Genomic DNA, 119,830 nt, shown 5'->3' on the forward strand with positions numbered 1-119,830 from the left:
TAAGTCAGAGCTTTCACCCCAATTGAGCGAGAAGCCGGAAGAGTGGTAGAGCAAAGGTCTGGTGCTCCTTCATCACTTCCAGGTAGTGGCTGCATCTTGTGGAAGAGAAACTATGGGCTCTACTTCAAAGATCCAAATTCTTAAATTGTAGGGATTCTGCAAGCTGAAATTTTAAATGGCTGGTGCTGACAAGTGGGGGAGGCTCAAAGGGAATCTAGGAGATAAAGACTCTTTGCATGCAGCTCTGTTACTGCTTCTGCTCCATATGCCCTCAGTCACTTTTTAAAGGCAGAAATCCAGCCTATTTTAATTTCAGTTCTAGTGAGAAGATCTTTGGGAACAATTTCTTCCAGAATTTGTTACTACTAGCTTAGCAAACCCATGGCCATTGTTATTGGCAGCGACCAGAGAAATGTTCAGTACTTTTGCAACTATTTTTCAGTTTTAAACAATGGTTTTAAATAATGTTGTATTATACACCGACAGCTGTATACTCAGAATTTTTTATAAGATGCCTAGCCCACGCCTGAGCAAGTGGCCAGTCTGATGCGTAGCAGGAAATCCATTATGTCTGATGAGTTTAAACAAATGTGGTCCAAACTGCCTTTGCATCCATGTATTGGTCTCATGTTATCCAATTATAAAAACCCATAACTAAGTACTTTGAATCCAATGTTTGCAGACCCTCATCATCATAGCTAAAGTTAACAGAACTCTGACCATGAGACATTTATTCAACAAATATTGATTGCCTGCCTGTTACACATCAAGCCCTTGACTTGCCATAGTTATTCCTCCCAAACTTGTGAAAGAATGCCACTGTTACTATCTCAGTTTGATAGAGGAGGGAACTGAGGTTTAGCAGGGCAGCATGACTTGCTCCCAAGACCACACAGGTGGTAGTGACAGCCAAACTGGAGCCCAAGGCTGTCTCATGACAGAGCCATCCTTTTAATTCCTTGATTCAGGCTCTCACTCACCGAACTGTTCTGTGTCCTGTTCCAATTCAGACAGTGTTCATTTAAAATCAACAACATTAATCCCTGCCGCCCAAAAAATAATTTTTTAATAATTCTAAGTGTGGGAGAACCCATAATCTTCCAAAGTCTAACTTCAATTTAATGCAACATAAGTAACAATCAAAATTAAAGTCAACATAGTTGAAAAACCCCTGTAAATCATTATCTTAACTAATTATAGCAAACAGGTGATCACCTGTTAAATACATCTTTTTTGTTTATCAACAAATATTGAGTATAGTGTGGACACATCAAAAACTGTGAAAGTAGACAGAGGATAGTGGTGATGAACTTAACACCCGCTAAATCAGTCAGCCACAGATCTTTGAAAATTTGACCATGATGAATAGAAAAGATTCTAACTTGGCTGAGAAAAGCAGAAATTTGGAGGAAGTAATGGGTCAAAGCTACATGTCTGGAAAGAATCCAGTTAACAAGCCCTTCAGAGTAGGAACTGGCAATAGAGTTTGGCTTGTGAAATACAGGGTGCTAATTAAAGTACTGAGCTGCCTCATTTCCACCCAAGGTGACCAGTCTTTCAGAGACTGGAAACAAAGCAGTTCAGAGAGACCATAGGTTCACCCACAGGGATCAATGGCCCCCTCTGCTGGGAAGTTCAGGAACAGGACTGCTCCCTTAAGTACCAGGCAGGAAAACATTTTTGGCCTCCACATGGATCACTCATTACATCATCTTGCCTTTTTGGTAAACAATAATGTCCATCTTTTTGGGTCCTTGAATCAGGCCCCCGGTATTTCTGCTTCAGTAGACCTTTGCTTTTAAAATTGCAGAGAGGTCAGAACCTGCAGCGTTAGAAGCCTTGTCCTGGAAGCTACCATCCGAATTAACCTTGTTGGTAAACTATGTGTTGAAAACTACACGCGCAATGAGAGTCAGTCTTATCTGGCTTTCCCAACTTGGACTAAGGTAAATTACCCAATTGGCTTGGGCAATCTGCCCTTCAGAAAGACTACAGAACTCTTTCATTCCTAAAATTCCAACAAAAATAATGAGCAGAAGCAACCTGAACGTAGGGAGCTGTCTGGTGGTCTAATCTCACAGACCCCAGAATATCACTCCCTGTGGTCGGTAGAATAATGGCCCCCAAAGATGGCCATGTCCTAACCCCCGGAACCTGAGAATATGTGACCTCACATGACAAGAGAGACTTTGCAGGTGTGACTGACGTAAGGATCTTGGGATGGGAAGATGATCCTGGATTATCCGAGTGGGCTGAACATCATCATAACTTATAAGAGGGAGGCAGGAGAGTTGAGATTCAGAGACAGAGATGTGACAATTCCAGCAGATGCAGGGCCACAGGGCAAGGAATGTGAGCAGCTTCTTGGAACTGGAAAAGGAAAGGGATTCTGCCCCAGAGCCTCCAAAAGGAACAGAGCCCTGCCGACTCAACTTTGGACTTCTGATCTCCAGAACTCTCAGATAATAAGTTTGTGTTGTTTTAAGCCAGCAAGTTTGCAGTAATTTGTTACAGTAGCCATAGGAAATTAACATACTTCCCCAACAATAAAATACTCTAACACCCAAACAGCTGATGCAACAAATTTCATAATTAAACCATTGTAATTGAAATGTAAATACCCTTAGGAAGAATAATAGCTTTTTAGTCTTCCGCTTTTTAGATACACCAGTTATCACATACTTTTCTGAGAGCAGGTTTGGAAGAGAAAGAGCTCAGGGATTAAATGAGGCCCGAGAAGCTCCTGTAGAGGAGGAAATGGTGTCTAGAGAAAAGAATGGGGGAGATGTCACTGTAAACATTTTCTATTTCACGATTTTGCCTGGCCCTTACCTCGGTCATGAGTCTGCATTCTGCATGCGCTCTGCTCTGTTCCATGAAGCAATTCATCGCCCCCTGATGCTCAACGTAATGACCTGGCTTGTTCCCACCTCACGGCTGGCTTCTGTCTTTGCTGTCCCCTCTACTTTGAATGCTTTTCCCCAGACCTTTGCACAACAGGCAGCCTCCATTGTCACTTGGAGTGGCTTTTGCCAACTACTCTGTCCAACCTAGTCACTTCCCCCACTCCTCTCCCTGACACATTCCCTTGGTTTATTTCCTTTGTTGCAAGAAATCACTATCTGACATTATCCTATTTGGTTTCTTGTTTATTGTCTGTCTCTATAGCAAGACTATAATCTCTGTGGCAGAAAGGACCTTGCCTGTCTCGGTCATCAGTCTATCTCCAGGACATAGAATCATGCCTGGCACATAAATACCATTGAATGTATCAAATGAGTGAACTAGTTATGTGACATCTCAGCTCCCAAATGTCACCTTTTCAGTTTAGCCTTCCCTGACCACCTTGTCCAAATTGTCACCCATTTCCAGTCCTCCTCATCAGCCTCCCCTGCATGATTTTTCTCCATAGCACTTATTACTATCTAATACATTTAATAACTTACCTACTTTTTAAAATTGTTTGTCTCCCTGGGTCCGGCCCAGTGGTGCAGCGGTTAAGTTCGCACGTTCTACTTTGGCAGCCCGGGGTTTGGCGGTTCGGATCCCGGATGCGGACATGGCACTGCTTGGCAAGCCATGCTGTGGTAGGCGTCCCACATATAAAGTAGAGGAAGATGGGCACAGATGTTAGCTCAGGGCCAGGCTTCCTCAGCAAAAAGAGGACTATTGGCAGCAGATCTTAGCTCAGGGCTAATCTTCCTCAAAAAACAAAAATTTAAAAAATTGTCTCCCCCATTAGACTGGAAATACTCCAAAGGTAGGGATTTTTGTCTGCTTTGTTCTCTGCCGTGTCCTCAGGCTTAGAATACACACAGTCGGAACTCACTAAATATCAGGTGAATGAATAGATGTTGTAGAGGGAGAAGAATTCTCATAAAAGTCCAGATTTGGGAATTCTCTTGAAAATGTGGAAAATCGCACAGCGTTAGACCCCTTTTCCCACACTAGTCAGTGGAGCTGAGGAGAGGCTACCCGGCTTAGACAGAAGGTGGGCTTTCCCCCTGGCCACATTCCCCACTACTTCCCACAGCCTCTGTTATGGAGGCTGTCAGCTGTGAAAATCATCCCCCCCTGTTTACTTCAGAGTGGAGAAATATTTCTGTGCCTTTGACTCTGTCGAAAGTGAAGGAAATGAAAGCTAGACTGACAGGCCCGGCTGTCCATCCTCTCTTGCATTACAGTCTTCAGAAATCCCAAGACATTTGCAATTCCTTAAACATGCCACACTGTGGAGTCCCTTTGGCTCTTTGCATATAGGAGACCCTTCTCTGGAATGCTTTTCCCTCCTGCTCTACCTGGAAAGCGTCTCATCCTGACACTGGGAATGGGACACTGAAGAATCAGGAGCTGAGGATGTAGAGGTGGGAAGGAGCAAGATCATGTGGCGCCATCTTTCTCTACATTAAGGAGTTTCTAGGACTTTCTTCTGCCAGTGACGGGAAACAACCGAAGAGTTACAAGTTTGTTTTAGAGGCAGAAAGATCCTCTGCCACATAGCCTGTGAAAGGTTAATATTATACATTTCTCTGTAATACAGAGGACATTATATTTCTGCCATCTGAAGGCGGTCTGTGTTTAGAGCATTTGTGGTCTGATGTGGAAACGAACATTCCAACATCAAGCCAGGTCAACTCAACTCAAGTGCTGAACAATTGTAATAATTAAGGGGCCCACTAGGGGCTGATCTCACACAACATTTCTATACCTAAAACCTGCATATTGTTTACTTTCCCATTTCTAACCATTGACTTTTCTCCAAACCAATATCTCAGGCCCTAAAGTCCTTGAAAATTTTTCTCTAATTTGTCTCCAGTATCTAATAGCACCAAAGACTGTCCATTCTTCCTTGGAAGTTGATGCACGTAGGACTGCTGGGCAGTCCTCAAGGTCAGCTCAAGGTCACCATTGAGCCTAAAGTTTTGTGCCCTTTGGTAGGTCAGGCAGACAGGATAAGTCAGTCAGCTACAAAGCATGATTTTTCCTTAATTGAAAGCATTTTCACAGTATCTATGATGAAGAATAAAATCACATTTTGAGTGAATGGGATTTATGAATTCCAGAGATGCTATTCAATTTTATTTTTTAAAAGAGGTTGGACTTGTTGGAAAAATAAATAAAGAGGTCAAAGGGATGAGGTTACGAAAGACTATGGAAGTGAGGAGGAGTCTGGAGAGTTCCTCTCATTTTTTTCCTCATTACTTCATCAAATTAATTTAAGTATGTGGACAAGAGATAGAATAAAAACTTTGAATGCTAGATTTCTTTCTTTTTTTCTTTTATTTGAAAAATGTGGGGCGAGGGTAGTCCTAGGAACATGAAAATTATCTGCTTTTTATTTTTTTTTTGCTGGAAAAGATTGGCCTTGAGCTAACATCTGTTGCCAATCTTCCTCTTTTTTTTTTCCTCCCCAAAACCCCAGTACATAGTTGTATATTCTAATCATAGGTCCTTCTAGTTCTTCTATGTAAGTTGCTGCCACAACATGGCTACTGACAGACAAGTAGTATGGTTCTGTCATGGGAGACTGAACCTGGGCCACCAAAGATGAGCATGCTGAACTTTCATCACCAGGCCATCAGGGCTGGCCTCTGAGAAATGTTTTAAACTACCAATGTCCAGGCCTCACACCAAATCATTCTATCAGAATGCTTCAGCTGGAGCCCAGGTCCTGCATATTTTTAAAATATCCCCAGGAGATTCAATGCACAGCAAGTGCTGACAACCACTTATCAGGCCTCCTTGGACCCCAGGGTCTCAATAAGCATTTGTTGAAATGAATTTGTAAGATGAGGAGCTTGAACAAAGCTGACTTCTAACATCCATGCTAACTGTACCACTCAATAATTCCATGGCCAACTATAATAAATTTTTTGCCTATGCAAAATGACTCCCCCAATCTATGCTTTTCACACAAGAAATAAGCAGGCATCTATTCAATCTTCATGTAGACCAAGGAAATAATTCCCCCACTCCTTTATAACTGTTGGGAGAATCCATAATTACTAATATGGAGATTATCTGAGTTTGTGTTCCAGATACAGTGTTGGTCCATCTCAGATCTTTTTAGCTTCTTTGGATGTATTGAAAGAGTGGCTTAAAACTTGGCTTAAATGAAATATTTTTGCTTCCTTCTACATTATGTCATTCAAACTTTACACCTTTGGCAACATGTAATCTCTTGTCGAACAGGAAATAGGAGTTTGGCTGCTAGTGTAAACTGTGATCAGGGATTAAAGTCAAGTGTAGTAGGACTGTTTCATGACCTCTATAAATGAGATCTGAGTAAGAGATAGAATATTTCTTGGCTACAACTACAGTGATCCCAGGAAAACGTCAATCAGCTATTTCATGGCCCAGGTCTGTGTAAACACTTGTTCTCTCGCTTTACAGAAATGTGAAATTCTCTTTCTTTTAGACTTGTGAAGATTTGGTTAAATGTCATTAGTGACCATATCTTTTTAGAATTTGTACAGCCTTAATGCATAGTAATTTCTTTTTGTTTTCTCTCTTTTTTTCTGTTAAGGGATATAGAAAGCCAACAGAACCATGTAACCAACTGAATCAGGTCCTTGGTAAAAGGTAGGGCCAGGAAAGCAAAAGTCAGAAAAAAGCGAATCAAAAAGCCAGCATCATCCATTTGCTTTTGAGAAGATAAGGCAAAGAGAAAGTCAAGATTCACCTTTTGAGATAAAAATAGGATGTTTGAGTCTGAGAAAGACAGTAGTCTGGAAAGCCAGGCTTTGTTAAGAAAGGCTCTTCTGAATTATTTTAGCTCTCACTGGCATATCTTGAGGATAAACAGGAGGAAGATGAAAGCTTCCATGTGGAGCATTTGCTGAATAGAAACCGTTGCCCCAATGAGATGACTGTGTTTAAATGGAAAGAGACCAAAGTATCCTAATCGGTAGGTTTAAGACCCCCCGTTCTCTCCCACTACCCAAGGGATGAGAGTGTGAGGACAATTAGGTCCACATCCAAATAAAGCAGCTACAATTGTCTTTGTCTATATGAATAGTCATGTATGAACATTTTCAATGCCAAAACAACTGCCAGCTTTAATCCAAGCTAAGGCTTATTTTCTGCACATCAGAGGTGAGGAGCAAGACTGAGCTGGAGGGACAGTCCCTCACTATGTGCCTTCTAAGAGAGCATCAGTGTCCACACATCAGGATCCTAGGGGAGCAAACACAGCAGGGCGTGTCAAGGAGGGGAAGCAAGGCAGGTTCCACTGGCCACTGAGAAAGAGGAAGAACTGAGAAGACTCCAACTGCGACTTACCAGGGGAACTGAATCCTTCGAAGGATAAAGTTCCTGTGGGATTCTTTGAGGCAGATAACCCTGACTTGAGCTACAAAGAATGTAGGGGACAAGATTGTTTCACGGATTTCATCAATGAAATTAACATGAAAGATGGTAATTTAACCCCAAAATGTGAAAGAAACACAAAGCAATCAACATTTTGGGCTAAGGAAAACCTCTCGCTCTGTAAATAAGGGAAGAGGATCATAAAACTGGACACCTGGATCCCACCACCTCCAGATCCTTGCAGCCCAACGAGATTTTAGCAACTGACTTTGTCTTGCCGCCGGCCAATGATTTCTCATTCTACAGAAGGATTAATTTAACAAAAGGATACAAAATGTGTATTAACAAAAATGTGCTAGGTAGTTTCTATATACAAGGTACTATGCTAAGTATTTGGGGATACAGAGGTCAATAAAGCATGATCCTTACCCTTAAATGATTTACAATCTAGTAGGGTTGAAAATACTTGATCCGATGGAACATAAAGTAGAATACAATGATGGGTACAAGACGATCACAGGTCTAGTGGAAGGAAGTGACTGTTCTGATTAAGGATTCTAGAAGCAGTCACAGAGGAGGTGCCTTTTTTACTGAGCTTTAATGCTTGAATAGATCCTAATGGATTGGAAGGGAAGGTGTTTTGGTTGGCAGGGGAGGGACTGGGAGATGCCATGGAAGCCAAGACACAATAAAATAAAAAGGATTAAGTGATGTTCTTGCTAGACTCTGATGTCAGTGATTTAGTGACCAGAAAGCTCCACCTGAGAGATGACTCGTCCTTTTTTAGCTCTTCAATGTTTTATGATGTATTAATATATCATGATCATAATATGGATCTTTGTATTTAAAATCCTAATGAGCAAATAGACCTAGTTTATAACCTGTCGTATTTTACATATAACTCCCCCCCCCACCTCAATTCCTGATATGATCCAACACCAAGTCAAGGAAAGAAATGTGGACTGGCTTAAATATTTAAAGAGACTGAGGTCACTTGTAGTTTCTTGCCAAGTCTACGGCCACCGGATTCTAGAAAAATAAGGAGCTGATTGTTCATTTTATAAGTAAACCACAAAGTTAAAGATTCACCACATATTGCATTAAAAACCCATAGCTGGCACAAGGTGACACCATGTATTTATTTCTGATATGAGAAACTAGACACACCTGTTATTAACAAATAATGACATGATACTGTGAAAGAACACCTGGAAAAACATACCAGGGCTGCCTAGTCACGTCATTTCCTCACACTGGTAATTATTGCTGGGCTTCTCACTGAGACACTTCAGAATTCTCTAGGCCAGTAGTTCTCAAGTGGGGGGCAACTTTGTCCCCGGGGTACATTTGGCAACGTCTGGAGACATTTTTGGTTGTCACAATTGGAGAAGCATCTAGCGGCATCTAGTTACTGGCATCTAGTGTGTAGAGGCCAGGAATGCCATCCTAAAATGCAGAGGATAGCCCCACATACACAAAAAAAGAATCACCTGGCCCAAATTGTCAATAGTGCGGAGGTTGAGAACTTTCCTCTAGACTACAAACCACTTGGAGTGAAAATGAGTACTCTAAAAGCATTCACCCCCAGATTTCTGACCCCAAATCTTAAGTCAGATCTGCAGATTTTTGGTACAATATCATACAGGAAGTCACATCCACCCTAATTATGCAGTTGTCAGGTAAAGAGTAGTAGCCTGAATTCAAATCCTCGTTTGACTATTTACCGAGTGACCACTGGCTTTTAACCACTTTGTGCCTTGGGTTCCCCATCTGTAAAATGGGGAAAATAATAGTAACCATCTCGCAAAGTTGATGTGATGTCTAAGTAAACAAATGGAAAGTGCTTACAACAGGGTCTGGCCCATGGCACTAAACAAATGCAAACTTTTGCGTTATTATTGTTACTTGGCACAAAGAGAAATTTAAAGATTTGCATTTATCTAGACCAATTGGCAAAAGTTCAGTCATTTCAATAATAATTCAATTATTTCCAAGTATTATCTAAATTACTATTTGCTCAAGATGTTTTTTTTTAGTTGTCACCCTTCACACTCTTTATAAACTTTTTGTGTCCTTCATAGGTTTATTGTCTTCATTGTATTTTCCTAATACACATGAAATAATGCATGCTATCAAAGCAAAGTTTTCCTGTTCCACATAAAATCCTCTCATGCACTCCATTGGTGGGCATGCCACAATGAGACAGCCAACCCCTTTCTAGTGGACTTTTGTCATTCATTTGTCTGCTCAATGTTTAAGCATCTCATGCATCTTGCTGGGAGGCAGAGCCCATCTCCAGTCAAAGAAGCAATAATTGCCAAATATTTTTTTTCTCAGCTACCTTTGCAGCTAAGGCATGAGCATGAGCCCTCAGCTTCATCAGTCAGACTTCCCCATGCCTGAGTCTGAATCAGCAGCTGGTGACCAGAAGACGAAGGTACTGTGTCAATCATCTCAGTCCCAAAAAGATGAGCTCCCATGGCTATGGGGGCATCCAGTCCCAGGAAGCTGAGGTGGCAGAGATTTTCTCAGTGGTCCAAGATTACCCAGCACTGAGTGAATTCCCAGAATTGCAAACTCAAATGCTAGACGTTGGCAAGGATGGGAATGAGTAGCACGAGCCAGATCAGAGGGAGAGGGGACTGTGCAAACCCAAGCGCTCGTGCTTCATCGAACGCGTACATCAGCTGCTCAGTTCCAGTCATTTGTTTTCATGTGGGGATATAAACCCTTACTACCAGGGCTGACTTTTCAAGAGAAACAGGAATTCTGAGTGTTATGTAAAATTGATGGGCAACCAATGAAAACAACAAACAAACAAGCGAACCGTCGTGTGGGGCAACATTGATGGGCACATGTCTACGAGCCGGCTTCAATCTTCAGCCACCTATATGCCACCTAAATCCTCTCCCCTCTCACCCGCTCCTCAGTGGAAGGTTTAATTGAGAGAGAAGTCAAAGCAGCCTCTCTCTACCCCTGTAATATTAGTAAGACTTCAAGACTGCCCACATTTTTTACTAGCCTTCCGAGTAGAAGCCTTCTTCCCTGAATACAACATGGTTCCATGTCTCTGTACTTTTGCTCAGGTTGTTTCATCTTCCTTTATCAACCCCACTTTGTCCGACTATATCCTACTTTTCCTTCTAAACCCTTCTCAAGGTTCACCTCCTTCTGGAAGCCTTTCCTAATTTCCTCTCCCTCTCCTTCATTCTCTACTCATTCACCTTAAGTTAGGTACCCCATACCACCCACGGATAATATTCCAAACACTTAAAAAACAATCTCTTAGCCTCAGTTCTCTAGCAAAGAGATGGATAAAGCTTACGTGCTAACACTTTATCAGGGGGTACAATCCCAGGCCAGCAAGCTTGAGGGGGAAACAGTACGAGGCAGGAAAGAACAAAAAGCACACGTAAGATACTATGTTCCTGCGCAGGCCACAGCAGCTCAAGAAAACACAGTTAGTGGCTTACCCCTGGGGGACACCTCTCAAGAGGCAGTATGAAATGACTACCCCTCAAAACAGTTATTTGGGGAGATGAAGGGTGAGGAAACTGTTGGCTCTTTCTGGTCTTCAATGCCGCATTGGTCAAAATCTGAGCCATGAGATAGTGACTCCCAGATACTGAATGAGTGTCCAGGTGCACACAGGCCTAGGAGCAGGGCTGCCTCCACAAGAATACCTTCCACATCATAGGAAATGATGCTTATCTGTCTTTTCACCAATGATGCAATCAATGACACCAATACCGCCTTTATCACTTATATCTTTAGCATTTGCATAGTGCTCATCACAGAGTAGGGAGGGAGGTGAGTTTGGTTTAGTTCAGCAGACATTTATAAAACATTTAGGGTTGTCAAGTGGAATGAAACACAGGGGTGGGTGTTAATAACCTTAAATATCAAACCCATCTTTCAACTCAATATTGTAACTTTAGTAAATCTTTGTGTATTAGACTGCGTTCTCCAGAGAAACAGAATCAATGGGATAAATATATATACATACATACATATATATATACATTTATTCTATGAATTACATATATATATTTGTTATATGAATTGGCTCACACAGTCATGGAGGCCAACATGTCTCACCATCTGCCATCTGCAAGCTGGAGAATCAGGAAAGCAGGGGTGTCATTCAGTCCAAGTCTGAAGGAGTCTTGAGAACCAGAAGCTCCAATGTGCAAGGGCAGGAGAAGATGGATGTCCCAGCTCAAGAGGAGAGAGCAGGAAGTGGCCCTTCCTTCGCCTTTTTTGTGCTAGTTGGGCCCTCAACAGATTGAATGATGCTCCCCTACATCCATGAGGCCGGATCTTTTTGGCTCAAGTCTACTGAATCAAGTGCTAATCTCTTCTGGGATTACCTTCACAGACTCACCCAGAGATAATGTTTTACCAGCTATCTGGGCATCCCTTAGCCCAGTCAAGGGGACACATGAAATTAACCGGCACAATCACCACACCAAGAGACACTGGCTTCTGGCCTCCCTCTCCATTCCAATCCCCTCCAGCTTCTCAGGCATCTGGATTCCCTTCAGGTGCCATAGGACAATCTTATCTTGGGTGGGTTGCTGTAGACAAAATTCTACCAAATTAAAATTCTGCAGTGTGTATAATATCTATTACTAGTCACCTGAGGTTTTACTCTTGTTGATGTTGAGTGATGTTCACATGCCAGTACAATGCACTTGATTTTTCTACAAGAAGGTCTTGTGTATCTTTTCAATCAAATAAAAATGTTCCTTTTAATGGTCTTTATTGCACTAATTAGTTTTAAACATTTGCCCCAATAAGATGTCCCTTCACTCCCGGAATTCCCCCTTATGACACTGAAACAACAAATAAATATTTTTATATAGAAGAGGAATCCTCATCCATATGAGATTTTTATATTTGCTAGGGGGGAAAAATGCCTTTTTCAATTCTTTCCGCTGTTCGTTTTGTGCATTCATGTAGCACATAATTATTTTGTCTGTGTGTTTGTTTGTTTTCTCAGCTACCTATTAAACATTTTCTGTGTATATAGCATCTGGCTAGATATCTTCATTCCCTGATAATTTAAAAGGCTTCATGTTTTCTAGCCACTGAACATGTACCCCAAAAGTAAAATCAAAATTTCAACCTGCACTTCTCAGGGACCTGATGAACATAAGAGTGGGATTAAAAGGGGGATTTTAAAAAATGAGTTATGGAAAATAAAACAATTCTCTGTATCTAAATTACTAATTAAATTCCTAGTAATGCTTGATTCCATTTGTTACTTTAAGAATTCTATCTCTAAAAGTAGTCTCCACTATCAGGAAAGGTTAGGAAGCCTTGGATATCAGTTAAAAAGAGATGTGTACCCTTCATTTCACCCTTTGGCAACTGCGTTTCCTAGGGCAAAATGGTCAGCAAGTGATTTATGAACTTCCTGTTCATAATAGCTCATATTAACTATCTGTTTAATCACAGATTAAATCACTATGCATGACTTATATTACCATTTTCTACAGCCTTTCTTTAAAGAGAGTTCTGGAATATTCGTGAGATCTGAAATGCAGGCTGGAAAAAGATTTTTATGGAACTGGATTAGTCTACCTTTTGCCATGTGTAGATCATCAAATAAAGCTTATCTGACTCCTGAGGGGAGCCCACACATGCTGTGGTCCTTGAGAGAGCAAAGGGCCTCAGAGCAAATAACTTTCAACATGTACCTTCTTTCTAGAAAGCTCAGGTCTTGAAGTCAGCCAACAACATAGAACCAGAATCTGGGGGCGTTCAAAAGTCGAGGAGCTCTTATCGTAGGCATCTTAGGTCATGGTGTACCCTTATAAAGCAAAATTTAATTTATAACATGGAACAGGCTTTAAGATGCCATGAAAAGCAGTAAGCGTCTGGAAACGCGGATCTTGCATCTTGCTACTGACCCTGCTTTGCCTAAAATAATAAGATGAATAGTCAGAAATAAAAAGATTCTTTTGCACATTATCGCAGGCAATGCCAACAAATTAGCAAATTTCAGAACAAAAAAACATTGTTTTTTATTGATGTTAATGCACTTTAGTAGGAAATGGGTAGATAAATGGTCCTAGTTGGAGTCTTAGATTCAAAAGAGTCTTACAAGGCACTGGTCTAACCTCCTCACTTCAGAGTTATAAAAATGGAAGCCCGTAAAGAGAAAGCAACTTACTTGTGGTCACCAGCTAATTGCAGAGAAGCAGGATATCATGGACGGCTTGCCAGCAAGATGGCCAAGGAAACTTATATGTCCTTGGAGTGACCTTTTGAGCAGCCACCCACCGTACCTCATCCCCACCAGGCCGATTCTGATTCTAACCAAAGCTCTTTATACAAATTAAATTAAATTTACTAATTTAAAATATTTAAATTCATTAAATAAAGATTTATTTATTATTAACTAGTAATAAAAAATAAAACTACCTGAGAAAAGATTGCTTCTGTTCAGGTGATATGTGTATTCCTGAAAACCTATAAGGTTAATTTTTACAAATAAAATATACTTTAGACACTTTGCTCGCTTCGTATTACTCTCAGGTGTATTCAGCATAGTTAACCACTTTCCTTCTTAAAACGTCCTCTTGCCTTTCTAGACACCGCGTTCTTCCAATTTTCCTCTGAACTTACTTGCTACCCTACGGTCTCCTTTGTGTCTCTTCCTCTGCCTTTATCCAGTAGGTGAGCATTGGCACATCTAAGGCTTGGTCCTGGGTCCTCTTCTTTTCTCTCCGCTTCTCTTCTCCATCAATAATCTCCACCCAGCTTATGACTTACATGTATGCCGATGATTCCCAAAGGTATCTTAACCCAGGCGTCATTCATACCCAGCTGCCAGTTTGACATCTCCACCTGGGTGTCTAGTAAACATCTCACGCTTACATGGTCAAAGCCAAATATCTGATCCCCCTGCCCTGAGATCTCTTCCCCCATCCCAGTCTTCCTCCCCTCGGTTAGCGGCACCACCTTCGACACAGGGGCTTGAGGCTCAGATCTGGGAGAGACATCTTCGATTTTCCTTTTCATTCCATCCCCACATTCAACCCAGCAGCAAGTCCTCTTGGTTCCACTCCCAAATCTGTGCCCATTTCGAGACCCACCTATGCATCCAAACCACCCGCATCTCTCACCTGCTCCCCTGCAAAAGCGTCTTAACCTGTCCCTTTTCTTCAGCTCTGCCCCCTGAAATCCATCACGCACACACAGCCAAGGCAATCTCTCAAACAGTAACTCAGATCCTGCCTCTCTCTTCTCTAAAATTCTTTACTGGTTTTGTAATTCTCTACAAATGAGCTCCAAATCCCTGACCATAGCCTGGAAGGCCCCCTCCTTCCACAGCCCCCTCTTACCCGCCCCCCACGGTTGGCCTCCCCACTTGCTCACCTTCATATCACCCTACTCATTTCTGTCACAGCATCACACTTTTCACAATCTGTAATTATGTTGCTTTTGTCTTTATCTTCTTCTTTATGTTTCCCCCCAAAAGAATGCAAGCTCCGCCAGGACCCAAACTTGGTCTTGTCACCACCAATCCCCAGTGACTAGCAGAGTGCCTAGCACATAGTGGACACTCAATAAATTATCTGTTTAATTCTTTTAATTCATTAAGTAAGTAGTGGAGTCGAATGCGCTAACAAGTCTTCTTTGAAAGAATGCTAATGGGGAATAATTTAAGAATTACAGAATCACTCGCACAAACACACTTGTTCCCTTTTCGATGAGTAGGTCAGAATCTCTCTTCCTAACTTGCATTGGTTTAAAGTGAAAAAACCTGTGTACACACACACACACACACACACACACACACACATTCTTCAGCCAAATTATCCATTTACTCAAGGAGTATTTGCAGGAATTAAAGTTCTGCTCAAGAAATTTTTATATCCCTTGGAAGTTGTCGTAACAAAATCTAGCCTATGACCGACAGCTCTCTAAAGAATTCATTGCTCTCAGTCACCCAGCAAAAACATGTTGTAAGTCAGGCGTCATACAAGGCTCCAGACGTAGGAAGGTGAAGAGGAGGTAGTCCCCGCCCTTGGGAAGTCCTGTTCCGGGGTGAGAACGGTGTCAGCAGGGAAACAAATGAAAAAACCAACACAGCGGGGTGAGGGCTGAGCTGGGGGGCAGCCTGCACCCCACAATGCTACATACTCATTTCTTGAGCTGCTAATTCCACCCTCTCCTCCCGTCCTCATGATCTCTCTCCCTTTTCCCTCTTCTCTCTATTGTCTTACTTCCTGTTTGCTGCTCCTTCTGCTCTTCTGTATTGGACATCTCTTGTTTTAGCCAGCCTACCATCCACTCCCCCTTCTGTCATTAGGAGCACCCTAATTTTCTCTGGGTAACCACTCCTTCCCCACACTCAGGCCACTTGGTTTGCGTGGTGCTGGCTCCTCTTTCAGCTCTAGCCATGACGTGAAACCCAGTCCTCACAACGTCCCACCAGCTATGGTGGCCAGTTCAGAGATGAGCGTGAGTCCCAGTCTGGGCCAGAGAATCAGACCAGGACATGGGTTCAAACTTAAGGGAACAGAACACTCTCATTTTCTTTTCCCCAGTTTTGGAATTGTGAGGATGAAAATGTGGATCTGCTGGCATCCATCTTGCCTTTGAGAGGGGAGAAAGCAGAACTGAGAAACGGCAAGACACAGTGGATCCTGGGAATATATTTTTTGAGTAGCTGGATCCAGCTATGCCTGAAGCCGACTGTTTTTTCTAATTATGTGAGCCAATAAATTCCTTATTTGCTTAAGTTATTGTGAGTCAGACTTTTCATTACTTGCAATCAAAAAAGTCACAATATACCTTCTTAAATCCAAATTTTAAGGTTAGGATCCAAGTCCAATTGCAGTATTTTAGGTCTGGAGGTAAATGTAGAGATGAAAACTAACTCTTACAGTGGCATAGCAGAAACCTAAGAACTGTAGAGTGTGATTCTGATATGACTATATTCCTAAGCTGTACCAGAGACCAGCCTAAAATGCAGGCCTTTGCTCTCCCAGTGCTATGAGTTGCTTTTTTGCCACAAAATGCTATATGAAGTCAAGGTGTTTTTCTTATATGGATGTTTTATTTTCTCAACTAGAGCAGAGGCACTTGACAAGACAGAGGTGGGAGCTGTGTTCTAGATTTTTCATACACCTTGTAGCCTAGTATATGTCTTACATGTGGCAAATATGCAATAAGTACTTGCTAACCAGTGAGTGAAGAAGGCATTTTGTTCTGTGAGATTTTCATTTTACGCTTGCAAGATGAAATGTGTTACTTTCAGGGGTTTTACTACTGGAAAAGGATAAGAATGTAGAAATATAGCTATTTTCAGCAACTATAATCATTTCCTGCAGACTTCAGTCTTCTTGTCTTAGTCAAGCAACAATTTTTATGAAGTAGCCATTGCATGCAAACACTGTGGGGATTTGCCAAACAATAGGTTTGTCTCGGCTCTTGGGAATTTATTAACTAATGTAGAGGGGAAAAAAACTATAAACAAACATGACAAAATACTAACATTTTTGCTTTTGTTTATGTGGAGGAAAATATCAGTCCAAAAATCAACAATAATTTTTGGGTTCTATCTAAATTACAGTAAATAAGTTAAACACTATTAATTTTCCCTGCAGAAATAGATATTAGGCAAGAGTTCAACTTGATAGTTATATTTAGAAAATCAGTATCTATGTGCTTTTGTTATTTTGAGTACTGTGTGGCTACAGAATAATCTGAAATACTGGTGGTCTTGCTATCGTGTAATATGAGATTTTCCCCAAGTATTTCTGAAACCAGGAGCCAACTTTCTTTTTTTTTTTTTTCTTTGAGGAAGATCAGCCCTGAGCTAACTGCTGCCAATCCTCCTCTTTTTGCTGAGGAAGGCTGGCCCTGAGCCCATCTTCCTCTAGTTTATATGTGGGACGCCTGCCACAGCATGGCGTGCTAAGTGGTGCCATGGCCGAACTCAGGGCGAACCCGGGGCCACCGAAGCAGAACGTGCTCACTTAACCATCGCGCCACCGGGCAGGCCCAGGAGCCAACTTTCTTTAACTATACTCAGTTGGTTGTCTGTTTGCAAAAGTAGTTAGATAATGCGTTACTAAGCCTCCCTTCCCCCCCACCCCCCCCGTAGATAACGTCTCTGACACTTGGGTCACCACAGTAATGGGTACTTAAGTTTCCCAGGAACTAAGAGTTGACCCCTTGTCCAGTTCAGGCAGATTGAGACCTCTGACTCATCAACTGGGCCTACATGAATGACCAATAGGTGACCCTTTGAAGTCAGAAGGCCGAAAACTCTACCCCCAGATCATGCTAATGCCGCTATTTTGTGAGCATGCGTCCTATGAAGAGCCATGAAGCTTGGTTACACTTGGGCAGATCATCAATTACTTCACTTCTCCTTATCTCTTATCTTATCTCCTTATCTCTAATCATCAATTCACATACTTCAGAACACACTGTCTCACTATCCCATAAATATCTTAATCCTCATTTTCAAGGAAGTAGACTTGAAATTTGTTCTCCCTCTCCTTGCTTGGCTGCCTTGTGAATAAACCCTTTCTCTGCTGCAAATTCTTTGTCTTGGTGATTGGCATGCCATACAGTGGGCAAAATGAACCTGGTTCAGTAACAATTGGAAATGTTATTAAATATACATTATGCAACATAATGTGTTTGCTGTGAGAATCATGGCAACTGATAAGGGGTTTTTGTTTCTTGGTCTTTTTACCTTTTTTTTTTTATTGAGTTCTCAACAGTTAACATCAATGTGAGATTTCAGTAGTACGTTATTTCTTGTCTGTCACCACGTAAGTACTCCACTTCACCCACTGTGCCCCCCTGCACCCCCCTTCCCCTGGTAACCACTGAACTGTCTTCTTTGTCCAAGTACTTGTTTATATTCCACATATGAGTGAAATCATCTGGTGTTTGTCTTTCTCAGACTCGCTTATTTCGCTTAACATAATTCCCTCTAGGTCCTTCCATTTTATTGCAAATGGGATGAATTTGTCTTTTTTACAGCTGAATAGTATTCCATTGTATATATATGTATACACCACATCTTCTTTATTCAATCATCAGTCAATGGGCACTTGGACTGTTTCCACATCTTGGCTATTGTGAACAGTGCTGCAAGGAACATAGGGCTACATATGTTACTTTGGATTGTTGATTTCAAGTTGTTTGGGTAGATATCCAGCAGTGGGATAGCTGGGTCATATGGTATTTCTGTTTTTAGTTTTTTGAGGAATCTCCATACTGTTTTCCACAGTGGCTGCCCAGTTTGCATTCCCACCAGTAGTGTATGAGGGTTCCCTTCTCTCCACACCCTCTCCAACATTTGTAATTTTTAGTCTTAGCGATTATAACCATTTTAAGAGGCGTAAGGTGATATCTTAGTGTAGCTTTGATTTGCATTTTCCTGATGATTAGTGATGTTGAACATCTTTTCATGTGTTTATTGGCCATCTGTATATCTTCTTTGGAAAAATGTCTGTTTATCTCCTCTGCCCACTTTTTGATCGGATTGTTTGCTTTCTTATTGTTCAGCTGTGTGAGTTCCTTATATATTATGGAGATAAACTCCTTGTCAGATATGTGATTTGCAAATATCTTCTCCCACTTGGTGGGTTGTCTGTTCGTTTTGATCCTAGTTTCTTTTGCCTTGCAGAAGCTCTGTAGTCTGATGAAGTCTCACTTGTTTATTTTTTCTTTTGTTTCCCTTGTCTGAGAGGACATGGTATTTGAAAAGATCCTTTTTAGTTCAGTGTCAAAGAGTGTACTACCTATATTATCTTCCAGAAGTTTTATAGTTTCAGGACATATCTTCAAGTCTTTGATGCATTTTGAGTTTATTTTTGTATAGATAGTGGTCTACCTTCATTATTTTGCATGTAGCTATCCAGTTTTCCCAACACCATTTATTGAAGAGACCATCTTTTCTCCATTACATGTTCTTGGTACCTTTGTCGAAGATCAGTTGCCTGTAGTTTCTTGGTTTTTTAGCTGTTGCATTAGTTTCCTAGGGCCGCTATAATGAAGTACCACAAATCGGGTGGCTTAGAAAAACAGAAATTTATTGTCTTGCAGTTCTGAGGGCTGGAAGTCCAAAATAAAGGCACTGGCAGCACTGTTCTCCCTCTGAAATCTGCAGAGGAGGATCGTTCCCTGCCCTTTCCTGGTGTCTGGTGGTGGCCATCAGTCCTTCATGTTTCTTGGCTTGCAGCCAAATCACCCTAATCTCTGCCTCTGTCATCACCCGGCCTTCTCCAGTGTGTCTGTGTCTTCACATGGCATCTTCCTCTTCTTATAAGAGCACCAGTTATAATGGGTTCAGGCCCACCTTATTGACCTCATCTTAACTTGGTCACATCTGCAAAGACCCTATTTCCGAATAAACTCGCATTCACAGGTCCTGAGGGTTAAGACCTCAATGCATCTTTCGCTGGGGGTGGGGAGGGCAGGGAGAAGAGGTTACAATTTAACTCATGACAGATGTACAAGTACCATTTTTAAGAAGTGTTAGAAACTTAACTTTGGTGAGCCGTACAGAAGGAAAGACTGTCTTCGGCAATACTGGTTTACGACTGTTATTGAAACTCATAAGGTTCAAAGGAAATTAGAACTTTGCTGGCATCAGCACTTTGAGAACCACCAAAATCCAAGAGATGCAAATGAATAGGCCGGGTCTAGTAAAGGAAGATATTACTTTATTGTACAGCAGCACCTGTAATAATTCAGAATCACTAAATATTTACAATGATACAGGAAAAAAAAAATCCAAACCCCTCCCATCACTTTTCTCGTGCCCTCTCTCCGCCCATCTGCTCTTCTCATTCTTCTTTCCCAGGCAGTTCTTCTCCACTCTGGGCCTCCAACCAGGACAGCCTCCAGAAATGGCCTGGGGTCATAGGAATTCTCCTTCCTCCCCATCCCCCACCCCTACCCCACTGTTGCTTGTAATTACTGGTCACCTTCCTACATACCCATCCCACTGGGGCAGGAGAACATGAGGAGATGACACTCGGAACAGTTCTGTTTCAGTCAAATCCAAACTCGACTGCGGGCAAATTTAAATAATCAAGAGGTGGCTATAGTAGTAGTGACCTAGAAAAATCAAAAGGTGTGTCAGCTTCTTACTTGGCCTCTAAGCTTTCTATCTTTCCCCTCACTGAAGCCATAAACTCTATCTCTTCTTTATGCATTTCCTGTGCTCAGGAACTCAGCACCCATGAGCAAAACTTATCTCCACGTCAGCATTGTACACCAAATTGCCCCGTTCCTCCTGAACTTTGAGCTTCAACAGCCTGGGGTGGGGTGCGAGATGTCACTGAGCAAGAATTCTAGGAGGGGTGAGTGACACAGTGGTGACACAGAGAGGACTTGCCTCTGAGAAGCCTGGGGCTGGAAAAATGAGGCAGTGGACTATAGAACACTAAATTAGATACCAAAGACAAAAAGAATAGTGAGTGGTCAAAGCATTGGTTGTTAACTTATAATTTTTTGTCTTCTCCCCCCATTCCACTGTCAATTCCAAGAGTTTTGCCTGGTTTGCCACAGCATCGCCAGCACCCGGCATCCTGCCTGGTGCATAAGAAACTCCAGTCTCTCTGGCCGTCTTTCATTTCCTCTAATTTGCAAAGCTCTTTCCTATTTCTGAGTCTTAGCACAAGACAAGACCTTCTGGTCTGGAACACTTTCTCTTCTCTCTTTTTTTTCTCATCCTTTGGTCCACTGCTTAAATGTTAGCTCCTTGAAGAGCCCCATCTCTATTTAAAGTACCTACACACACACACACAGGTTAGCCTCTGTTACAGCATCCTGTTTATTTTCTTCACAGCCGGTACAACAATTTGTAATTTCCTTTTTTTTCCTCTAAAGATTGGCATCTGAGCTAACAACTTTTGCCAATCTTCTTTTTTTTTTTCTTTCTCCTCAAAGTTCCCCAGCACATAGTTGTATATTCTAGTTGTGAGTGCCTCTGGTTGTGCTATGTGGGACACTGCCTCAGCGTGGGCTAATGAGCAATGCCATGTCCGCGCCCCGGATCCGAACCTGTGACAGCCTGGGCCGCCAAAGCAGAAGCACGTGAACTTAAACCACTCGGCCATGGGGCCGGCCCCAATTGTTTGTTTCTTGTATAGCTCTGACACTTGACTGTAAGTTCTAGGAAGAGAAAATTCGTATCCGTCTGGTTCACTGTTGTAGTTCCAGCAATAGCACATCCAAGGCACTCAACAGATAAAGGTCAAAAGAAGAAAAGAATGAATATGGACAATCAGGATGTAACAGACCTATCAGAATTTTAATACTATGTTGTATGGGAACTTAGCATAAAATAACGACACTGTCTTAGACCAGAAGATAAAAGATGAATTATTTAATAACTATTTAGGATCGACTGAATAACCAAAACTAAAGGTGAATTCATCCCTTCCTTACTCCATATCAAAATCAATTCCAAATGGAGCAAAGCGCTAAGACTTAAAGAATGAAGTCACTAAAAGAACTTGAAGAAGATGTACAAGAAGTTTTAATCCTCTAAATGCAGAGACTTTTTCTAAGCAAGCCGAAGAAAACAAGATTGATATATTTGAATACATAAAAACAAACACTTTCTTCACACTCACATACGTACTCAAAACATAAACAGAGACAGAGGACACATAACAAATCCCGAAAAAATAATTATTATACTTGACAAAAGCCTAGATTTTATTATAAATAAAGTGTTGTTACATATAAATAATGAAAAGACTAATAACTCAAAATAAAAATAAAGGACATAAACGAGCAGATCACAGAAAAATTCATACAAATGCCTTTTGAGGAACAGGATATATAATTTTAAGAATATGAAAAGAAAGGAATGTAAGTTAAACAGTAAGATGACCATTTTTCATCTTCGAAATGGGCAGAAATGAAAAACTGTCATAATGTTTAGTGTTGGCCAGTATGTGGGGAATGAGCACTGGCATTTTATTGTAGAGAGGTACACATCCTGTCTTCTGAAAGTCAGCCTCATGGGCCAGCTGGTCTTTGAGAGTGGCTCAGCAATCTTATGCCTGTACAGAGGACAAGTTGGCAACATCTATCGGAATTTTAAATGCATATAATCTGGCCAGCAATTGTACTCTAAGATTTTATTCTATGGATAAACATGCGCACATACGCAAAGATGCCTAAACGAAAATATTCATGCAAAAGACGAAGACAACTTAAATGACGTGGAATAGTGGACTGATGAAATAAGGTGTGGTTCATACCTATAGTAGACTGCCCTGCAGCCACTGAAGAAGAAAAAGAAAATTTATAATAGACTACCATGTGGCCACTGAAAAAGAACTTGGCCACAAAGCGCCAATGTCACGTAACTCTCTAGAATATTAAGCATATGAGGCATGGAACAGAATGCATTGTACAAACCCGTTTCTTGAGGAAAAAAACAGACCAAAGAGAAATAAATAGACAGACAGAGAGAGAGAGAAATAGAGAAATAGCAGATGTGGCTATCTATGCATACCGTTTCTGGAAGGACTTAGAAGAAACCACCGGTGGGAAGGGCTCACTTTTCATGGCAACTTTTCATATTATCAGAAAAAAATGTACATCTGCACGTATTATTTTTTAACTTAAAAACTAGTTACATTATAAAAGTGTTAGCATAACTCGATGTAGCCTTCAAAAAGACTCACTGTAGTGATGATAGTGATGTTCATAAAATAGTAAGATTTTTCAGTCTTGTTTGGGTAATGCTTTTTTTTAAGGTTAAAAATTTCAAATGAACACTACCCTCCCCCCCGCCCCCGGAAAAAAATAACTCTTTCAATAATCTAGAAGTGAGGCAGTTTCAACCCTTTAGTTGTGAATAAGACATTCATCTCTAAAAGCCTATGCTTGATTTATTAATAAATATTTTATTTTTAAAAGATGGCCTACCAAGGCAACTTGGGCAGAGGAAACTCATTTGTAGCTAACGCCACTCCCTACCCATCCCTAACAATGTATTCAAATTCAATACCAAAAGTTACTTATTAAACTCAAGAGCTATTATGCCCTGGGAAAAACCATTATAAACTTAGCCTGTAGGAGAACTGATCTCTTAATGAAACACACAACTGTCTCAGAAAAAAACGAAAATGGGCAATCGTCACGTAAGTATTTATTGCCGTTGGGCATGAAACAGAGCTTTAATTTTGGTTAGCACATGGAGAAATTTAAACTATGAAATCATGATTGATACTATTATACTTTATCATTATGGTTACCCCTTGTTGTTGATTTTCACAACAGCATACTATGCTTTTTAAATGCATTTGGAATATCCTTTTTCTCCATTAGTCAAAAATCTCACCGGAAGGGCTAAAGTGTTTAAAACAAAGTGGTAAACACTGCCTTGCCGGAAGCCAGTGGTTAGTATATATTTGTGGAATGTATGACTAATGCCGTTAGTTGTAGCAAAGTTGCACAAAACTTCATTGACTATGCCTATCAGAGTCGCGTAGGAAATAGGTTCTTGTTGCAAATAACAGTAGACCAAGGCAAAAATACTTCTCCCAGTCCTTATAACTTGGATTGAAAGGAGAAAATATTCCGGTATTATTTCTAAACAGCACCAAACATCCAGATATTTGCAATATCCATGGAATGGACTTAATATTTTACTTTTCTTCTGAAATGCCTAGTGTGAATAGTGTTTCCATGAACTATTAATGCCTAAAACACTGCCATTTGGAATCAACTATGCCCAAGGCAGTTCAGAGTTAAATCTTGATTTTTTTTACATTGAAAAATGTATATCTAAAGCTGTTGCAGTAAGAATTTTAATGAGATTTTGTTACACCTATTACAGTTTCCTACAGCATGAATGATTCATCGTGTGTACACTAGGTGTGAAGAGAATAAAACTTTAAAATTTTCTAAACTATAGCTTTTCTTATAAGGTTTTTTCCTTTGCTCTAAACTATATAGCTTTTCTTATAAGGTTTTTTCCTTTGCTCTAAACTAAACTCATACTCCGATGGTTGCAAACCTACAAATATCTTCTTTGGAGAGGCATTATTTTTAAAATCATCTGTAAATAATATTTTCATACTAGCCAAGACTATGAGCCTTCCATTCAGTGTATCTTTCAGAGAAACTGAAACCTGCTTTTCAAATAGTTCTGATAGATGCAGAGGGTTTGGGGAACGATGGTGGGCCCCTGAATTAGGAGTTTAGGGATAGACATTTTTATCCCTTGAAAGTCAACCTCTTGGGGCTGCTGGATTTTGTGAGCGGTTTAGGATTTTTACGTATTTCTTTTTTGAATCCTCAGAGCCAGTCTTACTCCCTCTCAGAAGGCAGTCAACAGTTGGCCAAAGGGGACACCCAACCCTCGGCAGTCTTGCAGCCTCTCAGCCACCCATCAGGGCATGGACAGCCAGAGGCCCAACAGCCTGTAAGCACTTTATTTTCCCTCCAAATCCTAAGTACGGCCGGGCTTTCTCATGGGCCCAGCATTCCTTGCCAATGACTTGTCAAGTTGGCTCCTCCACGATCCTCCAGTCAGAAAATATCATCAGGCATCATCTCCAAACAGAGAAGTGTCTCGCTGGAAAATGTTTGTTACAGTATTTGCAGCTAAGGAGAAAATGTAACCTAGAAGCTCAGCTTACAGTTGCAACAGTATCCCCTTCACAGAGCCCTAGAGTAGAGGGCATGATGCTAAAATGTGCCACTATGACATTTTAGAAAATACTAATGGAATTTAACATGTGCGCAAAGAATGAATATGTTCAAAGACTGTGCTTCGAAATAAGTAAATGCAAAACCTTTTTAAAGGACAAAAAATGGTCCCAGTAATGACTTAAAGTATTTGCATTAGAAAATGACTTGAATATGTAAAAACTTAAAACTACAATGTCTGCAGTTTTAAACCAGCTTCACAACCAAAACAAATTTACAAATACGTTATGATGTGCAAAAGTATGTTACTGATTTAGTGTAATCGACCATGCTAGTTTGCTGAGATTAAGTGGCCGAACTCAATGTAAAAATGGTCCTGATTGCGATAATGTGGTTTCTTTTGAGTTGCAGCATATCTACACTATGAGGTGATGTGTGACTTTTAGATTCTCCTATCACGTTTGTCTATCCAAATTACCGAGAAACTTTTGTTTGTAAGATTCTCTATAATACAGTTGGAACTTCTCTTGGCTAAGATGCATGATTTTGATATCAAATCTCCCTCTGTTCACTGTTCTTTTATCATTAGCCTGCAACAATTAAAGTACAGCTATTTGGCATATACACAATCATAAATAGAAACACAAATGCAGGCATTGAAATCACGTGCTAGCCCTTGGTCATCCTGTTGGTCCAATATGCTTTTTATTAGTTTTTAAGTTATTAGCATTAAGTACACTATTTAAAAAGCTTACTAGGAAAGTTTTGCATCCCCAAGAACATGTCCACAGACCAAGGTCCACAGATAACTGTTTGACAAACATTGCTCTAAAGCCAATAGAATATTGGCCAAGAAAGTGCACTTTCCAAGGTACCGTGACATGCAATTCTAGCCAATTCTGAAAACTGAAAATTGCTTTTTTCCTTTGTGCTTTCTTCCAATCCTTTTGCCGTCGTTAATGAGTTTTTTGAACTGAAGGCACAGTGTTTGCGACTAACCTATTCAGAGCAGGAATAACTGATACTGAGTTATTATCGTTTGCTAAATCACACAGTGTTCAAAGAGTTTGCTTAGCCTGGAGGACATGTCCTTGGGCTCAATGAGTTTGTGCATAGACAGAAAAATAAGATCCACAGAAAAACCTGCTTAGGTTTAGTCAGACGACTCTTCTATTCTATTGTATGAGTTGTTTTCAAGAGAATCACCATCTAAAGGAAAACAGGGTATTGAGATAAACAGAGAGATGACTTTGCTATAAGAGTGTGTCTGGTGGGTACGGGCAGATTAATAGAAAAGGAGCGAGATTTAGGGGAGCCTTGGTTGAAATAATCACAACTCAAGAGGACCAATGCTTTCTGGAAAATTATTTTCAAGGCTAACGAACAGGCACTAGAAAGGGCTACCGCCTTGCTATTCAAAGCATGGACCCTGGACTAGAAGCAGCTTCCACGCTGCCTGGGTGCCAGCTAGCAATGCAGAACCCCGGGCCCCCCCAGGCCTACTGAGTCAGATCTGCATTTTAACAACACCCTCGAGTGAATCTTGTGCATTCAAGTCTGAGAAGCACTGGACTGGGGAACAAGTTCTCAAACTTGGCTGCACGTGGAAATCACCTCGGGAGTTCTAAAAACCACTGATGCCTGAGTCCCACCCCCAGAGAGTCTGAACTAATTGGTCTGTGGTTGGCCGGGGCATTGAGGGTTGTAAATGCTCCCCAGGTGATGCTAATGTGCGGCAGAGTTTGAGAAACGCTGAACTGGAGCATACCACTGTCCTTACGAGAACAGATCAGCACACTGCTGATGAAAGCAGGTGTCACTGTGAGTGCCCGTAAGTGAAGAGCAACTCGTGAATGTGGGAGCATCTGCTCAGCGATCTGCCACGGTGTTTGTGAACATGCCACGTTTACAACTTGCTTGTGCCAATATTGAGCCAACATAAATATTGTCTAAAATGGAAGCCAGTTTGGGTTGTGTAGCAGGTGGACACCAGGTGAGCTCAAGTAAAGGTGGATTGGGAACACCTGGGAGCTGCACAACAGGTGGGGAGTAGGTCCAGATTCCTGAGAAGAGAAGGGAGGCTCTGGAGGCAGATAAAAATGTGACTGGGAGTTTGGGATACAAGTGAGTATGGTTTGAAGCTATAGTGTGCATTGACCTGTAATTCCAAACCGCAAAGAATCATAGGGAACCCTGCACAGAAACCAGCCTCGACCACGCAGTCATACCTCTCCCATCAGGAAATCTTTGATCCCAGAAAGTGAATCCTCCAGAACATCACCGTGAGTATAAGAGGAAACAAAAAGGGGCTCTGGTATCAAGACAGCATGCACCAAAGATACCTTCTTTATTCGAAGACAAGTCTCCCATGCGACGTCTAGCTTACATTTTAGACACAATTAGACAATCTTGGCTTTCTTGTCTATAGCAGATAAAAAGCAATCATTTTAAAGAGGTGGAAAAAAGGCTGCCAAGGACAAATACACAGACAGAAGGAAGAACGTGCAAACTGAAAAACTGACACAGGAACTCTGAAGCTGTAGGGACCTGGGGCCACTTGTTGTAGGGGGTGGAATCCGGGGCATCCTAGGGCACGCTGGCATGTCTGCTCTACCACACAATGACAAGAACCAAAACCGCCCGTAATGCTGGGCATACCTGGAGATTTAAAGGGGGCCCTCCGAAATGATGATAATAACTGATGTTTTTCAAGTGCTTGCCAGCCTGTGAGGTGTTCTGAGGACATGGGCTGTGGTCCATCAAGTTTGAGTCTTTCATTCTACCCAGCAGACCATGTACATGTTGTATCATGTAGTCCTCACAATGATTCTGTGAGGGAGATGCCACCATGATGATTCCCCTTTTAAATATGGGGCAAGTGAAGCAAGACGGGGTTAGGTAATTTGTCCAAGGTTGTTCCTCTAGTAAGAGGTGGAGCATGGGTTTGGACTCATGTACAAGTTCTTCACACTACGCCTTGGACTCCATAAAGGCTCATATACCAACCAGAAGCTGACCCAGTGGGACTTCTAAAACTATTGAAGTGGGTCATCCCCTCATCATCTCCTCTTTACCCCCATCCCTGAGCTCCCTCCATCTCCCTCTACCCATCCCATCAAGCTGGATCACATGCTCTTCCTTAGTGCTTCCGTTATACTCTGTGGGTAACACCATCACTCTTCTCCCATGTGGCTTTAGAACTGTTGATACACCTGCCCCACACTGGACTGATGGCTCCCTGGGGGTAGGACTGCGTCTTGTTCATCTTTGCATCCCCATTACTAACACAGTACCTAGCACATACAAATGTTCAGTAGAAGTTTGATGGAGTCACCCATTTACTACATTCTCTAAATGAGCCTTAAACCAATGTTCTGCTCAGTTGGAGCCCATATCCTACGTCCAGTCACAACCCCAGACCAATGAGTGAGTGAGGTTCTGGCATCTGTATTTTCAAAAACTCCCCAAGTGAGTCTAAGATATTCAAAGTTGAGAACCATGCATCTAAATTCATGCATTCTTCTGGTGCAATGGTTCCCAAAGCTGGTCCCAGATCGGCATTATTGGATAACCTAGGATCTCGTTAGGAATGCAAATTCTCAGGCCCCAGATCTGCTAATCAGAACCTCTGGGGGTAGGCCCAGCAATGTATAGCCAAACAAGCCCTCCAGGTGGTTCTGACGTTTGCTCAAGTTTGAGAAGCAATGTTGAAGCCAAAAGCCTTTCACGGGCCGAGGTTAGAGCTGTGCCCCAGCTTTGGCTATGAACCACTCCCGCCATGCAGCCTGCAGAGCCGGCCTGAGATTGGCATTTAAAGCCTACTTAGCTCCACACCCTCCTCCCCGGGCCTCTCACACCACTCCCCACCCAGAAAACTGCCCTATTCTGCCCTGTCCTCCACCCCACCCCAGGCTGTGCTCTCTCCCACATCTCATCCCAGAACCACAGAGTGAAAAGGCCACTGAGGAGAGGCCCTCTGCCAGCACAGAGGAAGGGGCCACTCTCCTTCCTTTTGGTCGGTTCAACATATTCTTTCACAGAAACTACCATGAGCCAGGTACTCTTTGAGGCTCTGTAGACAAAAGGAGGAATAAGATAAAAGACCACAGTCCATGCCCTCAAAATAGCCCACATTCTAGCGAGGGAGGCAAATGAATAAATAATTATAATGATGTGTGATGATGCACTAATAGAAATGTGTCCACTGGAACAAAGTTCAAAAATTGGACAGACAAGGAAGCCATCAGACAAAGAGAAGAGGATTCTTAAAGTGGAGAAGGGCATTCCTTGCAATGTAGGAGCATATGCAAAGAGGCCCAAGAATGCCTGTGCTCCGGCTAGAGCTCCAGTCTCGCCAAAGCACTGAGTACATCGTCCAGCAATCGCCTATGTAGCTGCCATCCTCTGCCCCGAGGCTAGGAGCTTCTGCAGGGCAGACACTGTGGCTTACTCTTGGCTGTGTCTCTGTGGCTTGACACATAGCAGGTGCTCCATACATATTTTTGATAGAAAGATAAATGAACAGGGAGCAGTGACAGGAGACAAACTAGACAGGTGCACAGGATGAGACCCAAAGGCCCTTGTGTGCTCTGCGAAGTGTATTGGTTTCCTGGGGCTGCTGTGCAAAGTACCACAAACTGCATGGCTTAAAATAATGAGAATTTATTCTCTCAAAGTTCTGGAGTCCATGAGTTTGAAATCAAGGTGTTAGCAAAGCCACATTCCCTCTGAAGTCTCTAGGGAACAATCTTTTCCTGCCTCTTTCAGCTTCTGGTGGCCCAGGCATGGCATTCCTTGACTCGTGGCAGGATAACCCCAATCTCTGCCTCTATCTTCACGTGGCCTTCTGCTCTGTGTGTGTCCCTGTTTTCTCTTCTTTTTATAATGGACCCCAGTCCTTGGATTTAGGACCCACTCTAAACTCAGGAAGATCTCATCTTGAGATCCTCAACTAATTACATCTGTAAAGACTCTATTTCCAAATAAAGTCAGATTCAGAGGTTCTGATTAGATGTGAATTTTGAGGGGACACTGTTCAACCCATTACATCAAGGAAATTGGATCTTATTGCCTTACGCCAGTAATGGTTTTTCACCTTTGCACATCAGATTCCTTTGGAAGCCTTGTTTAAACAGAGAGCTGGGCCTTCCTCCCAGAGGGTCTGATTCAGTTGACGCTCTATGGTGGGGACCGAGAATTTGCATTTCTTACATGTTTCCTGGTGATGCTGATGCTGCTGGTCCAGGGACCACACTTTGGGAATCAGTACCTTAGGCCGTAGAGAAGCCCTAATCGATCTCAGATGAGGGAGTGACAAGGTGAGAGCTGCACTGTGGATACATCTTGCTGGAAGCTGGTGGAGAGAGGTTTGGAGAGAGACACGACCAAAGGCAAGTAAAGCACTTGAGAGGCAGCGGTCCTGGAGAAAGTGACCAGCACCTGCCCCCAATTAAGACAGTGACAATGGAATTGAAGAGACGAGGACAGACTGGAGGGTCAAATCCATATAACTTGCTAACTGACTGGACATGGGAGGGGAGGGAAACAGAAGACGACTGAGTGACTTCCAGGTACCCGGCTTATGTACCCAGGTGGATGGTGGTACACCTTGGGGATAAGGCAAGGTGGAGGTTTGCAAGGTGAGAGGATGAGTTTGGTTTTGGGATCTACTGAGGTTGAGGTATCCGTGGTACACCTGGGTATAATGCCTAGCAGGTAGCTGGATCTGAAACTCAAGAGAGATATCTGGGCTTAAGGTAATCGGAAAGGCATGGATTCATAGTTGTTTGGTTTGTTTTTAAGCTAGCATGTGTGTGGTTATGAGAAGCAGATAACCGGGCTAACAGTGGCTTGAATAACAAAGGCATTTAATTGTTAACCCTAACAGGACGTCTAGAAGGAAGGGATTCCAGTGTTTGTTCAGCAATTCAGTCATGTCATTAAGGACCTAGGCTATGTCTGCCATTCCATTCTGCCACCCTTGATGTCCTGGCAACGTCTCCCCTCATGGGTGCAAGATAATGGTCATTGTTCAAGTTAATGATCTCACTTGATAGGGTCATGAGCAGGAAGGAAAGAGACAGGGAAAAAGTGCCTTTCTTCTCCTGTACCACTCCCCCATCAGTGAGGAAACATTTTTGGAAAGCCCCCAAGTGGTCATCCCTTCCCCTCTCATTGGCCAGAATTGGTCAAAAGCCCATCCCTTGACCCATCACTGGCAAAGGGGAAGAGGATAGTGAGCAATTATGACTCATCCCTGGGGCTGGGGAAATCTTATCAGCTAGTGCTCTCTCTCCCACTCTCTTCTCCTTTCTCTGTGTTGGCCTCATTCTCTCCTACTGAAAATGAATTTTTTCTTTTCAACAATATGGGAGGCAAAAGGAGTCGTGAGAGGGAGGCATGGCCACAGATAGTTCCTGCACCACAAAGGGTTCCATGACCTCATATAGCTCCAGATTAACCATCTCAAGGAAAAAGAGCTTCTTTCTCTAAGCATCTATATGTAAAATGTCAGGGAAAAATTCTAATTGGCTTGGATCAGGTACCTATTCTTGGACTATCACTCGGGCCAAGGTTGGCCTTACCCATCCTTCGGGGTGGTGAACATTGCTTTATCATTATTGTATTCTTGTAACTATTATTTTTATTAATATTACTACTACTGTTGCTGCTATTGGATGGATTGAAATAGAAAGAAAATGAAGACTTGAAGATAAGGTAGAAAGGCAGTAAAATGATTCACCCTTCCTGTGATGGGGGTCTGGATGCTTGTGGTAGGAATGAAAAGGAAGATAAAAATGTTAAAAATAATTTTAAGGAAATAAGTAATAGGTTTGGATCCAAAGCATATTTAAACTTGCCTATCAAGGAAAAGAATAACATTCATTGTCTTGATTCTGACTGAGACAGAAATTTGCCCAAAGCAAATCCAGCTATTTCACCTTGTTTCCTTTTTAGCAAATCAGAACTTGTTCACATGCTGTTGGTTATGACCTTTACACAGCATCTCTTGATGCTGTAAGGGCCCAGCTCAGCCCCCAATATTTTTTCTTTTCAATTTCATCTGCCCGCTTAGTATTGACTCTTAACCATCCCAGAGTACACTAGCTTCTTTTTTTACCTTCAAGCAACGAATCCCATGTTTATAGTCTCATGGAACTGGCAAAAAAAAAAAAAAATAATAATAACCCAAAAAACTAGCCTTTAGCAATAGAAGAAAGAAATGGATAATTCTTTTCTAATGAGAAAAGTGCTTCATTTTTCATAACTCTTGAAGGCATATTTCTTTCACGGTTGAGAAATAGCCATCATCTCCCTACAACCACCTCATTCTCCAGGTTTACTTTTATTGATGCAACACAGCAGTAATTGAATATCTGGAGGCTTAGCACTCTTCAGAGGGCTCAAACTCCCAAAACAATCTGGGGACAACTTCAAAGCAGACAGTCATTTTCCCCAGGACACAAAATCTTGTTTCCAGACAATGCATGTTAGTCTGCCTCTAGTAGAACAGTACAAAAGGGCCCTATGAATGAGTCAACTGAGGCTGCCAGTTGAGGCTCCTGCCAGTTGAGGCTGTGAGCCTATAATTGTGACGGACACAATGAAGCAGGGGGCAATGACAGGCTTCTCACTTTGGACCGACTTTAACTCAAACTCTTCCTCCTGGTTACCTGATCCCAGGATTCAGCTTTCAGATCTGGTATCTGGGTTACTTTGAAATAAAATTAAAGAAAAAATGACACCATGGTCCACTTTTAATCTTCCCTTTTTTGTAACCACAGTAATTCGTTCTTTGTGACTGGGGACCTGACTTCATAGTCCGTACCTATGTGCCATTTACCACCAGAAGCTCAACCTTTTCAACACCTTTTAAAGTAACGTGTTGACAGAATTGTTACAACCATTAGGCCTGAGTTGTAGACCTTAACACATTAGATCTTGGCACCATTGACATTTGAGGCCAGATAATTCTTCATTGTGGGGAGCTGTTCTGTACTTTCTAGGATGTTTAGCAGAATCCCTGACCTCTGCATCTAAATATCAGTAGTGTTCCCCTATTTGTGACAACCAAAAATTTCTCTAGACATTGCCAACTGTCCCCAGGGAGGCAAAATCACTCCTGGTTGGTTGAGAACCTCTTCACTAGACAGAGACCTTAGATGGGAAAGCAAGGCTATGGGGCAGGAGATGTTCCCATATTGTCTTTTTCTGGCTGAATTTCCACCAGCAACCATGCATTCCTGGCCCTCTGGTCCAGGCATTACCTTATACTGATTGCTTCTCTTATCACAGGGTAAAAGCCAACTCAACTTGAAGATTGACCCTTGTCCTCCTGTTGGTAACAACAGCAGCTGAGAGGCTGTAGTTTCCCCCAAAAAGGCTGTGAGCCCATTAGTGACTTCTGATGGCCAGGGTGAGAAGGGCTTCTTTGCAGAAACACCCAGTAAAGAGGCTGCTGAGCTTTTGGTTTTCCTACCTAGATGAGCAGTGCTCACCTGGAATGACATTGACTGAAATAATCATGAGTCCATTTGCTCACCTCTCCTCTGTTTGGGTGTGGCTCCCAAAAGGGCTGCCGCATTCATTCTCTCTACACCAGAGCTCAGTGTATGGCAGGCTAGTCACATTGTTTGCACTTCTGAGTATTTTGTGAGCACCTTCAGGAACAATGGTGCCCACCAATTTAGGGAACTAGATGTTGAAGAGTCTTAAGGTCATGACATCGAACCTGCAGTGGGTTCACTTACTCGTTGTGCAGCAAGCCAATCTCTGACATTGAGTGTAGTGGAAGAAAGTAGGACTTTATTATTGCAAAGTGCTGAGCAAGGAGAATGGGAAGCTAATGCTGAAATCCCAACCCCCCCCAAAAAGCTACAAGCAAGAGTTTTTATTTGGGATTTTAGGTAGGGTAGGGGGAGTATGCAGCCTTGCTGGCCGGTGTTTTCCCACCAGCCTGCATTTGGCCTTAAGAGGCTGCTTGCAGAGAGAGGGGAGTACTAAGACAGGATGATTGCAAGTGGACATCCTTGGCTGTCTTGCCTTCGTGATTCGTGGTAGATTCTGAGATCAGGGAGCTGAGAAGTTGAGGTCTGGGAAGCCTCATCTTTCTGACATCCTCTAGACAACAGTTTCCCCATGGTAGAGTTCAAGGACACGTGATTAGCTAAAACTGTAATGTGAGCCCAGCAGCAGGCCACCTGGGCTTCAACAATTTGTAACTTCCATTTGGTTGTAAAGCTCAGGGAGTCAAAGGTTGAAGAGACAGATATTTACATTTGAGTGTAACTAAAGAAGCAGGGAACAGGGATGAATGTTTTTGGTTTTAACCCCATATGTGCTGGGTTCAATGTAGGGGAACCGATATCAGGGCTGACGTTAACTAAGAGCCAGTAACAGTCAGATCTCCTTAAGGTGAGGTCCCAACCTGGTAGTTACCTTTGATAGGCAAATATCACATCGACATGTATAACCCAAAGAGCACAGCCTAAGAAAGCTTGTTTTTCTGGAAAATGACCTAATTATAACAGTCTTCATTAAAAGGTATTCTTAAAACGGCAACAGACAGTCCCAAATTTAGGAGGAAGGTCATTTTTTTTTTCTTATTATTCTCCTCAAAGCCCCCCAGTACATAGCTGTATATTCTAGTTGTAGGTCCTTCTGGTTGTAGCATGTGGGATGCCACCTCAGCATAGCTTGATGAGCGGTGCCATGTCTGTGCCCAGGATCCGAACCAGCAAAACCCTGGGCCACCAAAGCAGAACGTGCAATTTAACCACTCGGCCACGGGGCCGGCCCCAGGGGGTCATTTTTTTAATCTAAAAAGTTTCACTCATTTTTCAGAACACACAGCATATATAAGTAAATCATATTGAGAGCTGATCCAAGTGGATGTTTTTTCTATTTTCAGCCTTATTTGCCAAATAATACAAATATTCTTACCCATTTAGAGTGATGGCCAAATACTTAATTGCCATATATGTCACTTTAAAACTGCATCTCTGAAAGGATGGATCAGTAGGAACAGCTCTGTGCATTGTCAGCACCTTTCTATAGTTGAGCAGAACTCAGGCTTCCTAACACACTTGACTAGCTATCTGGTCTACCTCCTTGATTAACAGACTAAAAGAGCTTCAAGTGGGAGGAGGATCTAAGAACAGAAGGATCAGCTTTGCTATTAGTCAGTGTGACCATGGAGAATCCTAATTAAAATGGGAGAATACCTAGAGTACATGGCGAAATATCAAATATTCTTGTGACATTGAAACTGTGCTTAAATATACCCAAAAGAGTACACTGCAATACATATATTTTCTAATCAGTAGTTTTACTTTTTGCTTGAACAAGCATTTAAGTGGATTTTGATTTAAAACCAAAAAAAGCAAGACTTTTTGTCAAATTTATTGATCTAAGGAAACCATGCCCAAGAAACAATCAACTTAATGAAACAATATACCACTAATTGCCCAAGATTTACGTTTAAAGATGTGAATGGCCCCTCTGTTGTGTTTCAAATTGCCCATCAATGAAACATGTCTGTGGAAATGTCACCAGGATATTTTCTAGCTCTGAATTTATGAACTTTAAGAGTATAATATTTTGCATTCATACTAACTGGTTCCAAAGCACAAATGAGTAACCAGTTCGAGGTAAAAGAACATTGCCCTGAGAGAAAGGAGTCCAGGTTTTTCCATAAGCAAGTAAGTTACTCTGGGCAGATGGCTTAACAACCAGGCCCCAGGTTATCTGTAAAGTGAGGGGACTGGATACATTCAGGGTTTCCCAAACTTCAGACTTAAGTACGAACTTTGTGAATGTTGCCAGATATATGGGTCACCTGTTCTAATGGTCTATTAACCACTTTCTTTAAGTCCACTCATCTTTTTGACACAAATAAATTTATCTTAAAAAGAAATTCTGTTAATACCATAAATGAGAAACCAACATCAGTTGACATAAATGGAGATAACTAAAAGAAAGCAAAAAGATTTTATCAAACTCTAACTAAATACTATTGCCAGCTGGAGGCTCAGATATTGAGATATTCTGGTTTTTGATAAAAAGTCCTATTTGCGTGAAATAGGGAAGAGGTTGGCAAAGTAACTTTCCGAGGCTTTGTGGGCCACTCAACCTCTGTTGCAACTACTCAATTCTGCCATTGTAGTGTGAAAGCAGCCATTGACCAAATGTGTATGAGTGGGTTGGCTAGGTTTCAATGAAACTTTATTTATAAAAAGAGGTGATGGGCTGGGTTTGGCTCACCCAAAGTCTGTAGTTTGCCAATCCTTGAGTTGGAAGAGTGGGAAAGACATACTATCACCAAGAAAAGACTGACTCAATCAGAACTGAGAGAGAATTTAAAAAGAAATTCCTTTCCCAGTAGGAAGTTTAATGGGCTTTAATACCTTCAGTTTTCATGTCGCCCATTTTTAAAAACCCTGGGTTGAATTTCTACCCTAAGAATCTATGATAAATCTCTTCCCTCTATCTTTTGCTCCTTGGATAAAGTCTAGGATTTCTTATTTGTATAAACCCTCAGTACGTTTTTAAGTTGTCTTTCTCGTTTGTCAGAATGCCAACGGGAAAGTTTCTAATTTTTGTCTGACCAATGATTCTCAACTCTGGCTGCACATTAGAATTATCTGGAGAGTTTTAAAAATACGTGTAACTAGTATATACCTATATCTCAGAGATTCTGATTTCATAGGACCAGGATGGGACTCAGTCATTTGTGTATTTTAAAACATCTCCAATGATTCTGAGGCGCATCCAGGGTTGAAAAGCTACTAATCTATGTTTTGCCCAGGTTATCTTCCTCAGAGTCTTCCCTCATAGGTCTTATTTCTAAGAGCCCCAAACTCAATTCAGCTCAGGCTGTTCCATGCCTGAAAGTCTTAGGTCTTTACTTTCATGAAAATGCCTCCTGGCTGCAGAGAAGAGTTACTCCATCAATGCAAATGAGCTTCATTAATACGTAAATATTTACCAAATTCCTGTCATGTGCCTGGCACTGTGATACGTGCTGGGGATATGACAATGAATATGACATGGTTCTTGACCCCAAGAGGTTTAGAGTCTAGGGAGAAAGATAGACTAGTGAATAAGTATAGTAATATATCTTAAGGGGATCTGATAGAAGTCTCTAGAGTGGAATATTAGCACAAAGGAGAAAGTGGTGCGCTACAAAATGTCTCACAACCACCCTCTGGGAGAAAACAAAACCCGGTTTGTGGCATTTTCCAATTTCCATGGTATAAATACTTCCACTATGGCTGATTTCAAGCATGATTACCAGCATGATCCCACTGAACACAGAGTTGGGAAAAGTTACACACAATTGGTTCTTGCAAGCTTGCAAAGTCAGCTCCAGCTAGCGTGACCAACCGTCCTGCTTTACCTGGAACTGTGTCAGTTTTAGCACTGAAAGTCTCACATCTTAGGAAACCCTCAGTCTTGGGCATTCAAGTAGTTCTTTGCCTTGGCTCCAGCACGCCACTGGCAGAAAGTCCTCAATTCTTTCCAAGAGGGCCAGAAAGTTCCAGAGATGAGATGAGGCTTGCCAGTGGGATCAATGGTGGGCAATCAGGTGTTTAAAAGATGGAGGGGCATGAAGCCCTGTGCTATCCATCTTCTTGGGCCCACAGAGGACTCGGGTGGTCCAGTGAGGAATCCTCTCGGAGCAGCCCTCTCTTCCTCCCCTACCTCACACTGAGGAGCCACTTGCTAATGAGACAAATCCGCAGTCATTTTGCATAGATTCTGTCAGGTAGGGAGCAGTGACATTTTACCTATGAAAATGTTTGACAGTTTTTCAGCCCGGAAAGCAGTCACCCAAAGAAGTAAACATATCATATCAGAAGCCTTAACCATCCTGCTGGCTTCATGCCTTTTCAGTCTGCAAAATGCCTCTGCTAAAATTCAACCACCTGGCACACTGCGGTCCTTTAGCTATGACCCCTCCACTGCTCTAAGAGCAAGATGTTTTAGGAAACGGGCAACTGGAAGGTTTGGGGTGAGATGGGGAGAAGAGGAGGCAGAGGAGAAAGCAGCTTAACAGTTGGAGAAGGGCAGAAAGGCCAATTCCTCCCCAGCCAGCTCTGGATCACCATAATGAAACCTTCCTGCCCAGTACTCCCACGGTATCTTTTTCTCCAGCCTTCTTGAGATATAATTGACGTATAACATTATGTAAGTTTAAGGTATCTAGTGTGTTGATTTGATATGCTTATATATTACAAAATGATTACCACCATAGCTTTAGCTAACACCTCTATTATGACACCTAATTACCATTTCTTTTTTGTGGTGAGAACATTTAAAATCTACTTTCTTAGCAACTCTCAAGTACACAACACAGTATTATTAACTACAATCACTATGCTATACATTAGATCCCCAGAACTTACTCATCTTATGGTTGGACGTTTGTAATCTTTGACCAATATCTCCCCTTTGCCCTCAGCCCCTGGTAACCACCATTCTAGTCTGTTTCTATTAGTTCAGCTTTTTTAGATTCCACATATAAGTGACATCATACAGTATTTGTCTTTCTCTGACATTTCACTTAGCGTAATGCCCTCAAGGTCCATCCATGTAGTAGCAAATGGCAGGGTACCTTTCTTTCTCATGGCTGAATAATATTTCATTGTGTATGTATATGCGCTACATCTTCTTTATCCGTTCATCTGTTGATGGGCACTTAGGTTGTTTCCATATCTTCGCTGTCGTGAATAACGCTGCAATGAATCACGTTGTCTTATTTCGTCTTCCAGAGATTCTGCTGGGTAGGGCAGGTATTAGTCCCAGTTTACAGATGAGAAGCAAAAAATATGATTCCATTTGACACAGAAGGCATATTGGGAGCAGAATTTGACAATACGTCTCTCCTGCACACACATTTTGCCCCCAGGGAGAGGCTGTCCATTTTGCCTTGCAAATCATGGTAACTGGCCTTTATTTTTCATTTCACTTCCTATTGTCTCATTGTCAAGAACATTTATTGATCCCACAGCTACGCCAGGGGTCGTTGGCTTTCCCAGTCAGCAGACAAGTTGCATGTCTCAACTGGTGTTTCTATAAAAGACGAGCATTCTAACAGTTGGACTGAGCTTTTGCACCATTAAATTAAAAAGAATTTTTTGACAAGGACAAAAAAATCAGTTAATAAGAAGTCAACAGTAGAGTTTCTGGATCCAGACTGTGTAGGCTTGAATTCCATCACTTACTAGCTGTGTGACCTTGGGCAAGTTATTAACCTCTCTATATTTTGGTTTTCTCATCTGTAAAGTAGGAGGTAATAATACCTATCCATAGGGTTGCTGTGAGGATTAAGTGAGTTATTATATATAAATTGTTTGGGCCAGTGCCTGGCACATAGTAAGTGCTTTACATTTTGCTGTTATTTTCAATGTTAAGTGGTTCTCCCATCAATTTCTCTTAAACTCTTAGCTCCTGCTACTACTTATCTATAAGTACAAATTGGTTTCTGATTTAGGACATAATTATGTAATCCGTTATTTTAAAGGTGCCACTCAAAGCACCAAGGCAGGGTGCTCTCACTCAATACTTAATAGGAATCAGAATGGAAGGAAGTAATAAAAATAACACTGAGTACTCAGCACGTGCAGAGCATTCTGCCAATCACTTTTGACACATATCCTTATAACAACCCACTAGAGGTAGGTCCTATTATTACCATTTTCAAGATGGGAAAACAGAGACTTAGAAAGAATGAGAGAAAAAGAGCATCATGCCAGGTTCAAGGGTAGATATCTCGGAGGGGGGGTGACCTGTGTGACCACAAAGAAGTATCTTTCCCAAATTGGACCTCAGTTTCCCCAAGTATATAGTGTTCTTAAAATCTCTACAAGGCAAGTTTAACCCAAATCGCCAGCATTGACTCCAGGTACCATTAACTAGCAGTGGCGATCATCATTGCTTATGCCGAGGAGTATTCAGGGGTGTCTGTGTTCTCCCCAGCACAACCTTCACCTGCCTCCGTTTCGCTCCTGCTTTTTAACTTTCTCAGCCTCCTCCTGATTTCATTCCAGCTCAAACAGCAAGCAGCCCTCTTTAGATCAGTGTTGCATGAGCCCTCTGCCCTCTGCCCCCGTGCTTCCTCAGAGTCCTCCTGTCTCAGAGGCTGGATACCAAGCAACCACTGTCAAATATTTACAGAGCAGACTGCAGCAAGCCAGGGCTTCCGGGGAACTGCACTGGAGAGAGCAAACAATCAAAATGCCATTCCCATTACATTTTGATAATACTCCAGGGTTTACAAATGACCCTTAGATCCTGATGTCTCTGAGCATCCTACCTCCTACGTGCCATCAACCAAGTGCTTGCTGTAATCCGGCATGCACCACCGCATCCCAAACACAATTGCACCCAAACCTCACACTACCCATGAGCAGGTGCACTCTGCTTTAAAGATGAGACAACAAAGACTCAGAGAGATGGGTCAGCTTGCCCAGGATCGTTCCACCAATAACAACAAAGCATAATTGAACACAGTAGGTCCAACTCTCAAGGCCACACTATATCATTGTCTTATTTAGATCGATCGTGTTGTTCTGCAGAGATACAAAAACGGGTCATAGTAAGCACACGTGTACACAGACCCAGAAAGCATCATGCTATCGTCTCTCCCTGGACTGTCCTACCCCACCTCCACCCCTCCTCTTTTTTTTTTTTGCTTGCCCAACTCCCACTCATCTTTCAAAAATCAGCACAAATGTCAACTTCTCCATAAAAATTCTTCTTTCTCTTCTCAGCTATTTGCACCTAATATGCTTACCATGTCATAATGCAATTGTTGTTTATCTACGTCCACGTTTATTTCCCTGGGGACAAGGACTGTGCTTCGTAGATCACTCAGTCCCACTCATCTGGAGTAGTGCTTGCCACACAACGGATTGTCACTACTTGTCTATTGAAGGAAGGAGGGAGGAAAAAGGGAGAAGGAAGGAGAAAAAAAAACAAAGGAAGAGGAAAAAGAGAAGGGAGGAGAGGAAGCAGGGAGGGAGGGAGGAACCGTTCAGAGGAGAGTCTAATTTGCCTGCTGCATATTGCTTTTTAATTAATTCACATGTCTCTCATGAGACAGTCTATTTTTATTTTTTACTCTTGATGCTATCCAAACAGAAGCTCAGCTCACCAGGACTGACGAGGAAGAGTGTACTCAAATACGAGTGTACTTAAGGCTGGGTCCTGGGAAATCCTGGTCACTGTATAACACAGAGCAACCAATTTGCAAACCACATCCCTCAGCTAACATTTCACAAACTCCATCCCCAGAGTTTGTTGCAAGCTGGGGGAAAATTTTCTTTAAATGCTCGCTTTTCGATCCTAAGAGTTAAGATTTCCTTGAATTGCTCCGGGACAGAAGCCTTTGGTCAAGGGTCTGTTCCTCCATTCCGGCCCTTCTGTTTGGAGGTAACAGAACTTGATACAAGAGACCACATTCCTCCTGGGTAGTCGACGTGCTAAAGCTGGCACGCCCCTGAGTCATTTCACAGAGTGTTTTCAGCATTCTTTCTGCCCAAGTGACACTGCTTCCTAGGCTCATAGCATCCCAGTTTAGTTTTTATGCTTCTTCCCTCCAGAAAAAGGGATCATTTATTTCCTTGTATACACAGAGGAACATAGAGACACAGAGAAGTGACAGGCAGATGCAGTAGAAGGAAGAAAAACCAAGACTGAGAAGTCAGCTTATTCACGCACCAGGCAATGCCTTTTGCAGAACTAATTTTGTAGAATTAATTAATAGCATTTGCTTCCATTTTGAGCCTGACGTACTGGCATGATGGCAGGCACTTCACCCGGACTGTATTTCTTTGAGATCCTCACACACCATGAGGGGGGAATTATCGCACTTGCCAAATGAGACAATTAACAATGTGTGGTGTTGGAGCGTCACCCCAGGACTACACAGCCTGAATTTTCAACCAGCCTACTCCCCTGTGTGAAATACATGCCTGGAACGCCAGATCCGAGCTGCAGGTGATCCGTGAAAAATTGACCCTTGCAGTGCCGTTTACAAGATGAAAACTCCTCAGGCAGAAAAGGGTTTTGAAATATTCTAGAAAGTTCTTTGCTGGTCTGCCTTCCACAAATATTAATTGTTTGCATTTATTAAGCACATGATTTCTGCTAGGCTTTGTTTTAGATGCTTTGTGTGAATGACTTCATTTAAATTCTCACAAGAAATCTGTGAGGTAGGCTCTGTGATTATCTGCATTTTGCCGTGAGGAAACCACAGCCCAGAGAGGTTGCCAGACTTGCCCAAGACCGCACAAGCAATAAGCAGTTGTTTCCAGTCTAACTGGACAGCCACGTTAACTTGACTAAGATCCTCAGTGGCCACCTCTTATGAACATGATGTTGTTTGGGGCATTGTGAGGTATCTCGATATACACCACACAATCTCAAGATACATACGTCTTCCAAATTTATCAAATCAAAATATGCAGAATTGAAAATGTAAATATCACTATAAGACAAATAGGCAAGACATGGCCTAAAGAAGCAGAGGGAGGATTGCATTTCTGTGGCTCCCCTCCATGTCTAGCACTTAAAATGTTACCTCACTTAAGCCTCAAACCTTGCAAGGCAGACACTGCCCCCATTTTACAGATGAGGAAATGGGGGCTTCCAGGTAAATGGCCCAAGTTCACACGGCTGCTAAGGGGCAGAACCACATTCAAACTGGGATTCATGTGGGCTCAAAGCCGAGACTTCTGTAATCATTTTTATTAACATCCAACACCTCACCTTTTTTATGTGTCTCCTGAGTGTCAGTGCAAATACTGTTAAAAAACAAACAAATCAGAGGGCCGGCCCCGTGGCATCATGGTTAAGATTGTGCACTCTGCTACAGCAGCCCGGGGTTCACAGGTTCTGATCCCGGGCACGGACCTATGCACCACCCATCAAGCCATGCTGTGGTTGTGACCCACATACAAAATAGAGGAAGATTGGCACAGGTGTTAGTTCAGGGCCAATCTTCCTCACCAAACCAAACCAACAAAGGAATGTTGCCCTGACTCCATTACACATTGTAGTTGAGAGCACGTGGAATATCCATGTATTCGCCTAAACCCCCACAAACATGTTTGTCCCCATGCTGGAGCCCCCTGTGCCTCCATTTTGTGTCTGACTCGCATTCCTACAGACCTGCTTTATGTGGAAGTTCTACTCCATGGCCTCAGGTTTCAAAAACGAAGTCTGATTGGCAAACAGGCCTGAGCTCCCAAAGTCAGCTGCCTGGTCCGCTCACAATGAACAATGGATATGGAATGTCCACTCCGTATACATTCCGGAGAAATTCATTACCCAGCTCATCAGAACAAGCCAAGGACACCCCTTGCATCAACACTGGGTGTCACTGATGAATACATCCATTGTGGAGGCAGTCCCAGACATGCAGAGGGGAAAATTCCAAACAGACCATTTTCTTTTTCCTTTTTTTTAAAAATCACATCACATCACGTGATTCCTTCTCTCCGACATCAAATATCCTGCTGTTACAAGGAGCAAGACCAAATTCTCTTCAGATTGGGAAAGATAACTAACATGGCTAAGAGAAGTTCCTAGAAAGAACCAGGGGACAGTGAATTCCACCTGCCCTGCTGACGGTTGTACATCTGATAGAGATTTTACACCACATTATTTGTTAAGGAAAAAAGAAAAACATTTTCTCAATATCATCTTTAGTCCTAACTTGTGGTCAACACTCTCCCACTGCACTCCCCAAACATCACTGTTAATTTTGGACCAAGCGACACTTATTTACTCATTTTTCAGCTTTGGATAAACAAATTGGACATGTTCAGAGGGTTCTTTTCCCATCCCTCTGCTCCTATAACTCTGTGATGTTAGTGTCGTGGAACAACTTTACCAAAACAGTAAGGGGAGGAGGGGCAGGAATGTCACCTCATACCTGACAGAGTCAGACATGAGGTTCTAGCCATGGTTCTGACCCACGCGTTGCCTGGCCAGGCAATCTTAATCAAGTCTCCACATGGCTTCTGCAAGCCCTGGCAGCAGCTTTGTGCCAATGAGGAGAAAGCGTCCCTCTGGGGAGAAGCAGCCCCGTCAGCCTGGCAGCACAGGGCTTGGCAAGTGTAACCCCAGCTGGACTCCAGCCCCCACCGCCCCTTGACCAGGGACCTCAGGCAGAGCCTAAGCTGCCTAGCCGTTCCCAGAGCCCTGGGTCTCTCTTTCACAGTTGTGAAGTGGGATAGATCATTAGTGTTCCACCAAATTCTCTGCACTAATGAGACTAAAATGACATACAGAGCAGTTTAAGAATCAGCCCATTAATAGGAGATTCTGCTGCTCTGGTTCACTTCCTGAGCCCTCCATAATACTTCTCATGAAAAGCAAAGACTCCATTTACTCTCTGAGATTGCTACTTCCCACACTCAGAGAACCACCCCTTCCAGACTTGGATCAAAGAGCAGGGTGGGCTTCAGAAGTGTGCAGCCTGGGCTGTTGCACAGGGCCCCACGCTCAGAAAGGCCTCCCACTTGGTTTCACACTCTGACGTCACCATCTTGAAATTCTTAATCATTTCTGAACAAGGAGCCCTACATTTTTCTTTTGCACTGAGGCCTGCAAATTACGTCGCTGGTCCTGCCAACGAGCCTTCAGAGGCACCGGATGGCTTTCTTACACTACATAAAAGACTTGGAAAGGAAAATGGGATATGTCATCCCTCTGCTGGACAGGAAAGCCTCGGTCACAATTAGAGTGTGAGGCAGGATGGTGCACTGGACCTGAGAGCATGGGCTTTAGGAGGCAACTTGAGCTGGGTGCAACCCTGCATCCTGCAAGACCTCCCACAAATTCCCTAAAAGGAGACTATTAATGCCTGCTCCTCCCTGTTAATAACGAAGAAAGGGCAGTAAATGAAGAGATTGTCTGGCACGTCACAGGTGCTCAACAAATGTAAGCCCCCCTCCCAGCTTGTTTCAGGGATAAATGTCAAGATGTGCAAGGCACATTCCAAAAGGCAGAGGGCGATAGGTGGCCTTTAGCTCTAGGATCACATGATTCTCCATTAACCAAGGCTTAGAAGCCAGCCTTCCTCCAGTCCATGGATATTAGAATACTTTTAGTTGCAAGGGCAGAAAACTAATTCATATTAACTAGAGAAAGTGGGAGTTTGTTAGTTATTGAAACTGGGAAGTGCAAGGATACAGGCATTGCTGTATCTGAGGATTTATACAATATTATTCAGTTTCTCTCTCTCTCTCCATACTTCCACTCTTTCTGTCTCCACTTTGCTTCATTCTGGACTCATGCTCCTTTCGTGTGGTGGATAGGATGGCTGCCAACAGCCTGAGACTCACACTCTCTCAGCTTAGCAAGCCCGTTAGGGAGAGACACGTATCCCTGTCAATATCTACATATCAACCAACGGAAAGATTCTAATCCATCCTGCTTGGATTATATCCCCACACTTGAACCAGCCATGATTGCCAGGGTGACGGGGTTTGTGCCCACCTGAGGGTAAGACCGTGGGGCTCAAGCTTCATGATTGACAGTCCCAATGAGAGCACATGACATGAGGGGAGGAGAAGTTCCCCAAAGGAATAGCGATGCCAGACCAATAAATGCAACATGTCCTCTGTGCCTGACGTGGTCCCTATTCATTCCCAGTGGGTGTCAAAGGAACTGAAGGGAGGGAGAGGGGAATCGGGCGGTGTAGGCAGTAGCGCTTAAAGCGGCCTTCACTGAAGGATGGAAAGAAAGAGACACACGTCATCAAAGAGCATCTCTGTGAGGAAAGGCAAAGATCTGAGAAAACACAGGGTGTATTCAAGGCTACTAATTACATAACTGCAATTAACCTCACATCGTTAAATTTTTAATAGTGGTGGACAAATTAGTGCATGTATTATGCCAATGACTGAAGTCCGGGAAATGTTAGCTTAGTATATACATAGGTCTTTCTTTCGCCAAGGAGCAGTCAAAATCAGTACTGTGCTATTGATGGTCCATATGGTATCTCTGACAAACTAAATTTTATGTCTTTCATTGTGTGGATGGCAAAGCCTTAGCACTGGTCACTTGATCTCTAGTGAGATCCTAGAACCCTCAGCTTCTGGCTGGCAACACCTATTCCCTAGATATACTGTGTCTCATGGTAAAAAAAAAAAAAAAAAAAAAAGGGAAAACCAGCACTCTTGGACAGTGACCCACTCTATCACTCTCTGTTTCAGAGACAGACACACAAAAGTGGGGCTGATGTGAAAATCGCTCATCCCAGAATTGGCCGGCTGATTGTCCTTGAGAACAGAGGGGACCATTCTCTGTGGTTCTCCAGGGCCAGCAGGCTTCAAGGAGTACCAGCCATCTCTTTGGGGCCAGAGGTTCCCCAGCTGATTGCCACATGCACCCACGTGCAAAGTGGCAGCTGGGCCCTCAATGGGATGACTGCTTGGTCTTCCAGTTAGCTACCAATTTCAGCCAGAGATAATTTAAGAATGTCTATATTGTCCACTTACCTTTTCAATTATTTTCTCCAGGCCAAAGTGAAAAGTCCTCAGGGTTTCGATGTGGATCAAGATGTCAAAAAGCTGAACAAAGCCTGCAAAGGAATGGGTATGAAAGATATTTTGTTTGCTAATTTACTTTCGAAGTTGATTAAACTTGACCTCACATCCAGCTTTCTCATGATCTTAGGAAGATGACCTCCCACTCACCTTGTATATTTCAAGCTAATCCAACTTGATCGCTTCTAAGCTTCTCTTTATAAAAGGCCCCAAAGTTATAATCAGATCCTATTACTTTTTAGGATTCAATATAATAGTTAGAAATTGGATATTGTGACATTTAATTTGATGTTGACGTGGGAGAAACTTCCCAAGAAGAGTAGTTCATGCAATCCTAATGTCATCTGTACCCCTCTGATCCCTTTCGTGGGAGGTGGTAGACAATCAGGTCTGACGAGAGCTGGATTAGGCCCGGGGAGCTACACCTAGAAACAGATCAAGTGAACTTACAACTGTGGCCAAGGTCAAGAATCAGCGGTCAAAACTAGAAAAGCTGTTTATGTCCAGGCCTAAGGGTAAGTGCATGGCCAAGAGTCGGGGACTAAGCAAGAAATCAGGAGGGTAAACCCAGGAACATGGCAGGATGACAGCGAGAGCATCTAGGACTAAGGCCGTGAGGAGACACTCTGGGACCCAAGGAAGTTGCTGATGAAACAAGGTTCTAGTCCCAGGAGCCTGGAAGAAGGTGGAATCCAAAGCACAGACAGGAGTTACCTTGAGCAGGAGGGGGGAGAGAAGGAGGTGAAACTGAGAGCAGGAATAGATATATTCATGGGTGTTGTGAGGGGAGAAAGTGGAGGGTGTTCATGCCTGGTAATCTGATGACATTGCTCAGCGAGTGGGAGGCAAGATTATCTGCTAAAGAGATGGACATGACAGAGGAATATGGGGCTTGAGCGATAATTTGGAGTATTTCTTGAGTAGAAAGGAAGGGAGAGGTGAAATCAGCAGTAAAAGCCTGCTGATTATGCTGAGGGCCCCATTGAATAGGAGGAGGAGATTTTTACTTAGAAGTAAATTAGTGGAGATTTGCTTTCCTAGGAATGGGTGTTGTGGTAGAATAAATATGGCCGTAAATTCTTTGTGTGATTCCAGAGGAAAGAACTGGGATCTGTGGTGGAAGATCTTAGAAGACATATGTTGCTTCAATACAGGAAGTATCCAGCTATAGAATAGTCTGCCTTGCTCAAGAAATGTTGGAGAAGTCCCAAGGGAGTTGCGGCTGGGGAAGATCTGGTGGGGAAGTGGTAGAAGGGCTTGCTACATATTAAGCGTTCTTGAATAAATCACAGAGGGAGAAAAACAGAGGGAGCTAGAAATGAACAATGACACCTAGGTTGCTTGGTTCGGCGTCATCAGAGGAGAAAGCACAGGGCTTCCAAGAGCAGAGAAGAGCTGCTCATATCCTGACCTGGCTAACATGTATTTGGACAACAGCTGTTGGAGATGGCTTTGCCTGCCAGCGGCAGGATGTTTACAGTTCTGAGTTTTGTTGAGAGGCTGAGCCAGCCTCACAGGTGCTTCTCTGCTGCTTCTCCAGTGAGGTCCTGACACCTGGATGGGAGTTGGAGACAGGAGCTGAAGTGGGTGTGGGAATGGTTCAGCTGTGCTTAATGATAAATCCCTTCATTCTTTAGTCACCAAGTGAGTTCAATTCAATAAGCCCAGATGGAGCTCTTACTATATGCCAAAGTCACAGTGTTCTTGTCTCCCTTTTGGATGTGGCCACAAGGTGGGACCACTATTGTGCTGGTAACTGTTGGAGAGCACCTTCTATGTGCCGCATGCTAATCTGGGTACTGCACGCACATTATCTATGTAGTCCTCCGAACACCCCTGTAATGCTGGGTTATTATAATGACTTAACAGACAAGAATGCTGAGGCTCAAAGGTTAAATATCTTGCCGGAAGCTGAAGAGTTGTGAAATCAGGGTGGGGAGATTGGAAACTAGGGCCGTCTTGGAAAGCCATGATTTGGTTGAAGGTCTAGAATTCCAAACTCTATTAATATGTGCAAACAAAGAAAATAGTATCATCAGCAAAATTTGTCTGCAAGACCACGCACCCATCTTAGTGGTATACTAGCCCTCCCAGGGCTGGATTTAAATGTCCAGGGCTATGCTGTCCAATGGCCACAAAGATGAGCCACATATGTAATTTTAAATTTTTGAGAAGCCAAATTTTAAAAGTAAAAAAAATCAGGTGAAATGAGTTTTAATAATAAACTTTATTTAGTTAACTCAATACTGTATTGAAAATATTTCAGCAACCAATATAAAAATTCTTAATGAGATATTTTACATCCCTTTTTTTTCCACATTAAGTCTTTGAAATCTGGTATGTTTTCTACATGTACAGAACATTTCAACTTGGACCAGCCACACTTCAAGTCCTCAGTAGCCACATGTGGTGAGTGGCTACTGTATTGGACAGAGGGGTCTAGAGACCCTACACATTCAAAAGATTATGTGCACTCCCTACCCACTCATCCACCTATGTAATTTGAAATAATAAGAATGCTATACCATAAAATAGTATTTTATTTTTCTAAATAACACAAAACTTCCAGATCTCTTTACTGTTTCTTTGGTGCCCCTGCTTTCCTGGGTCCTAAGCACATGCTTGGTCTGGGTCTTGGTTGACCCAGAGCAGCCCTCTCCCCTCTCCCTGATGCTGAGGCTCTTTGTCAGGCCTTCCTCTTGGGGCTCTCTGCCCCTCTGCTGTCCTCGTCCCAGCTCCCAGGCACCTCACCACCAGCCTCTGCCCAGAGCTGCCACTTGTTGGGCCACCCCGGCAAGGCCCTTCTGAACAGAATGTCTTCTTCTTGACCGTGTATGGACCCCAACATCCATTATCCTCTCTGAAATGTAAAAGGATGCTTGTCATTCTCCCTCACAGAATCACAGAAACAGTCTCTCAGAGGGAAAAGCTGCCATGGAGAGTATCTAGTCCATAATATCTCAGATTTTAATGTGCATTTGAGTCTTCAGGGGAGCTTGTTGATATGCAGATTCCGATCCTGTAGTTCTGAGCGGATTCTGAGATTTTGCGTTTTCAAGAAGTTCCCAGGTGATGCTGATGCTGCAGGTCCTGGGACCACACTTGGGGGAGCAAGGTCCAGTTCCTCTGAGATCCATGGGGGTCAAGCAATGCTGCTCAAGTCACATAGGAGCAGAATCAGGCCTGGAACTCAGAGCTTGTGACCCTGAGCCCAGGGCTCTTTCCACTTGCGAGGTATGGGAAAGAACTTCGGACCAGGGCTCTTTCCACTTGCGAGGTATGGGAAAACTTCGGACCTGGGCTCTTTCCACTTGCGAGGTATGGGAAAGAACTTCGGACCTGGGCTCTTTCCACTTGCGAGGTACGGGAAAGAACTTCGGACCTGGGCTCTTTCCACTTGCGAGGTACGGGAAAGAACTTCGGACCTGGGCTCTTTCCACTTGCGAGGTATGGGAAAGAACTTCGCACCTGGGTTTGAGCCCCCGCTCTGCCGCTGAGTTTCTCAGTTTTCTCACCTGCAAAATTGGATTAATCATGTCTCCTCACGTGGAGGCAATCAGAATAAAGGAGGCAGCACCTCTCTATATGCTAATCTCCTCCTTCTGAGCGATATGCTCAGATCCAAATCCCACACCATGCCAATTAGATCCATGTGAGCAGCGGAGTAAGGCGACCCTTGAGTTGCCTTTGTTCTCCATCACTGAGGGTGTACCAGGTTGAACAGTGGCCCCCTCCAAAGATAGGCCCACCCAGAGCCTGTGAATGTGAACTCATTTGGAAAAAGAGTCTTTGCAGATGTAATTAAGTTAAGGATCTTGAGAAAAGATCATCTTGGATTACCTGAGTGGGCCCTAAATCCATTGACAAGCGTCCTTAAAAGACACAGAAGAGAAGAGGACACACAGGGAGAAGGCCATGTGAAGACGGAGGCAGAGTTTGGAGTGACGCAGCCACAAACTGAAGGACACCAACGACTGGCAGAAGTTGGAAGAGGCAAGGAACAGATTCCATCCTAGACACTCTGGGGGAGCGTGGTCCCACGGACACCACGATTTCAGGCTTCTGGCCCCCAGAACTGTGAGGGAATAAATTGCTGTCGTTTTAAGCCACGAACTTTGTGGTAATTCCTACAGCAGCCTCAGGAAACTAATACAGAGGGCAAGTGAAAAGCAATGACCCTCCCAGGCAGGCAGGATTCCCCGCATCGTTACTTCATCTATCTTCCCCTCACCCCCATTTCCGAAGGACACTGAGGGCCTGGGAAGCCTTGTGGTGTGAGTGGGAAAGACTGGCCCTCAGGCATCAGAGATGGGGCTGCGGCCCCTGGGCTCCAGGGAGCCAAGGCTGTGGCCACAATTTGGAGCCTGGGGAAAGCTGAGCCCTGCCTCCAGCACACTGGGGGGGCCACTCACGGGCACATGGGCTCCTGGTGTCAAGTGGAGGGCACTTCAAACCCAGTGCCTCCATCCTGTTGAAACTCAGCTCGGTATCTTCTCAGAAAGTTGCTGGGAAAGCAGAAACAAGGAGGCCCTCCGGCACTCCTGGAGCCGATTATCACCCCGGCTCTGACCTCTGCTCTGTAATTATTCTCCAGTGTCCCATGCACAATCCGGGCTGAGGTTCCTTCTTTTCTCATTTTTTAAAATGTCTTTCTCGGAACCACTAGGGACTAGCCCCAGTGCCTCAAACCATTGTAAATGTTTACAGGAAACTGTTCAGCAGCACAGACTGCTTATATGACACACATTGTGAAATGTAAAATGAGATCACTGTTCAGTAAATCCCTTCTTGGTCGGGTGGTGGGAACAGCTCCCGGGTTAAACCTGAGACCTGAACTCAAAGGGCTGGAGGGAAATCTAGCCATTTCCACACTCCCTGCCCCCCACCCCCAACCCACCCCCAACCTCCAGGCTGTTGCCGAGCCATCCCAGGCCTGCCTTGCTCTCTGGTCTCTCTTTTTAAAGCATTCTAGGAAGCAGAGTCTATATCACGCTATTTTTTAAATTTTAACTCAATTTTCCTGAATTATCCAAATGTGGGTTGACTATGGCAGCTTGTATGGCCCTGCTACATACAGCCCACCCAAGTGGCACTTGCAGCTTACACCAATGGAGAAAGAAGGTTCCATCATAATGCTGTGCCAACTTCTCCATTCATTCATTCATTCATTCCTTCACACATATACACATGCATTTAAACATTCATTCAGCAAGTTGTCTGATAAACATTGAGAGCCTTCTGTGTGGATATAGTGGTAAGCAAACCCCCCTGCTCCCACGGAACTTGCAGTGTGGCGTGGCAGAGACAGGGCGGAGGAGGAAAACGGCCATGTGAGGGACACTGAGGGAGGAGTGTCCCAGGAAAGGTCAGTGAGTTGAGTCCTAAAGGAGGATGGGAGTGAGGTGAGGATCAAAGATATGGTGCTCCAGGTAGAGGGAACAGCCCGTGCAAAGGCCCAGAGGTAAGAAAGAAAGCGTTGCTTGTTCTAGGAGCTGCAAGTGATTGATAGAGTCGATAGAAAGGAGGCCTGGGAGAGGATGAGCCAGGGGGCAAGACTTTGAGAGGCAAGTAGGAGCTACTCAGGAGACCTCATGTGCCCCACTAAAGAGTTCAGACTTTATTCTGGGTTTGAAGGGGCCTATATTGAAAGGTTGAAGTAGAAGAGTGAACAGGTTGATTTGCTCATCAGAAAGGTCGTTCTGGGGATGGTGAATGCTGACTGGAAAAGGTGAGGGGAAGGCAGGAGCCTGAATGGGTATCAATCATTCTGCTAAGTGATGTGACGGAGGTGAGGATGGAGAGAAATGGGAGGATCTGAGAGACACGCAGCAGGTGGAATAGTGAGGTCTTAGCGGTGACTAACTGGGTGTGGGGTGAGGGAAGAGAGGAAGCCAGGGATGAGCCCAGATTCCTGGCTGGCAAAACACAGCGAATGGGCCACTGGAAGGCAGGAAAGTCCCTTCCAGAGATGACAACTGTAAGGATCCAGGCCTGAGATGCGGAGGCCCTAGACCTGGGCAGGAGCAGCATGCATGGAAAGAAAGGGGTGGATTCAAGAGACTTTTATGAGGGGAAAAAATCCCTTTTGAGGTGAGATTTCTGGCACTCAGAAGTTAAAAAAAAAATGTCACAGAGTAACTGGATACACATTATGTAGGTGAAGCTGCAGGAGGAAATAAAGAGGAACAACATACACACCAGTGTTGGAACTGAAGAAGAATGAGGCAAGCAATTAATCTCTGCTCTTTTTGCAAGTGAGCTCATCCTAGAATTTTCTGTTTCTCCAACAGGCATCAAATAGCTAGATCTTCCCAGAATTGTAAAGATGACACTAATCCTTGAGACTAAGTGAACAGACCAAGGACACAAAGCTAGTGGCTCTCTAACCCCCAGGTCAAAGCTGTCTTTCTAAGTCCTGGGACTGTCTTTCCAAATAGGGCTACAAGGGCTGGTGCCAGAGTGGAGCGGAGGGTAAAACACCTCAAGTCTTTGCCAGCCTTCCTTTTTCTTCCCTTCCCATCTGCGGCCAGGTCCCCTCCATGCCTTCCCATATCCATGACACAGATTCTTCCTGCTCCCAACTCTTCTATGAAAACGCATCTACTATCTCTTGCTCTTTCAGGATCCTGATCCCTCAGTTGGGTAGGAGCAATTGTGAAAGTCCAACTAATTCAGTTCTATTCAAAAATGATCCAGCACATGCTATTCACAGGCAGTAGACACTGAAAGTAGGACTAGGAATGGGCTGGTGCAGGAATCTCTAGACTTTTGGCCACAAAGAGAGGATTTTTGTTTCCGTTCTTGAAGTCTTGAGATATTGCTGAGGACAGTGGGTATGTTAGTTTCTTAGATATGCCATATCAAAGTACCACACACTGGGTAGCTTAAAACAACAGAAATGTGTTCTCTCACAGTTCTGGAGGCCAAAAGTCCAAAATCAAGGTGTCAGCAGGGCCATGCTCCCTCTGATAGCTCTAGGGGAGACGAGTTCCATGCCTTTCTCCTAGCTTCTGGAAGCCTCAGGCATTCCTTGGTTGTACATGCATCACTCCAATTCTCCATCCTCACGTGGTCTTCTCCTTGTGTCTCCTTACATCATCTTCCCTCTGTGCGTGTCTGTCTCGTTACCCAAATTGCCCCTTTTTATTAGGACATCGGTCATATTGGATCACGTGCCACCCTGATGACTTCATTTTAACTTATTACTTCTGTAAGGACCCTATTTCCAAATAAGGTCACATTCTGAGATACTGGAGGTTAGAACTTCAACGTATGGTTTTAGAGGGACACAATTCAACCCATTATAGTAGGTGTCCCCTGACAGCTAGGATACAGGAGAAGGGTCAGATGGGAGGTTCTGCCAGTGTACCCGTTCCCGTGGAAATGTACACACTGCTGCGGGCCAGGATGGACAAAGTGCTGGCATTTGAACAGACCTTAACCGTTGCCTAGATACGAGTTTTCCGAGTCTCGTATCTCATCCTCTCACAGCCCCTGTGAGATCAGCATTGTCTTAAACTCCATCTTCTAGAGGGTGAAAGAGACGCAGGGCAGCCCTACCCAATAGAAATGTAATGTGAGCCACAAATGGAATTTCAAATTTTCTGGAAGCCACATTTAAACAAAAGTAAAAAGAAATGAAATTAATTTTAATATATTTTATTTAATCCAAGATATTAACATTTCAACAGTTAAACAATATCAAAATTATTGAGATATTTTATGCTCTTTTTTTAAAATAAAAAGCCAGGGTGCACTTTACACTGATAGCACATCTCAATTCAGCCTAGCTCGTTCAAATGCTTGCTAGCCACATCTGCTGCAGAATTGGACAACGCAGCTCTAAAGTGAGTCCAGAGCCTCTCAGCTGGTGTGTGACAGAGCTGGAATTCCAACCCAGTTCTCGCTGACTCCAAAGGTTATGTTTCTCCTACCACAGCAGCTGCTTCTACCACCCGGGGCTGCTAGGGAAAGTTGCTCTCCATTAACTATTTCCCACTTAAATTGTGTTTCTCTGTGTGATACTAGTTCTGAAAAGTGCCTTCCAGAGAAAACACCTCAGCTTAAGTAATTCCAATAGTGGGGACCTCAGGACCTATGACAGGAACCATGGAGAAGGTGTTTGGAAACTAGAAGGAGGTCCTTTCCCTGGAAACCTCAAATCTTCCCATGTGACCAGCTGGTTGCTTTCAGCCGACTCTAATTCCAACAGCCACAGATCCAACCCATATGGTAGGTGTGGATTTAGGGAATGGCTTTAGCCCATTCATAGTCTCCATCAGCCTCTCCCAAAGCTACCCTGAATAAACATGGAAAGCAAAGAAAAACAGTGTGGGTTCTACACAAATGCAGCTTCAAACAAGTCTAGCCATCCTGACCCTTCCCTCCAACCAGATTGTAGCCTGCAGGTCCTCCTCTGTCGAAAAATCTGGAGCGCCTGCTGGGTGCCCTGGGTGGGATGTGATGGAAGCTAGCTCAGGGTCTAGAAGTTCTCCATTAACTGTTACACAAGGATCAAGAACTTCAGTTGCCATTTCTCCTCGCCTTGTGGTAGGCATGGTCTTGCCAGTACCCAATGGTCCTTCCTCCCCCTTCTCCCTACGATCACACAGGCCTTCCTTGCTTACTCCAAGGAGTTACTCCACGTGCAGTCTGGCTCCTGGTCTCTCTGAAATCTTATTTAAACATAAATCACACTTGATGGCAAAACATTTGGGTATTTCCTCAGACACAGGGAGACCAACGGTGCTGCCCATCCTTACCTCTTGTCCCACAGTGGGTTGAGTGTTTTTGGGACAGAACTGGAAAATAGGATATGGACCCTGCCATCAAAGAGCTTTCCACCTGCATAAGGCACCAAGACAGCCTCAAGAGAGGCAGTGGGCTGGGTGGGATGCACACGGGCCCGGAGTTACAGGAGCTCAGCTTCATATCACCTCTCTTTGAGAAAATCGATGCAAGATACTTATCTGGAAAATACTAAGTGAAGTCATGATACACAGTGAATCCCCTGGGCCAAGGGGTTCAAAGCTGAGTAAGACACAATCCCTGTCGTCAAAGAGTTTACAACCTATTATAGGGTTTCAGACCTCAACCATTCAACCACCAACTTCCATGATTCTTGTCAATCTGAGTACTATCAACTTAACCTTTTTCTTCTGATCAACTCATTTTTAGCCCCGTCCTTCACAAAATAGCAAATAGGTTTAATGACTTAGTTCTCTCTATCTATTTTAAATTCACACTAAAATAAACACATAACTATTAAGATTTTAAATAGTCATGCACGGAGCGCCACAGATCATCTTTCACACCTGCAGTGGTATGCATAGTACTGTACCTTAGAAATCCTATATTTGTTGGGCAAGACAGACCCAACACCCCCACTTACCCAAGGAAGACAGCAGGAAGTGGCCCCACAACAGTGCCTGCTACCACTTAGTGACCCCTCCCTATGGCCCAGACACCAGGCTCAGAATGTCACACACCTGCAGTCTTATATAATCACTGCCACGATGCTAAAGATATACAAGCCATGTTCATGAAAGAACAGAGGGAGCAGAAACTCAATGCTTCAGGATTTATAACAGGGCTCGACCTACCAACAAATGTGGCTGCAACAAAGTGAGTGAGGCATGGGGGTTGTGGGAAGAGACAGGCTAGAAGAACCATAGTTTGAGAGCAAACTGCAGGAAGTCTCAGGGCCACGTTAAAGAACTCCGATTTAGTTCTAGGAGTCATGAGGAGTCACTAAAGGTGTTTTAAATAGGGAGTGAAACGAGAACACACATTCTTCTGAATGATGATTCTGATGGCAGCCTGGATGGAGGGGGGACCGCAGAGATGAGAGCCTGGTGTCAGGGAGACTAAAAACAAGTAGGGCCTGTTAGGCAGGGACAGTGGGAATGAAAGAGACAGAGTTGTCTTGTAGGTGAGAGAGATGGGACTTGGTGGTATTGGAAAGTAAAGGAGACTGAAGGTGGGCCCTCAAAAGTGACTTTGGATTTTCTAATTCGGGGAATGCCGTGCGCTCAGATGAAGTGTACAGGGCGGGGAAGGGACTTAAGAGTAGACGAGATGAGTTCAGTTTCACATGCACAGGGAATTGAAATGCCTTGGGATATCCACAGGAAGATGGCGACAGGCAGCTGGAAATAAGGTCTAAACTCAGGTGAAAGATACACGTGGGAGGTGTTAATTTGGTATTCATCAGCGAAAGGGTGATGGTCGTGGTGGGGAGGGCAGGAAGAGTAATTGCTTGGTTTCTTTCTCCTGCCCTTTAGGAACTGATGAAACAACCATCATTGAAATCCTATCAAGCAGGACATCGGATGAGAGGCAACAAATAAAGCAGAAGTTCAAGGCGTCGTATGGCAAGGTGATTCCAGGGGTCCATACGAGCATGGACGCGCGGCCTCGACTTTGGCGGCCTCTGCTTCCTCTGCATCCGCAAGGCAGCAGAGAACATCTTTAAAGCTTTACTGAGTTAGCCCAAGAAAAACATGAAATGACTACTTAAAACTTTAATTGACTTCAGAAAAACTGAAATTGCCTTATTAGCTTAATGGCTTGTAAAACCAATATTCTTTAACTCATTATTTTTTAAATTGACTTCTTTTTCCATTAATCCCTCAATCATTTTTTCCACTCATTTGGACTAATTGCACATATTAATTTACAGATAGACCAGTGCTTTGAAATCCTTTTTCACAGGTGGGTCGTTATACAAGAATTCATTTATTCAGGCTTGTTCAAGGATGAAGTAGTCTTCACAAGGGATTGTTACAGAAAACTAAAACAAAACAAAAACAAAAACCTCCATCTCATTAAGCATCAACACCTTTTTTCTTTCTTTATGAATTTTTCTTTCACTCTTTTTGTTGCCATTGATGGTGTTAAGTATAGAAATCTTTAAGTATGCATTAGGCTGTCTATTTTATTTATTAGTGTATCATGAGCACAATTTAACCTTTTCTTAATGTCATTGGAATTATCAGTATGCAAAATGAATATTAATTATCATGCCATATTCTAATCCATATTTATAAAACCTTTACAGTTTCAATCACACTATGTATAAACAGATGTAGAGATAGAGATGGGTTTTCTTACTTCTTTGACACTGGGCAGGCGACAGTCTCTTTAGGTCTTGGTCTCCTCAAAAATAGAATGAAAATGATAATTCACCTCCCGTCTCAGGCTGCTGGGAGAATCAAGCAGGATAATGCCAGCACATACCAGGAAAGGGAAGCTATGATAGGTCTGCTCGTTTCCATTTTACAGAGAGGAAAAGTAGAGCTCATTTGTTTAAATGACTTATGCAAAATCACACACAGTAAGAAAAAGTACCAGGACTCAACCCAAGTCTTCTGACCTGGAGGACGCAGCACCATGAGAGGAGCTATTTATTTCTACACCAAATGCAGCAGATGACTGTATTTTTATAGTTTTTCTGCTTCTCACAATCAGGCTTTTCAATGTAATTTTTTTGATGAAAAGAAGTGAGTCTTTAGCTTAGCTGCATTTAATGGAATTGAATGACGTTGAACTCTCATCCTTGTCCACGTGTCTAACTGTAGCAGCCTTTCAAATGCTGGGTCTACTTCCACCCTACCAATGCGGAAAGTCAGATGCAGGCTTCTTAAGCTTTACGTAAAATAAGAGTAAATGGATTCCAAGTGAGGGCCTGGGGCTCTGCTAAAGATGAAGTGGGCATGCTCTAACACAAAACCTTGCAGTACCAACATGTGCCAACCGTTTGCTTCCTCTCCCGTCCTCAGCTGTGTTTCAGATAGCTGACACTGCCAAAGAGATGATCTAGAATCACAATATCACGAAGCTAAAAGATGTTAGAGACGAACAAATCTAAGTCCCCATGCCAACTGAGCTCCGAAGAGAATACCCCTCCCAAGGTGACGCAGCTAGTTAGCAGGAAAACCAGGATTAGAGCTGAGGGAACCTGAGCCAGCTTCTGTGTCCAAACAGAATGTAAACACACAAGGATTTGTTTTCCTGCCTGTGGCTTGTAAGAGCAGGCAGCTGGGATTTCTCTTCTCTGCAGTTCTGTATAATGCCCATCTGACCTGAAAAAATATTTCCAGTCTTCGAGTGGATCCACGCGGTGCAGTTCTGACCAAAGTCTTGCCTTCACAAGATACAGTGTTAGATGGAGCAGCTGCCCTGGGATGGAGGTGGTAATATCACAGCCCCTTGGAAGACTGCAGATCCCAGGGCCTCGGACAAAAATCTTCTGGGATTTTCTCCCAGGCCCGGAGCTCAGAGGTTCCTTTGAGAAATAGTTGATTTGCCTTCTCTCAGAAAGTTCCTTTCCACATGGAATAATAATAACAATAACCACTTATTGAACATTTAAAAAGTGCCAGGCACTGTGCTCTGTGTTTATATGGATTGGTTCAATGAATTCTTCCAACAATCCTAACAGGTAAGTCATTTCTCCCCACGTTTCAGAGAAGGAAACTGACAGCTGGTGAAATTATGCACACTTCCAAGGTCACAGACCTATTGTGACTGTGTTGTTAGCCATCATGCCATGTTTCTGAGTAGCCAGACCCACCCTCTGCTATCATTTGGGTCCCGGAAATGCTAGCTGGTCCCTGGGCCTCCAGTCTGACCCACAGTGGGCTGTCTCTGCGTGAAAGTCTCACTTTGAGGTCCTTCATTTCAGTTGGGACATTGGCAGCTCTAGTTAGACTGAACGCCCATTTTTGACCTTTTCCTCTTTAAGCCATCTAGTCAGAGGGAGGCAGGCGGAGCAGGCAGTTCACATGTGATAGAGGGCACTTGCCGAAAACATCCATGAAGATGGATGCTTGCCAACAACAGGGTGCCAGTGAGAATTTGATGTCCGTCTCTCCCCCCTACCTGAGTGCTTCCCCACGTGTCCCTCTCAGGATTTAGCAAGAGAACCAAAGTGACTGTACATCTGATTTGCCCAGGATGGTCCCTAATTATTCCTGTTGTCCCCCTGAAATTATTAATAGTGCCCCCTTTCACTCTCACATCATCCCATTTGGATGATAAACGATCTTGTCCCCCTAGAGATGACAAACCTGTATTTCAGTCCTTTCTAGCCGAGTGTTTGGGAGCGAGTCCTTGATCCTTTTGAGGTTCATTAAATGGGGATAATGCCAATTAATGCCAGGGCTGTTTTGAGGATCAGTGAGAAAGCTCTCTGAACCCTAGAATGTTCTGCAAATGCTGGTTGTTACTGTGATTCATCTTTGGGGTCTCCAGACCTGAGCAGGGGATCTTCTATCTGTCTCTCTGCCAGTCTTGGGGGAAGAGGGATGGGCAGTCATGGTGACCCTTGTCCTCTAGAGCAGGTCACTTGAACCCGTACAGCTCCTGTCTAGATCACCTTCCATGTGTCCACAGCAGGTTTCCTGTCAACCTAAGGTCACGCAGTGGGGAGAGCAGACACCTGTCCCTCTTCTCTTGGGCCATTCCCAGTCAGGGCTACTGCTGTCTTCCTACAGGAGCTGGAGGAGGTGCTCAAGAGTGAGCTGAGTGGAAACTTCAAGAAGGCGGCCTTGGCCCTTCTGGACCGTCCCAGCGAATACGATGCTCGGCAGCTGCAGAAGGCCATGAAGGGTCTGGGCATGAATGAGGCACTGCTCATTGAGGTCCTGTGCACAAGAACCAACAAGGTTAGTTCCAGCCAAGCCCTTGGACCCCACCCCGGAGGGAACATCCATAAGCCCATCAGAGGTGGTTGCAGCAGCCAGAAGGGAAACTACAGACTGCATTCCACCCATGGGGTGAGCAAGTGTCTGGGTAGAAATGTGTCTGCTTGGCCCATGCAGGGGAGATGCCCCTTCCAATCTTCTGGCGGTCAGTCTTGGTGTTGCTGCCCCTGTCTTGACAGAATAGATCCTTCCAGAAGAGCCGTGCCAACCCAGCTTTTGTTTTTCTAAATGGATGCACACTTTTATATGCAGGAGGCAAGATTCTACCTTCTCCCTCCCAGCCTGACTTTGCAGGTCTTTTGGCACAAATAAGGCAACAAGCAGCCCAAGCATGTTTGCGTAGCTGCCTCGTCCATGGCTGTCATCTAGCGTAGAATACAAAGAAGAAGATAATAAGGCAGGGAGGTGGGTGGGCAGAGGGGATCCCAACGAACACTCCCAGGGGTCATCAGCACCTCTCCAGAGGTTTCTGTGTCCTTCTATCAGCAAACCTACCCCCTTGCCCCTTGGGCATATGCCACCATTTCAGGAGCTGGAAAGAACATTTGTTAAGGCCCCAGTAGAAGCCCATTCATTCTTGGTTCCAGAAGCCATGAGAGCCAAGGAGCTCATCAAAAGTAAAGGGGGTCTATAAATCATTATCTGGAGACCCCCCTCCTCTTCCACAACCACCTATCACATAGGATGGGGAAGCCCAGCAAGGAAAATGCCAGAAACTCCCAACACTCCTGACGCCTCTGGATAAGAAACAGAAGCAGTGGTTGGAGCAGATGGCAAGGAAAAATGGCACAGCGCTCTGATGCTGAAATGCTATTTTAAGCCTTGACTGCCCACAACCCGACCCTGAACCGGTTTCTTGGGCTCAGCCTGTTCTGTGCAACGTATTTCCTGAAGCACTGCCATGCTCCCAGCCACAGGGGCAAACCCCTTTCGTGGGCATCCCTGGACTTCTTTTCTTCCCACAAGATAATGAAAACCCTGCATTTCCAGGAGTTTCAGCTCAGGATTGTGCCTTAGAGGAGGGTTAGCAAAGAAGGGGGCATCAGTTCAGGCCAACAGCCGCACAACTTTCCCTGCTCGACATTCCCACCCTTTCCAGAAGCACCACCGTCCCAGCGAAGAGGCATCTAATACGGGCGCAATCAGCAGGCTGCCTTGGAAAGAAGGTTAATTTGATCATTATTTTTCTAATCTTATTTGATCACTTGCTGTTCTCCCTCAGCCTAGCTTCTTTCAGGTCCTGGTCTCAAACAACAAGCAAGGCGTTTCTTTTTTTTCAATCAAGTAGATCTGACAATAAAGAGAAGAAAAGCAGGGAGAGAGCAGACCCCGGGTTCCAGCACATCCCGGTGGTGGGTTAGAAGGAGGAGAAGGGGAGGGAGCTGTATAGACAGAGAAGGTCAGTGCCACCGGCCTTCCACCTCCCTCCCACCCACCAAAGCCCTTCAGCCAGTCCTCACCTATCACCCCACCACCTTCTCCCCATCGCTGCCCCTGACTTTCATTTGAAACAGTTTGTGGGAGATGCTGTGGGGAAACGTCCGCTCTTGTACACTGTGGTTCAAGTGTGAACCGAGCCAGCCGGCCTGAGTGGGCCACTCTGCACAAGTCATTGAAACCCAACACAGTTCTTCCCGGGACACACCCTAGAGAGTAACTTGCACTCCTGCACACGGCAAACTGTTTACTGAATGAGGCCTTGTTTGAAGTAGAGAAGAACTGGAAACAACCTAAATACCCATCACTCAAAGGCCGGTTAAGCAAACCGTGGCTTATTGTAGGATGGAATATTTTGTATCATCTAAAAGGCATTAGGCGACTAGCTATACATGGGCATAGCTGGAGCTCCAAGACATATTATTGAGTGAAAAAAATCAGTCAAAGAACAATATGTACAGTATTCTACTTTTTAAACACATACACAAAACAATTCCACATAGTTCCAATAGCACAGATATATGTATGCAAATGCAAGGAAAAATACTTGGGAAGATGCACTGAAGTCTAACACTGGCTACCTGGGTGGGGATGGGGAGTGGGACGGGGAGAGGAGGTGGTGAGAGATGTTAGCTCAGCTGTAAAATTTTTGCCTTTAACCAAGGAGGATATATGCAGACGTTACTTGCGTGGTTTGAAATATTTACACAGAAAGGGCTTCCTCGCACCTCCAGGGATCTGCAGGCCTAGCCCTGACCCGTAGGGACGGCTCTCTTGAGAGGAAGTCATGAGGGCATCCTGTGTTCAGAGACACAGAAGGAAGAGCTCCTGCCTCCTCCTTCGGTGTGTCTGTGCGTATCTGATCAATCAACCCCACCTTGGAGTATTGACTTTTTTTTATTACCCTTCCTAGGAAATCATTGCCATCAAAGAGGCCTACCAAAGGTGTAAGTGACCTTTTGTTTTGACTTTGAATAAAAGAGGTTCCTTTCAACACACCTCTAGGAAACTAAATCATCTGCTGTCCCCTCTTTTTTTTCTTCCTCAAAAGTATTTGGCAGGAGTCTTGAATCAGATGTCAAAGGTGATACAAGTGGAAACCTAAAAAAAATTCTGGTGTCCCTGCTACAGGTAAGGAGTAAAGAGGTCTCACCTGCTTTATGATCTTGGGAAATAGCCCTTGGCAACATCGTACCACAATGAAAAAAGCCGTGTTGATAATAAACGTTTCCTTCTTTTATTAAAAATAGTATTGAGGGATCATGAACCCGTGCTCCCTGAGCCCAGCTGTTGTGAAATTATTCAATCAAGGTTCCTTCCATAATAACAATCCGCCCAGTCATTGGCAGTTTACAATCCCTTTTTGTTGATGAGTTATCTCATTAAGCATCACCACCTCATTTTGCCAATGAGGAAACTCAAGCCCAGAGAGGATGGGTAACCTGCTCAGGTTTACACGGCCCGTAAGACACAGGCCAAGAACAAGAACCAGCCATCTGACCCCACGCAGGACTCTTTTCACAACACAACTCTGCACTTACTTCCAGGATTCACCCTGAGTCTGTAAGAACCACTGCAGGGAGCTTGGCCAGGAAAGCAGGGCTCTTAGCATTGACCCTCTAGGACACAGTGCCCGGGCCTCCAGCCACGTGGCATGTGCACTCTCATTGACACATCAGTCTGTGTGAGCTTTGTGCATTTCCTCTGTTTCCTTACTCTCCATGTAGGTAGACTGACAGCAGAATACACAGAGTAGGCATCAACTGGAGCAGGAAGAATATATAAGTTTTCTCTTGCTGCCTAACAAGTTCCACAAACTTAGTGGCCTAAAACAACACAAATCTACGATTTTGCAGTTTCCATAGGTCAGGAGTCCTGTTACAGGTTAGCTGAGGCTTTGCTCAGAGTCTTGCCAGGCTGAAATTGAGGTGTCGCCAGGGCTGCCATCTCACCTGAGGCCTGGGGTCCTCTTCCAAGCTCACTGGTTGTTGGCAAACTTCAGTTCCTTGCAGCTGTATGACTAATGTCCCTGTTTTCTTGCTAGCTGTCAACCAGAGACCACTATCAGCTTCTAGAGGCCATTTCAGCTTTCTGTCCTGTAGCCCCCATAGGCAGGTCAAAACATGGCTATTTGGTTTCTTCTAGGCCAGCAGGAACTCATCTTTCTGACTTCTTCCATTTCTGACCTATTTTTGGTGAGGAAGATTCTCCCTGAGCTAACATAGGTGCCAATCTTCCTCTGTTTTTTGTATGCGGGTCACCTCCACAGCATGGCTGATGAGTGGATTATGTCTGTGCCCAGGATCTGAACCTGCGAACCCGGCTGCTGAAGCAGAGCATGAGGAACTTTAACTATTTGGCCACAGGGCTGGTCCCGCATCTCTGACCTTTTAAGAGTTCACCTGATTGGGTCACTCCCCCCCCAGGATAATATCCTTTTTCATTAACTCAACTGATTAGGGAACTTAATCACAACTTAGCAACTCCCTTTGCTATATAACAACATAATCACAGGAGTGATATCTCACCTTATTCACAGTCTTGTCCACACTCAAGAGAAGAGGATTATACAAGGGTGTGGGCCATTGGGGGTCATCTTAGAACTCTGCCTGCCACAAAGTGCTTAGGTTAGACTTCCAAGACCTTCCATGGGCAACATTCAGGGTTCTTCAGGATTGGGACCCTGAGAGGTGTAATTTGATATTTGGAAGGAAGATTATGAGCTTTCCAATGGACTCACCCTAGGGGACATCACGAGGTTGCTTACAGCCTGCTTAGAGGTCAGCGGGGTTTGCAAGTGACCCTGGTTTCTACGGGGGGGGAAAAAAACAAGTGATGTCACAGAAGCTACTCTGTTTATCAATTGTGCCCAAAAGATGGCAGCAAAGAGCAGTGTTGCCACTTTGCCAGGCTGAATCTCGCTTCAGGCCACCCCTCCAAATTCACCCCCCATTTTCCAGGACTTTCCCTTATTTTCTATGGTCAAGCAGGAACTCAAGATAATAACAGTGTGTCGATTTCCTAGGCTAATCGTGATGAAAGAGGTGATGTGGACAAAGATCTAGCTGGCCAGGATGCCAAAGATCTGTACGATGTAAGTGCAAATTCTTTTTATAAAAATTTTGTTTGCATTATTTTCAACAAATCTTTCTTTATTTCCTGTGAATGGGAGAAACTTAGGAAATGAGTGTGATCTTTAAAATATTTTTCCTATATATAGTCTTCACGAACCAAAAAGAATTGTTTCTCTTCTTAGTCTCTGGGGTTAACCACCTCAGATCCATTTTGGAACAATGGAAGGTATAAATAATATAAATAAATATGTGAAGTAAATTCATGAGGTTAGAAGTTGAAAGGGCTCGGTCAATCCATTTGGCTTCTATTCAGTGCGTATTTTATAATTTCCTGTAAGTGACGCCTGGTCACAGCACTGTATATTCAGTCTTTTTGCAAGAGCATTTTTCAACATGTTTGCATTTGACCCTGGAGGCAGGGGAAGGCCGCTGGGGCACCGAGGAGCTTGCCTTCAATGAAGTCCTGGCCAAGAGGAGCCACAAGCAGTTACGAGCCACCTTTCAAGCCTATCAAATGGTAAGTAATCAAGTCCTAGGGGAACGGAGTTCACACTGAAACTGTCTTGACTTATTTCCACAAGAAGCCAAGATCTGGGCTATTACAACGGTGATTCTCAACCAGCGATGACTTTGCCCCCACCCCAGGGAGATTTGATAATGTCTAGGAACATCTGGGGTTGTCCCATGAGGTGTGATGGGGGAAGCAATGTGACTGGCATCTAGTGTGCTGAGCCCAGGGATGCTGCTAAGCATCCCACAGCACATAGGACAGGCCCCACAACAAAGAATCAGCCGGCCCCAAATGTAGTGTGAAGCTGGGTAGGAAAGCAGAGGAGTGTCAAGTTCAGGAGCAAAGCCCTGCAGTCGGAGGGTCCAGGTTCAAATCCTGGTTCTCCCACTGGCAAGTGACCTAACAGAGACCGTGATTATCATCATCACACCTTCATGGGGTTATTTTAAGAGTTAAATAAGAAAAGTGTAAAAGGCTCAGAACAGTATCTGACATGTGGTAAGCACACAAACTTTTGCTCTTGTTATTATCGCAATTTACAGCCAGGCTAACAGGGCCTACCACTCCCAAGATGGAAGTGATGTACCTCAGAGATACACTCCTGGGAAGAGGTGCATAAATTACTTTTATGCCATTATTTTCCTAATCTAATGATAATTTTAAGCCAACAACGTGAGTTGGCTATTTCAAGCCACTTAGTGGTGAGCCCTTCCTTGAAAATCAGTCTTAAATAGCAAGAAGCCTTTTGTGGAGTATCATGTTTTTTTGGTCTCCTATTTTATATGTGTAGAGTGCTTTTAACTATTCGAAGCACTTCTGCGCCCTATATCTCATTTCAATTCCACAGCAATACTGTAGCTATAATGCAGGCTGAACAGCCATTGTTACCCACAATTGCTGGACAAGGAAAGTCTGTTATGAGTAAGGAACCATCTGCAACTTATCAGGACCACACAGCAAGTCAGTAGCAGAAAGGAGATGAGGACTCCAAGATTCCCCAGCCTGAGCGCCTACCTCGGCTGGAGCTGGCCGCTCCTCACTCAAAAATAGTGTTTCCTGTGCTGCCAGCAGATGAAAAGACAATAAAGCTTAGGAATTTTATCATTACTGTATATAAGCCTTTAGGGCCTTCTGCTTTCAAATTGTGCCCAGAATCGTGATCAAAGGCAGCTGACCCTGCTCTCCCCTGGCCTCTGCGCCTGGAGCTGTGTAGACGGAGCTGGAAGACTTCTCCAGGTCCTGACCCTCTTCTCACACGACTGGGGCCGCGGATGGAGTTTCTGGGGCTGGCCATCGTTGGTGATCCCTATAGAAACACACACACATGTGAGCATATATGTGTACGTACATGAACTACTGACTACCTGCAAGGACGCTTTCTAGGCCAATCATTCTCAAAATCAATCCCGAAACCACAACATCAGTATCACTTGAGAACATGTTAAAAATAAGAATTTTCTGTCCCCCTCCAGGACCTAGAGGATCAGATTCCCTGGGGTTGGGGTGCTACAGTCTGTGTTTTAACAAATCTTCCAGGTGATTCTGATGCATGTTAAAGTTTAAGAGGTCTGCGCTAGACTACTAGCTGTATAACTTGGGCAAGTTATTATGGGTTCTGTGCCTCAGTTTCTCCACCTGTAAAATAGGGATAGTAATAATACCAACTCCATAACCTTAGTAAGGATTAAATGAATTAACAGAAGTAAAGCATTCAGTACCCAGCATGGAGTAGGTGCTCAATAAACATTGCACTTGTTAGGAGTCTCCCTGTGTGAATGAACAGTGTCAAAAATCAGAGCTAATTCTCCCAAATGGACAATAAGATTCGATTGACTTGGTGACTCTACATGAAACTAGCTCTAAAATACTACCAATTCATCTCTTCCAAAAACTTGCTGGGACATCATTTGTCTTCATCTTTATAATTTTTAGAGTTCACTCTGATCTAAAGACCCTGGTTCATAGGTTTTCTCCTGGTCTCTTGCTAAAAACACTAAAATGCTAGTGTGGGACCGCTGGAGCAGATTGTGCGGCATAGGCTGTCCTGGCATACAGTTGAATTTTAATTTTTGGCCTGAAAACTCAGGGTTTTGCTCTTTATTTGCAAAGGAGAGTCACATTAGCTCGGGCCAGTCAATTGTCTTCATGGAGCCTCTGCAGGTGCCTTGGTAGCTACCAGGAAGGGGATGGTGGCAGGAGGCAGGTAGAGAAGAGAGGGCAATGCCATCTCATGCTGCGTGAATAGTGCCCCCTGGAGTTGTGCAGAGAAGAGACCCTGAGAGGGTGGGAACCTGGCATTACCGCCTAGGGCTGGGGTAAGCACCCAGCTCCCGCCTTATCAGCACATCTCTGCTTTCCTGCTTTCATCCGTTGTATAGGCGACAGTCTACAGAAAATTGAAAAATAGTACTCTGGCCCTGTATGGACAATAGAAACAGAAAGTAGTTTAATGTGAGGATTTTTTTTTTTTTTTTTTGGAAACACAGACCTGTGTGAATACAATGTCCTCTTGAAATGCAGTCTCGGTCCACAGAACAAGAGCCCTGTTCATGGGAAAGTGATATCAGGCCCTTCTGAAATACCAACTCCCACATCAAACCCAACGTAGGCCGAGAACAGCTAAGGAAGGGACAGGCCTGAAAGCCCCCAGCCCAATGTCTTCTAATCCAGGCCCATTACACACAGCAGACCTCTAGATGTGCAAACCGTGACAAGGAGATGAATCAACAGGCCCTCATTATGTCTCAACCCTCCTCCCCCCACGTCTATTTTGCTTGCATCACAAAGAATATTTTGTTTACCTGTGTTTCAGAATAAACTACATCCACTCCACTGGCATGTCCTCGAAGACGCCAATTATTTATAGAATCACAATTGTGTCGTATCCTCGAAAGACAATTTCTAAGAAAGAAGTTTCAGTACTTCTAAGACTTAACTGCATTTCCCAAAACCCAACAAAGAGCTCTCCTCTCTCTATTTCCCTGCCCTGGGCTTGGCCCGCGTGCTTCTTGCATGCAGCACAGTCACAATTTACTCTGAACTTCAGCTTGTGTAAATATTTGGAAAGAAACCTAATGTGTAACGCTGTACAGAGCAAGATGTGAGCTGGTGGTGAACAGACAATCATTTGGAATCACCCCAGAGCGAAGGAAGGTGGCATTTTGACATGTCAGACCCCCAGCTTCCAGGCCATGCAGCCCAGTTCTACCCAGAAACATTAGACCAAGTTCTTACCACGAACTTCACAGCCTCTACTTATCTCCCCCAAACTGTAGGAGACTGAGTTCCCAATCCCAGGTCAAGGGAGACGAGGAAGGTGTGGGTAAGATGATGATAACCACGGTCTCCTAGAAAATTGGATATGGAAAGAATTTTGGAAACTAAAGTGCTATACAAATGTAAAGAATTATTGTTACAGTATAGATTCATTGTTCTTCCATTCCCTGACTTAGAGAAATTGAGGCCAAGAGAGTGGTCCTGAATGGGGTCAAATATGGACTAACTCCTCAGCCATAAGAGCACCCACTGGAATGGGGGCAACCACCTCCAGCCCTGAAAAGCACAAGGCAGGATAGGAGTTTCCTAAAGCCGCGTGACCACAGCTGGAACTTTAGTGCTTTTCATAGAGAAACAACCCCAAGAGGAACAAAACTGACAGCAAAACCTAGAATAACACTAGCCTTTGGTTGTCTCTTCAGCTCATTGGCAAAGACATCGAAGAGGCCATCGAAGCAGAAACATCAGGAGATCTGCAGAAGGCCTACTTAACCCTCGGTAAGGTAAAGCTAAGAGAGGCCTTGACGTAGGCTGGGCTCCCTGGCATCAGATTTGAAGATGAAGGTCTGAGAGCAGGAAGGTTTTGGGGAATGGTTCTGGGAACAACATGTCTGATCGGGATTGGGCAAGGGAGAGAGTGAGTGTGATACCGTTGCAATGGGGCCTTGGCCGGTCCCCCAGGAAACCTGGAATCCAGGATGTCCAAAGTGGAGGCAAGGGCCAGATCTTTGCCCTCCATACAAAGCAGCCCACTAGTTGCACCCCAGGAGCGTTTGCAACCTTAGGTAAGGCAGCTCCTTGGAGGATCATTCCTAGGGAGGGACTCAACTGCGAGCAGCCAGCAGGCAACACTTGGAATGAGTGCCTTAGTCCTGAAGAGGACATCTGAGAGATGCACCATGGCATCCACTACAGTCCCACTAAGATCATGGGTCCTGGAGAGCATCTGTCAACAGGCTGGGACCATTATCTAGTCTCAGAGAGCAGTATGTGGTTTATGTGACACACTCAAAAAAACCCAGATTTCAGATCCATGAACAAGTTTTTGCACATGCCTGATGGCTTGAGGGTGTCCTTTTCCTTTTGGTTCCCGTCAGCATTTGGAATGAATGAGGTCTGTTTAGAAAGAGAGGGGAGGGAGACCAGATCTTGACCGTGCCAAGCAGACACCAGGACCTTCTCTCCTGATGTTGCCTACAGGCAGGAAATAGCAGAGAGATGGGCATGGGGCTGTGTCTGGCAGGCTCCTTTTTCCTTTTTGCAAGCCTTGGAATGAAGGCATTGTCCATTGTCCACACTCCTGTGGTGAGGAGTCCAGGGCACCATCCCAAATGGCACAAGTAATGGAGAGACGGATCCCCAGAAGAAGAGGAAGAACCGAGAAAGCAGCCTTGGCAGTTAAAAAATGCGCTTTAGCTGCCAACCCTTTTTGCGTTGTTTTATTTGTATGGTTTTTTTCTTTTTTGGAACAATGTCAACAATTGATTTTTTTTTTAATCCATCCCCATTTTCATCCAAATTAGCAGGAGCTCTACTGTGATGTACAGAGGCCTAAACATCCCTAGTGTCACTCCTGTCCCACACGGCATACACACGAAGACTGGCCTTAGGGCTTAAAGGATGAATCTCTAAAGGAAATGGGGAGATCTTCTCATGGCCCGGCTCAGAGCCTCCAAATTCCTCCTGTGCTTGCAGTGCAGAGAATCAGGAAAATACCAGCGTTCAGTCAGAAGATTCATATTAATGTTTATTAATATTAATTATTAATGGTAATAAAGCCATTCAATTCTTTAATATCTACTTAGCATCTGCCTGGGCCAGGAGTTGTGCTGGGTGTGAGGATCAGAGGTAACTAGGACCAGTTCCTTCTCCTAAAAAGCTTAAAGTCCATAGTGGACTCACACAAATCAATAGATTAGGCTACAGTAAAGAGAAAAGCAAAAACAGCCAGAGCAAGGAGGGTACAGAGGAAGGAAAGGCCACATCCCTGGAGATGGGGACCACAAAATGCAGGAGTTAGGTATACTCCAGTGGCAGCAAACTTAAAAGTGATTAGAAAAGACCTTGAGAATAAACCACATAAACTGTAGAAGGTGGCTTGGTCACTACGTTTTCTACACGTTCTCCACCCTACTCCTACCTAACTCATAAAGATGCCAGTTTACAGCTAAAATCAAGGAGGAGGGGTTAGAAGACCAAATGACTCCCATCACTTGCAGCCTCTGGAGCAGCCCTTCTCAAAGAGGGGTCCGTGGACCACCTGCAGCCAAGTCCCCTTTGGGGAGGTGTGTGAAAGTACAGTTTCCTGAGCCCCACTTCAGGTGGCCCACTTAGACCCTCCAGGAATGGAGCCCTAAGCCACACTTTTACAAGATCCCCAAGTGATTGTCCCGTGCTCACTGGGGTTTGAGAACCACAGCTCTGAAGGCGACGAGAAGCAAGGGAAAGAGCACAGCAGCTGGCTGTCCTGCCTTCCGCTCACCACAACCAGCTTTATTCCCGTATCTCCCCCAGCTAGCCTCATCCAAACTTTTGAGGGGTTCCTGTGGCTGCTAGTAACAGAAGTTGTTCCCCAGGCCCAGACTGTATACAGTAGAGAAGTTGAAAATTTTCTGTCCAAAATATCAAGAAGAAGGAATGCCAGGGGAGAAGACACCCACATAGCGGTGGAACGCACTGACGTTAGACAGACAATCATTTCGGCACCCATTAGTACTGCCCGGGAGAAGGTCTTCAGGAAAACCTTGTGAGGCCACCAGCTCAGCATGTCTGGGAATCATAGTGATGTTCAAATATGCTACTCCCCGAATTGACAGGTTCCTCCCATAACTGCCACCCATCCAGCAGCTTTTGGATTGTTCACGGGCTAAAGTGATCAGATGCCTGGGTCTGGGCTGTTCTCTTCCACCGACACATGGCCAATAAAAGGAGACAGACCACCAACCTAGTCTTTGCTTCCCTAATCCTGTTCCTCTCCCTTCTTTGTAAGCATCAATTGTATAGACAATTACCTAGAAAACTAGGTAAACGTTAGCAATGTAAAGAGTAAATGGTTCCTTCCCCCAAAGTGTTAGTCGTGATGGACCCATAGTGCCTGGCAGGAAAGGAGAGGATAATGATTTATCCCCAGGAGTAGAGATGCACCCCATCTCCTGGCTGGTGAGTGGAAACCATGCTTCATTAATTTGTGGATTAGATCAAAGCTGACGGGCAAGGGGGAGGGCCAGAAAACAGCAACTAGCAGCATCACAGGAAGGCGATCTGAAGACAGGATCAAACTTTTCATTAAGCCCGCATCCCAGATCTCGAGATACGAAGATTGGGGGGAACTTGGAAAAAATCCAGAGATGAGGCTCACAAAGCAAACCACTGAGAAAAAACAAAGACAAGGAAGGTTGTTTAGCACAGGAAAGCAGGCCACAGTCCAACTGAGCGAATATGCAAAATGACGAAGTTTTATTCCAGCCAGGTTGCTGGCCAATCTGAGTTTCCCTTCCAGACCTGACTCTGGCATCAGAGATTTCAGTTAGCTGTGAAAAGTTCTCTCTGCTGGTGAGAATGATGAACTTTGCAGGGAAAGCCTGAGGGTGGCCACAGCGTTCCTCCTCCAAAGGGTCTTTAGGGAACAGCAGAGCTTCTTCTTGTGTCTGAAGGGGTTTTCACTCGGTTCTGGTCCAAGATCCTGGGTGTCCTGACCCAGGAGAATCTTCCAGATCCTGTTACCCAACAGTGTGAAGTCTGCTCCCTTCAAACATCTGCCTCCCAACTCAGTCAGCTCCAAGGGCACCCAGGTGACACCCTGGGACAGCTCTGTTCCTCAGGAGGGTCTCCATGTTATTCAACAAAACGTCAACATTTCACGTTCTCTTCTCTCTGGTCCCACCCAGTGAGGTGTGCCCGGGACCACCAGGGCTATTTTGCTGACCGTCTGTACAAGTCCATGAAGGGTGCGGGCACTGATGAGGAGACGCTAATTCACATCATTGTGACCAGGGCTGAGGTAAGACACTCTTGACTCCCAAGAGGTTGGCTGCCACTTCTCTTCTTCCCACCACTGATGTCATCAACAGATAGCTTTTATTAAGAGCCCATTTACAGAAAAAACAAAACAAAGACAGCCTTTGCCTTCCCAGACTTTGTGGAAGACATTGCGCTATGCTTCAATCTGTTTCTTTTTATGAAAATAAAATAGTGATCATTGCTTCTATTTTTGTCACTTGCGGCTCTGGAGAGCTTGTGACGGTGTTCAGAGGGGACCTGGTGGAGCTGTTCGGGGTAGTGCAGCCACACCCAGCTCAATTTTAAAACAAAATAGAGATGCTGAAAGGTTAGTTATGGACGAGGTCACTCATCAGCAGAGACAACGAGCAAACGCCTTCCTTACTCCCGAGAGAGGCCTTGATTGAATTGTACACACCACAGAAGCACAATTCTGCACAAAAAGCACATCGGTACAAGACCATGTGTGTCAACCTTTTAAAATTATTGATCGCCCCACTAAGGGAACTTTGAAGGCCCAGTTTTTTCCTAATTGCCACCCCCTCCAAAAATGTTAACACCGCAGATCTACTATATGTCTGTTCGTGTTCCGTATGTATATAGTTACCTTTACACAAAAAGATTAAGATTTTTTTTTCACCCTCTGAGAACCAAATTTTTCCTCACTGGGGACAATATCGCCCCTCTTTGAGAAGGCATGATCATAACGAAGGGACAGGGAGGTGCACAGCCAAAAGCTCGGGAGCAGCTGTCAAGATTCACAGCAAATGCTTTGGAATACAGGGCCCCAGAGAGCAGGGATTACAAAATAAAGGGGAAATGGCATTTCGTCTGCAGGAGAAGCCTCGGAGAAGGAAGTATAACTGAGCACTTGGAAACCACAGACGTCTTCTCTCAAAAGATTGTTAAATGAAGGAGGAAAGACATCAGCCCAAATTCTGGCCCACAGCTTTTTGACAAATACTACTTAACATCTGACACTGTTTTAAAGTACAACTTAGCAACAAGACTGTTTTCTTTCGTTTTTATTTCTATTCCTGGAATTTCTCCTCCTCCGCCTCCTCGTCCTCCTCCACTATTCATATTTTTCTTTCTCTCTTAAAGTCCGTTTCTCTTTCTCCTCCCTCTTTCCCTCCCCAGTTCTCGCTCTCTCCCCCATCACTCCGAATCTCTCTCTCTCTCTCGTCTCTCCAAGTCTCTGCCTCCTCTGTGTCTCTGTCTCTTAGCAACTCAACCCCCAGCCAGAGTCTTGAGCGACTCAACAGAGCAGGCTGGTGACAGAGCTGAGCAAGGATTCTAAGAGACCCCAGTAGATTGGACCACTCTGGGGGGCTCGGCAGGGTTCCATGTTCCCCCCAGCGTGGGCCGTGGAGTGTTTACTCCAAGATGTTCCATCGCACCTCGGTATGGACCACATGTCCTGGGTCACCTGCACATGAGGGCCACTGCCTCAGAATGCAGCAGGCCCAGATATACTGGCTGGATCCTCTAATCTCCCAAAGCTTCATGGTACTAGAACAGAGCCCCAGTGCGCCCCGCCCCACCCACGCTGACCGCCACCTTTCTGCCCCTCTCCCAGCCAAGCAGCATACAAGCAAGGGGAACAGGGCACATGCACCATCCCCCTGCTGTGGTCTCTCTCCTGCTCAGCATCCACTTCCAACAGTTCCTCACTCTCCTGCCTGCTCCTGCTCTCACCTTCTTCCTCTCTCTGAGCTCAGCCCTCTAATGGGGCAGGAGAAAAAAGAACCAGAAACCTGAGTGATGGTTTGTGGGTCTGTCTAGAATGCGAGAGAGGGTCTAATCAAAACAGAAAAACAACTGCTGGTTAAAGAGAGTTCTGTGCTTCTTTCATGAGACTCACTGTGTTCTCTCTGGAATTATAACTTTTCTGGTGCAAATATGATCTCCCTTAGTAGGTTCTAAGAGTCTTGAGAGCAGAACACTCTTTTTGTTTTTCTTCTGAGCCCTCTCCCACCTCCAGCACCTAGGCTTTTCAAACTTTCAATGAATTAGATTCAAAATAAGTCCTGCAAGACTGATATTGATTTGAATTTTGTTGCTCGGCACTAAAATCCTTGCTGATCGGGGTACAAGAGGAAAAAAAGGCTTCAGTTCAAATCTCAGTAGGAATGATTTTCTTAACCCTACACCAAGGCTCTGCAAACTGTGGCCTGCAGGCCAAATCGGGCCTGCCTCCTGTTTTTGTACAGTCCTGAACAAAACCTAAGAATGATTTATTTCTAAATAACTATTAAAATCTTAAAATAAAAGTAATATTTTGTAACATGAAAATCACATGAAATTCAAGTCTTAGTGTCCATAAATAAAGTTAAACTGAAATATATATATATATATATATATATATATATATATATACACACATATATATACAGACACAAACACACCCCTGCAACCTTTCGGGAGCTGAACTCATCTTTCCTTTCCTCATCCACAAAATAGGAAGAATAATAGCCCCTGCCTCTAAGGGTTGTTTTGAGGCATAAATGAGCAAATAAGAATGATGTGCTCGGAACAGTGCCTGCCCGTGTTGATGGCGAATGTGCTATAAATGTTCTTGTCCTTGTTGCTTTGTCATGTCTTCTACAGGTGGACCTTCAGGGCATAAAAGCAAAGTTCCAAGAGAAGTACCAGAAGTCTCTCTCTGACATGGTTCACTCGGACACCTCTGGGGACCTCCAGAAACTTCTGGTGGCCCTCTTGCACTGAGCAAAGCCACAGCAGTAGGAGCGCAAGGAGGAAGCACCTTTGTTCAGATCCCCTTCCAAACCAGATTTGCAAATGCGACTCCAGCATGAAGAACCCTCAAGAGTCCTCGTTTATCTTCTTGGTGGCTTGAGTAGGGCAGCCAGGCCAAGCTGTTCAAGTGAAGGGTAGCAGCCTTGAGACCCTTGGGCAGGTCACTCTGAATGCAGGCTTAGCAAGCACCTGGGCTGCCTCTTAACTCTCCTTTAGCATGGTCACTGAACACTTTCTAAGCACAAATGAAATCGGCAGGTGATGAAAAAAACATGCATTTGTAATAAGATATTTAGAAGAATATCTATCACCCAGGGGCATGTATGTTCTGGGTAAAGATTGAATGGTTAAGTTACGGGGAAGATAAAATTAACCAATCCATTAATTTTCCTTCTGTGTGTTCAATTTCAAAACCTCAAAGTTTATTAAAATTATGGGTTATGCCCCCATCAGCTGCTTTTCCAAAGACTGGGTTGATTAGTTTTGGCTCTTGTCCTGGAAATATACGACTGGCGAAATTCAAACATTTTTGGGAAATGCAAACAGTTATATTTATTAATAACCACCAAGGACAGTACTCAGGCTAGCAGCAGGAAGCGATTGACTGGCCTATGTGACATGTAACTAGGGGTAAAATTCACTAATCGGCTCCCTGTCTTTTCTTGCTTCTCTAAACATTGGACCCACTTCAATCTTCCATCCGCTCTTCAAGTACAATTAGTGCCAAAAGGATCAAGGTGGAATGGTCTGACTCTCAAATGGATTGATCCTGCACCAGTAGCATCTCTGTTCCAAGATGGCTGTCTCATAGCCATGTGTTGCTAGACGTAAAGGGATCTGTCAAGGGAACATGGATGCTTTGGTCCAATAATTATAGCTTTTGTTCACTGGATGATTATCTGTGTCTGGCACTGCTCAGTAGCATACTTTCATATTTAATCTTCCCAACATCCCTATGAAGTTAATATTACTCCCATTGATCAGTTGAGGAAACTGAGAAGAAGAGTTCATTCCCAGGTCAGTAATGCAGACAGATGCCTCCAGTGTTCAACAGGATGCTGTAAGCCCATTACTAAGGGCACGCAAAGGTCTCTGCCTACGAGCAAGGAGAGAGAACACACAGCTCTGCCTGGAGGAACTGGGGGATGCTTCCTAGCGATTCATTTGTGCTGGGTTTCGAAGAAGACAGAGAAGCTCTCCAGAGAAACAAAGAAAGAAGAGCATGGGCAGAGGCTCAGAAGCATGAGGGAGCAGGATGTGTTCAGGAAGTGGTGAAATCCATTCTCCTGGGACATAGACGTGGTGAAAGGAAGGAGAGGGTTGGGGAGTCAGGCGATGAGGCTGCTGAAGAGTATGTTTGGATCACATTAGCAATGGGTTTTGCCTGCCAGGCGTGGGCCTGGTCCTGTGGGCAACACTGGTCAGTGGTGATGTTTAAGTGAGTGAGGAACAAGATCCGATTTGGGCCTTGGGAAATCACTTTGGTGGTGTAATCAACAAATGGCAAATAGCCCAAACACTCAGTATAAGGATTAATGTCACAGTGTATCTTTTAGTGGCTATAAAATGGTGATTGACAAATGAAGAGTTATGTTAACATTTGCATTCTCAACATACTGATTTATCTACCTAACAGTCATGGTTGTCATTTTGAACTTTAACACATAAAAGTGGTTTTCCAGAGCTGAGCTCAGTGACAAAACACATTCATGTTTACTGATTTGTTGCCAAAGCTGGTCTTTGCTTTTAAACACAGAAAGAAAAACAACCAGTTCTTGGGATCTGAGCTCCGAGTAAGGATGGAAAAGCAAACCAATGGACCGAACAGAGATCTGTTAAAAATAGCCATCATTTGCAGTTGGTGAGGGCCATAATTCACATAGAGAAGAGTGAGAAGGCATCTTGCAGGTGAGGAAATAGGCTGAGTAAGATGGAAAAGCAAAGTCATTTGTTCAAGGTCACACACGGGAAAGGCCAGGGCCACAATTCAAACCCAAGTCTTTCCGGTCCTGGTGCATGCGCTCTGGGCCACACTGGCTCACACCCGTGAGTGCTATCTCTAAAACTTTGCTGAGCAAGTCATCAGGTCCCTCTCTCCACGGCTGCCGGTGTTGCTCACCACTCTCAAGCAGAAGCCGGTTTCCATGTGCTTGACTGGGGGCTGCCTCACGAGAAAACTCTGGTCTGGTCTGACTGCAGAATGCCCTACCCTCCTGCTCCCACCGCCAGACTGGGAATTTCCTCCTATTCCATTCCACACATCCCTGCCCTGTCCAGGCACCCCTCCTCCTCTCCCCAAGCCCGCAGTCTCAGAGGGCAGGGGCTGCCTGTGGGGAGTTGGGGAGAAGAAGAGGGACATGTCACCCTCCCACTGCACATCCCTGTCCCCCACACCGCCTCTCTCCTCCAGGAGCACTGGAGGAACCCCAGCTCCTGTCACCCAGATGTTTGGAAAGGTGGGGAGAGTCTGACCCCACCTTCAGGGCTGCATTAGAGGAGAGCATGTCCCATGTGGTAACTTACTAGACCTTTCCCCATGAAGTTCTGTTCCAGGCCCTGATTGGGCCCCACAGTGCTGCTGACCCCCAGCGAGTCACCTGGGCATGGTAGGTGAAATACACCTTAGCGTGCTTGCCTGGGTGAACCACTGCAGAAGCTGACATTCCCTCTGAAGAGCAAAGGGAGTCCCAGGACCAACTGTGGGTGCCCCAGCCTCTCTTAACTCCTCTCAGTAGCTCTGGAAGTCCCAAGCGGTTCCCTTCATGCAGGCCCACCCCTAACATTTGTGAGTCCCAGCCCGTCTTCCCTGGTTTTCCCTTTTTGGGCTCTGTCCTGAACCATGAAGGACAATTCAGCCCACTCATCCAAGTTCTGCTCACAATCCTGCCATGGATCCTGAGGAGAGCCCTCATCCTGCCTGGAAGCCAGCTCAGGGCCCCACGGACAGAGAATTTTGAGGTCTCAGACATCTAGGGCAAGGTCTAGAAAAGGGGGTTCAAGCTGCAGGTGGGCGTGGTTCCTGGGCCCAGTGGACCTCCCACCCAGGGGGAGGACGGAGGCCAGCAGAGGGCCGGGGTATCATCCTCGGGAGAGGGGGCCCAGGGCAGGGGCCCCAGGGACCTGCATCTAAGGTAACTGCCCCCATGAGCCCTCTCCGTGTGCCCTTTTGAGGGGCATTTGCCACTTTCCCTCTTATCTTCTCTGGCCTCTAAGTCTCCTATTTCTTCCCCTTTCGGGAGACCAGGGCCAGCTCAGGTTGCTACATGGGCCTCAATCACATCAAATGGTGAATTGCCCCCCCCACCACCACTCACATACCACTTTCTGCTGCACAGATGATAACATGTAACCAGACTTCTGGGGTATGACCGAACCTGGAGGCAAACTGCCCCTTGGCATTTATCTCCTCTTGTTCTAGGCCCTTCCCTTTCCAGGACTCGCTCCTCAAATCCAAAGGGCTGGAGGGCAACTGGCTCATTCCTATTCCAATCATTCAATGAGCAGGAACTGAGAATCTGCCAGGAGCCTGCAGGTGCTGAGTGCTGAGGATGCAAAGGTGAGCCCATCATACCAGGTCCTGCCCTCATGGAGCTTCCTGTCCAGGAGGAGACACACATTTACCAAGTACACAAATCCAACCAGAAGACAATCACAGATTATGATAGCACCATTAAAGGGATAAAGTGGATGCTGTGAAGGGTGGTGATGGGGCTGGGCTGGGAGGAAGGGAGGAGGGAACCGCTTTAAACGCACAGCCAGGGAAGGCCGCTCAGAGGAGGTAGCGTTATACTGAGACCTAAGGAATAAGAAAGATTCATCCAAATGTCAGGCAGAGGGGGTCTCAGGCATAGAGAACAGCTCAGGGCAACCTGGGATGATGTGGGAAAGAGCAGAAGTAGTCTAGGAACGGTAAAGGGTCTAGGTTTTATTCTGAGTGTACTTTTAAGGAACCACTCTGTCCTTCCCATGGGGGAACCCCACATTCAGACTCCAAGGTCCCACCTCTTTTTGTCCACAGCTCCACGTTCCCCATGGTTCGGAGGATAACTGAATGCACAGGAACATGGCACCTGCCATGCATGGTCTCAGAACGACTCACCCTCCCCTGAACCTCTAAGCCTTGTACTGAGCCTGGTCTCTGTTCCTATGATGAGCTCGTCTTTGAGGATTTTGGTGTCCTTTCCCACAAGATGACCTCAGTCAGGACCACGTGACTATATCAGAGTTTCTAGAAACACTGGATCCCACTGGACCTCAGGGGTTGTGGTGTGTTGGTAAATGTTTACCAATTGGCTCTTTTGGGGGAGGGGAGCTGACTTGTAACATTTGCTGATTTCCATGGTGTACATACTCCTACCACGGCAAATTTCAAGCTACCGACATGATGTCACCGAACATGGAGTTGGGAAAAGATGAGCAGTAACACACCAGTGTATAGTCTTTCCACCACACAGATACAATAGATGCAAACAACTTCAAGAGCATAAATGACAGTAAAAAGTAGTAAATGCTTAGGAAGTAATGAATTTTGAGTTTACACTATGTTTGTATCAATACAACTGAATTGTAAGTTTGCATACTTTAATTTTTAACAAGGACTAAGTTTAATAACCAACTCAGAAAATTCCTGAAAAATTAACAACTGGCTGTCATGAACCAATAGGAGCAGACTCCAGCACACCACTTGGTGTGGGTCTTAACCTATTCCTTTCAGAGAACTCCCAAGACAATTTGCACCCTGCCCCCAGGTACCTGCATAACAAGTGATGATCCTGAACACTCTTCCCCCAGGGCAATGGGATGCTACCCACCGTATATTTCAGGGTCACAATGAATAGTTGTGTATGTTGTCTACTGCACAGGCTGCCTGGCTGAGGGGATGTTTGGGACCTGAAATCCAGCTGTAGTTTCCCTGTCAGATTTTGCCTGCAGGGCTGCAGCTTCCTGGAAAGGGTGCTTTCTGCTAATTTGCACAGAGGTACCATATGGACTGGTCCTGGAATTCCAAGTCATCTATTTTCCTATGAGGGGCCCTTCAAGAGTCCTTTCCCTGGACAAAATGGCTTGTTACTGGTTTCTTATTCTAAAAATTTTGAGTTCTGCCCCTCAAGGCACCCCATATAGCCATATAATCAATCCTTGTAAATCTATTCTTAAAAAAGTGTTTGAGAGGCCTGCTCAGTGGTGTAGTGGTTAAGTTTGGTGTGCTCCACTTCAGTGGCCCAGGTTCGTGGATTTGGATCCCCAGCACAGACCTACACCACTCATCAAGCCGTGCTGTGGCAGCGACCCGCATACAAAATAGAGGAAGATTGGCACAGATATTAGTTCAGGGCCAATCTTCATGACCAAAAAAAAAAAAAAAAATGTGTTTGAAAGTGAAGATTAAGAGGAAACAGGAGGTGAGAATAATGGTCCAGAAGATGAGACAGAAGTTTTATCACGTACAAAGAGATAGATGGTGAAGAAGCACAAAGAAGCAAAAGAGGAAGACCCAGGCTGCCTTCAGGAAGATGTCAGCCCAATCAGAGTTAGATGTGACAGCCCCTGAAAGACCCCGCCATCCTCACCCAGAGGGCAATGTGTCCCTGCCCCAGCAGCAAGAGACCAATCACAGGACTCCTCCAAGCCGCAAACCAATTATTTCTCGGACCATAGTACAGCCAGTAAAAAATGCCTCAGAGAAGCCCCCAGAAACTAGATACGCCAGGAAATAAGGGTGCCAGAAAACCAGAAATGCTATTCGGCTCTCCATGCCAACAAGCAAGAGCTGCCACACTGAATTCAGAGAGATGTCAAGGCTGCCTGTTTGTGCCACTGCGATTTCTTGCATGATCAGGGCTGGGGTGCGGACCAGTATGTTGGGAGAAATAGGATCAGGCGAAAGAAAAGAAGCGGCCAGGGTGGATTTTTCAAAATAAACTTTTAACTTAATTTAATTTAATTTTTGTTTTACTTCTGTAAATTTTAGATTTACAGAAAAGTTGTAATTATATTCCAGAGAGTTCCCATAAACCCCACTCCCCATCTCCCATATCACTGACATTAATATGCTATGCTTGTCACAACTTATGAACTAATATTGATATACCATAATTGAGTAAAGTGCACACTTTATCCACATTTCCTTAGTTTTTACCTAATGTTGTTTTTCTGTTCCAGATTCCCATGAGAATGTCGCATTAGATTTAGTTGTTACGTCTTTTTAAGCTTGTCTACACTCGAACAGTTCCACAGACTCTCCTTGTTTTTGTTGACCTTCACATTTTTGAGAAGTACCGGGCAGGTATTTTGTAGAATGTCCTTCAGTTTGAGTTTGTCTGATGTTTTTCTCATGGTAAGACTGGGGTTATGGGTTTTGGGGAGAAAGATCACAGAGGTAAAGTGCCGTTCCCATCACATCTCATCAAGCATACATGTCACCAACATGACTTATCATTGTTGATGTTGGTGTTGGTCATCTGGCTCCACACCAGGCAGTGTTTGTCAGGCATCTCTACCATACTCATTAAAAGGAAGTCATGGGGCTGGCCCCCGTGGTGCAGTGGTTAAGTTTGGTGCACTCCACTTTGGCGGCCTGGGTTCAAATCCCGGCGCAGACACACACCACTCGTCAGCCATGCTGTGGCAAGCCACTTACAAAACAGAAGAAGATTGGCACAGATGTTACCTCTGGGCAAATCTTCCTGAGCAAAAAAAAATGGAAGTCTCTGTGCACAGCCCACACTTCAGGGGTAGGGGGTTACAAACTATTTGGCATTCTTCCGTACAGGAGGTTTGCCTGTTCTCCTCCCATTTATTTATTTATTCAATAATTTATTTCTATCAGTATAGACTTATGAATATTTATTTTGTGCTTTGGGTTATAATCCAATACTATATTATTTATGTCATTGTTCAAATTGTTCCAGCTTAGTCTATTGGGAGCTCTTTCACTTGGCTCCCGTGTGCCTTTGACCTATCCCCTCGTTTTGCTTTTTGAGTACTTCTTCAGTTTCTGGCACTACAAGATGCTTCAGGCTCATCTTGCATATTCTCTTCCCCAGCTCTAGAATCTGCCATTTCTCCAAGGATCCCTGGTTCCTTTCATGGGAGAATGGTATTAGAAACCAAGATCTGGGTGCTAGGTGTGCTCATTGTTACAGAGGTGCCATTGTTTCTAGGCCCATTCAGTTGACAGAGCTAGGAAATATTAGCGTATATACTAACCCATGCATACACACATATCCATAATTATTTATACATATATGTAGATAGATGATTTAGATATTGGTGTAGACATACTGTAGACATAGATAGATCCATCTGTGTCTATATTAAGCTAAACATGAGTTCATGCTATGTCTTCAGCTTTCAGCCAGTACCACATGGTTCATACCAGAAGGGGGATTTTGACATCTTGACAACAGCTCAAGGAGACAAGATACTGGGAAGAAAGCTACTAGAGAAAGAAGCCGTGGGAGGAATCAAACCAAACCAGGCAGTGCCCTCCATGCACCACTGATTGTATTTCCATTCTGAATGGCAGGGTTTGTGCCCAGGGACCGGGGAGAAAAGGCAGGCCGTGACTGAGTGGTCCTTGGACCTCCACCATGATGTGCCTAAGGAATTGTCCTTCAGCTTTGAAGAGAATGCATCATGGCTCTTTTGTGACTAAACTAGAAATACTGATGTCTTCTGTTCCTAAGGTAACCAACTTTCAGTGAGTTCAAAATATGTTCAGCTGACACTGACACCATGCAAGGGAAAGGGCAAGAAACACCATCTTCAGCGACAGAATCAAGAGACAGTGGGGTTTTAAGTCAATTTCTTCCTTTTGATGATTTTTGGTTCCTAATAAGTGTCACTCAGCGTTGCTCAGAATGAGGATGGCTCAGGACAAAATTGGCCTGAGGCATTTTTAGACTCCTAGCTAGAAGAAAAAAAGGCACTGGTTCTGAATCATTCCTCACAGTGAGGAATGTGGACCTGGATAATATGACTCACAAACCAAAATGAACACACTAATTAGCTGAACTCTGAACCCAACACCAGTATTAATTTTATTTTATTTTTTTTACTGCACCGAAAACAAAATCAAAGTTGTTGTTTTTAAAATCCTACTGAACCAGTTCAAATTAGAACCATTCTTTGGAAAAGGCGGAGCCAGAAGAAAAAAGAATCAGAAAAGCAAAATCATTTCCACAGAAGTATTTCATTCACTTCAAGTGTCTGGCACATACAAATATGCACTGTATGTGTATTTCCATCAATAGGAGCTCTTTGAATTGAATCTCACTTAACCTATTCACCAGATTAACCAACACACCCCATTCTCTCCGCTGAGTTTGTGGGTGGGTGTCCTGGAAGCTCTGAAGGCTGGCGCCTGGTGGGGTACGGGGCAGGAAGCTGTCTTTCTCCTGGTGGATGATGTGCTTTGCAAGAATGGGTTGTATTTGTTCCCAAACCTGTTTATCCCTAGTGTACTCACTATCGTAATTATATCATTCAGTTAAATATTAAATAAGCTGATGAGCTACAAGTGCAAAAAGAAAGACTCGTTTCTATGAAAGCTAAATTGAATGCTCTGGAAAGACTAGATAAAAGTGTGTTGCATTTAAAATTTTAAAAAGGAATAAATGACAACACCAAATGCCCATCAGTGGCTCGTGCTCAGAGAAAAGTTCTCAGTAAATCAATGTACTTTTAATGATCCATATGAAAAATAAAATGAAGCTATGTACGTTTTACTGTAATGATTCTTTGCTTTGGGCTTAAATATAAATGGCCAATTGCCCTTCTCAAGTAGGTCAGATAAGAGGTCTTCCACTGTATACACATCTTTTCTTACTTCTGAAACACTAATTTGTCTATGATGATCACACAGCCTTTTCTTCTGGTCAAAGACCTCCGGGGCACCGCCATCACCTCCCCCATCTCCCAGTACCTAACCCTCTGTGCAGTGATGAAGAACCAGGGATGAGGAGAGAGAAGGACCAGGGGGAGGCTCTTGGAGGCTCCATTCACAGGCTGTGTTGCTTTGGGAAGCCACCTTGCTCTCCTGAGACTCAGCTTCCTCATCCTAAAATGGGAGCGATAATAGTCCAGAAGCTCCCCTACCTAAGGACCAAAAGCAAAAAAGCCTTCATAGATGAGAACAATACCACCTCCAAGACTGCCTGCTAACAAGAGATGTTTTTAGAGGTCACTTATTCAGTGTCCTGTTGAGCTTACCAAAAGCAACAGCAATAACAACTAGGTTTATGCATAAGTTGAGGAGACATTCCTACCTCATAGGATCTTGGTGCGTGTTAAATGAGATAAAGTATCAGAAGCCCGTAGCACAGAGGTGGACCCATGCCAAGAGCTCCCTTCGTGTTGGCTGTATTGTCGTATAAACAGGCCAGCCCATCCTCTGTGCTGGGGAGCTAACCGCAAATTGGAATCATGAAGCAGACTATTGCACGAGGAGGCAAATCTAAAGTGCAAACACCATATGGACTCCGGCCCCCATCCTTTCCCACCTGGGCTAACACGACAGGCCAGGTTGGTCTCCCCACCTCCAGCCATGTCCTTCCTCCAGGCTCTTTCCCATCCCACCACTGGCATTGCCCTTCCTCACTACAGCTCTCTCCCCCGTGGTCCCCAGGCACCTGCTCTCCAAGGAAGGGTTTGCTACTCTTGTACCTGAAGCCTTTATGAGGGCTGCTTCCTCTCCATTGGGATGTCCAATGAGCAGCTCATTCTAAGTGCATCCAAAGAAAAATGTTGGTTTCCCTCACAAAACCAGTTCCTTTCCTGGTCTTCTCCATCTAGTAACCACCCCCATTCACCCAGGATGCCTTGGTGCTCAAGCCAAAGTCATGTTTGATTCCTCCCAGCCCTCAATCCTCAAGGACCGCTTATCAGCAGTCCTGTTCATTGTATTCCTCTTGATATCTTAGATTTTCCATGTTTCACCACCTCTATAGCTGTCACTCCACGTCAAGCCTCTGTCTTCTCTAGCCTAGACCCCTACAATGGCTTCATATCTGGGTTTCCTGCTTCCCCAGTTCCTTCCTCTGTGACTCTTTCTGGAACACCTACTTCCCTTCACCTCCCAGGTACCAACCATGCTGGGCTTTTTTCTGTTCTTGAAACTTATCACGCCTATTCCTGCCTCAGGACTATGGCACTTGTAGTTCCCTCTGTCTAGAACCCCCCTTCTCCCAGACCACCCCATAGTCCAAACTCAGCACACATGTCACCTCCTCCAGTGGCCTACGCTGGCCACCCTATCAAGTCCCATCCCCATCACAGCCTTTGGAACATACCCAGACTCTCCCTTTAACATTATCCTATACTGCCTTCATAGCAGTTGTCACGTCAAAGTTATCTTATTTGTTTCTTTATTCATTGTCTACCCCACCCCATCATTGGGATGTAAATTCTAGGAGGGCAGGGACTGTTTTTCTATTGTTCACCACTGCAACCCCAGCACCTAGAACAATGCCTGACAGCTAGTAGATACTCAGTAAAATCTGGTTGAACAGATGAACACTTCACACAATTTCCTTCCTCCTCTCTCTAGCCAACTTCATCCTTTGACTTCCACTTTTCCTCTCAGTTGTAACTCATGCATCACAATCTCGTCTTGCCCACCCCCGCCCACGTGCAGTTAGTCACTCCCTCTATGCTCTCTCTCTTACACAAGTCCATCAGAGCACTTACTATATTATTCCTCATCGTTCTCTTTATCCATATCCTCAACTAGACCAGGACCTCTGTGAGACCAAGGAGCACATCTGACTCAGTCTTCTAGGCCCAACACACATAACAATTCTCTACATCTCTAACCACCTTGCCTTCCCTGACCACTAGGTATGAAATAGTCTTTCTCTCCACCTCCTTCTCAATCATAGTGCTGCCTTTATAGCATTTATCATCATCTCAAATCATCTCATCTCTATTTATTAATTTATTTGTTCTGCTTATCCATTGTCTGCCTCCCCCGTTTCCCTAGTGACAAGAACAGTGGCTGACACATAGTAGGTACTCAATAAAGATTTGTTTACAAATGACTCACTCAATGTGTTTATTAAATGAAGGACTAATTAACTGATGAGCCACCACAAGCACTATAAATATCAGGGTATCCAAAGGGAGGGAGATTCGATGCTGTGTTTACAGCAGTTACTCATGGTTTCCAAAACAAGACACATGGACGTGATTCATGAAAATCACATTGTGAAGCAAATGTTAGCGGGAAGGGGAGAAAGAGGGCAAGTAGAGATTTGGCTAATGAGCAAAATGGGTCTTGAATTGCTCCAGGGCATCAGCCACTGCCTGAATTACTGATTGGTTGCTTCTTTTGTTTGGCATTGAGAGCCCAGATTGAGTGGCTAGTCTCTCTGCAGCTCTGTTAATTCTATTCCAATTAGTCCAATTAGAAATAGGTTTATAGATAATTGCCCAGATGTTTGATTTCATTGGAGGTCACATTGCATAAGCAGTCCAAGAAGATTAACATAGACATTAGCATACAGAAGATGGGGGAATGGATAACACTCAACAAAATAAGTTTCAAATGCAAGTTCCAAGAGTTCAAATGCAAGTTCCAAGAGAAAAGGAGTTTCAACAGCCCCTTTTCAAGAGGGAGACCCCAGGCCACCTGCCTTCTACAAGCCCCTCAACAGGGGCCACCTGGAGAGTAGGGACATGAGATTTGCAGGCCATGTCAGCTTGGCATCTTCCGTGTGACATGTAAAAAATATCAACCACATTATGTCACTCTAGGTCCACAGAATTGCTGAAGACGTGATAAATAGAAGCTAGGCGATGTGGCAGGCACAAGGGCAGCAAAAGTGGACGCTGGCACCAAGCCAGCTGATAGGGCCAGCAGAACAGAAGCCAGCTCAGGGCTGCCAGCAGCCAGCCTCAAAATAATATTTCGTCAGGATGGCAGGCCTGGCCAGAACTGGTCCACCCCAGTCGGGGGGGAATGTGTGGCTGATTCCAACCAGGTTATCAAATATAGAAATGCACCCAAGGACTTAGCTGGCTGCTCTTCACCTTTGGGCGGGGTGGGGTGTCCGAGAGGAAGATCAAAAGAAAAGTTATTGGTTTCTACTTTATCTCTTACTGTGGGGAAGACAGGCCGGTTAATCATGCCTGAAGTCCCTTAAGAGACATGAATGGCGTCTAGCAGAGTGGTTCCCACCCCCGGCTGCTCAGTGGAATCACCTGGGAAGCCCATGGAATGCTGATGCCTGAGCCGAACCCCTGGAGATTTGGATTTTGTTGGACTTAGACTGAAGTGCAGTGTAGGAACTGGGAATTTTTAAATTTCCCCAGGGACTTGACTGTGGCGCCGGGGTGAGAGCCACTGTGCTAACACAGTTGCATGTTGAGGAGACTCTGAAACCCAGCCTCCTTCTTCACCCACAGACACTCCTAGAAACTCTCATCACCATCCGGGCTCATTTTAAGCAAAGAGGAGAAAGAAGGACCACTCACTGACTCTTGTCACAAAAGGGACCTTCTAGGGACATGCAATATACCTCTACAGGTTTTATTGAAGCCCTCGTAATATTCTATAAAATTCTAAACTCCTCTGGCTACCATTTTGAGGCCCCATCTACCAGCTCATGTATTCTTCCAAGAGATACTCCTTGAGCACCGACTGTGGGCCCAATGTACTTGTTCTCATGAGGGTTCCATTCTGTTAGGGGAGACAGAGAACAAACAGTGAAACATTAAAGTAGAATAATTTCATAAATCAAAAAGTGTAATAAAAAAATTAAACAGGGCAATGTGACAGAGAGAGACATGTGGGGGGATGCAAGCTACTTTAGGTGGTCAGGGAAGGTGTGTTTGACGAAATAATATCCTTCCTGAACGTTGAGGAGCCAGCCACATGGATATCTGAGGCAAAAGCATTCCCTCAGAGGGAAGAGGACGTGGAAAGGCCCAGCCTCAGCCTCCTTGCAGCCCCACTTCAACTCCTTGCTGTCCTGCTGGGTGTCACCAGCTCCCCCACCTTGGCACTTTGGATTTGTTCCATCAGAGGTGCCATCTTCCAATCCAAATCTATCACTTCACCAAGAACCCCCTCCTCTAAGAAGCTTCCCATGCCCAGCCCCTCCTCATCCTGACCGCTCTTTACTTCCCCTCAGATGTCTGTGAACGCCCTTGGTAAATTGCAATGGGTATAAAAGTGTGGCATGCTTATTACCAGTCATACGTCCTTAGCATTGTGCCTGAATTTGCATTGATCCATCACACCCTTGATTTTATTGTCTTGTTGTTTCACCTGGCTACAACTGGTCTCCTCCTATGGGATCATGGTCCTTCAGGGCACAGATCAGCTTTTCTGCTTCTCTGGTTTCCCTAGCTGCTCCTGGAACAAAGCTAGGCATTCGCTCACAGCCCCTGACCAGAGTTGTTTACAGGAGGAGTTAATTAGGCTATCACTGAAGTGCTTGTTTGAATCAAAGAATTACTTAGTAAGACTTGCCTCAAAACCACACAGCCTTTATCCTGTTTTGCACTGGTATTATCTCCATTTTATAGATGAGAAAACCAAGGCACAGAGAGATTAGGTAATTGGCCCCAGGTCACACAGCTGGTAAGTGGCAGAGCTGGGACTCAAACCCAGGTCCATCTGGTATCAAATGCTATACCACCGTGTATGACACGGCCCTGTGACATAAGAAGATCAGCAGGCCCATTCTCAGCTTTTCAATAAAGACACTAAAACTCATAAAGGAACTAACAGAGGTGTCCTGAGTTGGTGCCAAATGCAGGGCGAGTATTCACGGCTGTGGACGCCAAGGCCTCTGGGCTCTCTGCTTTGCCATGTCCTTTCAGAAAGGTCAAAATTCTGGTCGGGATTCAGCCAAAGTATCAGATCACCACTGTGCCCTCTAGTGAATTTAAAGTGCTGCCAGGCAGCTCACGACAATGGGGGAAACGTATAATGAAATGGCAGATGGCCGGAAGGTCAGAGCATATTCATCCACATTCAGTAACGTTTTCTTTTTTCTTCCTCTCTTTCAACCACTTGAACGGTGGAGATGGAGCAGGACAGGAGCAAGAAGCTAACACTTATCAAGCACCCTGAGCAAGTCGCTGAACTTCACCTGCAGTACAAGCTTAATGGAGCGTTGCCAGATTTTGCAAATGAAAACACAGGATGATGCACTCTTAAATCTGAATTTCCAACATCAAGGAAATATTTTAGCATAAGTGCATCCTGTGCCATGTTTGGGACGTACTTATACTGAAAACCCTAGGTCAGCGAAACCTGCCTCCCAGGATTATCATGAGGATTAAAGAGCACACTGGGTGTAAAGTGCTTGTAGGTACCTACTTAGTAGGTGGCAGTGCTTGGCTGAAGTGGCAGCGCTAGGTTGGTTTAAAGACTGCTTTTCTTCCTTTATATAACAGTTGGCAAGGGACAGTGCTGGACCCTCATGCAGAATAGAAAAATGGCCATCATGGATTATTGACTCACAGTTTAATAAGCAAATTTACCTGGAGAAAACATGGCTCCCCTCAGCATATGAGGCTCTCTGCTCTCTCGGCCCCCAGGGAAAGAAGGAGAAAGGGTGGAATCTGGTGGCCCAACCAGTTAAGCCCAGAAAAGTTCTTCATGAGAAGTGATGATAGAAGAGATAACAGGATAGTTTTTTTGCAAACAGAAATAACTTGGCTGAGCAAGAGGAGAAAAATGAGATGAGAAGATAGTGGGGGGGGGGATTAGGAGGGGAACGGGACCTTGGGAGAGACCACATGAAGATTGTTTGTGGGAACATGTCCAATGGGAAAGGTCTGTTCCACCTAAATCAGAACATCTGGACACCTTGCATGATGCATGGGGAGGATGGAAATATTTTTCAAAGGTTCTCGGACAACCTCAGGCATAATTGTGAAGCAAATAAATTTGTCAACACCCTTTCCTCTGCCCTGTCAGTGATAACACCAAGTCTGACCGCCCTCCCCAACATCTCAGAGACATTGTTCTAAGAAAAGCACCACCTTACCACCCCACCCCCATCCCAGGTTTGGTACTGCTCTAGCTACTTAAGGTGCCTCTTCTCAGACCCTACCTAGCTTATCTGACATAGTAATCACAGGACTAGAACGTTCTTTCTAGGGATAATTCACATCTTGATAACACCTTCTAGAACAATCTTTTTCCCTTCTTGCCTGCACTTTCCTCCCCATTGTTGTCTAATTCGTTATCTGCTCTAATTGGGGGAGGGAGTGCTTTTCATCTAGGAGAGAGGGCTAGTGTCTGGCCTCGTAAAAAATGAGATCTTTGTGTGTCTCTCCAAATACATTCCATGAGCAGGGCATAGAGTAGGTGTGGAGTAGGTGTTCAATAATTTTGTGTTGGAATGAAATAATCAGTTGGTATGCCCTGGTGGCTCTCCTACTTTCAGAAAACACCATCTTTATTCCTGTTCTTACACAATCATTTCTGGAGGAACATCATCGATAACCAGGAAGCTCAGTCATGTCATCAGTTACCTCCCTCTCCACCCCCATTGTATAATGTTCTGCTTTGGAAGCCACAGACAGAGAAAGCTCCCCTTCAGGCACTTGTGTTGAAGAAAATTCTGGAGATGACAATAGGAAGAATGTGCACATCTCCCAGGTGGAATGGCAGATTTCTGATTGCTGTTATTACTACCAATATTGTGCAACACCTTTGGGCAACTGACAATGCACTAGGTGTTATGAAGAGTTTAAATAGCAGACTCCTTGACCTCCAGCTCATGTCTGAAACTCCATGGCTTGTGTTGGCCTGCCCAGTGGAATGGAAAACACAAGAAGATACTCCCTACTTCCTTACCCAAAGCCCTGGGGACTTGGACAAGCTTTCCCAGGAATGAGGGTTACCAAATCAACTGTTTGTCTTTGCTCACTCTTTTTTCTACCTTTTGATTATTCAGGTGTAGGAGAAAGTAAAGAGATGACAAGGGCAGTCTTTATCCAAGGGACTCCTGAATCCCCGGTAGGTTCTGAGGACTGAACAATGTGTGAAGCTAATACCAAATAGTCTCCTCTCTAGTAGCATCTATTTCCCACCAAAAATGATTTACAAGGAATGGTGAACCTTCACCGGAAAACTCGAGCTGATTACAACCCAAGATCTGAATCAACTCCATATCAGAAGCAGATGCAATTGGCTTGAAAAAAATGGTGAATGATCCGTCCATGCTTTACCTCATGGAAGAGAGGAGATCCAGTTCCCTGAAACTCAGTAAGGAGAGAGTTCATTTCTTCCACACTCCTGCTCCTTGACTCAGAGACTGGGAGACTAGATCAATCTTAAAACTGGCCGGGGCTGGCCCCGTGGCCGAGTGGTTAAGTTCGCGCGCTCCGCTGCAGGCGGCCCAGTGTTTCGTTGGTTCGAATCCTGGGCGCGGACATGGCACTGCTCATCAGACCACGCTGAGGCAGCGTCCCACATGCCACAACTAGAAGAACCCACAACGAAGAATACACAACTATGTACCGGGGGGCTTTGGGGAGAAAATGGAAAAAAATAAAAAAAAAATCTAAAAAAAAACAAAAAACTGGCCAGCTATCCTCTACTACTCGGGTGATATCTTTTGAGGCACTAAGAATATGGTTTTATACACACACACACACAAAATCCTTCCACATCCTTTCAGAGATGGCAATTCTCAAGCAAGCAACAGGGCAAGAGGTGGAAGACAGTGGGCAGTGTTCCTGTGAGGGACCCTTTGGATCCTGAAAGTAGAATGGAATCAGCATAAATAAAGTTTTGAAAGCTGTGGGGAAGCCAGGAAGAGCCTATTGGGGACATTTGTTAGACCGTTGGGGGTTATGCATTGGAGACAGAAGAAAACCACACTTCAATCCAGCAAGATCAAACTACATGAATGCCACGGGACCCCTGGGAATGGAACTAGGAAGTGGGAAGGGCAATCAGCCACCCCTCCAATTGCAGATGCAAGAAGGATATTCAAGTAGCATCCAAGGGGATACTTAGTGGCTCCAAAAGCGAGATATATGGTCTGTTGATTGGCCATCACTGAGTCTGGATAAATCTTCTCATTCAAAGATGAATTGATAAAGAAAAGAGGCAGAATGCAAAAATATTGCAGGACAAGGAAAGAGAACACCATTCTGAAGACTCAAGAGTAGGTCCAGAAGAAATTGTTTCAGAAACTTTAACATTGATAGAAAGAAAAATGACATTCCTGCTGTAGAATAGGCAGAAATCCAAAGAGATCAAAGTGAGCCAGAAAGAGAGCTAGATAAGCTATGGGATATTTCAGAGGAATAAAAAATGCAATAACATATTTTGAATTTGCATTAGAAGCAGCAAAGAGGAAAACTAACCCTATAGAAAATTGCACCAATGGTGTAAAGGGTAAATTTGAGATAGAGTTCTAGAATTCAGGGGAAAAGGACAAGCAAGTAAATATTTTAAAAGAGATAATGATTTAGATGAGGAGGCCAAGATAAAAAATGTATATAGGTGTTGTTCATGAAGAAACAAAACTGCAATTGAAGTTATAATCAAAGATATAATTGAAGAAAAATTTCCTGGGCTGAGCAAAGGCCAAAGTACACAAATCAACAGCCATGTTTTATAGGCAAAATTTATAAAAATAACATACATCTGTACATATCTTGGCAATTTTTCTTTTTAAAGATTGGCACCTGAGCTAACATCTGTTGCCAATCTTTTTTCTTTTCTTCTCCCAAAAGCCCCCCAGTGCATGGTTGTATATTCTAGTTGTAGGTCCTTCTGGTTGTGCTATGTGGGACACCACCCTAGCATGGCCTGATGAGCGGTGCTAGGTCCATGCCCAGGATCTGAATGGGCAAAACCCTGGGCTGCTGAAGTGGAGCATGCAAACTTTTTAATTAAAAGAATAAAGAAAATAATTTTAACAAACAAAAAAAAAAGATATGAATCAGTCAATTCTCAAACTTCTACACTGCAGCACTGCAACTTTTCCCAAATAAAATGGGTGGTTTCCAGAAAATTTTGAAGAAAAACATTTTATTTATTTTTAATTGAGATGTCATTGACATATAACTTTATATTAGCTTCAGGTGTACAACATGATGATTTGATACTCGTACATGTTGCAAAATGGTCACCACAATAAGTCTAGTTAACATCCATCACATACGTAATCACAAAATTTTTTTTTCTTTTGATGAGAACTTTTGAGATTTACTCTTTCAGCAACTTTCAAATGTACAATAGAGTGTTATTAACTATAGTCACCATGCTGTACATTAGATCTCCATGACTTATTTATTTTATAACCAGAAGTTTGTGTGAAGAAAAAATTTTTGACCCTAAAGTATTCTACCAGCCAAGTCATTGTTCGTAGATGGTAGGAAATGAAAAGAGAACCTAGACAAGGAAGGATTCAGAAAAATGCACCTCTTCCATATTCTCCCTAAAAAAATATTGTGAGTCAATGAACTCTAGTTAATCAAAAGTTGAGTCAGAATTAACCACTGAAGAATGAAAGGGCCAGCCCCGTGGACAAGCCCTTAAGTCCACACGCTCTGCTGCCACGGCCCAGGGTTTCACCGGTTCGGATCCTGGGCACGGACATGGCACCGCTTGTCAGGCCACATTGAGGCAGCGTCCCACATGACACAACTAGAAGGACGTGCAACTAAGATATACAACTATGCACCGGGGGGATTTGGGGAGATAACGCAGAAAAAAAAAAAAAGATTGGCAACAGTTATTAGCTCAGGTGCCAATCTGAAAAAAAAAAAAAAGAATGAGGAAGTTGTGGTAGTGAAAATGTAAGTCAGCCAAGTATGGAGCTAAATCTAAATAATTGTCGTAAATATGATTTAAAAGCAAATAGCAAAGTCATTCTTAAAAGATGAGATACAGTATATAAAATAATTTGATGACAATAATCTGGGCCTTAAATTCCAGATTGTCTTTACAAAACCCAGGGAGACAGAAGTAAAAGTGTTTCAGATTCTTTTTCTTACCTAGCAGGGAGACAAAAAGTATTCTCTTACTTTTATTTTTGATCATTAGAAAAACACAGATTTAAAAATGTTTTGGAAAAACTTAAAAGAAAGCCACTAGGAAAACTATAAGTCTGAAAAGGGCAAAAGTAAGCAGTCTCCAGTGTCAGCTCTGTTAACAAATACCGTTGTATTTTCTGCCTTTCCTAAAGAGGGGCAGAGGAATAAGACTTATGCCTGCCCTCCAGGAGCTACAACACAAGAGAGAGACAGAAACACACGATTAAAATTCAGCCCAAAGTGAGAGCTTTCCAAAGATGTGTGTGCAAAATTCTTCTACAGGGACGTGGAATTCGTGGGGGGAGGGGAGCAAGGTGGGAAGGAGGCAGGTTAGGGAAGGCTTCTCTTCAGAATACAATTATTTGTCTGTCTTCCCTACCAGACTGTAAGCACCACAAGGGCAGGGACCTTGTCTTAGTCAATGAATAGATGGATAGATGGATGGATGGATGGGTGGATGGGTGGATGGATGAATGAGGGGTGATGAATGATGGATGGATGGATGGATGGATGGATGGACAGGCGGGTGGGTAGATGGGTGGATGGATGAATGAGGGGTGATGGATGATGGATGGATGGATGGATGGTGGATGGATGGATGGAGGGAGGGTAGATGGATAAATGGACAGACGGATAGATGGATGAACCCTTAATTAATTACACCCTTACCTTGCTCAATTCACATTTCCCCCAGGGATTCTAATCAATCCTACTTTTAACAAAGTAAAGCTCATCCTCCCAACAGACCTCCCTCTGTAGGTCATCACGTTTTATACCACAGCAGCAAATTGCCCAACCATGCCTGAGCAGCCTGGAGGGAGTGATGTTCCTGCCCAAACTCCTATCTCCCCATCAGGGAGTGCCTGGCCCTGGGGAACAGAGAGGCCAAGGCAGTGTATTATTCTTTGTGACTCACAGTGCTAAAACGGGAGAGTAAGAATGCATCCTTGATGCATTCCCGATTTGATTTAAAGCCTGGAAAGCTGATCTGTGGCATAAATGATGCATGAGGTCAGACTTGAGTTTTTGGGGAGACGGGGGGTCAGACAGCGGGGTTATACACCAACAATCTGCTGACAGTCCTGACGTCATCTCTGCATGCTTTTTTTCCCCCTCGTCTCCCCAGGGAGAAAAACTATGAAGATATTTTCTGGTGGCTAGGCAGAGTGGAGGAAGAGTTGGGAAGCCGTCCTTTTCACTCGGGGCCTGGTAAAAGGAGCCTATTAGGCTGTGAGCTCTCAGAGGACGGTCACCACGGCAACCCTGAATCAAGGAGCAGGCTGCCTTTTGGCCATTGTCTGGAGTACAAAGTCTTTGTTCAGCTTTCCACAAGCTGATTAAAAAACACATCCAGCTAGACAGATACAGACCCCAATAGACAGGCACCCACATACACTGAAAAGTTTTAAAATCACATAGCAACAGGTAAGCTCCTTCCTGCAGCTTTTAATGATCCCGGTCACTGAAACCTTGTTTGTCTGCTCCTTATTTTTCTCCTGCACCTGCTGCCTATGGGAACAGAAGACACTCTGATGCCAACAGAAAATGGCCTCGCAGTTACTGAGGAGCTGCCACGAGGCCTTAAGTACAGGTTTGTCTGTTCTTGAAACACGGCTGCCCAGAACCTCCACAGCCGTGGGTCACTGGTCGGTGTGAAAGTGACGCCCTGTCTGGAGAGTGGTTAGGGGGACTGGATGTGTGTGGGGGAGCACGTTTTGTGGCTTTCTTGCCTGTAGTGGTCAGACCTGCTGCTGACCTGAACCAGCCTGCCCTTCCATGGGAATCCAGGCCCAGCACGCCCAGGCAGGAAAGAAACTGGGCCACTTGATGAGGCCCTTCAATGTCAACGCAAACCTCTATGAGGACATGGAAGTCTTTCTGAATTTACTTAAAAGGGCAAAATAACAAAGAGCGCCAACTGGCAGCTCCACTGGTCCAGAGGCTTCAGGCCAGAGACGTGCAGAACTTTGAGGAGGGCCTGTTGCTGAGGCTCAGGCTCCGGCAGCCCCTTCTCTGGCCACTTCAGGGCACAAACCACAGGGTGAGCCGGAAGGGGCAGGCTCAGAGGTCATCTGACCCACGCCTCCAGGACCAGGTGAGAAAGTAAGTGCAGAGAGGTTAAGTGACTTGTCCAAAGACACACAGCTGGGCCATGGTAGAGCCTGGACTGCAATTCAGGACTACTGGAGGCTGAGTGGATAATGAGGAACACGGCAGTTGCTCAAAGCAAAGCAAACAGCTAGAGTGAGCAGGAGACCAAATTAGATGCTGAGAACTGGGCACCAAGACCTACTGGAATCTGATCAGATTATTTTCAGAGTAATAACATAATTTTAACCATAAGTTACCGTGAACCTACACCACACCGGGCACTTGACTGGATGCTTCCCATACACTATTTCTTTGCGACGAGGATCGTTATCCCCACTTAACAGATGGAGAAATTGAGGCTGGAAGAATATAAGTTACTTGCCAAAGGCCACATGGAGCTGAGAAGACATGTCAAGATTCTCCCAAGTGCTGGTGCCCTCAAAGCCTGAGTCTTGACTTGTAATGACACCGACTTTCATCGCAAGGAAGGACAAGGAGCTGATTGTCCTCATTTATTTTAGGTTCCCATATGTTCAGACCCTAAACTAAAACATCTTCCAGAGAAAGTCAGGGCTAAAGTTAAGACATAAAGTGTAAGACTCTCTGAAACAAATAGAGTCATGAACTGAAAGTAAGCTGATTGGCGTTACAAGTGGGTGGTAACTGGGCTTGGGGTTATATGTGTGTTCTTGCTATGAGCTAAACACCACGACTCTCTTTGTTTCTTTCCCCGACATTTAAAGAAGAGCCAGAATTCTCCTAGTAGACCAGGACAATGGAAAGGGATCTGCTTTTTCTAAACTTTAGAATCCAAAGGATTTATTAGAGTTGGTTAGACATTGACTCTACACACCAGGGCTCATTTGAACACTTGACAGGGCTGGATTCCAGAAGGTCTAATTAGTTAGGGAATGTGGGAGAAGCTCCAAGATTCCTGCCAGTGGATGGCGCCATGTTAGCTCACGCCCAGAAATGCCTACTTATTGCCCTCACAACAAACCCTTGGCTTGCTTACTAGCTGGAAGACAAACAATACAAGCTTTTCGGAGCAATGAGGAAGTTATTATTTCCTTGTGCTGACTCCAAGGCCACGGACTAAAGCACTAGCTTTGGAGCTGGGAGGACCTCAGTTCAATTCCCAACCTTGACCCTAATTCTTACTCTGTGGTATAAAGCAATTATTTTACTTTTCCCTTCATCATGTTATTGGATTTGGTTACAATAAGGGACACCCAGTGCCTCTCCAGAGTGCCACGTGCATCGCTGTCTAATGGACATGCACCAAGCTGTACACAGCAGCCCTGATAAGCCTATACAGCAGGCGGGGCATGAGGCCCACCCGACAGAGCTCCTTCTCTTTCCCTAGTCTCCATTTGGTTATGGCTTAACTCAGGAACTATATATAATTTGCCTACTGTGTACCAGGCACTGTGTGAGGTGCCAGGGACAGAGGGAGAGTTAAGACAAGGTTCTTGCTGTCCATACACTTCCATTCTAATGAGAGATACAGACAAGTAAACACAATTGCAGTGAGGGATGAGGCATGTAGTGATAGAAATATAGAGAGGAAACAGAAACAGGACAGGGGAGTGAGAAATGAATTGTCTGAGAGAGTCGAGGAAGACTTTCCGAGAAGCTGACCTAGAAACTAAGTTTTGAAGGATGAATAGGAGTTTGGCTGTGAAAATGGAAGAGACAGAAAAGGGAAGAGCACGTGCAAAGGCACAGAAGCACGAAACAGAGGGCCCTCAGGCCCTTTCAGGAATTTTGCTGCCCGCCTGTTGTATCTCCGGCACTGCTCGGAAGCCCAGGAATAGTGACCAGCTCTGATGTCGAGACAAACAGCTCTGCTCTCCAGCTCCTTGCTTGAACCTCCATGGGTCTCTGACCCTCTTGGCTCAGGCCTTCTGATCCTAATTCTGGCCTTTAGGCCTCTGGCCCCAGCAACATGTTATGGATACACTTGCCTGACCTTGACCTTCAGGTCTCTTGGACATGATCCAGTCGAGGATCTGCCACTTGAATGAGAGACACTCCTCCTTCCACCCTGCCTTGTGGGACCCTAAAGGCCAGGCCAGCCCGGCCTCCCCAACAGGGTCACATAGAAAGATCTGCAACTGGTCTGATGGAGCTAGAATAAAAAAAGTCAGTGGGGGAGGGAAGTGGCAGGAGATGGTCTGGAGGTGGGCAGGAGGCCAATCTGATTCCCGCTAAAGAGTCTGGACTTTCTCCTGCAGACATGGGGAGCCAGGGAAGGGCATGATGCAGAGGACCGGCAGGCTCTGATTCGCCTTCTCTGGGGCTACTCTGGTGGTGAGAGGGCGAATGTATTGGAAGCAGAGAAACTAGAAGCAAGGGGAAAAAACCAGTATGGGAGGCTGTTGTAATAGTCCAAGCAAGACCTGAGGAGGAAAGAAAGCCAGGCTTCCCTGCCACTTGCTGCTAGTACCCTCGAGTGGCCACCCTGGACGCAGGGGCGGGACAGACAGGGTCCTCTTTACTCATCTTCGTGGTTCTATTGCCCTCCATCACAGTTCTGGTTCTTACATGTGGAGGCTGCCTCCTGCTCCATCACCATCACGTCTCCTCCTTTCCCTCCCTCTTCCTCTCCCTCCCCTCCCTCGCATTCCTCCCACTCTTTCTTTTTGCTCCTCCTCTTTCTCCTTCCTCCTCCTCCCTTCTTCTCTCTCTGGCCCACCCTGGAGCGACACGCTTTGCCTCCTACCTCTAGCCCAGGCCTCCTTGACAGGAGATAACGGAAAAGTAAAACTGAAAAGCAAGCATGAACCCGTGAAACCTAATTGAAGAGCCACCAGCACGTGTCTGTGAGAGGCAGGCATGACATGAGAGAGCACTGGCCTCGCCACTTTAAAACAGAAGCCGACAGAGTAAGGCGCCCACCAAGGGCTTGACCTGAAAACTCCAGGGTGTTCCACAAATATTAACAACAACTTTTGTCACAGAGTCTGTCACCTCGGAGCCTGGAGGAGGACGTCACAGCTCTCTGCAAGGACCCTGCCAGGCAGGTGGGAACTAGAGACCGACCGAGCAGCTTCCCTGAGCCCACGCTCTGGCTTCCCTTGTGACCATCCGCCAGCCTCCACTTGCCCAGAACTATCTTCAGTGACTCTCCCCAGGTCACAGCAACCTATTTACAGACATCTAGAATTCCCAGGCACTTTTAGGACAAGCGACTCGGGATGTTTCCAAGTGGGCAGCAAAGTCTTCTCTAAGAGAAGCCGTTCCTCCCGATCTATTTATGCCCGTGTAAACACTCGCCAAGGAAACAAGGCATGTGGGCATGCGCCAGCCCTGCAGGCCCTCAAGTTGCTGCAAAAGGCAACTGGAAAGTCACATGTCATAACAGTGGAAAGTACATATGCAACTATTCTTAGCCCTGGAATGTATACACTGTCTCCCTGCCCAGCAGGTCTTTCACAAAGCTCTAGAAAACTATGAAAGTGCCTTCAGCATAAACAAATCCAGAACTCCCCCAGGGCAAATCATTCGCCAGCTGAAGAAACGGCCTGGGTTGATGGTTTCACTCGGAGCTAGAGGTGGGAACTCCCAGGGGGCTGAGCCGGGCCGAGCATCGGAGGACATCGCTGCAGCAAAACAAGGTAAGTGCTCTGATGTTTAATTCCCCGGCAGGTAGGCTGCCAGGTGCCGCCCAATAACCCTGTCCAGGTTACGGTTTGGTCACTGCTTTCTATTTATTCCTTCTTTAAAACAAAACCCAAAAGGCTCCATGAAGTCATGTTTAAAAAAAAAAAAGGGAAAAAAAAACATTGCAAAGGTCCATTGTCATCTCTCAACTGTGTAGTTACCAGAGGGCCACACCCCCAGAATGACGTCCTCAGGAATGACTAACATCCAGAAAGATGCTTAGATGAGTTTACTGAATAACAGATATTCTGAGAATCGGAAAAAAGGCCCACAGACTTCTGCATGTCAAATGCACAGACTGTCATCTTGCTTCAGGCTAACATTTCAGCCCCTGACAATCAAGTAATTTCCAACAACTTGGTTTTTGGGGGTTTTTTTTAATTTGTTTTTTCAGATTCTCTGAAGGTGCTGTTTGCCTGTTACCTTTGAGAGTAATCATAACCAAAAAGAGAAGGGTCCGCTGTGAGGTCTGGGGTATCCGTGGCCTCCCTTTACAACCTTCTCTAAGTGATATTCTTGGTGGCACCCACAAGCATCTTCGTGAATGGGCATAGATGTCCTAAGTCTTGGAGCCACCCCAGCCAAACGCTCCAGCACGTGCTCCCTCTTGGGACCTCTCCCGCTCTTGGTAGGATGGACCAGGATTCACCAGATGGGCTGCTCTTCAAAGACCACGATTTCTCCTCCGACTTGTTGAGACAGCTCAACGTCTTAAGACAAAACAGGATCCTGACTGATGTGAGCATCTGTGCTGGGGCCTGGGAGGTCCCCTGCCACTGCAACGTGCTGGCCTCTAGCAGCCCCTACTTCAGGGCCATGTTCTGCAACAACTTCCGAGAGAGCCGAGAGGCCAAAGTGCAACTGAAAGGCATCGACTCGACGACTCTGGACCGGATGGTCCTGTATGTGTACACGGGGGAGGTGCACATCACAGCAGAAAACGTTCTGCCCTTGATGGAGGCGGCCTCCATGCTGCAGTACCCCAAGCTGTTTGAGGCCTGCTCCTCCTACCTCCAGGGCCAGCTGACCCCCAGCAACTGCCTGGGCATGATCAGACTCTCGGAAATCTTAAGTTGTGAGACCCTCAAGAAGAAAGCCAGGGAGGTGGCCCTGACCTATTTCCCAGAGGTGGCCGCATCGGCTGACCTGAAGGAGCTCTGTGCCTTGGAGCTGCGAGACTACCTCGGAGATGATGGGCTGTGTGGGGAGGAGGAAAAGGTGTTTGAGGCCCTTATGGTTTGGATCAAGCATGACCTCCAGGCCCGTAAACGATACATGCAGGAGCTGTTCAAGCAGGTCAGGCTTCAGTACATCCACCCGGCCTTCTTCCACCACTTCATCGCCAACGACGCCCTCCTTCAGTCCTCGCCCTCATGCCAGACCATCCTGGAGATAGCCAAGAGGCAGATGTTTTCTTTGTACAGCACCAGCAGTGCCCCAGACCTCCAACCTCCGTGGCACGTCCCCCCAAGAAACTCTTACCAAGATTTCCTCATCCTCTTGGGTGGAAGGAAGGACAACCAGCAGACCACCAGGGACGTTCTGCTATACAACCCACAGACTGACCAATGGCAGAGCCTCGCCAAACTCCCAACCCGGCTGTACAAGGCCTCAGCAGTCACCTTGCACTGCAGCACCGTCTATGTGCTGGGAGGCATGGCTGTTGGCGTAGGGAAGAGCGTGCTCAGTCGCAACGTCTACATCTTCTCCCTGAAATTCAATCATTGGAGGCTGGGGCAGCCCATGCTGGCGGCCCGCTACTCCCACAGGAGCACTGCCCATAAGAACTTCATCTTCTCCATCGGGGGCATTGGAGAAGGTCAGGAGGTCATGAGCTCCATGGAGAGATATGACAGCATCAGCAACATCTGGGAGAGTATGGCCAGCATGCCAGTGGGGGTTCTCCACCCTGCAGTCGCTGTGAAAGACCAAAGACTCTACCTTTTTGGGGGAGAGGACATCATGCAGAACCCTGTGCGTCTTATCCAGGTAAATGGCTGGTCCTTCCACTGTGTAAGTGCATGAGTGTGTACCCACACATACACACACACACAAACACACACACACAAACACACATACATACACACATATACAGTCTCATATCGCTTAATGACAAGGAGACATTCTGAGAAGTGCATTGTTAAGCAATTTCAGCGTTGTGTGAACATCACAGAGTGTACTTACACAAACCTAGATGGTATAGCCTACTACACACCTAGGCTATATGGTACTAATCTTTTGGGACCACCGTCGTATACGCAGTTTGTTGTTGACTGAAATGTTGTCACGCGGCGCATGACAGTACACACACGCATGCACACATATATGTACACACATACATATAATACACACAAACCCTTGCCATTTGGGGCGGAAGGAAAAAGGAGGAAAAGAAAGAAGGAAGGAAGGAACTTTAACTTCAGCCAGATTTTATCCATTTATGAATTCTTTTTGTATAAAATTAATATATACAAAAGTACATCAGATACAATCCCTGTGTACAAAGAGTTTATCTTTATTTGAGAAGAAAAATAATATGTCTAAAAGTTTAAGCTAGAAGACATTGAATGTCAGATAGTGAAGTCCTATAGGAATTTTGCAGGTGCTTCTAACCCAAATCAGTAAGGCCTTAAAGGAAGATGCACAAACATTGGTCCACAATCTGTTACCACATCTTCTGGAGCAGAGCCTCAGATTGGCTGAATCAAGATCTCTTTGTGCGGAGTCCTGACATTTACGGTTTACAAACGTCTTCAGGGGATCCTAAGGCATAGCCAGCTTGGGGAACCCCTACCTTAAATGATAGGTAGATGCTAATTTTATTAACAAGCTCTCTGAGAAGTGCAGTTAATGAAAACCAAAATTTCAAAATATTGTGTTTTCCAACGTTATGCAAGTTCTAATCTCTGCAGTTCACCTAATGAGATGAGAAACTTGAGTAATGAACCTGTCTTTAAAGATAATCCGGGAGACCCCTGGTATTTGCTTTGTTCCTTTATAGGCATTATATTGAGTGCCAGCCACCGTGAAGGCCCGGGGGGCCATGGGCATGAGTAGTAAATTGCACTCACCACCCCCCAGGAGCAATTGCAATTCAGATGCTGAGTAGGGGGTGCTCTAAGAGGACAGGGGGTGCCCTAAACCAGCCTAGAGGGCATCAGGGAGGGTATGAGAGTTCAGGGAACTTTGGAAGGACTTCTGTGAGGTTGGTTTAAGCTGACTCGAGCGGAGAGGCAAGAAGAGAGAGAAGGCAGGTGAAGGCAGGGGAGCATGAGGGTTAAAAGAGGGGGGAAAGTCATGAAAGGGTGGATGGAAGGATTTGACAGGGACAGAGGTGGGGGCAGGAAGCTTCTCCGAGCAGGTGACTCTGCCTTCTGAAGCAGGAGTCAAAGTCATCTGTTGAGGGAGAAGTGGGGTTCTTGAGCAAGAGAACAGCTGGTACAAAGGCCCTGAAGCAGAAAGGGGCACAGCTCGTTAACTGGAGGAACTGAAAGCATGACAATGTAGTTGCAATACAGAGCAAGGTGGAGAAAGGTGGTGTGCCAAGGCTGGGGTTGGGGGGTCGTTAGTCCACACATAATCTCCATCAGCCCCCTTCCCAAGCTACCCTGAGCAACCCTTTCCACCCAGACTGCTGCGCTTGAGCCCCTTTATAGAACATTCTGGAACATTCTTGAAGGATGGGTGTGTGTGGAGTTGAGACTGATCTGGCAGGGCCTTCTAGGGCTTGCCAACGAATTGGAGTAGTACCCTGAGAGTAACAGGGTGGGTAAAGTAACCAAATTTGAATTTTTAGAAGTTTCCTCTGGATCCTTTGTGGAGGAAAGATCGGAGGGGGCCTGAGAGAACACAGGGAGGAATGTTGGGGGACCCTTCCAGAGGTCCAGGAGAGGAAGGATGGTGGCCCGGGCTGAGTGGGTGCCAGTAGAGACGGAGAAAAGTGATGAACTCCTATTTAATCCTCTTCTTGTTTTTTTCTTGCCTTCCCTCCTTCAGCCTGTGTTTTGGCTCCTCCCTGACTATCCAGGCAGGTTCTCAGTCCATTCCGAATCCCTCTCATTTCTTTGAGCCCAGAGAGACGGGTTCTGCTCCCCTCCAAGTTCTGGCCACATAATACAGACGTAATAAAGTGCTTCTACAAAAAGCTAGAGCCCCTCCCTCTTTTTAAAACTATTTTTCAAAATAAAGTCAACAAGCCTGTTGATGATTTCACATTGCAAAATTGTTACCGACTTCCTAAGAATAAATGCAAAGCTCAAAAAAGCTTTTAAGCTGGCATATCAAGAATGCATAGTATAATCAAACAAGACCTTTGCCAAGCCAAAAAAAACCCCCACGAACATGTAAGCGATCCTTTTACACTGTGGGGATGAGAAGGGGAAAAGCATTCATTTGGAAGCTTTTCTTATCTACTGAGCATTAACTTCAAAATGGAAATTTTGCTCATTCAGATATAGTTTAAGATGAGTTCTTTGGGGTTACTTGATGGGGTAGGTTGGATTTTCAGGCATAGGTTGTTTTCCGCATAGGGTGGTTCATCCGCATGCACACATTCTTTTAAGACCTAGACTGCAGCGGGGTTACTGTGCAAATTGTGTGTCTACGTGTACCTTTCCACGTCCCTTCTTTCTACCTCTATTGCTAGACCACATTAAGCAAAATCTTTACCGTAACAAAGTATCACTTCCTCCACTGGTCAAAGACCATCCTTTGTTTTCCTTGCCCCAGCCTCTCTGGGGGTATTATGAGGATTGTGAGCAAATGTTTAATCTATTTTTGAAACCATACCCAAAGCTGACAGAGAACAGAAGGCCAGGAGACAATTACTCACTCAAGGAAAATGCAACCGGTGTTTGCTTTTCCTCCAAGGATCTCATTTTCCGAAGAGTGTCACCTACATGTTTTCAGATGAAACCACGTGCTTGACCTTGTCTCTAGCACTTGGCGTCCTCCCTGCTTCACTGACTTAAATGACAGACACAGACCTCAAGAGGTCTCCAGTCTCAAAAGCCTCCATTGAGAAAAGCCACACCTATACAGCCCCAAGCAGTGCCGCAAAGGTGACGGTCAAGAACACAGACTCTGGGCTCACTCAACAAGACCAGCTCTCCCACTTACTCTAGCTGTGTGACCTTGGGCATGTCATTTAACCTCTCTGAGCCTCAGTGGTCTAACCAGAAAAATTAGGGGAAGTAATGGTATCTACTTCATAGCAAGGTTGTGAAGATCAAATCTGGTCAAATGATCAAAAATAAGGCCTTTAATATGGTGGCAATTATATTTTATCCAGAAAGAATTTCCAGTGAAGAATACTGCACCATTTGCTTCTGTAAATGAATGTTTTTGTCCCTTCTTTTCCTATATGAAGTCCATCCTACCTCTCTTGTGTTAAATTTTGCCAGTAATGAACTCATTTACATTTGATGTGTGAACTTTGAGGAAATAAACAGAAGAACATGTTCTAGGAGTCACGACCTGGTCTGTTTCAGAGCACGGCCAAGGAGCCCTGCCCCGACCTCTTTGCTCATTCTTCCTTTCTCGTGCTTCCTTTTTTCTATAATTCTCATGACTCTCAGACATGAACTGTCCAAAAGCCTTCCTCAGCCCCAAATTTACTGTCGTCTCTAAGACCCTCTTGGATACACTGGAACATTTAGAAATTTAAACATGAGCCAAAAATAAAAATGATTGATTGAAAAATTATTGATTTTATGACTCCTCAAGTTGCTCCATTTCTCATTAAAACTAAAAAATGTTCCAAGTAAGGTAAGCAAACACATACTACAAATGTGTAACTTTTGGTCCATTTGACAGAAACACAGCCACTGATCTCAGACAGTCACATAAAGACCAATTTCTAGTCATACTCTTTCTGTTATTTAATTATGTTTTGTCTACTGATAGTAATATACCTACATTTTAAAAACTGGAAAAAAGTGAAAAGAAATCACTCCTATTTCACCCTCTTAGTTACTACTTCTATTTTTTTTTAAATATATCACTTTAAAATGCAGTGCCATGATTGTATTTCTCCCTCAGGTTTATCACATTTCCAGAAACACGTGGTTCAAGATGGAGACGAGAATGATCAAGAACGTGTGCGCCCCCGCCGTGCTGCTCGGGGAGCGGATTGTCATCGTGGGAGGTGAGTTTGAACAGAGAGTCGTGAGGCTGGACACAAACTTGGCATCTCTCATGGAAAAAGGGTCACTAATAGACCAACGTTGTTCTACAAGACAGTTTATTTAAAAGCACGTCCATCCAACTAGGGGAGTGTGGACGACTTGACAAAGTTCTTTCCTCATCCAGAAGTTTCTCCCCGTCTTTATCAGCAAACGAGGAATGAAATAATACCTATTTCACAGAGTTTCTGTGATAATAAGATGCGCTCAGTTATCTAAACCACTTAGCGCCATCCCAGACACGGGGCAAATACTCAAAAAACATTTGCTATTGTTAATAATATTGGCTTCTAAGGGATCATCTCTCTATAATGGCAGTATAGCGTCACGGTTAAGAGGACTGGTTTCGGGGTCAGATAGACCTGGGTTCAAATTCTGACTCTGCCACTAACTGGCTGTATACTCTCAAGGAAGTTATTAATCTCTTGGTGCCTCAGTTTTCTCATCTGTAAAATGGGGCTCCTTTAGGAACCCACCAGACAGGGCTATTGGGAGACCCATTTCTGAGTTCCCAAAGGCTCCTTTGATTGTTGTAGCTCCTGGCTGGGCATAAGAGAGAAATGAGAAAGCCAGTGAGGCTGAGAAAGCCGCCAGAGTCAGGAGGCTGCTCCCAAGCTAAGAATGGCTTACATGCCGCCTTAACTTGGGGTTAAAAATGCAGGGGCCAGGGGCTGGCCCCGTGGCCGAGCGGTTAGGTTCGCGCGCTCCGCTGCAGGTGGCCCAGTGTTTCGTTGGTTCGAATCCTGGGCGCAGACATGACACTGCTCATCCAAGCCACGCTGAGGCGGCGTCCCACATGCCACAACTAGAAGGACCCACAACGAAGAATATACAACTATGTACCAGGGGGCTTTGGGGAGAAAAAGGGAAAAAAATAAAATCTTTAAAACAACATTCAAAGTGACTCATGGTAGGCATGCATTTTAAAAAAAAAAAAAAATGCAGGGGCCAGAGTCAGACAGATCTGGGTCCACACCTCAGCTCTGCCACATCCTAGACCTTGGGCAGGTGCCCGAAACTTTCTACCGTTTAATTCAGTCCAGCCTCAGGGTTAGGCAACGGCAGAAAGCAGACACGTGCCAGGACTGCTGACCTCTAGTCCCAGATGAGCAAGGCTGACCTTGTCGATATGCCATTTGTTTTTCAGGTTACACAAGGAGGATTCTTGCTTACGACCCTCAGTCCAACAAATTTGTCAAGTGTGCAGACATGAGAGACCGGAGGATGCACCATGGGGCCACAGTGATGGGGAACAAGCTGTATGTGACGGGCGGGCGGCGGCTGACCACGGACTGCAACATCGAGGACTCGGCCTCCTTTGACTGCTACGACCCCCAGACGGACACCTGGACGTCCCAGGGACAGCTGCCTCACAAACTCTTTGACCATGCCTGCCTCACCCTCCAGTGCATACCCTATACTTCCCCCTTTCCATGAGGTCGACGAGAAACTGTCTGTCTTAGTCAAGATGCTCTTGTGGCAAGAGACAGAACCCAACTCCAAAAAGCTTAACCCTAAAAGGGTGCAGGGATTGCTCACAGGACTGAAAAGGCCTGGAACCAGGCATATTGTTGGCAGAACTCTCTTTGCCTCTCTTTCTCTCTCTTCTTCTCTCTCTCTCCCCCTCCCTCCTTCTCTACCTCATTTCTATTAGGCTTCATTCTACAAACAAGCTTCTTTATCCACATGATGTAAGGACAATGGCAACCGATAAACTCAGATTCACATTCTCCAGCTTTGCGTCTGCAGGAGAGAATTTTACCACTATTCTTATGTTAACCGTAAAAAATGATGCTCCCTGGCCCTTTTTGAATTCCATGCCTACCTCTTGCGCCAATCACTGTCTCCAGGCATTGTACCACTGCAATTGGCTAGTCCTGGATCATGTCCTTACAGGCAGAGGTGGCATTAACTATGGTCCTTGACAATTTATCCAAACTGCACTCAATGGGCTAGAAGTGCCTCCCCAAAGGAAGAAATGCTGGGCTGACAAAAATCACATCTGCCCAGAAAATCATGGAAATTTGGCACGAGAGGGCAAAGAGACCCAAAAGGGTCCCTGGAAGCCCTTGGTCCAGGAGGCAGCATGAGCAACGGGCCATGCGTGTGTTCTCTGCATTCTACGGATGCAGCACACTGGGATTCCAGATAAGTATGTGCAAGTCAGGGTCTAGTGTTTGCAAAATTATCTGCGCTGCCAGAATAAAGTTTGCTTCTGGTGCCAGATGAAGTTTTCCTCCAGCCCTTGGGGAGCTATAAACCTGTGAAATTAATCAGGATTTTCATTTTGGTAAATGTTATGAGAGTTGCTCCTCTGGGGAAAGCCAACGAATTCCTTCAGAGCTTACAGCAATTACTGCCCTCCCGACCTCAGGGCTGACTTTCCCTATCCATAGCCCTATTTATCGCAAAGTGCCTTCCACCTGGCTCAGCGCCAAGCTCAGGAATAAGCAGGAGCTGGCAGCCCCTTACAATCACCTGGGGAGATGTTTGAAAAATGGATCCTCATACGAGATGGACAGACAGGGATTCTCAGAGACGGGGCCCAGAGCTCTGTATTTTTGAAAAGTGTCCCAGAGCATCATACAGTCACGCGTCAATTAACAATGGGGATGTGTTCTGAGAAATGCGTCATTAGACGATTTTGCCATTGTGCGAACATCACAGAGCGTATTCACACAAACCTAGATGGTATAGCCTACTACACACCCAGGCTATGTGGTACTAATCTTATATGCAGTTGTATATGCGATGCGTCATACATGCGGTCCTTCGTCAACTGAAACCTCGTTATGCGGCACGTGTCAGGCAGAGAAGGACAGCCTGCTTAGGTGTGGGCACTCAAGACCTTCATGCACTGCTCCCATTCCTGTCCATTCCCATCCTGTCATGGCTGGCCCTGTCCCAGGCCAGCGACGTAGGCAAAGTCTTCTCCTCTCCAATGGAAGCGTGTGAAATGAGTCTTGCTGCCCTGAGCCTGGCACTCTGGCCCCAGAGTGTCCCTGAGCTGAAGCCTTTCTCCCCTCTGGTTTTCCACGTTCATGTTTGGACTTTTCCTTTCTTCTTAGTTTGTGTTTTTTGCACTTCGATTTCTCTAGCTGGGGTCTGAAGCTCTGCGCTGCTCCCCAGACCGTTTGGCAGTGGTCCAGTCACCCCCCCCCCCCCAGATTGTCAGCCTCTGCTCCTCATCCTGGATGCTGTCCCCTTAGCCATTGGCTGGCCTCTTACTCCAGCCCATTCTCTTTGAATCTCTCTGTTCAGGCTCTCCATTCCACCTCTCCCTGAAGCTGTACTTACATAAATAACCAGTGACTCCTACAGTGCCCCATCTGGCTGTCCATTTTCACTTCCCATCTCACTTGACCAGTCAGCAGCGTACTGGACACGGCTGACCCTCCCTCCGTCTTGAAACAACTTCGTCACTCGGCCTTTGGCCTTTGGACAACACTCGCTCTTGCTTCCCTTCTTCCTGCAGTTCATTCTTGCGTCCTTATTTTTCTGACTAATAAATGGTGGTGCCCGCCAGGGCTCCGTCCGCCCTTAGACCTTTTTGTATCTACTCTCACTCCCTAGGTGAGTGAGCGCGTTCAATGCATGGTTTTAAATACCACCCAAACGTTTCTGACTTTCCAGTTTCCTCTAATTCCAGACTCCCCTGCTTGCCCAACATCTCCACTTTGATGTCACATAGATAGCTCAGCCTAGACATGTTCAAGCCCTCTCTATCCTCATCACACTGACTCCTCCCATGGGCTTCCCCAGCCTGCGAGAAGGCAACACTTGCCTCCCAGTTTCTCAGGCCCAAAGCTTTGGACACCACTCTTGACTCTTCTCTTTCCCTCATACTCTACTTGTCACCAATATACCCAGAGCCCAACCACCTCTCAGCGCCCATGGCTTTAACTCTAGTCCAAGTCGCCATCTTTTCTCATCTGAACTATTACAATTATTTCATCACTAGTCTCTCAGCTTCCACGTGGCCCCTGAATCTCTCCTCGACACACCAGCCTGTGTGATCTTTTACAAACATAAGAGCAAGTCCGAATAGGTCTTTCCTGTATTTAAAACTCTCCAAAGCCTTCCTGGCTTTCTCAAATGGCCTTTGGAGACCTGCCAGACTCCCCATCCGGTCCTGCTACCTCTCTGCTCTCACCTCCTGGTCTCACATCCCACCACGACCCCCGCTCATGCAGCATTAGCCTCACTGGCCTCCGGGATCACAGAGTCCAAGCACGTTTCCACTTTCTGTCTTCATACTTGCTAGGCCCCCCACCTGAAAACGCTGCTCCACATACCATCCTCGCACGGCTCAGCCCCTCACCTCCCTCAGGTTTCTGCTCAGATATGCCTTCCCGGACGGTCCTTATCCCATCCATCAACAGGTCCCGTCAGTGACACCCCTGAAATAGACCACAAATGTCTCCAGCCCCTCTATCTTCACTGCAAGCCATCCTCATCTCCGGACCAGCCTAATGCACTCACTGCTTCCCCTCCTGTCCCTCTGATCCTTCTGCAAGCAGCAGCCAGAGAAATCTTTTAAAAAGACAAACCTGATCATGTTACTCTCCTGTTTAAAACGATTTCATGGCTTCCCAGAGACATTGGCACAGACTTCAATCCTTTATTCCAGCCCCTAGGGCCTTATAAGATCCCCCTCCTCAGCCACCCCACCACAGTTGTCTCTGCTCCAGCCATCCTTTCTTATTTTCCCCTTCCTCTCTCTTGCCCCAGGGCCTTTGTACTTGCGATTGACCCTGCCTGATACACACTTCTCTCACCTCTTCACCTGATGTACTTTCAAATTTACACCTTACACACCAGATTAAAAGTCACTGCATCAGGGAAGCCTTCCATGCACCCCCACCCCCAGCCTGGGTCGGCTTAAATGCCCCCACCGTCTCCTACATATTCTCCTTGGAGACCCTCATTCTATCCATAATTACTTGATCGCTGTCTTCCCCTCCAAACCCTTCTATCTGTCCTGTCCGCCTCTGCATTCCCAGTGGACTCAGGGTCAGCCACATATATTGTAGATCCTCCATAAATATATGATGGAGGGGTTAATGAATTGGTAAACGAATGTAGAGGCTGACTCTACATTCTCACCTGGGATCTCACCTCAAACTCAGAGGTTAGTGTGGCTGGGTTCTAGTTTAAGCCCCCGGATCTCTGCTCAGCGATCAGCTGTCCTTCCGCCCTTCCCTCTCCTTTCCCATGTTTGGGAACAAGTGGCATGGCCTTCCTGAATCAAGCCGGGTGGGTGAAGAGCTTTTCCTGGAGGGCCCTATTTCCCTGGAATTCGAAGGGGGAGTCTTGCCATCTATAATCTTCTCTGGCCTCCAAAAACCCTTCTATCAGAGGCTCACTGATGCCTTGACTTTCTTCTCCCTTCGTCTCAGTCCAGTATTTAATAAGCTGCCCATTTGTGGCTACTCAGAGCTTGTCCAAGTCTCCTTGGGGCCCAGGAGAAGGATGTAAATTGCCTGCTGGGGTTTATAAAGGAAGATGGCACCAGGGCCAAACATATTTGGATACACGTGGCAGCCCAGCTCTGCGCATCAAGGGAGATGCCTCTGTGGCAGGTGCATTCACACGTCTGGGCATCCCACAGCCAAACCCCATATCTGCTGTGGTTGCAAAATGACCCTCAGGACACGAGGGAGCCTTTCCAATTTGCTGAGGATAATCTCAGTCCAAAAAGAAAGAGAGAGAAGGTTTTGGCACATGTCTCCCTTGGTCTCACTGGCTGAGTAGAGTCACGGTCCAGAGCTGAGGTCAAAATATATTTAGCCAGCAGCAGTTAAACCAAAACATTTTAAGTAAAAAAATGTCAAATGGCCTGACTAAACATCTCAACAGGCAACAAGGGAAGGGGAAGAAATGAAGCGGAGCAAGGGCAAAGCAAGAAAACACCAAGAAAAGTATCAGACACCCTGTCACAACCTAAACCAATGAGCAAGAGAGGAGCCAGCAGGCAATAGTGTCAGAGGGAAGAATCTGGAACGGGAGGAGTGAGAAGTGGGGCGCTGAAAGGGCTGCTGGTCTTCAGCGCTGGAACCCCCCAGCCCCGACTCCCAGCGGGCATCTTGGAAGAAGGCCTGGCCGTGCTGAGGCCACCAGCAGGCCGTTCACTGACCAGGACATGGTGAGCCAGACACTGCATTGGCAGTCCCCTGGTAGAGTGCGGTGGTCCCCACAGGACAAAGTTGCTGGCCTCCTGGTCCCACCCCATTCAGCTCTTCCTGGTTCTCTCCCAATAAGCAGTGGTGGCCCCAAAGATGACCCCCTGGCCTAGAGCCTCCACTCTCCCCTCCAGGTGGTGCCTCCTTATGATCGTGCCTCACCCTCTTTTGCATCCACTCTCTCTGGCAAGCAACAGAAAGTCCTAAGTCCTGAAATGTTCGGTTTTAAACATTTTCAGCATAGGCTGAATTTACCTTTGCCACCTATGACAAAAATCTGTAATGTCCCAGAGGACAAGGACTGTGACTGGTTTTACTTAAACACTTTGTCCTTCTCAGGATGTCCAATACCCCTGCTCCACTCCAACATGTCGTTCATGTCCATGCCTTTACACATGCCATTCCCTCTGCTACAATGCCTTTCCCACCCTACCAAGTGAACTCTTCCTCTGCCTTTACCTCCTCTGTGGAGCTTTCTCCAACATTCCTACCACCCTCCATCCTCTCCTTCCCTTTATCCCAGTTCCTTTCACATAGTGGCACCATCGAGACTTGTTGAATGGGACCGGAAGGGGAGCTCTTCATGGGGGAGAGACAGAGTCTTGGTGCCCTATGGACCACTGGCCAAGTTCAGTGAGAGCTTGGCGCATAGATGATACGGACATGTTTATGGGCTGAATGAGCAGATGCACAAGTGAATGGGTCCTAAACACCGTTGGAGCGTCCGGGCTGCTCGGGGTGAAAATACGGGCTTAATTATCAGACAAATTAGGAGTTAAATCAGGTAGCAACCCAGATGGTGTCTAGCCTTTAAAAATTATAATTGCAGATCTGAGAACAAGGAAAAATACAGCCTAGAATGGTACGAAATATGGTGGGGAAGAAAACCACAGTGATTTTTTTCCCTGAGAATGCTATTCAAGATGAGCTGAAAGCTCACCGCCAACGGCCTTCAGATAATCCGATCCCTGAAACTCTGCAAGCACTGGGTCTTCTTGAGTCATTTTTCAGAGAACACCCCCCCTTCAGTTATCTGGACTTGAGAAGCCTTTTCCAGTCTCAGGGACCCTGACTACCTTTTCTTCCCAACAACTGTTATTAGTGGAGAAGCATGTTGTACCGCAGAGAACACAAACTTGGGAGCAGAAGAGACCTGGGCTCGAATTCGGGTTCTGTCACTTATTGGCTGTGTAACTTTTGACAAGTCACTTCACCTCTCTGAGCCTCAGTTCCCACACCTGGAAAATGGGGGGATTTTGACCTACCTAAGGGTTTGTTTCAAGAATGACAAGAAAGATGATGGACACAAACAGACCTAGTACAGTGCGTGACATCAAGTGGGCAGCGGACACAACGAAGTTCCCTTCTCCTCCTCCCTATTCAGTCCTTCTCCCTGTCTTCATTACTGGCTAGTCTGCACGTCCCCAGTGAAAACCTTCCCTAAATGCCCACTTTTAGCAAGGAACAGCAATCGACCCAGACAACTCAGAACGGCCGCCTCCACTCTGGCTGCTATGTTTTTCCGCAGGTTTCCTGCAGCTTGCTAACTGACCCAGCTCTTGAGAGCACCGCCCTCCTGTTCATTCATTCATTCACACACTTGGTTATCCATGCATTCAACAAATATTGACCTGAAACCACTATGTGCCAGGCATGGTGGTAAACACGGGGGTCACGGAGTGAACAAGGAGGCGAATGAGGCTCCTGCTGTCACGGACCTCACAGACAAATGGACTTTTCCCATCTTGATGTGCTTAAACACAGAAGAGTGATGATAAAGTGAGTGACAAGACTCTGGTGGCTCTCCTTCCAGACCCAGCCTCTGGTACTGTGTTGGTTTCCAAGGCCACCATATCAAAGAATCACAAACTTAGTAGCTTAAAACACCAGAAGTTTATTCTCTCACAGTTCTGGAGGCCAGAAGTCCAAAGTCCAGTTGCCAGCAGGACTATGCTCCCTCTGGAGTCTCTAAGGAAGAATCCGTCCTTGTCTCTTCCAGCTTTTGATGGCTCCTAGAAAGCTTTGCCGTTCCTTGGCTTGTAGCTGCGTCACTCCAATCTCTGCCTCCATCATCCCACGGCTCTCTTCTCTGTGAGTCCTTTTCTGGCTTTTATTGGATTTAGGGCCCACCCTGATCCAGTGTAAACTCATCTTGATCCTCACCTTCTTACATCTGCAAAGACCTTATTTCCAAATAAGGTCACATTCTGAGGTTCTAGGAGGACCCGAATTTGGGGGTAGGCACTACTCATCCTTATACAGATACCGTCTCCCCCAAGAAGGCATCCTTGATGAGCCCTCATCCCACTCCACCGCAGGCAGGGCCACCATGACACTGACTCATCCTCATCTCCCTCTTTTCATCAGGGGCATCCTCTGGGCAGGGACCATGTCTTTCCTCTCTGTATCCCCCAGTCTAGCACGGAGGCTGGTACTGCAAAGATACTCAGTAGACATGACTGAGCTAAACTAAACCATTCCACAAGGACTAGCAAACTTTTAATGGACCCCAAGGCCAATGTATACAAGACACAGCTTCCAAGCAGCTTCCCAAAAGTCCGAGGTGAGCAACATTTGCCAAATGCCAATCAAGAAGGAATTAGGGTCCACGAGGAGAAGCCCAGGGTCAGGCATAAGAAATTATCTAAGAGAACTAATCTGTCAGCACAATGTCACCCGCAATGTCCTGTTCTCAGTCTTGCCAACACTAGCCTTTGGGGTGACATCATGAGAGGTTGCACCTTTAAGCAGAATCTAGTGCTAAGGGTGCTGGGGGAGGGGTCAGGTTCCTGAAATGTCAGCTCTCACGCAATCTTATAGGAATGCTAGGCTCCTGTTCAAATGCCACGTCATTCTCTTCATGTGGAGAATTTGGGTTTTGTTTTCCCTAAAGATATTCATGAGTCTCTCTTCCTCTTCATTTCACTTATTTGATTTAATTAGAATTCCAGGGCCTGCCATCCAGAATTCCCCAGTAACGCTCCCATAACAAGTTGACGGTCCAGAAAATGGTGCTTTGAGGACACAGACAGGGATTCAGAAATCCAAGCAGCTTCTGAGTCGGGAAGACGCAGACGCGGAAGTCTGTCCTATTCAAAATCAGAGTCTGTCTTCGCAGTTTCTCTGAAAGTCCCCTCGGCCCTACCCACATTCAGAGACCAGAGGCCACCTCAGGGCAGCTGCAAAATCTAAACTCTCTGAAAGGGACTGGAAGGGAGGCCATGTGTAGACTTCTGGCCTCAAGATAAGGCCAAGGAGAAAATAGTAGAATTCATGAGCAGAGCCTCTGAGACTCTTATCTTTCGTGGAGTGTTTGAGAAGAAAACAGAAATAATCCCCACTTCGGGTACAGATTTATTTGGCTTGCTTATCTGAAGGGCAAAACAAAGAATGCTAATGGATTTGGGGGAGCCCAGATAAATCTCCACTCGAGACTGACAGGGCTGATGTCTGTGCACATGGGTGTAACAATTAGCCCTCAAGATGTTTGCTGAATGAATGAATCAATGAGTGATGATGGCTAACATTTATCGCCCACTTACTAAGCACTGTGCCTACGTTACCTAGCTCAGTGCTCACAAGAATCTTCTGGCACCTCCTCAGCACCCTTTCCGACCACCCGTCTAAAGTAGCCCCCACCTCACCCACTGCATTGTTCTCTCTCACCCCTTGTTTCCTCCCTTCATACCTTTTATCAAATTATTTATTTGTTTTATTTGCTTTCCTGAGTTTATTTAGTTCATACCCCCACCCAAATGGAAGGTCCATGAGGATGGAGAACACAGCTGCCTTATTCACATCTGTTTCCCTGGTACCTGATACAGAGAAGGCAATCAACAAAGATTCGTTGATAATGTTGTGTTGCATGTCAGTTATATCTCAATAAAAACAAGAACAAAATTTTTAAAAACCTCAATGATCTGTTGAATGAATGAATGCGTGGATGAATGGCAGTCCCGACATTTAGGATGAAGCACAAAGGAAAGAGAAGGTAAGTTGTGGGGATGGCCTTGGGGTGGTGGGGAGAGATGGGGAAGGGGTTGACTGGCCATGGTGGGCGCATGGTGGTCCTTATCCAGGTGAGTGCTGTAGGAAGGCCACTCTGTAGACAGCCCGTGAAAGCATGAAGTCCAGAGAGTGTTTAGATGGGAGGCACTTCTGCCCCGGGAGGGATAATGGGCTATGGCCCCTAGGGGACCACTGAGGAGAAAAGGGAGAAGAGGGCCCCTGAAATGCAGAGGCAGAATCACAGGGAACTGGTGTCACCAGTTGGATGTAGAAAGGGATGGAGGTGGCGAGCAAGGAACAGAGACAGAGCAGTAGCTGGCCTGGTTGACCCGGAGGATGCCTGTGCCATCAGCAGAGAAGTACAAGCAGAAGGAAAGGAGGTTGGCTGTGGGGTTCCCAGCCAGGAGGGGAAAGCTCTGAGACAGACATGGAAGCTCCCAGGTGGCGGGCGAGTGCTCCTTGTCCCCGGGTTTGTACAAGTCCCATGGATCTGCAATCTTGCATATAGTCTGTCTCCCCCACTAGATCTTAGGGGCGCATCTTCCAGAACCCCTTTTAAGACTCCCCAGCCCCACTGAAAGCATCTCTAACAATAGTTTGTGTGATGACCCTTCATGTCTGTGGAGGAGCCCGTAAGGCAGTATCTGTGCAGATGAGAGCACAGACTGAGCCAACATGCCTGGCTCTGCTCTTCACTGGCTGTGTGGCCCTGGGAAAACTAACCAAACTCTCTGTTCATCAGTTTCCTCATCTCTAAAATGGAGATTATGATAATACTTGCCTCTTCAGAGATTAACTGAATTAATGTATGTAAGTGCTGTCTATGGGTTAGCTGTTAGTAAAATTACTGTTATCAAATATAGTGCGCTGCAAAGAGCCATCTGCTGGCTGTGTGGCCCTGGAAAGGTCTTTTAACTTCTCTGAGCACCAGTGTCCTTGCTGGTAAAATGGAGATGATGAAGCTATCACTCTGTAGTGGGTTGAATCGTGGCCCCCTAAAAGATAGAATCTTATTTGGAAAAAGGGTCTTTGCAAATACAATTACTTAAAAGATCTCAAAATGAGATAACCCTGGATTATTTGGGTGGACTTTAAATCCAAAGAGAAGTGTCGCTATAAGAGAAAGGCTGAGGGCGATTGGAGACACGGAAGAGAAGGTCATGAGAGGAAGAAGGCAGAGATCAGAGTTCCGGAGCCCACAAGCCAAGGAATGCCTGAAGTCACCAGAAGCTGGAAGAGGCAGGGAAAGATTCTCACCTAGAGCTTCTGGAGAGAAGGCGGCCCTTCCAACATCTTGATTTTGGACTTATGGTCTCCAGAACTGTGAGAGAGTAAATTTCCTTTGTTCTAGGCCACCAAGTTTGTGGTGAGTTGTTACAGCAGCCACAGGAAACTAATACACTCCCTCACAGGGTTGCCACAAAGATGGAAAGTCTGTCAGTCCATAAAGTAGCCAGCACTCAACAACTTAGAGCGATTATTATCATAATTTACTTCCCTTCTCTGGACCTTCACTTCCCCACCCATGACGTGAGAATGTTAGGTGGAATGAAGGTGTCTAAGTTTGTGCTTCCGTGTGCCAGCTCCTTCACCACTCAACTCCTTCACAAGGCAGGTTGGGAACATGTTAATTCTTCATCTTTCTCCCTCTCTCTCCTGTCCCTCACGCTAGGGATCTATGATGGAGACTGTCTCCAGTTTACAAGTCTTTGCATCTCTGTGTCCATCATGGAGGACTTTGGGCACTTGTCCTTATACCCATCTCCTCAGTGGAGGTGAGGATGAAACCACAAGTCCTCACTACTCAGAGAACCGCCGGATCTCCCAACATGAAAGAAAGTGAGGTGGTTAAGTTCGGTGCGCTCCACTTCGGCAGCCAGGGTTCACGGGTTCAGATCCCATGTGGTGGAATCCCACATTCAAAATAGAGGAAGATTGGCACAAATGTTAGCTCAGAGCTAGTCTTGCTCAAGCAAAAAAAAGAGGAAGATAAGCAACGGAAGTTAGCTCAGGGGGAATCTTCCTCAGCAAAAGAAACCAAAAATAAACACGCTAGGCAAGCCTCTCAACTCCACTAGGACATGGTTGCCCAAATTATATTTTAGCAATTATGATATTCTCCTCCTTCTCAGGGCTTGGTGAGGAGGAAGCACTAAGATGACCATATAAGTGTCTAAAGCAAAAATAATAACTATGAATGGTGGGGGTAATAACAGATGTAGAAGTAAAATGTACAATATTTTCAATGTCAATGACATTTAAAATCTAAATTTACAACGACGTGGTAAATGACAATGACAGCAGAAAGGCTGGGAGGGAGGAGATGGTGATACTTCATGGGTATATTGGATGCGGATACAATGATCTCTCAGTAGACCACACAAAGAAGCCCCCTCAGTACTCTCCCTGGCTCCATTCTCTCCTATTCTAACTCACCCTCCCCCTGTCACCAGGAGTACAGATGGGAGGGGCAATTCCAGCTGGGGTGGGGAGGAATAGACCCATTTACTTTTCTAAAAGATAAATCCGGCCAGATCTCCTCTTCGCTTAAATCCCTTCAATGGTTCTCACCTCGAAGAATTCAAGCTCCACTTCCAGACCCATGAGGTCCTTTATGTGTTCAAGAAAACACAGCCTCCACTTGATTAGGTAACAAACAAAATGGCAGCAGAGGGCCCACCCAATAGGCACTCAGTGAATGCTGTTTTCCTTGCCTCCCCACCCCCCCACCCTGTTTTTTTTTTCAACTGGCCAAAAAGAGAACTCTTGTTTGCCCATTAACAAACAATGCTTAGCTATCAGCTATAGCTGTAGATATAGAAACAGACTAAACAGATCTCAGACACTGGCCACCAGCTCCTCATTCTATGGGGACACAATGACCTGCTCTTCCACACCTAAGGCACAGGACACTTACCCCACAAGGGCTCATCCCAGTGAATGAGGTCAAGGCTTTAGTTTCTCAAAAAATTTTCATGGAAATATTTTCTTGCCCTCAAAATTGCCTCCTTCTTTTCATCTAGAATGATGATTTATCTTATTATTCAGTGACTGGAAATTCATGAAATTTTGTGTTTACAGCAAACTGTGTCACACATGATTCCACAGGTCCATGCAGTGGGCTGAGAAAATCTGACAATGAAACCCACCATTTCTTCCCCCAGAGTTCAATGGGCCTCCAATCTCTTTCTGTTTTTAACTTATAATATTTTTATCCCCTTAATCAAAAACATGCCTTTTAAAAAAAACCAGTAATTGGAAACAAGGCTCTACAAATAAAGATAATGAGTGAAGCTCTGTAGTTTCTTAGATTAGTTTCAAGACTCAAATTCTCACAGGCAAACGTAACATTTCCAAGTCATGGAGCAGAAGCAGGCCTGACAGACCAGTTGGTC

The 119,830-nt window shown here is 45.0% G+C and overlaps 2 protein-coding genes across 3 annotated transcripts; both read left to right on the forward strand.

The window, feature by feature from the left end:
- The first annotated feature begins 23,441 nt into the window (after positions 1–23,441).
- ANXA13 (annexin A13) lies at positions 23,442–75,710 on the forward strand. Its single transcript, XM_046642555.1, has 12 exons — positions 23,442–23,456; positions 24,620–24,742; positions 46,503–46,578; positions 56,813–56,907; positions 60,026–60,196; positions 62,586–62,619; positions 62,724–62,803; positions 64,698–64,766; positions 65,162–65,263; positions 68,956–69,031; positions 72,421–72,533; positions 75,143–75,710. The coding sequence occupies exons 1-12, from the start codon at positions 23,442–23,444 to the stop codon at positions 75,260–75,262; spliced, it is 1,074 nt and encodes a 357-aa protein (XP_046498511.1). The 3' UTR covers positions 75,263–75,710.
- A 23,467-nt stretch (positions 75,711–99,177) lies between these two features.
- KLHL38 (kelch like family member 38) lies at positions 99,178–107,822 on the forward strand. Of its 2 annotated transcripts, none has more exons than XM_046642554.1 (4): positions 99,178–100,017; positions 100,696–102,052; positions 106,103–106,208; positions 107,393–107,822. In XM_046642554.1, the coding sequence occupies exons 2-4, from the start codon at positions 100,697–100,699 to the stop codon at positions 107,680–107,682; spliced, it is 1,752 nt and encodes a 583-aa protein (XP_046498510.1). In that variant the 5' UTR covers positions 99,178–100,017; position 100,696; the 3' UTR covers positions 107,683–107,822. The 2 variants fall into 2 exon arrangements, with proteins under 2 accessions (XP_046498510.1, XP_046498509.1); XM_046642553.1 differs by having other exon boundaries at positions 99,181–100,017; positions 100,458–102,052.
- The last annotated feature ends 12,008 nt before the right edge of the window (positions 107,823–119,830 follow it).

The sequence above is a fragment of the Equus quagga genome, chromosome 16 (assembly GCF_021613505.1).
Source record: "Equus quagga isolate Etosha38 chromosome 16, UCLA_HA_Equagga_1.0, whole genome shotgun sequence".
Classification (NCBI taxonomy): Eukaryota; Metazoa; Chordata; class Mammalia; order Perissodactyla; family Equidae; genus Equus; species Equus quagga.

Excerpts from the sequence above, each read along its gene's own strand:
- KLHL38 (XM_046642554.1), top strand. The coding sequence starts at position 100,697 with ATGGACCAGGATTCACCAGATGGGCTGCTCTTCAAAGACCACGATTTC. Across the intron at positions 102,053-106,102 it reads ACCCTGTGCGTCTTATCCAG|GTTTATCACATTTCCAGAAA; the intron begins GTAAATGGCTGG and ends TTTCTCCCTCAG. Across the intron at positions 106,209-107,392 it reads GCGGATTGTCATCGTGGGAG|GTTACACAAGGAGGATTCTT; the intron begins GTGAGTTTGAAC and ends TTTGTTTTTCAG.
- ANXA13 (XM_046642555.1), top strand. Across the intron at positions 65,264-68,955 it reads CCTTTCAAGCCTATCAAATG|CTCATTGGCAAAGACATCGA; the intron begins GTAAGTAATCAA and ends TTGTCTCTTCAG. Across the intron at positions 69,032-72,420 it reads GAAGGCCTACTTAACCCTCG|TGAGGTGTGCCCGGGACCAC; the intron begins GTAAGGTAAAGC and ends GGTCCCACCCAG.